Consider the following 142,400-nt stretch of genomic DNA (forward strand, 5'->3'; position numbering starts at 1 on the left):
TCTTGAAAGCAAACAGGCTTTTTAGAAAGAGAGCATCCAGACTCACTGGGTGCTTTCTTTCGAAAAAGCGGCTTGCTTTTTCGAAAGTTCCACGTGCAGTCTAGACGCTCTCTTTCGAAAGAGGCTGTTTCGAAAGTATCTTTCGAAAGAGCCTCTTTCGAAAGAGGCTTGCAGTCTAGACATAGCCTTAATGAGTCAATCCACTAACCGACGTGGTTGAAGGTGACAGAGCTTTATTGAAATTGATGGTCCAGATCCCTAGTTAGTTCCAATCAGCTCAGCACCACTGATGGACAGCTCAGTGTTGGCTGGACTTGGGAAGCAAACACATAATCTTCATAAGTACAAAAAATGAGGAAAGCATATCCGAGATCAACAAGCTGGAGTGAAACAGGCGCTTCAAATTGTGCTAAATTACTTCTCAGTTCAGTTTCATTTAAAAAATCTCACCGGACATAATAGGGCAGTAGTGTTACATTTAAAATACATAGTGGAGATGCTTATTTTTAGTGTGAAAATATTACTGTATTTTAAAGGGTTTTTCTAAAATGTGATATTTGTTCCTTGTCAAGTTCTTTGAAGATCTGTGGATTGGCCATTAATTTTTTAAGTGACTAGAGACTTTTTTATTGGTTTTTGTCCAAAATGTCCTGTAATGCTATTTTTATCACTACATTTTGTGTACTATATATATCTATTCATATATAGATCAATTTGAAGAGCCAAAATAGCTGTGGAGAGAGTGCAAAGAGCTACGTATTATATATCTATATCTATATCTAACTGGTTGGCCACCCCTGCATTAGTGGGGAATATATTTCAATGGCTGATGTGTTTTTGTCTTGTATTTTGGAAGCCTATGGAGAAGCTTCATTTCCTTTTGTGAACTCTTTGGCTACGTCTAGACTACTCTGCCAACGGAGCCACATAAAATAGTTTATTCAGCATAGTCATTATTTAAATCCCTGCTTCATTACCATAAAAATGGCCACCACGCTGTGCTGATGATCAGCTGATCTGGCACCATGTGGCAGTCTAGACACAGCGCAGTTGATAAGGGAAGTCTTTGTCGACCACTCCGGTATGCCTCGTGAAACAAGGTTTTCTGGAGTGGTCAACAAAGGCTTCCCTTGTCGACCGCGCCACGTCTAGACTGCTGCACTGTGCTGGATCAGCTGATCATCGGCATAGCATGGCAGCCATTTTTATTTTAATGAAGTGGGGATTATTTAAATCCCCGCTTCTTTGACTATGCTGAATAAACTATTTTACATGGCTTTGTCGACAGAGCCATGTAGTCTAGAAGTAGCCTTTGTGATGTAATGTTTCTTTTTATGTCTTTTTAAAGTATTCCTTGTAACATGCACAGGCTGTCATCATATGTAAATGTTTTCCTGTCCATCCTGGTTGCTGGTGATTGCTGGTTTTAATTTAAGAAGCAGCAGATGGATTTAAGATCAAAAACATGAGAACGGCCTCATGTTTGAGGTGCCAGTAAAATATGGGGTAAGCTGATGGCCGTGTACATAATTTTCAGTGTATCTTCAAATAGGGAATCCACCCAGTTCCCTTGAAGAGTTAAATATTCAGGACTGGAGTCTCTGAGTGATGTCATTAGCTCATGTGTGAGACCTACATGGTGAATCTGAAGAATATTGCATGACTGTATAAAATGAGGGGTGGATTCACCACTCTTTTACCTATAGATTTTACACCACTGTTTCTCTTGCGCGTCTTAAAGTTTGCATATTTACTTTCTCTCTGACTCAGCTCTTCATCTGAAAAATGGAAATGATTCTGCTCTGGCCTAACATGGAATTAGTGACAATAAATACGATAAAGATTTTGAGGTGCTCTGAGATACCACATTGATGAGGGTCATATAAAGAGCTACAAATATTTATGAACACTTTAACATGGCAGACAAGTCCGGTTACTCAAAGACACACATGTCCAAAGGGAGGCAGTAAGAATTTAAGATTCACATTTTCATATTTGCCCAGATGTACCATGAACTAGTAAATGCTTTTAAAACCCTGCTTCCGAACAGCTGAAATGAGAAATAGTACACAGTGTACAGACCAGAAGTTTTTCTGTTTTTCACACAATTCTTGTATTCTGAAAGAAAAATGTTAATTTTCATCAAAGAATGTGGAAAATAAAATTATAGTCGTAAAAACATATGGTCATCATAAAAATATTGTGTTAATGATGAATGGAATTATATGGAGGCTAATTATATGATATTAGAGGTGGGGAGAGTGGGATGTCTGTGAGCTAATGGTATTAGAGGTGATAATTGGGGAAGCTATCTTGGTAATGGGTAAGATAGTTTGAGTATTTGTTCATTCCTTCCCGGAGAATGTCGAATTTTAACATGAATGACAGTTCAGAGGAATCCCTTTCAAGTGCAGATGTAAAAGGTCTTTGTAGCAGAATGCAGGTGGTTAAGTCATTGAGAGAGTGTCCTTTCTGGTTGAAATGGCAAGAAACCAAGTGAGTTATAAGATCAAGAACACATATTCCTGCGCACCCAGAAATATAATTTATGCTATCATGTGCCGAAAGTGTCCATCTGCTATGTACATTGGACAAACATCTCAGACACTTCGCCAAAGGATTAATGCCCACAAAACAGATATCAGACAAGATCACAAAGAAAAAACAGTTTCTTGCCATTTCAACCAGAAAGGACACTCTCTCAATGACTTAACCACCTGCATTCTGCTACAAAGACCTTTTACATCTGCACTTGAAAGGGAATCCTCTGAACTGTCATTCATGTTAAAATTCGACACTCTCCGGGAAGGAATGAACAAACACTCAAACTATCTTACCCATTACCAAGATAGCTTCCCCAATTATCACCTCTAATACCATTAGCTCACAGATATCCCACTCTCCCCACTTCTAATATCATTAATTCACAGACACTTACCTTCCTTCCTTCCCCCCCCCTGCATCCCCCTCCTGTTCTGAAATGTGATTTGTCCTTTTCATATGTGTTCATTTTTTTAATTGTATCCTTTGGTATATATGGTTGTGACTATTTTCTTCCACTATTTGATCTGAGGAAGTGGGTCTGGCCCACGAAAGCTCATCATCTAATAAACCATCTTGTTAGTCTTTAAAGTGCTACATTGTCCTGCATTTTATTTAGGGGTCATAGTGGCCCACAGGCTATATACAATTCAAGAGTGCAACACTGATGCAAAAAAAACCCAAAACACAAATATCAAAACCAAAAAAACCCTGTCATCCTGGGATGTATTAGTAGGAATGCTGTAAGCAAGATACAAGAAGCTATGCTTGCACTCTACTGCATTCGAATTATGACTGAATTGGTACATTGTGTCCAATTCTGGGCACCATACTTCAGGAAAGCTGTTGAAAAAAAGTTCAACAAAGGGTAACAAAAGTAATTAAAGGTCTACAAGACATGACTTATGAGAAAAGACTGAAAGTACTGGGTTCATTTAGTCTGGAGAAGAGAAGGCTGAGAGAGGACATGAGATTAGATTTCAAATAGGTGAAAGGGTGTTACAAAGAAGAGGGAAAACTTTAAACTCCTTAACCTCTGATGGTAGAACAAAAGGTAACGGGTTAAATTGTAGCAAAGAAGCTTTAGGTTGGACATTAGGAAAAACTTCATCATTGTTATTATAGCTAAACATTGGAGAGGTTGTGGAATCTTCATCTCTGGAGATATTTTCCTGTTGGGAAAAGTCTAGTTAGTGCTTGATTCTGCCTTGATTGCAGGTACCTGGACTAGATGACCTCTTGACATCTATTCCAGTTCTACAATTCTATGAATCTAGGAGCGAGCAAGAACTCATAGCGAACCCTGCTAATGTAGCATAATTATCTTGTATTTGATATGACTGAACTTTCTCTCTGTTTCCAGACTATTATGTATTCAGTTCAGTGAAGACTGTCACACAGCAGGAACCCACACCGTGCTCTCTCTTCAGAATGTTACCCTCGCTCTTACTTGTTTTGCTCTGCCCATAACTTACAATAAAGCTCATTGTGATGGAAATGACCTTTCTCTTCCTTATGCAGAGACACAAACCAAGTGACAATATCTACAACCACCCCACAGACCACATAAAGAGATGTAGAGCCTCAGGAGATTGTGCGAAGTCCCTTTGGTTCAGGCATAGAAAGCACACACTTCACAATTGCAACTACAAAATAAAACCAACCCCAGTATCAAGAAAAGTTTGGACTGAGTTAAAAAGCTTCAAGAAATCCTTTGGAATTTATTCATGCCTTTCCTCAAGGCACCCTTCACCTCTGTGTTCCTCAGGCTGTAGATGAGGGGGTTCAACATGGGGATCACCAACGTGTAGAACAATGACGCTATTTTGTCGGTGTCCATTGAATAGCTGGAGCTGGGTCGGAAATACATAAAGAGGAGAGTGCCATGAAACATGGCCACTGCAGTCAAGTGACAAGTGCAGGTGGAGAAGGCTTTGCGCCGGCCCTTGGCAGACTGGATCCTCAGGATGGTGGAGATGATATAGACGTAGGACAGGAGAACGGTCACAACACTGCTCACTATAATGAAGCATGCAAAGGCAAACATCACCATCTCATTTATGCGGGTATCAGAGCATGAGAGCGCCAACATTGGAGGCATGTCACAGAAGAAATGATTGATGATCGCAGACTTGCAGAATGACAGCTGAAATGTATAGTATGTGTTTGTCACTGCATCTGTCAATGCCACCCCATACACTCCAGCCACCAGCAGGTTACAAAGCCACCTGGACATGGTGATCCTATAGAGCAATGGGTTACAGATGGCCACATAACGGTCATATGCCATCACAGCCAGCAAGAGACACTCAATGTCTTGAAAAAAGAAACATAAACACATTTGCACAGCACAGGCAGCATGAGAAATGCTTTTCCTCTTGGTTAAGAAATTCTGCAGCATTTTAGGAGCAATCACTGAGGAATAGCAGAGATCACAGAAAGACAGATTCCCAAGGAAAAAGTACATGGGGGTGTGGAGTCGGGGGTCAATCTTAATTAATAAGATCATCACCCCGTTCCACACCATGGTGACAACATAAATCAGTAGGAACAACACAAACAGAGGGACCTGCAGCTCCAGACGATCTGTCAGTCCTGAGAGAATGAATTCAGTGACTTCCGAGTGATTTCCCTCTTCCATCTGCTCTGAGGATAGATCAGGCAGCTACTGTGATGTGGTGGGTTCTGTAAACCTATCCCTTCTCTGTACCAAGGTAAATGAAGGAAAATAGACGCCAATATGATCTTGAAGAAGGGTTTAGTCCACAGAGCCAGCTGTTCACAGCTGATCATTCCTGTTGTTCCATACAATGAGCACACTGTATACATACAAGGACATACAGGTTAATCATACCACACACAGGAACACTTCTGTTCATTAATCTGAGACGCAAACAAGAACTTGTGACTACTGTGAAAGTGTCAGGGTGAATATCATCTCACTTGGACAAGATTATTGCTTAGCTTTATGTGTGAGATTAATGTGTGTCAATCTTCCCACCCTCTTTTGGCAAAGGGAGCTTTTTGGCTTGGTGTGTGCGTTAGGGGTTACATTTTTGTGCTGTGCTAATTAAGCTTTTCGGCATCTGAAAATGGCGTTGAATGAAAACCCAGAGAAAGCACTAACTTCTGTGACTTTGTAATTGCCTATTTTTTCCAAACAAAGAGACTTTTCCTTCACTTTGAGTGGTTGGATCTGGGCTGAGGTATGTTGTGTTAGAGACCTTCAATTTAAATCCTGCTGATCACTCTGGTGTCTCTATGGGTGTGTGGCTGTAAGACAGGACAATAGCACGTACCTGCTGAAAAGAGAGAGACATGGTGGTGTTTCCCCATTGACAGAAACTGTCAGTTTGGCACATTCAGGAAGTTTTATACTGAGATCTGGGAACGACGAAGCCTTATTCCTGAAGCAACTGGGAATACCCGAGCTGAGAGAGACACTACACCTCATTAATGAGCTCAGGGAACCAAAGCCACCATTGGGGTTACTCATACCTAGGGAATTAATTTGGGCCACTCTTTCTTCCTAGTGTTACTAAATGATGCAATTTGTGTCAGAGTTATTGAGTTTGAGGCTAGGGATATATGGCTTCCTACTGCTTTCCGTTCACGAAGGGTACAAAGTAAATCTGAACAAAATAGAAAGTGTGTTTTGTTGTTTGTGGAAACCATACTTAATTGTTCAGCTCAGAAATACCAGAAGAGTCCCTGTGAGAACACATCCCCCCATTCTCTGGCTTGGACCAGGCTCCCATACTGCACTCCATGCCCTAATCTATATGTCCTCTCTTCTTGCGGTACTACCACGGAATATCACCAGTGTCCCACAGCCATGGTTTGGGGAGGAGGTGAGTTTGATAAGTTGATGGAAAGCTGATAATGTCCATGGGAAAGATAACTCCATGGAATATGGGAAAATTCAATTCCTGTGCCCTTTAGTGCTGGTATCTGTCCTGTATAGGATCCTTCCTGGATTTCATCTTTTGAGATGGACTGCTTATAACACGGGCAGCTTCTGGGCATTGCAAACAACAATTAAATTCCTTCACTTCCCAGGGTTTGGCAGGTGCTGAAATACAGCTGAGCCCTGTCTGCCTGACTTCTCACAGGGAGATTTTCCCAGTGGCAGCCATGGGGCCATGGCCAGCAGCCTTGCTGAGCTCTGGAAAAGAGAATGTGGATTCTCCCCTGTCTTCTAGTGACATCACACAGGCTTAGACTTTCTGCATTACTCAGCTTGTGCCCACTGAGGATGCTCACAGCTTCTCTGCACTGTCCTAAGTCTGGTGGACATGGATAGACAAGCTCAGTTGTGTAACCATCACATAGACACTGCCCATTAGACCCAGTCCACTACATGTGTACATGGATGTCTCTCCATTGAAGTCCTTGGCCAGATTCCCAGCTGGGAATCTGCACAACTCCATTGAAACCAAAGGAGCTGATGATCTTCAGTGGCTTTGAACCTGAGCATGTTTTCAACCACGAGCAGGGGGAATAGGCCAAGAGACATGGTGGCTTTAATACCACTTCAAATCAAGAGTGGATGGTTTGTAACTGAGATGTTGATTGGAATCGATGGGTGGTGTTTAATGTTCTGTGCTCTCAGAAGGTTGAATTAGAAATCAGGGATCTGCAGAAAATGTGTGTAACTTGACATAGCCTTATAGGAGTCAGTTGGTCCAGATCCCCAGCTGGTGTAGATCAGTGTATTGCCATTGAACTCCTGGCTGGGGAAAAGAAACTTCAGCACCATGGACAGCTCAGCACTGGCAGCACTGGGGGAGTAAGCAGGCACTCCTGCCCTGCGGTAAAAATGAAGTATTCGTGAAGGCTGAGGACACTGGGCAGTAGCCTCGGGCACTAAAATTAGTTTTGTGAAAGGGACATGGTGCTGAGTGTCTGCTGTTCTTATGGTCCTTGGGCTGGAGTAGCAGTTGGGCCACTGAGCAAGAGGCCTACAAACAGCGGTAAAAGGAATCTGAAGTACTTAGTGGCCCAACTGGAGAGCTCAGGTAAGAAAGACACTGGCAAAGAAAACACATTGGATTTCCTGGGGTATGGCCTGATAGCAGGCCAGGGACTTTTTAAAGACTGTGGACACCCACCAAAAGGAGTGTTTGGGAATGGTGGGTGCCCTGCTGTCACTGCCCAATAAATAAGTAAATGGGTCCATTGGAGATTGTGCTAGCAGCAACCACTTGTCCTGCTGCAGCAATCTGGTCATGTTAGGGAAGAGAAAATTCTCTTCATTCCCCTGTGTTCTCGGGATGTCTCACAAAGGGGTGGGGGCTTCACTGAAACTTTCTTCATTCCTCAACAATTCCCATTGAGGGTTCAGAGAGGACTTGTTTAAACCTCTCCCCTTGCTGTGTTCTTCCCTTAGGCTATGTCTAGACTGCAGGCTTCTTTCGAAAGAGGCTCTTTCGAAAGCATCTTTCGAAAGAGCCTCTTTCGAAAGATCGCGTCTAGACTTCAGGCGGATCTTTCGAAAGAGAAATCCGCTTTTTCGAAAGAGAGCACCCAGCGAGTCTGGATGCTCTCTTTCGAAGATGGCCTCTTTACATTGAAGAACGCCTTCCTTCGAAAGAGGAACTTTCGAAGGAAGGCGTTCTTCCTCGTGAAACGAGGTTTACCGCCATCGAAAGAAAAGCCGCGTTCTTTCGAAATAATTTCAAAAGAACGCGGCTTGAGTCTGGACGCAGGGGAAGTTTTTTCGGGAAAAGGCTACTTTTCCCGAAAAAACCCCTGAGTCTGGACACGGCCTTACTGAACAAGAGCAGAAAGATGTCAAATTTAGGAAATGTGACTGATGGAAGAGCCCTTGTTCTACTGAATTTGACCCCTGCCCTAGGCACCCTTGGAAGGGCTTTTTCATGTGCTGTCTGGGATTTGGAACTAGATCCAGAACCCACAGAGATCAGACCAGAATTGAACAAGATTCTAATCCAAGTTAACCTCTTCATGGTCCACTCCACAGCTGGATCCCCAGGGACCGTTCCAATTGAGAGGCAGATTAAAGCCACTATGAGTTGTTGCAGTGTGTTTCTTTGGAGGTGGGAGGGATGGGAGTGAAAAGTTTCATGGTGCTAGAATACTTTCATATTCCCATCAAATTGAAAGCATGTTAATGTGTGCTATCTTGGGGTTGTTCCCAGAAATGTTTTCTGATTGTGTTGCTGATTACAGAGAGTTATGGGTGTGACTACAGCGTTTTGGTGTGTTTCACAGACAGTGGTCCTCTCTCCATTTTTGTGTTATATATTTCAGTGGTAGATGTGTTTTTACCTTCTATCTTGGAGGGGTTTTATTTCCTTTTGTGAGGCCTTTGTGTTTTATTTTTTTATTGTGATGTCTTTTAAAAATATTTCTTGTAACATAAAGTGCACAGACTGCTGTTGTGTGTAAATGATTTCCTGTCAGTCCTGGTTGCTGGCTGTAATTTAAGAAGCAGTGAATGGATTTAAGAAGAAAGTGTCTGTGGTGGGAGACAGGCCTCATGTTTGAGGTGCCAGTAAAATATGGGGTAAGCTGATGGCAGTGAAAAAAAATTGCAGTGATTCTTCAACTAGGAAATCCACCAAGTTCTCCTGAACAGTTAAAATTCAGTACTGGGGTCTGTGAGGGCATGTCTATACTAGCCACCCTAGTTCGAATTAGGGTGGTTAATGTAGTCATTCGAACTTGCAAATGAAGCCCAGGATTAAAATATTCTGGGCTTTATTTGCATGTTTCCGGGCGCCGCCATTTTTAAATGCCCGGTGGTTCAGACTCCCTGCCCGTGGCTTCACGCGGCATGGGCTACGTAGTTGGAACTAAAGCCCCTAATTCAGACTACCATTACTCCTCATTGCTGGAGGAGTAACAGTAATCTGAATTAGGGGCTTTAGTTCGAAAAAAACTATTGTTTTTTCAATAGTTTTTAAAAGCATTGTGTTTTATTCACAATGTTACAACAGGGCAGATAAAGGGCATATCTCCATTACTTGCTAAATCAACACTGCTGTACGAAATGAAGCAGTGTCTATTTAGCAGGCATCATGAAGACATGCTAAGTCAATGGGAGAGCGTTTTCCCATTTGATGTCTGTCCTTAGACTGTAAGGCTGCATCTAGATTGGCATGATTTTCTGGAAATGCTTTTAACAGAAAAGTTTTCCGTTAAAAGCATTTTCGGAACAAAGCATCTAGATTGGCACGGACGCTTTTCCTCAAAAGCACTTTTTGCGGAAAAGCGTCCGTGCCAATCTAGACACGCTTTTCCGCAAAAAAAGCCCTGATCGCCATTTTCGCAAGCAGGGCTTTTTTGTGGAAAACAATCCGGGCTGTCTACACTGGCCCTTTTGCACAAAAGTTTTGCGCAAAAGGGACTTTTGCCCAAACGGGAACAGCATAATATTTCCGCATAAAGCACTGATTTCTTACAGTAGGAAGTCAGTGCTTTTGCGGAAATTCAAGCGGCCAGTGTAGACAGCTGACAAGTTTTTCCGGAAAAGCGGCTGATTTTCCAGAAAAACTGGCCAGTCTAGACACAGCCTAAGGGAGGCAATGTTCCATGAAGGATTCTTCTCAGGGCTGGTTTACCCTGACTCTGTCAAGTGATCGAAGTTACATCACTTCTGTTAGGATACTCTCCCGGTGGATACTGCTGCAAGTCAAGCTAAATTGCATCTACTTGAAGTAGCATAGCTTAGATAGATCTGCAGCACTGTCACTGACCATCCATGAGAAAGATCCAGGACAGAAAAAGCCCAGTCACCAGGGTACTGTCCAGCAATGTCTCACAGTGAGGGATCAGTTCTGCGTCTGTTTCTGTTTAATATCTTCATTAGTGATTTAGATAATGGAACAGAGATTGCAGATTACAAAGGTTGCAGATTATACCAAACTGGGAGGAGTTGCAAGCTAAATATGAGTCAACAACATAACACTGCTACAAAAAAGGGAACCCTCATTCTTGGATTTATTAGCAGGTTGCTGTAAGCAAGACATGAGAAGTTATGTATCCACTCAACTCTGTGCTGAACTGGTGTATGGTGTACAACACCACCTTTCAGAAAAAATATGGAAATATTGAACAAGTCCAGCAAAGGGTAACAAACATGATTAAAAGTCTCCAAATCACGACCTGTGAGGGCAAATTGAAAGAACTGGGTTAATTTAGTCTGGAAAAGCGGCAGCTCAGAGGTGACATGAGGACAGATTTCAAATACGTGAAAGGTTGTTACAAAGGAAGAGGGAGAAACGATATTCTCCAGAATCTCTGATGATAGAACAAGAAGCAATGGACTTCAGCTGCAGCAAGGAAGATTTGCCCCTGGAGATTATGGAATCTCCATCTTTGAAGATTTTTAAGAGCAATTTCCACAAACATTTGTCAGAGCGGGTCTCGTTAGTACTTGGTCCTGCCAGGGGTACAGGTACCTGGACTAGATGAGTTCTTGACATATGTCCCAGTTTTATGATTCTATGGGTATGTCTAAACTACATGCCTCTGTCGGCAGAGGCATGTAGATTTGTTTGTTCAGCAAAGGTAAATGAAGCCGTGATTTAAATGATCGCGGCTTCATTTACATTTACATGGCTGCTGCGCTGAGCCGACAAACAGCTGATTAGCTGTTTGTCGGCTCGCCGCTAGTTTGGACGTTCCCCCTGTCAACATCAAAGCCCTTTGTCGGCAGCCCCGGTAAACCTCATTCCACGAGGAATAACGGGGCTGCCGACAAAGGGCTTTGATGTCGACAGGGGGAACGTCCAGACTAGGGGCGAGCCGACAAACAGCTGATCAGCTGTTTGTCGGCTCAGCGCGGCAGCCATGTAAATGTAAATGAAGCCGCGATCATTTAAATCGCGGCTTCATTTGCCTTTGCTGATCTGTCTGATCTACATGCCTCTGCCGACAGAGGCATGTAGTCTAGACAGAGCCTATGAGTATAGGAAAGAGCAAGAACTTGGAGCAAACATGCTGATGTGGTATAATTATCTGGTGTCTGGTGTTGTGGAAAAAACCTCACTCATTCCATGAATTTTCTGTATTCAGTTCAGGGTAGGCTGTCTCAGAGTAGGCACCCATACTGTGCTCTCTCTTTGGAATGTCACCCTTGCTCTGACTTGTTTTGCTGTACCATTAACTTAAAATAAAGTTAAGTTAATGGAAATCACCTTTCTCCTCCTGGCGCATGGACACTAACCAAGTGACAATCTCTACAACCACCCCACATAGCATATAAAGGGCTGTAAGTTATGAGAAAGGTGTGTAAACCCCCCTTTGGTTCAGCCATAGAAATCAAACATTTCACACTACATCATAAAACCAACCCCAGTGCCAAGAAAACATTGTTAAAAAGCTTCAAGAGTTCCTTAGGAGTTCATTCATGGCTTTCCTCAGGGCATCCTTCACCTCCCTGTTCCTCAGGCTGTAGATGAGGGGGTTCAACATGGGGATCACCAGTGTGTAGAACACTGAGGCTATTTTGTCAGTGCCCATGGAATAGCTGGAGGTGGGTCGTAAATACATGAAAAGGAGAGTGCCATGAAAAATGACCACTGCAGTCAGATGACAAGTGCAGGTGGAGAAGGCTTTGCGCCGGCCCTCGGCAGAACTGATCTTTAGGATAGTGGAGATGATACAGACGTAGGAGAGGAGGACAATCACAACGCTGCTCACTACAATGTAACACATGGATGCAAACAACACAATCTCATTGATGCGGGTGTCAGAGCAGGAGAGCGCCAGCAGCGGGGGCATGTCACAGTAGAAATGATTGATGATGTTGGAGTGGCAGAATGACAGGCGGAATATAAAATATGTGTTAATTGTTGCATCCACCAATCCTAAAACACACACCCCAGCCACCAGCTGGTTACAACGTTGCCTGGACATGGTGACCGTATAGAGTAGTGGGTTACAGATGGCCACATAACGGTCATACCCCATCACAGCCAACAGGAGACACTCAATATCTTGAAAAGTGTTATCGAAATACATTTGCACAGCACAGGAAGTGCGAGAAATTATTTTCTTCTCGGCTAAGAAATTCAGCAGCATCTTTGGGGCAATAACAAAGGAATAGCAGAAATCACAGAAAGACAAATTACCAAGGAAAAAGTACATGGGGGTGTGAAGTCGGGGGTCACTCATGATTAATAAGACCATCCCCCCGTTCCCTACCAGGGTGATAATATAAATAAGCAGAAACAACACAAACAGAGGGACCTGCAGCTCTGGACGATCTGTCAGTCCTGAGAGAAAGAACTCAGTTGCCTCCGAGTGATTTCCCTCTTCCATCTCCTGTGAGTAGAGATCAGGCAGCTATGGGGATGTGGGCTGGAGGATGGCTCGGGAAACCCATCTTTCCCCTGTAAGGAAGAAAGTGAAGAAAACAGAGATCAGTTTCTTAATGGGCACCACTAATAGCATGAAGAAATGTTTAGGCCACAGAGCCAGATGCTCACATCTGGTCATACCAGGTGTTCCATACAACGCCCCCACTGTACACATACAAAGACACACAGGTTAATCATCCATACAAGGAACACTCCCATCCACTAATCTGAGCAAAAATGGTGACTTGATTTTCACTGTGATTCACATTGGAATCACAGTAAAAATCATCTCAGTCTGACAAGATGCTTGCCTAGCTCAAGAAGGGGTGAGAGTCAACAAGTGTCAATCTCTCTCCCCTCTTTGGGCAAGGGGAGCTCTGTGGGTCAGCATGTTGGTTTGGGGGCAAGGATTGCTCACTTTGTTAATTAAGTATTCTGGCAAATTCCAGTCACTGTAATCTGTGAGAAATCCCAGAGAATGCAATGGCTTCAGTGACGATGAAATTGCCTATGTTTTCCAACCAGAGCCATTTTTCCTTTAGTTCAATGGGTCGGAGCTGAGGCTGAGGCTTTTAGGACTGGAGATCTTGAATTTCCATATCTGCTGATCACCCCGGTGTCTGTATGTGTATGACAGTGAGGCAGGACAACAGCATCTACCTGCTGAGAAAAGAGAGAGAGGCTGGCGTTTCTCCATCAACAGAAACTGCCGGTGTGGAGCATTCCAGAAGTTTTATACTGAGATCTATACTCGCTCCGTCATGCTTCCTGAAACACCTGGGAATAACTGAGCCCAGAAACAAACTTCACTTAATGAATGTGCGCTCTGAACAAAAGACACCTTAGGGGTAACTCATACACTGGAGATTAATTTGGCCCACTCTTTCCGCCTGTGGTATTAAATGAGACACTTTCTATGAGAATTACAGAGTGTGAGGTTAGGGGTGTATTTCATCCTGTTGTTTTCTTTACTGAGTACACTTGATCAAGAGACGGAGGGTTTTTGTGGTTTGTGGAGACCACAAGAAAGCTTCACGTTTTCTCCCACAAATACTACAGAGGTGCCTCAGGTACCACATCGCAACGTTTCCTACCATGGGCCGGGCTCCCAGGCTGGGCTCCATCCCCTATGATGCATGATGGGCTCTCCTCTTGCTAACCAGCCCTGGAACCCCACCAGAGTCCCACAGTCAAGACTTTCTGAGCAGGCAAGGCTGATGGAAAGCTGATAATTTGCATAGAAAAGACCATTCCATGGAAGAGGGAACAATTTGCTTTCTCTGCCTGTCTGTGCTGGGATCTCTCCAGTATAGACTCCTTCATGGGCATAGGTTTCAACTTGTGAAATAACCCAGTTTTAACACAGGCAGCTCCTGGGCATTGCAAATGGCAATTCTCATCCTACTTGTGCTTAATCTGGCAATTGCTGATATACGGATGAGCACTGCCAGCCTAGTCTCTCACGGGGAGATTTTCCCAGTAACAGCCCCTTGTGCTTTGCCAAATGTATTATTGAGGTAGAGAAAAGAGGATGTGGATTCTCCCCTGGCTTGTAGTGAGGTCACACAGCTAGACCAGGCCTCCTTTGAACTGCTACAGTCCTCAACTTGTGCCCACTGAGGAAGCTCAGGGCTTGCCCGCACTGTGCTAGGTCTGGTGGACATTCATGAACATGCTTCAGGAGATAATCATAGCATGGGCACTGCCCATTAGACCAGATCCCCTGCTGTGTAAATGGAGGTCTCTCCATTGGAGTCATTGGCCAGATCCCCAGCTTATGTGAATCCTCACAGCTCCGTTGTAGCCAAAGGGCCAGATCTTCAACTTCTGTGAAGTTGAGCACATTTTCAGACAGGTGCAGGAAATCAGGTCAAGAGACATGGTAGATTTAATACCACTTACCCCTTCACATCAAGACTGGATGGGTTTCTAATTGAGGTGGTCCAGTTGTAATTGGTGAGTGAAGTTCCATGTTGTAGGTGTGTCTCAGAAGGTTATACTAGAAATTGCGAATCTATGGACAATTTGCCCCACTTAAATGAAGTCAATCAACTAACCCAGGTCATGTAAAGTGACATGGCTTTATTGAAGCCAATGGTCCAGATCTCTAGCTGACGTAAATAAGTATAGTACCTTTAAACTCCTGGCAAGTTAAAGAAAACCCTGTGTGTACCATGGCACAGTCTCAGAGTACTAAGCACATGAGGGTGATATAAAGACTTACAAACATTTATGAACCATGTTAGAAGGCAGGAAAGTCTGGTTACTCCCCACAGAGATGGGCAAAGCAACTCAGAAAGACTTGAAGAGCTGTATTTTCAAATTTGCCCAGATGTGTCCTGAATTAGTAAAAGCTTTCAAAATGCTCTTTCAAAAGAGTTGAAAAGAGAAGACGCAATTATATATTGTACACACAGGAAGGTTTTGTATTTTTTAATTTGAAACAATTACTACTTTCTAAAAGTCGTATTGAAATTTGTGGTCATTGAATGTGGAAAATAAAAATATGGATACTAACATATATGGCCATTTTCTTCTACTTTGATATTGATAGTGAATGGATTATATGTAAGCTGTAACATGAATTATCTATTGACCTTTACTGTGAGCATCATCAAACAGTGGAGCATCATTTCAATTCATGAATGTTGACTAAAGAAGCTAATATCTGGTAGTTCTGAGAGTTCACTCCCTTAGCCCTTTAGCTCCAAGATGTAGAAAGGGATTTGAACTCAAAGGCGCCATAACCCAGTCTTCAGAATGTCAACATTAGGCGAAGCAACCAAGACACAAAGGTATCAAGAAATGGATTAATATCCTCTGCACTATTTATGCATAGTTAAAAGCAATGTGGTTTTGGTTGACGTAAAACTATTCACGAATGTGTTACAAATTCTAGCTTTGTTCCCAGATTCCGTGGTTGTGTCTGGATTTAGGTGCCAGTCACAAAAAAAGCCAAATGTAGGAAGCGGCTTTTGTAAATTTTACCAATATTAGGCTGTCGTGGGGTTCGATTCATTTTTTATCCGAAGGAAACCAGGACATTCCAGAGAGACTTAACTTCCATATTTATTGTAAGCCTTCAAGCAGTTAATATAGTCCTTGACATTGTACAAGCCTTGAGAACAATTACTACACAATCTAAGCCTTAAAAATTATACATTTGAAAGCAATTAGTACAATATTAAACAATTCAAAAGCAATGAATAGAAGATTTATTATAATACAATAATTAAACCTAGTTCACTTACACTTCATATGTATGCCACCTATAGAACCAGGCAGGAGGTTTGTGGTCCCTTTGACTCCCACACTTTGGGATGCCGTGCACTGCTGCGGCCGTTGTGAAGGGTCTTTTAATTATCGTTCTGAAATTTCCTACCAATTGATTACATATCATGTAAGATACCTATTTTGCCCTTATGTGAGATACATCCTGCTACTCAGGATGTTGCAAAACTATGTGCTTGGCTAACAGTTCTATGGCTGTATCTGCTTTTTGCTTATCAGAAATAAAGTGTACCAGGTTACTCCTGGTTCTGTTGGCATGATCACACTATACTACACTGGAGATGCATGATTGTGCAAAAACATCCCTGCCTCACAGCCCTAACCTTGCCTCTGTGCTATGTGCATCAGACTTGAGACAAACCTGGGTTTTGCTTTGTTAGGCCTGTCTTGACTGAAACAACAACATCTGCTTTACCCAAAGTACTGACTTCTGTCAGGCTCCCCTACATAGGCTATTCGCCTCTGAGGTGGGAGATCAAGATTTACTTCCTGCTTCTGTCTAGTGTGTGGTAGAGATGTGCCCTTCGGTTTCTTGTATTTCCAGAAGGAATTCCAATCACTGAGAAACCTGCTAGCCAGCTCTGGATTACTCTCAACCTCTCCTTCCAAAGCTGTTTTATGGTAGATAACTAATTAAATAACCTTTGGAATAGAGACACAAGGTTGACCATCTCACTCTCTAGGTGGGCCCGTTAGAGTCTGGCAACGTCTACACCTCTGGCTAAATTGACTCTGCTGCGATAAATGAAGCAGGGTTTATTTCACAAGCTGGTGGAAGACATGCCAGGTCAATGTGAAAAAACTTGCCCACTCGACAGCCGTACTCCTCCCTCCTCAGTGACTCTTAACTTAAAATAAAGGCTATTGAGATGTAAATCTCCTTTCTAGTCCACCTGCATGGACCCAAACTAGGCAACAACTCCACAGAGCACAGAAAGGCATCCAACTCCCTTTGGCTCAGCCACAGAGCACACGCTTCATATTTGAAGCTACATCATGAAACCAAGCCCGCTGCAAAGAAAAGGAAATTGACTTAATGCCCCTCTTGTCTTTCCCTGTGAAATCAGCTCCATGCTTTTAAGGTGCATATATATATACACTCACTCACACATGTGACAAAGGTATCTTCTTTAATTTGGCTTTGGCAATATCCTAACAAAGCTCAGATTTCAACTGTAGCCTGCAGGTTGGATGTAATATATTAATAATCATATTCATCACCATCTTCATCATCATATTAATAATAATAATAAATACCAGCATATGCTCTCTGGAAATATATTACAATGGGTTTGAAATTAAATCCTTGTGTTTCCATTCACTTTTTCTAAATCATCAATGAGTTAAATAGATTCAGGAATTGCTGAGGAGTTTATTCATGACTTTCCTCAGGGCATCCTTCACCTCCCTGTTCCTCAGGCTGTAGATGAGGGGGTTCAACATGGGGATCACCACCGTGTAGAACACGGAGGTTATTTTATCGGTGCCCAAAGAATAGCTGGAGGTGGGTCGAAAATACATAAAAAGGAGGGTGCCATGGAACATGGCCACCGCAGTCAGGTGACAAGTGCAGGTGGAGAAGGCTTTGAGCCGGCCTTCGGCAGAGCGGATCCTCAGGATGGTGGGGATGATGCAAACGTAGGAAAGGATGATTGTCACAACACTGCTCACTAAAACAATGCAAGAGAAGGCAAATATCACGGTCTCATTGATGCTGGTATCAGAGCAGGAGAGCGCCAGTAATGGGGGAATGTCACAGTAGAAATGATTGAGTATATTGGAGTGGCAGAATGACAGCCGGAATGTATAGTATGTGTTTGTGGTTGCATCCACCAATCCTACAACAAAGGCTCCAGCCACGAGGTGGTTACAAAGACCCCTGGACATGGTGACCATGTAGAGCAGTGGGTTGCAGATGGCCACATAACGGTCATAGGCCATCACAGCCAGCAAGAGACACTCAGCGTCTTGAAAAGTGATATCAAAAAACATTTGCAAAGCGCAGGCAGTGCGAAAAATGCTTTTCCTCTTAGCTAAGAAATCCTGCAGCATCTTAGGGGCAATTACAAAGGAATAGCAGAAATCACAGAAAGACAAATTACCAAGGAAAAAGTACATGGGGGTGTGGAGTCGGGGATCACTTATGATTAATAAGGTCATCCCCCCATTCCCTACCATGCTGACAATATAAATCAGTAGGAACAACACAAACAGGGGGACCTGCAGCTCTGGACGATCTGTCAGTCCTGTGAGAATGAATTCAGTCACCACCGAGTGATTTCCCTCTTCCATTTCCTCTCAGCTGAGATCAGGCAGCTACAGTGACGTGAGGAGGCGGTTGACGTGGGGAAATGGCTACAACAAAGGAGCCAGTTTCTTAATGGATACCAGTACAAGCACAGAGAAAGGCTTAGTTCTCACAGCCAGATGGTCACAGCTGGTCATATGAGGTGTTCCATACAGTGCACACACTGAACACATGCATTGACTCACAGGTCAATCACGTCCCATTTCCAAAAACTGTCATTCACTAATCTAAGCAGCAAACAGAGACTTTTGACTCTGCTCTGGGAGAATCAGAATGAAAACTGTTTCAGTTTGATGAAATTATTGCTTAGCTCAAGAAGGGGTGCGAGTAAGTGAATATCAGTCTTCCTACCCATGTTGGGAATTTTGTAGCTCGGCGTGTCAATTTGGGATGAAGGTTGCTCACCATTCTAATTATGCTTCTCAGCCTCTAAAAATGACATTTTCTCCAGTGTGCAGGAAAACCTGGAAAAAAACACTGGCTACAGTGGCAATGTAATTGCCCTTTTTCCAAACAAAGAGGTTTTATCCTTAGCCCATGTGCTAGGAGCTGGGGCTGCATTGTTTAGTTCAGAAACTCTTGAGTTCCATCCCTGTTCATTACTTTGGAGTCTGTATAGCTGTGACTGAGAAACAAGAGATGTGGCGGAGTTTCCCCATGGACAGAAACTGCCTCTACAGAGTGGGTGTGAAGTTTTATACCGAGGTCTGTGATGTATGGGACAAGTTGCTGAAGCAAGTGGGAATACTGACTCCCAGAAGATAATGACACCTAATTAAGGTGCTCAGGTAACCAAAGAGTAACTCATGCCCTAGGGATTAATTTGGCCCACTCTTTCCTCCTGTGGCATTAAATGACGCACTTTTTATGAGAATTACAGAGTGTGAGGTTAGAGGTGTATTTCATCCCGTTGTTTTCTTTACTGAGTACAATTGATCAAGAGACAGGGGGTTTTTGTGGTTTGTGGAGACCACAAGAAAGCTTTCTGTTTTCTCCCACAAATACTACTGAGGTGCCTCGGGTACCACATCACAACGTTTCCTACCATGGGCCAGGCTCCCAGGCTGGGCTCCATCCCCCATGATGCATGATGGGCTCTCCTCTTGCTAAACAGCCCTGGAACCTCACCAGAGTCCCACAGTGAAGACTTGGTGAGCAGGCAAGACTGATAGGCTGATGGAAAGCTGATAATTTGCATAGGAAAGATCATTCCATAGAAGAGGGAACAATTTGCTTTCTCTGCCCGTCTGTGCTGGGATCTCTCCAGTATAGACTCCTTCATGGGCATAGGTTTCAACTTCTGAAATAACCCAGTTTGAACACTGGCAGCTCCTGGGCATTGCAAATGGCAATTCTCTTCCTACTAGTGCAGAATCTCGCAATAGCTGATATATAGATGAGCACTGCCAGCCTAGTCTCTCACGGGGAGATTTTCCCAGTAACAGCCCCTTGTGCTTTGCCAAATGTATTATTGAGGTAGAGAAAAGAGAATGTGGATTCTCCCCTGGCTTGTAGTGATGTCACACAGGTAGACCAAGCCTCCTAAAACCTGGTACAGTCCTCAACTTGTTCCCCCTGAGGAAGCTCAGAGCTTGCCCGCACTGTGCTAGGTCTGGTGGACATTCATAGACATGCTTAAGGAGATAACCATAGCATGGGCACTGCCCATTAGACCAGATCCCCTGCTGTGTAAATGGAGGTCTCTCCATTGGAGTCATTGGCCAGGTCCCCAGCTTATGTGAATCCTCACAGCTCCATTGTAGCCAAAGGGCCAGATCTTCAACTTCTGTGAAGTTGAGCACATTTTCAGACAGGTGCAGGAAATCAGGTCAGGAGACATGGTAGATTTAATACCATTTACCCCTTCACATCAAGACTGGATGGGTTTCTAATTGAGGTGGTCCAGTTGTAATTGGAGGGTGAAGTTCCATGTTGTGTGTGTGTCTCAGAAGGTCATACTAGAAATTGCGAATCTATGGACAATTTGCTACACTTGAATGAAGTCAGTCAACTAACCCAGGCCATATAAAGTGACATGGCTTTATTGAAGCCAATGGTCCAGATCTCTAGCTGACGTAAATAAGTGTAGTACCTTTGAACTCCTGGCAAGTTAAAGAAAACCCTGTGTGTACTATGGCACAGTCTCAGAGTACTAAACACATGAGGGTGATATAAAGACTTACAAACATTTATGAACCATGTAATAAGGCAGGAAAGTCTGGTTACTCCCCACAGAGATGGGCAAAGCAACTCAGAAAGAATTGAAGAGCTGCATTTCCATATTTGTCCAGATCTGTCCTGAATTAGTAAAACCTTTGAAAATGGTCTTTCAAAATGGTTGGAAAGAGAAGAGTCAATTATATATTGTACACACAGAAAGGGTTTTTTGTTTTTGTTTTTGATACAATTACTGCATTTTAAAAGTTGTATTGAAATTTGTGGTCACTGTACGTGGAAAGTAAAAATATGGTTAATGTCATATATAGATTTTCTTCTACTTTGGTATAAATAGTGAATGGATTATATGTAAGCTGTGGCATGAATTATCTATCGATCTTTACTGTGAGCATCATCAAACAGTGGAGCATCATTTCAATTCATGAATGTTGACTACGGAAGCTAAGATCACGCCATCTGGGAGTTCTGAGGGTGCATTCAAGATATGGAAAGGGACTTGAACTCAATGGTGCCATAACCAAGTCTTCAGAATGTCAACTTTAGGTGCAGCAACCAAGACAAAAAGGTGTCTAGAAATGGATGAATATCCTCTACACTATTTATGCACTGTTAAAAGCAATGCGGTTTTGGTTGACGTAAAACTATTCACAAATGTGTTTCAAATTCTAGCTTTGTTCCCAAATTCTGTGGTTGTGTGTGGATTTTGGTGCCAGTCACAAACAAAGCCAAACGTAGGAAGTGGCTTTTGTAAATTTTGCCAGTATTAGGCTGTTGTGTGGTTCGATTTATTTTTTATCCTAGGGAAACCAGTATATTCCAGAGAGACTTAACGACTTCCTTATTTATTATAACCCTTCAAGCAGTTAATATAGTCCTTGACATTTTGCAAGCTTTAAGAACATTTACTACACAGTCTAAACCTTAAATATTATATATTTGAAAGCAATTAGTTCAATACTAAACAATTCAAAAGCAATTAATAGAAGATTTATTATAATACAATAATTAAACCTAGTTCACTTATACTTCATCCCTATGCCACCTACAATACCAGGGAGGAGGTTTGTGGTCTCTTTGACTCCCACACTTTTGGATCCCATGCACTACTGTGGCCGGTGTAAGGGTCTTTTAATTATTGTTCTAAAACTACATACCAATTGATCACGTAGCGTGTAATATACCTATTTTGCCCTTATTTGAGGTACATCCTGCTACTCAGGATGTTGCAAAACTATGTGCTTGGTTAACAGTTCTATGGCTGTATCTGCTTTTTGTTTATCAGAAATAAAATGTACCAGGTTACTCCTGGTGCTCTTGGCATGATCATAATGTACTACGCTGGAGATGCATGTTTGTACAAAAACATTCCTGCCTCACAGCCCCAGCCTTACCTCCATGCTATGTGCATCAGACTTGAGACAGGCCTGGGTTTTGCTTTTTTAGAAGTCAGTACTTTGGGTAAAGCAGATGTTGTTTCGGTCAAGACAGGCCTGTCTAGGCTCCCCTACATAGGCTATTCGCCTCTAAGGTGGGAGATCAAGATTTGCTTCCTGCTTCTGTCCAGTGTGTGGTAGAGATGTGCCCTTCGGTTTCTTGTATTTCCAGAAGGAATTCCAACCACTGAGTAATCTGCTAGTCAGCCCTTGGTTGCTCTCAACCTTTCCTTCCAAAGCTGTTTTATGGCAGATAAGTAATTAAATAACCTTTGGAATAAAGACACAAGTTGACCATCTCACTCTCTAGGTAGGCCCGTGAGAGTCTGGCAACGTCTACACCTCTGGCTAAATTGACTCTGCTGCGATAAATGAAGCAGGGTTTATTTCACAAGCTGGTGGAAGGCATGCCAGGTCGATGAGAGAACACTTGCCCACTCGACAGCCGTACTGCTCCCCCCTCAGTGACTCTGTTCCAGCATGGAATTGTCTCAGGGCTGGTCTACGCTACCACTGTAAATCAACCTAAGTTGCATCTACTTGAAATAACATCACATAGATAGACTTACAGCATTGGCATCCGTGAGAAACAGCCGGGACAGAACCCTGTAACCCGGGCACAATCCAGCAATGTCTCACAGTCATGGTGGAAATGGATAATAAGTAGGGGTCTCACAAGAATCAGTTCTGGGTCTGGTTCTGTTCGGAATTGTCATCAGTAATTTAGGAAACGGCATAGAGAGTGCCCGGCTGGGATGGGTTGCAAGTTCCTAGAAGGGTAAACTGAGACTTCAAAATGATCTTGACAGGCTGTAGAAATGATCTGAGGGAAATAGGATGGGAAATGACTGATGCAGAAAGCTGTCTAAAGGTCCCAGTAGCCCATAGGCAGGAAGGAGTGCTGTAAACAACACACGAGAAGAAATTCTTCCACTCTACACCGATTACAACTGAACTGGAGTGTGGTGTCCACTGGGCACTGCATTTCAGGAATGATGTGGAGAAACTGGGCAAGTCCAGCAAAGGGCAACAACAATGATTAAATTGCTAGAAAACGTGTCCTGTGAGGGAAGACTGAAAGAAGTGGGTTCATTTACATATTTAGGAGATATTTAAGAGAAGGCTGCACAGACACCTGTCAGGGATGATCTTAGATGGTGCTTAGTCCTGCCATGAGGGCAGGGGTCTGGACTAGATGATCTCTCGAGGTCCCTTCAAGTCCAATGATACCATGATTCAAGGAAAGAGCAAGAATTTGTAGCTAACCTGCTGATGAGATATAAATATTTAGTGTCTGATACAACTTCATCTTTCTGTTTAATTTCAGTGGTAGAGAAAATTCACACTTTCCAATCAGTCACAGAGAATGTACCCACACCCTACTCTCTCCTGGAAACCATATGTCTTCTCTTTTTTGTTCTTGCTGCTCCCTTAACTTAAAATACAGGCTAATGTGATGGAGATCTCCTTTCCACTCCTCCTGAAAGGACCCAAACTAGGCAACAACCCCACAGATTACAGAAAGGGCACCCAACTCCCTTTTTGTCAACAACAGAGATCATACACTTCACTCTTGCATCTGTGTCATGAATCCAAGCCCGCAGCAAAGAAAGGGAGATTGACTTAATGCCCCTCTTGCTTTCCCCTGTGAAAACAGCTCCATGATTTTAAGGTGCATATATATAAACACCCACTCACACATCTGACATCGGGGCCTCCTTTAGTTTGGCTTTCTCAATATCCTAAGAAAGCCCAGATTTCAATTGCGACCTGCAGGCTTAGTTATAATATAATAATAATAATAATACCATGTGCTCTGTGCAAATATATTTCAATGGGCTTGGTATTAACTCATTGATGATTTAGAAAAAGTGAACAGAAACACAAGAATTTAAATAGATTCAGGAATTGCTATGGAGTTTATTCATGACTTTCCTCAGGGCGTCCTTCACCTCCCTGTTCCTCAGGCTGTAGATGAGGGGATTCAACATGGGGATCACCAGCGTGTAGAACACGGAGGCTATTTTATCGGTGCCCAAAGAATAGCTGGAGCTGGGTCGTAAGTACATAAAAAGGAGGGTGCCATGGAACATGGCCACCGCAGTCAGGTGACAAGTGCAGGTGGAGAAGGCTTTGTGCCGGCCCTCAGCAGAGCGGATCCGCAGGATGGTGGGGATGATGCAAACGTAGGAGAGGATAATTGTCACAACACTGCTCACTATAACAAAGCAAGCAAAGGCAAACAGCACAGTCTCATTGATGCTGGTATCAGAGCAGGAGAGCGCCAGCAATGGGGGAATGTCACAGTAGAAATGATTGAGGATGTTGGAGTGGCAGAATGACAGCCGGAATGTATAGTATGTGTTTGTGGTTGCATCCACCAATCCTACAACAAAGGCTCCAGCCACGAGGTGGTTACAAAGACCCCTGGACATGGTGACCATGTAGAGCAGTGGGTTGCAGATGGCCACATAACGGTCGTACGCCATCACAGCCAGCAAGAGACACTCAACATCTTGGAAAGTGATATCAAAAAACATTTGCAAAGCGCAGGCAGTGCGAAAAATGCTTTTCCTCTTGGCTAAGAAATTCTGCATCATCTTAGGGGCAATTACAAAGGAATAGCAGAAATCGCAGAAAGACAAATTACCAAGGAAAAAGTACATGGGGGTGTGGAGTCGGGGATCACTTATGATTAATAAGACCATCCCCCCATTCCCTACTATGCTGACAACATAAATCAGTAGGAACACCACAAACAAAGGGGCCTGCAGCTCTGGACGATCAGTCAGTCCTGTGAGAATGAATTCAGTCACCACCGAGTGATTTCCCTCTTCCATTTCCTCTCAGCTGAGATCAGGCAGCTACAGTGATGTGAGGAGGTGGTTGACGTGGGGAAGTGGCTACCAAAACCTATCTCTTCTTTTTAAGGAAACAAGTGAAGAAAAAGGAGGCCAGTTTCTTAATGGATACCGGTACGAGCACAGAGAAAGGCTTAGTTCTCACAGCCAGATGGTCACAGTTGGTTATATGAGGTGTTCCATACAGTGCACACACCGTACACATGCAAGGACTCACAGGTCAATAACGTCCCATGTACAAACACTGTCATTCACTAATCTGAGCAGCAAACAGAGACTTGTGACTCTGCTGTGGGAGTATCAGGATGAAACCTGTCTCAATGTGATGAAATTATTGCTTAGCTCAAGAAGGGGTGGGAGTAAGCGAATATCAGTCTTCCGATCCTTGTTGGGAATTTTGTGGCTCGGTCTGTCAGTTTGAGATAAAGGTTGCTCACCGTTATAATGATGCTTCTCAGCCTCTGAAAATGACATTTCTCCAGTGTGCAGGAAAACCTGGAAAAAAGCACTGGCTACAGTGACGATTCAATTGCCCTTTTTTCCAACCAAAGAGATTTTGTCCTTAGCCCATGTGCTAGGAGCTGGGGCTGCATTGTTTAGTTCAGAAACTCTTGAGTTCCAACCCTGCTCATCACTTTGGTGCCTGTATAGCTGTGACTGAGAAACGAGAGATGTGGCGGAGTTTCCCCATGGTCAGAAACTGCCTCTACAGAGTGGGTGGGAAGTTTTATACTGAGATCTGTGATCTGTGGGAGAAGCTTGCTGAAGCAAGTGGGAATACCGACTCTCAGAAGATCATGGCACCTAATTAAGGTGCTCAGGGAACCAAAGACACCTTCAGAGTAACTCAGGCCCTAGGGATTAATTTGATCTTCTCTTGCCTCCCATGTTATTCAGAGTGGACAGTTGATCAACGAAGAGAGGGTGTGTTTTGTTCTTTATGGAGACCAAATGCTTTTGGCCAAAATTATAATATTTTGACTCACAAATACCACAGAGATCTTGCAATACCACTCTGCCATGGGCCTGGATCCTAGGCTGCACTTCATCCCTATGAGGCATGATGGTCTTTCTTGCTTACGTGCCTTGTAAGATGAGACGAGTTTGCTATTTCGTTGGACACCTGATAATTTGCACTGAAAAGATAATTCTATGAAAGTTGGGATAATTCACTTTCTCTGCCCTTGTATACAAGGATCTCTCCAGTATAAGATCCTTCATGGGCAGGGATTTCATCTTGGGAAATAACCCAGTTCTAACACAATAGACATTGCAAATGGCATTTCTCTTTCTACTGGTGCAGAATCTGGCAGTTGCTGAAATACCAATGATCCCTGCCTGCCCAACCTCTCACATGGAGATTTTCCCAGGGGCAGCCTCTTGTGTTTGCCCATCAGGCTTTCTGAGCTAGGGAAAAGTGAATGTGGATTCTCCCCTGGCTTGTAGTGATGTCAAACAGGATGACAGGGCCTCCTGACACCTTGTGCCCCCCAAGGATGCTCATGGCCTGTCTGCACTGTGCTGGGTCTGGTGGATGTGGATAAACATGCTCAGTGGTGTAACCACTACATGGGCATTGCCCATTTGACCAGATCCCCTGCTTTTGTAAATGGGTATTTCTCCATTGGAGTCATTCGCCAGAACTCCAGCTGGTGTAAATCCGCACAGCTCTATTGAAACAAAGGGGCAAGACCTTCAATGGCAGTGAACCTGAGCAGGTTTTCAACCTAAGCAAGGAAACAGGCCAGGAGTTGTGGTGGATTTAATACCACTTACCCCTTCACATCAAGACTACATCGGTTTCTAAAGGAGATGATCCAGCTATAATTAGTGGGTGAGGGTCCATGTTTCATGTTCTCCAAACTTGAAATCACAAATTGACAGAAAATCTTAAATGACTCCAGGTGTTGATCTATGGTTGACTACTTCATTTGTGAAGCTTCAGGGGGTAGCCGAGTTAGTCTGTTACAGAAAAAAACAACAAATGGTCTGGTAGCACTTTATAGACTAACAAAACATGTAGATGGTATCGTGGGCACAGCCTGAAGAAGTGGGCTGTGTCCACAAAAGCTCATGATACTATCTACATGTTTTGTTAGTCTATAAAGTGCTACCAGACCATCTGTTGTTTTTTACTTCTGTTATGAAACTCTAGTGATCTATGACAGACTACTTCAATTATGAAATTCGGAAGTAATTTACCATAGTCACCGGTAGTCTACCATAGATCATCAAAGTTACATAACTGAAGTAGTTTACCATAGATCACCAGGGTCTACCATTGATCACCAGAGTTTCGGAACTGAACTAGTCTACCATAGATCACCAATTCCTCGCATAGATCACCAGTGTCTACCATTGATCACCAGAGTTTTGTAACTGAAATAGTTTACCATAGTCACCAGTCATCAGTTACAAAACTCTGGTGATCAATGGTAGACACTGGTGATCTATGGTAGGTTACTTCAGTTATGAAATTCTGGTGATCTATGGTAGACACTGGTGATCTATGGTAGGCTACTTCAGTTATGAAACTCTCCCATGCACTTTTGAACTCTGATCATTTAGATCTATGCACAGCACTAGTATAGACTAGCCCTGAGGAAGACACAGGACATACTATTGCCCAGTTACCAGGGTACTGTCCAGCAACAGGGAAGAACCACTTAAAATAGCTTCTCCTCATCAGACCGATTTGGGGGGTTTGACCTATGTCTCCCACATGCCACAAAATGCTCTAAACACTGGGTTAAAGTCTACCTAGGAAGCAGCACCATCACCCCCTCTTCCATTCCTATACGTCTTGTCAGCCAAGCCCTTCATTGTCTTTGCTTGTGCACTAAAAATTGCCCAGGAAGGAAAGGGAATGTTCCATTTACAGTTGTATTGAATGCTTCCTTTGACTCCACAGGGAATGTTGGCCAATGTTTTACATTAGCCACATATTTAAGGAATTTTCAGATTTGGATGGTGTGAACCTGAGTTTTTCTCAACAACCCGGGAACTCAAAACCAAGCTCTTGGTCAGCTCTGTGCATTTCTTACTCACAGCCCCCTGAGCCGTATAATTCCCACAGTCCCTATGTGTCAGAGTCTGTAATTCTTTCCAACGGAACTAAGATCAAGGATGCATAGTGAACCTGTTGATGTTGTACAATTATCTAGTGTCTGAAATGACTTTATCTTTCTGTCTACTTTATGTTGTAGAGAAAACGTACACCGTCCGTGATATATTGTACTCACTTTCGCGTGTACTGTCACAGAGGCACACACACTGTGCTCTTTCTTGGGAACGTTCACCTTCCTTGTTTTGTTGTTCCCTTACCTTAAAATAAAGACCATTGAGGTGGAAATTTCCTTTCTTCTTCTCATGCATGGACAGGAACCAGGGGTACGTCTAAACTACATGCCTCCGTCGACGGAGGCATGTAGATTAGCCAGATCGGCAGAGGGAAATGAAGCCGCGATTAAAATAATCGCGGCTTCATTTAAATTTAAATGGCTGCCCCGCTCTGCCGATCAGCTGTTTGTCGGCAGATCGGGGCAGTCTGGACGCGCCGCGCCGACAAAGAAGCCTTTCTTGATCGGCACAGGTAAACCTGGTTTCACGAGGCATACCTGTGCCGATCAAGAAAGGCTTCTTTGTCAGCACGGCATGTCCAGACTGCCCCGATCTGCCGACAAACAGCTGATCGGCAGAGCGGGGCAGCCATTTAAATTTAAATGAAGCCGCGATTATTTTAATCGCGGCTTCATTTCCCTCTGCCGATCTGGCTAATCTACATGCCTCCGTCGACGGAGGCATGTAGTTTAGACACACCCCAGGGGACAATCTCAACAACAACCTCATGGAGCACATAAAGGGCTAAAGAGCAGATGCGCAAAACTCCCTTTGACTCAGCCACACACTTCACACTTGCAAATTCATAATGAAGTCAGCCCGCTATGTAGAGGGAGCTAATCTCCATGCCTCTCCCTTCTTCTCCAAAACGAACTGCTCTATGCTTTAAAAGCAGTTCTCAGATATTTATATATGCACATAGCTGCCTCCTTTAATTTTGCTAGGATAATGAACCCCTGAAGTCCTGATTTCAGTTGGGGAGTGCAAACTTTGTTGGAATACAAACAAATTAAAAATCATAAAAACACCACAGGCACTGTGAAATTATACTGCAATGGGCTAGGATTTGAATTCACCCGGTTCCACTGCCCATCACTCAACCAGCAATGAGTTAAACAGATTCAAGAATGTGTCAGGAGTTTGTTCGTGGCTTTCCTCAGGGCATCCTTTACCTCCGTGTTTCTCAGGCTGTAGATGAGGGGGTTCAACATGGGGATCACCAGAGTGTAAAACACCGAGGCTATTTTGTCTGTGTCCATGGAATAGCTGGAGGTGGGTCGGAAATACATGAAAAGGACAGTGCCATAAAATATGACAACCGCAGTCAAGTGGAACGTACAGGTGGAAAAGGCTTTGCGTCGGCCCTCGGCGGAATTTATGCGCAGGATGGTAGTGACGATATAGACATAGGAGAGGAGAACGGTCACGATGCTGCTCACTTCAATGTAGCACATGGAGACAAACATCACCATCTCACTGATGCGGGTGTCAGAGCAGGAAAGTGCCAGCACTGGGGGGATGTCACAGAAGAAGTGGTTGATGATGTTGGAGCTGCAAAAGGACAGCTGGAATGTACAACATGTGAGTATCATTGAATCCACCAAACCAAGAGCATAGACGCCAGCCACCAACTGATTACAGCGCTGCCGAGACATAGTGACGCTATAGAGCAGTGGGTTACAGATGGCTGCATAACGGTCATATGCCATCACAGCCAGCAAGAGAAATTCAAAATCTGAAAAAGAGATGAAGAAATACATTTGCACAGCACAAGCAGCATGAGAAATGCTCTTCCTCTCTGCTAAGAAATTCAGCAGCATCTTCGGGGAAATTATCGAGGAATAACAGAAATCACAGAAAGACAAATTACTGAGGAAAAAGTACATGGGCGTGTGGAGTCGGGGATCAGTCCTGATTAAGAAGATCATCCCCCCATTTCCCACCAGAGTGGTAACATAAATCAGTAGGAACACCCCAAACAGGGGGACTTGCAACTCTGGATGGTCTGTCAGTCCTGAGAAAATGAACTCAGTCACCACCGAGTGATTTCCCTCTTCCATCTTCTGGGAGCAAGGGTCAAGAAGCTACAGAGATGTGGGCAGGTGGATGATCCGGGTAAACTATCCCTTTTCTGTAATGAAATAATTGAAGAAAATTGGATATCTTAACAGGCACCAGTACAATATCAGGGAAGGGCTTAGTCTACAGAGCCAGATGTTCACAGCTGGAGGTTCTAGAATTTCCATACAATGTGCACACTGTACATATACAAGGACACGCAGGTTAATCATGCCCCCCACATTAATACTCCTGTTCACTAAGGAGAGAAGCAAACAATGACTTATGACTGCTGAGAGAGAATCCGGGTGAAACCATCTCAGTGTGACGAGCATATGACCTACGAAGAGAGGCTGAGGGAATTGGGTCTGTTTAGTCTGCAGAAGAGAAGAGTGAGGGAGGATTTGATAGCAGCCTTCAACTTCCTGAAGGGAGGTTCCAAAGAGTCTGGAGAAAGGCTCAGAAGTGACAGATGGCAGAACAAGGAGCAATGGTCTCAAGTTGTGGTGGGAGAGGTCCAGGTTGGATATTAGGAAAAACTTTCACTAGGAGAGTGGTGAAGCACTGGGATAGGTTACCTAGGGAAGTAGTGGAGTCTCCATCCCTAGAGGTGCTTAAGTCCCGGCTTGACAAAGCCCTGGCTGGGTTGATTTACTTGGGATTGGTCCTGCCTTGGGCAGGGGGCTAGACTTGATGGTTTTCTAAAGTCTCTTCTAGCTCTATGATTCTATTATTCCTTTGTTCAAAAAGAGGTGAGACTAAACACATGTTAATCTTTCTCCCTCTTTGGTAAAGGGGAGCTCTGTGGATCGGCCTGTCAGTTTGGGGTAAAGCTTCTGTGCTGGGCTAATTGAAAACCCAAACCCGAGTTTACACAGACTATAGTGAGTGCAATTTTCAGATGCCAGAGACATAATGGCGCATACTGGCTTCAGTGACTACGTAACTGCCTATTGTTTCCAACTGAAGAGGTTCTTCCCTGAGCTCATGGGATCAAATCAGGGCTGAGGCTTTCGGTGCTGGAGATCTTGAATTTCATACCTGATCCTTACCTTGATGTCAGTATCTGTGTGTGACTGTGATGCAGGACAATAGCACGCACCTGCTGAGAAGACAGGGACATGTGGTGGCATTTCCCCACTGGAAGTTTACGGTAGTTTTATACCGAGATCTATGATCTATGAGACACAATCCCTGAAGCACCTGGGAACACCTGGCCTCAGAGAGATACGAAGACTAATTAATGTGCTCAGTGAAGCCAAATAACCCTTTGTGTGACTCCTACCTTGGGGATTAATTTGGATCATGTTTTCTTCCTGTGCTATTAAATGATGCAATTTCTATCAGAGTTACTGAATACGAAGTTAGGAGTACATTTCTCCTTTGGCTTTTTTACTAAGTAAAGCTGGTCAACAAACGGTGAATTTGTTCTGTTGCTTGAAGAGAAAAAAAAGGTTTTGGTAGAAAACAAAATATATCAGCTCAGAAAAAACGCACGAGTCCCTCAGATACCACATGTCACCATTTTCTGCCATGGTCCCAGCTTCTAGGCTGGACTCCAGCCTCTTTCATGCATGATGGTCTTGCCACTTGTGGAACAGCCCGGAAACATCATGACAGTCCCACTACCACAGTTCAGAAAAGAGGGGAATTTGGTATTTTGCTGGAAAGCTGGTAGTTTCCATGGGAAAGAGAATGCCATGAAAAAATAGTTGCATTGATTATCCAATTTCCCATAAAAAAAACCTTTTCAAGAAAAATGTTCAGCCAGTATTTGGATTCATAGGAACAGAAAGTTACATATTGCGGGAACGGGCCGATTGTTTGCAGCTGTAGCTGGAATCCTCTCAGTTATTCCTAATTTCAGCATCACCTCAATGTCTTTACCCCAGTAGTGGAATATAAAAACTGGAGGACATGTAGAAGTACTCCATCTTATCTATCTGTCTGTCTACCTACCTACCTGGAGCATTTACCAAACAGGCACTGTTTGTCCACAGTGGATGTGATGGACCCCATGGTGACACTCCAGGACTCCTTCCTGGACAAAGCACATCCTCTGGCCCTTGTGGGCTAACATTTCTTCCTCACTGAGTTCCATAGCCTCCACTCCCAGAGGCCCTGGAATGTAGGGGGGAGTCAAGGGCATCCCCACACTCAGTCCCCGGGGACGCTTTGCAAAACCTCACAGTTGGCACAATCTCCCACCCTGGACTCCTTTCCTGTCACTGTTCTCTCTTCCCTTACTGAAACACATGATTTGTGAACAACTGTCTCTTTATTGCTCATATGGAAGAAGTGGGCAAGTGCACTGCATGCAGGGGCACCTCATTGAGAGCAACATGCATGACTCTCAAAACTGGCTACTCATAAACCGTTCTTTCAAAGCATCTCTGATTAGCACTGCCCGTCGCTGTGCTTTCCTTACTGCCCTTGTGTCTGGTTGCTCAAATTCCCTTCCTAGGTGCTATACTTTGGCATTCCACTTAGACAGGGTACATTTCTCCCTTGCTCTCACAGATGTTATGGAGCACACAGCCAGTTATCATCACAATGGGAATGTTGCTTTTGCCGAGGTCTAACCTAGTTAGATTTGATTAAAAACTTAGTTAGCATAGTGCAGGATCTTCTCTTTAAACACCCAAAAGCACATTCCTCCACCATTCTGTACTTCCTCAGCCTGTGGTTGAACTGCTCCTTGCTTCGGGAGCCATGGGAGCAAGAGGCAGGCTGGGTCTCTAAGGATTCATTATTGGCATTTCCACATCTCTGAATGTAATTTTCTTGTTGCGGGAAAAAGTTGCAGCTTTTAGCTTGCTGAACAGGCAGGAGTTTCTAAAGATGAGTGAGTCATGCAGCTTTCCTGGACATTCCACTTTGATGTTGGTCAAATGGCCCTTGTGAGCCACCATACCCTGCAGCATCAGTGAGAAGAACTCTTTGCAGTTTCTGTATTCCTTGTCAAGGTGGTCGGGTGTCAAGATGGGGATGTGCATTCTATCTCTTGTCCTACCGCAGTTAGATAACCCTAGCTCAGCAAAGCCCTCCCCTATGTCCTCCATGTTTCCCAGAATCACAATCCTCCATAGAAGAAGGGTATTGATTGTCTTGGCTACTTGGATCACAACAGCCCCCACTGTAGATTCCTCTACTCCAAACTGATTCCTGACTGACCAGTAGCTGTCTGGCATTGCAAGCTTACCACGCGCTTCTCCATGATTTCATATTTTTCCATCTGTGCCCTGAAGTAGTAAATGTTTTTGGAAATGCTGCTTCCAAATAATTGGAATGAGAAGAGGCAATTACATATTGTACAGCCCAGATGACATTTTTTAAAATTCTAAATCATTGCTGCATTCTAAAAAGAATCTTTTAACGCTTCATCATTGAACATGGAAAGCGAAAATATAGTTGTGAAGACATAGAGTTATTTTTACTTTGTATTTATAGAATTCTATGGAAACTGGGAAGTGTCTGTCTATCTTTACTGTGACCATCAGCAAATACTGATGCATTTGATCAATTTGTTAATATTGCCCTACAAAAGCTAAGAGCAACCAGTCTCAGAGATTCAAGGTTCCATTCTATGAGTCTATTGATACCCAGATATAGATTGGGCCTTGAATTCAAATGCTCCCATGACGAAGATGCAAAATGTCTAAAAATTGGTACATTTCTTCTGGACTTTCAAGTTACTGGGCCTGTGTTTTCTCCAAAATGCAACAGTTCTAACAAGAAGGCCTGAGGTCATCTCTGAACTACTGGTTAAATTGACATTGCCATGATAAATGAGGGAGTCTACCTATCAGGCCTGGTGAAGACATGCCAAACCAATGGGAGAGCAACTGTCCATCGACATGTACTCCTTCTCCCTCATAGACTATGTTCCATCATGGAGCTGTCTCAGAGCTGGTCTAACATTGTGTGGTGATCTAAGGCAGTGTTCCTCAATCAGTGGCATGAGTACCTTCAGGGGGAATGCAAGAGAAGTCTGGGGGGGCATGTCAACACAGCTGAAATTTGGAGAAAACTGAATTTTTGTTTTAAGTTTTACAGCGCTTTATTATTTTTGTAGTTTTTGCACCCAAAAATTTCATCGCCCACCCGACTATGATTAAGTTGTTCGTACAAATGTGTTGCAATGGTAGAAAAAAATGTGTGTCTGAAAACTGTAGGTACTGGGGGTACATATATATATATACAGGGCTTGACAAATCATTGAATCTACTCGCCTGTGGTGAGTAGATTTTAGCCGGTCTCCCTGTTCACCGGCAGCGCACGCATGCGCAATGTGGGTCTTGCGCATGCACAGTGCAGGGCTGGTGAGCGGATTTCGCTGCCGTTTGTCAAGCCCTGGATAGATAGATAGATAGATAGATAGATAGATAGATAGATAGATAGATATTTAAAAGGGGTACTTTATAAAAAAAGGTTGAGAAACACTGATCTAAGATGCATTACTTCAGTTACATAGCTCTCCCACAGACATAGCACGGTATGGACGTCACAGAATAATAAGTTTGGAAGAGACCTCAGGAGGTCATCGAGTCCAACCCCCTGCCCAAAAGCAGGACCAATCCCAACTCAATTATTCAAGCCAGGGTTTATCAAACCGGGACTTCAAAACCTCTAGGTTTTTAATCAAATGCTGTTGATTTGAAGTAGCATAGCTTAGATCAACTTGTAGCATTAGCTTAGACTAGCCCTGAGGATGAGACAGGACAGACCATAGCCCAGTCACCAGGGAATTGTCTAGCATTGTGGAAGATCCACTTCATATAACTTTTCCTCATCAGATGGGGAAAGGGAGAAGAAAGGTATCCTGTGTGTCCCACATCCCAGGAGAATGCTCTAAACACTGGGCTAAAGTTTACAAGGGAAGCAGCATCCCCTCCATCTTGTCAGTCTTCATTGTGTTGGTTTTTACACCAAACAAGGGAGGAAACATTCCTTTTATGGTAGTGTGAAAAGTTTCTTTGGACTCTAAAATAAATTGTGGTCAATGTCCTCAAGGTACCAAAGCTTTGCGGGATATTTATATTTGAATAGGGCTGCACACAGGTTTTCCTGAGCATCCATGAATTCGAAAATCAGTGATTGGCCCAGCTCTGTGCATTCCATGCTCTCAGATCCCTGATTGGCACAATTCCCAGAATGCCTTTACTTCAGAGAATATATGACTTTCCAATGCAAGAAAGAGGAAGATTTCACACAGAACATGCTGATGTCACATAAATACCCAGTGTCTCATATGACTTTATTTTTCAGAAAAATTAGGTCATAAAGAAAACACGCATATTCAAAACTCTTTTGTACAGTACTCACTTCAGCATGTACTTTCACAGCAGCCCATATGCTATCTCTTGCAAATGTTACCTTTGTCACCTGGTTTCTGTCCATGCACAAGGAGAAGAAAGGAAAATTCTGTCACAATGGCCCTTATTTCCAGTTAAGGGGAAAAACAAGTGAGGCAATTTCTACATCAACGCCACAGGGCACATGAAGGACTACAGGGTATGAGGATGGAGATCTAAGATCCTTTAGAATCATCCACTGAAATCACACACTTCATGCTTGCAAACACATGATGAAACCAACTCCAGTATAATGCAGAAAATAAATTCCATGGCCTCCATTTCTTTCCCAACACAAACAACTCCATGCTTTCCCAGCACATCACATATATTCTTATGCTCCCACATGTGAAACAGGTGCCCGCTTGAATTTTGCCGGGGCAAGAACCTAAAAAGTCAATGAAGTCCTGGTCTGAGTTGGGGCTAACAGGGCTTGTGAAATACAAACACATTCATAACAATTGCAAATATTATAATGAACAATTCTACCTTGAACTCTGAAAAATTACATTGCAATGGGCTGGGAATTGAATTCACCTGTTCCCATTCCTCCTCACTCTACCAGCACTGAAGTAAATAGATTCAATGATTATTTATGAGTCTATTCATGGCTTTCCTCAGGGCGTCCTTCACCTCCGTGTTCCTCAGGCTGTAGATGAGGGGGTTCAACAAGGGGATCACCAGCGTGTAAAACACTGAGGTTATTTTGTCATTGTCCATGGAATAACTGGTGGTGGGTCGGAAATACATGAAAAGGACAGTGCCATAAAATACACCCACTGCAGCCAAATGGAAAGTGCAGGTGGAGAAGGCTTTGTGCCGTCCCTCAGCAGAAGGGATCTTCACAATGGTGGAGATGATATAGACATAAGAAAGTAGGATAGTCACAATGCTGGTCACTTCAATGTAGCACATGGACGCAAACATCGCATTCTCACTGATGCGTGTGTCAGAGCAGGAGAGCACCAGTAGTGGGGGCATGTCACAGTAGAAATGGTTGATGATGTTGGAGCGGCAGAATGACAGCTGGAATGTACAACATGTGAGTGCCAACGCATCCAGCAGCCCCACAGCACACACCCCGGCCACTAGCTGGTTACAACGCCGTCTGGACATGCTGACCGTATAGAGCAGCGGGTTACAGATGGCCACATAACGGTCATACGCCATCACACCCAGCAAGAGACACTCAGTGTCTTGAAAAAAAGTGCTGAAATACATTTGCACAGCACATGCCATGTAAGAAATGCTTTTCCTCTCGGCTAAGAAATCCAGCAACATCTTAGGCGCAGTTACCGAGGAATAGCAGAGATCACAGAAAGACAAACTCCTGAGGAAAAAATACATGGGGGTGCAGAGTCGGGGGTCAGTCGAGATTGACAAGATCATTCCCCCGTTCCCCACCAGGGTGACAACATAAATTAGCAGGAACAACACAAACAGGGGGACCTGCAGCTCCTGACGATCTGTCAGTCCTGAGAAAATGAACTCAGTCACCACTGAGTGATTTCCCCCTTCCATCTCCTCTAAGCCGAGATCAGGCAGCTACAGGGATGCTGGCAGAGGTGTGGGTCAGGCAACCTATCCCTGCTCTGTAATGAAGTACATGAAGAAAATGGAGGAGGTCAGTGTCATAATGTACACCTTTACCAGATCAGCGAATGGCTTAGTCCACTGTGCCAGATGTTCACAGTTGGTCATTCCAGGTGTGCCGTACAAGGACACAGGGGTTAATAATTCTCCCCTCCACACACTCCTGTTCAGTAATCCAAGCAGCAGACACTGACTTGGGTCTCTGCCATGAAAGAAACAGTGTGAAAACCTCAGTCTGAAGAGGTTATTCCTTAGCTCAAGAAGAACTTTGTTGAAGAAGGGATGAGAAGAAATGAGTGTCAATCTTTCCACCCACTTCGGGAGAGGAGAGCTCTGTGGCTCAGCATGTCAATTAGCAGTGAAACTTATGGGCTGTGCTAAGCATTGTTAGCATCTGAAAATGACATTTTCTCTAGTCTGTAGAGAACCCCAGAGACATAATGGAACACTCTGGCATCACTAACTACATGGCTGCCTATTTTCCCCAAACAAATAGATGGTTCCCTTAGCACAAGGGAGAGGAGCGAAGAAGGAGGCGTTTAGTGCTGGAGATCTTGAAATCAATCTCTGCTGATCACATTGGTGTCTACCTGCATGTGATGGAGAGGCAGGAGAGCAGCACGTACCTGCTGAGAACAGAGACATGTTGACAGAAATGTCAGTTTTGAGCATTGGGGGCATTTTATATGGAGATCTGTGATCTGTGGGACCGGATGCCTGAAGCAACTGGGAATTCCTGAGCCCAGAGGGACACGACACCTAATTAATGTGCTCAGTGAATGTGTACCACTATGGGGATTAATTTGGTCCACTCTTCACTCCTGTGTAATTACAAGATTCAACCTCAGTCAATGTTACGTAGCGTGAGGTTGAGCGGTGTTTCATTCTATTGTTTTCATTTCAAGCTGAGTATTTTGTAAATCTGGTCAAGAAATGGAGGCTCTGTTCTGTGATTGGTGGGGACCAAATGCTATTGGGTGATCTCTTAGTATAGTTACTCAGAAACTCCCCACAGGTGGAGTTGGAACTTCGGGAGAGGGGGCTCAGAGTCAAGCCCCCTGGCTCCCTCATGCACCTTCACACCACCCAAGACTGACTCCCGCACCTAGTAGCTTGGACCCAAGATCTTTCTCAGCGCTTTGTTCTCCTTCCTGGATAAAAGGCGCCACCAGGCCGCACCCCCTCCTGAAGTCAAGTTACAAATGGCATCGGCCATTTTGTACATGCTGTGGGGATGGGTGCTTCCCTTCGTGAGGGTCACACCCGAAATCCCCGTCAACATCTAAGTTTTAGCACAGCACCCTGAAAAATGAGGCCTACCCATGGAGCTACTTTAGGACAGTAGAATTCACATGCAACAGAACAAAGCAAATACAATCCCCTCTTCATCACATCTCTTCCCCCCTTTGAGACCAAACTGAGTGGGGTCACATAACCAGGGATCTATGGAAGTTTAGGGCCCCTCTCCATGATAAAGCATGGGCTGTAACATTAGTCACCATGGGCATGTCTAGACTACAAAGTTAATTCGAACTAACAGACGTTAGTTCGAATTAACTTTGATAGGCGCTACACAGGCAAACCGCTAGTTCGAACTTAATTCGAACTAGCGGAATGCTTAATTTGAACTAGGTAAACCTCATTCCATGAGGACTAACGCCTAGTTCGAATTAAGTAGTTCAAATTAAGGGCTGTGTAGCCACTTAATTCGAACTAGTGGGAGGCTAGCCCTTCCCAGCTTGCCCTGGTGGCCACTCTGGGCACCACCAGGGAAACTCGTCTTCCCCCCTCCCGGCCCTGGAGCCCTTAAAGGGGCACAGTCTGGCTACGGTGCCCGTGCCAGGTTCAAGCCTGCCAGCACCCAGCCAGCAGACCCTGCACCTGGCACAGCACGAACCAGGCACCCGCTGCCACCCAACCCTCTGCCTCTTCCCGGGACCAGGCTGGCGGCTTCCGGGAGACTGCCCAGGTCCACAAGAGGCGGGCTCCCACCTCGTCTAGTGCGGACATCATGGACCTCATCCACAACCTCCACACTAGTCACAGGAAAGTGGCCGTCTAGGGCAGGATAGCTGCCAGCCTGGCCACCCAGGAGCAGGTCTGCATGAAAATCAAGGTGGTCCAGTGAGACCCCCGACCCTGAGCCCTGAGCTTACAATGGACGTACTGGGTCAGACCAAAGATCCATCTAGCCCAGAAGCCTGTCTGCCGACAGCGGCCAACACTAGGGACCCTGGAGGGGATGGACCGAAGACAATAACCAAGCCATTTGCCAATAACCAATAACTAACCCATCTCCAGCCTTCCACAAACAGAGGCCAGGGATCATGACACCTAATTAAGGTGCTCAGGGAACCAAAGACACCTTCAGAGTAACTCAGGCCTTAAGGATTAATTTGATCTTCTCTTGCCTCCCATGTTATTCAGAGTGGACAGTTGATCAATGAAGAGAGGGTGTGTTTTGTGGTTTATGGAGACCAAATGCTTTTGGCCGAAAATAAAATATTTTGGCTCACAGATACCACAGAGATCTCACAATACCTCATTGCAACATTCTCTGCCATGGGCCTGGGCCCTATGATGGACTTCATCCTTATGAGGCATGATGGTCTTTTTGCTGAACTGCCTTGTAAGATGAGATGAGTTTGATATTTTGATGGACAGCTGATAATTTGCATTGAAAAGATAATTCTATGAAAGATGGGATAATTCACTTTCTCTGCCCTTGTATGCTGGGATCTCTCCAGAATAAGATTCTTCATGGCCAGGGATTTTATCTTGGGAAATAACCCAGTTCTAACACAAGTAGCTCCTGGGCATTGCAAATGACACTTCTCTTCCTACTGGTGCAGAATCTGGCAGTTGCTGAAATATCGATGATCCCTTCCTGCCCAACCTCTCACATGGAGATTTTCCCAGGGGCAGCCTCTTGTGTTTGCCCATCAGGCTTTCTGAGCTAGGGAAAAGTGAATATGGATTCTCCCCTGGCTTGTAGTGATGTCAAACAGGGTGACATAGCCTCCTGACACCTTGTGCCCCCCGAGAATGCTCATGGCCTGTCTGCACTGTGCTGGGTCTGGTGGATGTGGATAAACATGCTCAGTGGTGTAACCACTACATGGGCATTGCCCATTTGACCAGATCCCCTGCTTTTGTAAATGGGTATTTCTCCATTGGAGTCATTCGCCATCTGTGCCCCGAAGTAGTAAATGCTTTTGGAAATGCTGCTTCCAAATAATTGGAATGAGAAGAGGCAATTATACATTGTACAGACCAGATGACATTTTTTAAAATTCCAAATCATTGCTACATTCTAAAAAGAATCTTTTAATGCTTCATCATTGAACATGGAAAGCGAAAATATAGTTGTGAAGACATAGAGTCATTTTTACTTTGTATTTATAGAATTCTATGGAAACTGGGAAGTGTCTATCTTTACTGTGACCATCAGCAAATACTGATGCATTTGATCAATTTGTTAATATTGCCCTACAAAAGCTAAGAGCAACCAGTCTCAGAGATTCAAGGTTCCATTCTATGAGTCTATTAATACCCAGATATAGATTGGGCCTTGAATTCAAAGGCTCCCATGACGAAGATGCAAAATGTCTAAAAATTGGTACATTTCTTCTGGACTTTCAAGTTACTGTAAAAAACAATGCAGTTTTGGTTGACCAGAAAGTATTCAGAAAGATGTCACAAATTATTCTAATAGCCTTTCCCCAAAACCATGTGTGTGTGGAGAAGGGGGCTACATGCAAAGAGTTTAGTTAGTGGTCAGAAAGCAGCAATAGGCAGGAGCCAGTGTGACAGATTTCTGTTACTAATCTGCCTGAGGAGTCAGGTGATCAGACCGAGGCCACAAGATCGTTACGGGAGGAGATGACGGAACACACCAACTGTCTAAATTTTAAAGCTTTATTGAAAGAATAATAAAATAATAGTGGAGAGTGATGGGTGCTTTCCACATCACTCAGAGGAAGGAAGAAAATGTTAGTATCCCAAGCCCTAACCCACTTTCATACTCACACACTCAGTACCTGAGGCTGCCCAGGCCTGGGGGTAACAAAAGGAGAAGAGGGGGAAGGGTGGACAGGAGTTCAGTCCTGTGCGCACAGGTCATCCAGGGTCCGCTGTGATCTCTCTGAATTGCTCCAGCTCTACGGAGGGTTTGAAGTCCTGGGCTCCTTTGGGGGTGTTCATTCCATGACCTCTGGCCCTGGCACTCTTCATGACAGTCCAAACTGGCTTTCTGTGATCGCCTTGACTTTCCCAAAACACACCGGATAGTCTCTGTTGTTCCCTTTGCTTCCCTCTGTACTGGCCTTCGCTTGTGTTGCTTGTTGTGGGTTGGCTCTGCAGATTTGTTCAGTTGAATGTCTCTTATGGCTGGCTGGTGGATTCCAGGCCCCCCTCTATCTTGGTCAGCAGCCGAGAGTCAGATGTGTGCTGTGGCCTTGAGCTCGCTGTAGCCAACGTCTTATCTTCGAGCCTAGAAGAAGGGTGGAGTTAACCCGTTTGCTGCTCTCTTCGTTCCCTCCCTTTTGACCTCTCGTGACCTGCAAAGGAATCCTTCATTCACTCTGCACTCACACATTTGACCATTCCCCAGAATGCACTGCGATGCTTGCAATAGCGTTAGCAATATTTAGTGGTGACCTTTCTCCCCAGGGGGACCCCTTGAGGTAGGGGGCCATTGGGGTGTGACACCGGTGGTGTGTTCTACATTTGTAATATTTTCCCTGTGTGGTGGAAGATCCAGGTCCAATTCCCCCTTTGTCTAGTGTTCAACAAAGATTTGCACTTGGGTTTCCTGCATATGCAGAAAGAATCCCAAGCCCCTGAGCTATCGGCTAGTCCAGTCCAGGTTGCTCTCAGATTCTCCTTTCAAAGTTGTTCTACTGTGAATAACTAGCTAACTAACCTTTGGAACAGAGACGGTAAGTTGAACATCTAACCCTCTAGGGTGGGTGCCCCTGGCAACCAGTCCATGGAATCACTCTCTCTATCTGGGCCTGAGTTTTCTCCAAAATGCAACAGTTCTAACAAGAAGGCCTGAGGTCATCTCTGAACTACTGGTTAAATTGACATTGCCATGATAAATGAAGGAGTCTACCTATCAGGCCTGGTGAAGACATGCCAAACCAATGGGAGAGCAACTGTCCATCGACATGTACTCCTTCTCCCTCATAGACTATGTTCCATCATGGAGCTGTCTCAGAGCTGGTCTAACATTGTGTGGTGATCTAAGGCAGTGTTCCTCAATCAGTGGCATGAGTACCTTCAGGGGGAATGCAAGAGAAGTCTGGGGGGCATGTCAACACACCTGATATTTGGAGAAAACTGAATTTTTGTTTTAAGTTTTAGAGCACTTTATTATTTTTGTACTTTTTGCACCCAAAAATTTCATCGCCCACCCGACTATGATTAAGTTGTTCGTACAAATGTGTTGCAATGGTAGAAAAAAATGTGCGTCTGAAAACTGTAGGTACTGGGGGTACTTATATATATATATAGGGCTTGACAAATCATTGAATCTACTCGCCTGTGGTGAGTAGATTTTAGCCGGTCACCCTGTCCCCCGGCAGCGCACGCATGCGCAATGTGGGTCTTGCGCATGCACAGTGCAGGGCTGGTGAGTGGATTTCGCTGCCGTTTGTCAAGCCCTGGATAGATAGATAGATAGATAGATAGATAGATATTTAAAAGGGGTACTTTATAAAAAAAGGTTGAGAAACACTGATCTAAGGTGCATTATTTCAGTTACATAGCTCTCCCACAGACATAGCACGGTATGGACATCACAGAATAATAAGTTTGGAAGAGACCTCAGGAGGTCATCGAGTCCAACCCCCTGCCCAAAAGCAGGACCTATCCCAACTCAATTATTCCAGCCAGGGCTTTATCAAACCGGGACTTCAAAACCTCTAGGTTTTTAATCAAATGCTGTTGATTTGAAGTAGCATAGCTTAGATCAACTTGTAGCATTAGCTTAGACTAGCCCTGAGGATGAGACAGGACAGACCATAGCCCAGTCACCAGGGAATTGTCTAGCATTGTGGAAGATCCACTTCATATAACTTTTCCTCATCTGATGGGGGAAGAGAGAAGAAGTACCCTGTGTGTCCCACATCCCAGGAGAATGCTCTAAACACTGGGCTAAAGTTTACAAGGGAAGCAGCATCCCCTCCATCTTGTCAGTCTTCATTGTGTTGGTTTTTACACCAAACATGGGAGGAAACATTCCTTTTATGGTAGTGTGAAAAGTTTCTTTGGACTCTAAAATAAATTGTGGTCAATGTCCTCAAGGTACCAAAGCTTTGCGGGATATTTATATTTGAATCGGGCTGCACACAGGTTTTCCTGAGCATCCATGAATTCGAAAATCAGTGATTGGCCCAGCTCTGTGCTTTCAGATCCCTGATTGGCACAATTCCCAGAATGCCTTTCCTTCAGAGAATATATATGCCTTTCCAATGCAAGAAAGAGGAAGATTTCACACAGAACATGCTGATGTCACATAAATACCCAGTGTCTCATATGACTTTATTTTTCAGTAAAATTAGGTCATAAAGAAAACACGCATATTCAAAACTCTTTTGTACAGTACTCACTTCAGCATGTACTTTCACAGCAGCCCATATGCTATCTCTTGGAAATGTTACCTTTGCCTCACTTGTTTTTCCCCTTAACTGAAAATAAGGGCCATTGAGACAGAATTTTCCTTTCTTCTCCTTGGGCATGGACAGAAACCAGGTGACAATTTCTACATCAATGCCACAGGGCACATGAAGGACTACAGGGTATGAGGAGGGAGATCTAAGATCCTTTAGAATCATCCACTGAAATCACACACTTCATGCTTGCAAACACATGATGAAACCAACTCCAGTATAATGCAGAAAATAAATTCCATGGCCTTCATTTCTTTCCCAACGCAAACAACTCCATGCTTTCCCAACACATCACATATATTCTTATGCTCCCACATGTGAAACAGGTGCCCGCTTGAATTTTGCCGGGGCAAGAACCTAAAAAGTCAATGAAGTCCTGGTCTGAGTTGGGGCTAACAGGGCTTGTGAAATACAAACACATTCATAACAATTGCAAATATTATAATGAACAACTCTACCTTGAACTCTGAAAAATTACATTACTTCAGTGCTGGTAGAGTGAGGAGGAATGGGAACAGGTGAATTCAATTCCCAGCCCATTGCAAATAGATTCAATGATTATTTATGAGTCTATTCACGGCTTTCCTCAGGGCATCCTTCACCTCCGTGTTCCTCAGGCTGTAGATGAGGGGGTTCAACAAGGGGATCACCAGCGTGTAAAACACTGAGGTTATTTTGTCATTGTCCATGGAATAACTGATGGTGGGTCGGAAATACATGAAAAGTATAGTGCCATAAAATACACCCACTGCAGCCAAATGGAAAGTGCAGGTGGAGAAGGCTTTGTGCCGTCCCTCAGCAGAAGGGATCTTCACAATGGTGGAGATGATATAGACATAAGAAAGTAGGATAGTCACAATGCTGGTCACTTCAATGTAGCACATGGACGCAAACATCGCATTCTCACTGATGCGGGTATCCGAGCAGGAAAGCACCAGTAGTGGGGGCATGTCGCAGTAGAAATGATTGATGATGTTGGAGCGGCAGAATGACAGCTGGAATGTACAACATGTGAGTGCCAACGCATCCAGCAGCCCCACAGCACACACCCCGGCCACTAGCTGGTTACAACGCCGTCTGGACATGCTGACCGTATAGAGCAGCGGGTTACAGATGGCCACATAACGGTCATACGCCATCACACCCAGCAAGAGACACTCAGTGTCTTGAAAAAAAGTGCTGAAATACATTTGCACAGCACATGCCATGTAAGAAATGCTTTTCCTCTCGGCTAAGAAATCCAGCAACATCTTAGGCGCAGTTACCGAGGAATAGCAGAGATCACAGAAAGACAAACTCCTGAGGAAAAAGTACATGGGGGTGTGGAGTCGGGGGTCAGTCATGATTAACAAGATCATCCCCCCGTTTCCCACCAGGGTGACAACATAAATTAGCAGGAACAACACAAACAGGGGGACCTGCAGCTCCTGACGATCTGTCAGTCCTGAGAAAATGAACTCAGTCACCACTGAGTGATTTCCCCCTTCCATCTCCTCTAAGCCGAGATCAGGCAGCTACAGGGATGCTGGCAGAGGTGTGGGTCAGGCAACCTATCCCTGCTCTGTAATGAAGTACATGAAGAAAATGGAGGAGGTCAGTGTCATAATGTACACCTTTAGCAGATCAGCGAATGGCTTAGTCCACTGTGCCAGATGTTCACAGTTGGTCATTCCAGGTGTGCCGTACACTGTCCAAATACAAGGACACAGGGGTTAATAATCTCCCCCTCCACACACTCCTGTTCAGTAATCCAAGCAGCAGACACTGACTTGGGTCTCTGCCATGAAAGAAACAGTGTGAAAACCTCAGTCTGAAGAGGTTATTCCTTAGCTCAAGAAGAACTTTGTTGAAGAAGGTATGAGAATAAACGAGTGTCAATCTTTCCACCCACTTCGGGAGAGGAGAGCTCTGTGGCTCAGCATGTCAATTAGCAGTGAATCTTACGGGCTGTGCTAAGCATTGTTAACATCTGAAAATGACATTTTCTTTAGTCTGTAGAGAACCCCAGAGACATAATGGAACACTCTGGCATCACTGACTACATGGCTGCCTATTTTCCCCAAACAAATAGATGGTTCTCTTAGCACAAGGGAGAGGAGCGAAGAAGGAGGCGTTTAGTGCTGGAGATCTTGAAATCAATCTCTGCTGATCACCTTGGTGTCTGCCTGCATGTGATGGAGAGGCAGGAGAGCAGCACGTACCTGCTGAGAACAGAGACATGTTGACAGAAATGTCAGTTTTGAGTATTGGGGGATTTTATATGGAGATCTGTGATCTGTGGGACCGGATGCCTGAAGCAACTGGGAATTCCTGAGCCCAGAGGGACACGACACCTAATTAATGTGCTCAGTGAATGTGTACCACTATGGGGATTAATTTGGTCCACTCTTAACTCCTGTGTAATTACAAGATGCAACCTCAGTCAATGTTACGTAGCGTGAGGCTAAGCGGTGTTTCATTCGATTGTTTTCAATTCAAGCTGAGTATTTTATAAATCTGATCAAGAAATGGAGGCTCTGTTCTGTGATTGGTGGGGACCAAATGCTTTTGGGTGATCTCTTAATATAACTACTCAGAAACGCCCCACAGGTGGAGTTGGAACTTGGGGAGAGGGGGCTCAGAGCCAAGCCCTCTGGCTCCCTCATGCACCTTCACACCACCCAAGACTGACTTCCACACCTAGTAGCTTGGACCTGAGATCTTCCTCAGCGCTTTGTTCTCCTTCCTGGATAAAAGGTGCCACTAGGCCGCACCCCTTCCTGAAGTCAAGTTACAAATGGCATCGGCCATTTTGTACATGCTGTGAGGAGGGGTGCTTCCCTTCGTGAGGGTCACACCCGAAATCCCCATCAACATCTAAGTTTTAGCACAGCACCCTGAAAAATGAGGCCTTCCCATTGAGCTACTTTAGGACAGTAGAATTCACATGCAACAGAACAAAGCAAATACAATCCCCTCTTCATCACATCTCTTCCCCCCTTTGAGACCAAACTGAGTGGGGGCACATATCCAGGGATCTATGGAAGTTTAGGGCCCCTCTCCACGATAAAGCATTGGCTATAACATTAGTCACCATCTTCCCATGGACCACCTGCATGTTGTAATCCTGCAGGAGCAGACTCCACCTCTAGAATCAGCGGCGTGGAATTGGCCCCATTCATCGGGTGCTGCCAGGTCATGGGAGAGTGGTCGGTGTACCCCATGAAATGCTGCCCAACTTGCTAGAGCTGCCGCTTTCGAAGGGCCCACACTGTGACCAGGCGTTCGCTCTCTCTATGGGTGTGTAGTTCTGTTCCTGGGGCAGCAACTTCTTGCTCAGGAACACAATGGGGTGTTGCTCCCCATTTCCGTCCACTTGCATTAGCACCGCACCAGCCCCGTGTCTGAGGCGTCGGTGGGCACCAGAAAGGGCTTGTCAAAAGTCCGGGTTTACCAGAACCGGGGCCCTGCTCAAAGCCTCCTTTAGTGCACAATGAGCCCTCTGGCCCTGCTTGGTCCAGACTACCTTGTCTGGATTCCCCTTCTCACACAGCTCAGTGATGGGGGTGGCAATGGATCTAAAATGGGGCACAAACCTCTGGTAGCACCCCACCATGCCAATGAAGGCCTGGACCTGCTCCTTGGTCTGGGGAGTTGGCCAATCTCTGATGGCCTCTGACTTGGCCAGCTCTGGCTTTAAACAGCCACTCCCCACCATATGGCCCAGGTAAGATTCCTCCCCACCTTGCACTTCCCAGCCTTTGCAGTCAGCCCAGCCCCCTGAAGCTAGTCCAGCACTTGGCTGACCTGGGATATGGGGTCCTCCCAAGTCTAGCTAAAAACACAAATATCATCAATGTAAACCATGGCAAAACCCTCCAGCCCCTTCAACAACTGGTCCACCAGGTTCTGGGAGGTGGCAGGCATCCCCTTGAGGCTGAAAGGCGGAACTAGGAACTTATAGAGCCCCAAAGGGGTGATAAATGCTGAGTTCAGCCTGACATCTGGATCCAACAGTGCCTGCCAATAGTCCTAGGTGAGGCCCAGGGTAGTGAGGAAGTGGACTCCCCCTCTCTTAGGGTATGTCTACACTACCCCCCTAATTCGAACTAGGGGGGTAATGTAGTCATTCGGAGTTGCAAATGAAGCCCGGGATTTGAATTTCCCGGGCTTCATTTGCATGATGCCAGCCGGCGCCATTTTTAAATGCCCGCTAGTTCGGACCCCATGCCACGTGGCTACACGCGGCACCGAGTAGCTAGTTCGGATTAGGCTTCCTATTCCTTCAAGGGGCCATCCCAGGCTGCTTGAAACTTGCAATACGGTCATACCAGACTTTCTGCCTTCTTTGGGCCCCACACACGTTTTCTTTGGCTAGGCCAATGAGCTCAGCGACCTTTTCTTTGAAAGCCAGTACATCTTCCACCACTGACTCCCTTTGAGGAGCGGCCTTCCCCTCCCACTCATTTCTCAGCAATCCCAAGGGTCCCCTCCCTCTTCTCCCGATCAGTAGCTTCAATGGGGAGAACTCTGTGGAATCCTGAGGCAATTCTTTGTAGGCGAACAGCAGGTGGGGTAAGTACTTGTCCCAGTCCTGTGGGTGCTGGTGCATAAATGTGGTTAACATCTGCTTTCGCATCCCATTGAGCGTCTCCCTCCAGCCTGCTGGACTGAGAGTGATACCCAGGTATGCCAGACTCCAGACTTCTCCCACAAGCATCGGAACAGGGTGGACATGAGGTTCCTCTGGCTTGTAGTGATGTCACACAGGCAGACCGGCCTCCTTAGACTTGCTACTTATGCACATTGAGCATGATTGTGGCTTGGTTGCATGTTGCCTAGATCTGGCTGATATGCACAGACATACCTGGAGAAGTAGCCATCACCTGGAAACACACAATTAGACCAGATCCCCAGCCTGTGTACATGGTTGTGTCTCCATTGGAGTCATTGGGCCACATTGCTAGTGTAAATCAGCACAGCTCCACAGAAACCAAAGACCCAAATCTCCACCTGATAGGAATCTAAGCGACTTTTCAACCACCAGTAAGGAAACCGATCATGAGACATGGTGGATTTAATACTTCAAATCAAGACTGGATAGGCTTCTAACACCACATCTTCATCAGGTGGAAGATCAATACTGCCGTGATCAATTTTCCAAAGTTTGATTTAGCGAGTCTAGTAATACCTTCCAACAGAACTAAGAGGAAGAACTTATCACATACTTGCTGATGTTGTACATGTCTGAAGTGACTTTATCCTTCAGTTTATGTTGTAGGGCAAGGCTACTCAAGTTTGGAAGCCCCGGGGGCCACAATGATACTCACAGCACATGCCAAGGGCTGCAACTTTTGTGTAATTGTATATACATGCAAATATATGAGTGACAGACCCCCCCCCCATGCTTTATGAAATGGACTCGCGGACATGAATATACATAACTCAAAGGTGGTTTGAGCCAATTATTTCATGTAACCCATCGATCTTCATGCAATGACCTGCTGGTTTGGTTTACCTTACTCTGTTGTATGTACCATTTGTGTGTGGAAAATTAGACACATGGAATGGGGAATACTTTGTAGGTTTCAAACATGTGAATGAAAGACATGGAGGGTGTTACCCTCAACTGTTAAACTATCTCTTTTGTCCTTCAGTCTGAGCAGTGGTTGGTAGGGAGGGGCCTCAATTCTTTAACAAAAAGAATAGGAGAGGAGAGGCCTTGGTCTTTTGGCTGGGCTGCACCTGAAGGAAGGAGCCTGAGACCCTAGGGTGGGGGAAGACAGACCTAGTTTAGAGTGGCAACTGGAAAAGAGGTTTTAGGGTGAGTTTAAGTTTGCACTGAGGCTTCAGTGGAGAATCAGCCAAGCGGTTTTGTTTCTTTTGATTTGTAACCTACTTTGCTCTGCCGACTTTCTCTTATTACGACTTAAATCCTATGGCTTCCTCTTAATAAAACCGTTTTTATTTTCTATCAGACCCAGTGTAAGTGATTGTTACCTGGGGGGAGGGAAGGGTAACCAATGTGCACATTCCCCCTTTCATTGCTAAAGGAGACTTCCTTAATTTTGGGGGTTTGACCCCATCTGGGGGGTGCTCTCTCAGGAGGCTGGGCCCTAAACTGCACTCTCCTTGGACCTGAAGTGGTTCAGTGTCTGTGCTGCTTCTCGGTGGGGGCAGGGACCTCAGCTTGGGGCCTTGGCTGAGGGTGACCAGCGGAGAGGCCCAGCAGGACCGGGCGGTGAGGAGCCCCAGAGAGCAGGAAGATGAGTGGCCATGTCAGCACCCCAAGAGGCAACCCGAGGGGTCATCTGTGACCGCACCCCGTCACAATATGCAAATAGCTTCTTTCACACTGACAGGCATGAACACAAAGATTAAGGAAAGGCTACGCAACACATAGGTCTCACTTAAGTCAGTTCTGCTGATATTAATCAAATGCAATAGTTACCCCATTTCCACCCATAGAACAGCACTTTTAATGAGCAATGACAGGCCAGGAATGTAACTACTAAAATGCATCCCAACAGAAGACCATTATATCGAGTCACTATTATGGAGCATGTTCCTAATGGAGGCCGTGTTCAAAAGATCCCACCTGCGGCCGCATGTTGAGCCCTGCGAAAACCCAAACTGCACCATGAGCTGCAAACAAACTCATGGGCTGCACATTGAGGAGCCCTGTTGTAGGGAAAACGCAAACTGTCAATGCTATTTTGTACTCACTTTGGTGTGGGCATCACAGAGGCACACATACAGTGCTCTCTCTTGAAAATGTTGCCCTTCCTCTTTCTACTTGTATTTCTCCTTAACTTAAAATAAAGACCATTGCAATGGAGCTGTCCTTTCTTCACCTTAAACATGGACAGATACAAGGGGACAATGTCTCCAAACACCATATGGAGTATCACAACGTTGTGCCAAACTCCCTTCCCTTAAACACACAAATCATGCACTTCATGCTTCCAAATGCACAATTAAACCAACCTCATTATGAAGAGGGAGGTACGCTCCCTGCCCCTCTCTTCTATTCCAACAGAAACTACTCCATTCTATAAAAGTATGTCACGTATATTTACATACGCACATGTGAAAGCAGTGACGCCTTTAATTTTTCTGGCGTAATAGCCTAATAAAGCCCCCAAACTCTGATCTGAGTTGGGGGCCAGCAGCGCTTGTTGGAATACAAACAAATTAATAAAACCATACACATATAACAATGAACAATATCACCACGGGCTCTGAGAAATGATCTTGCAATAATTCCCTCTTTCCATTCCCCATCTTTCAACTCACAGTGAGGAGAACAGATTCAAGAATGAGTCAGGAGTTTATTCATGGCTTTTTTCACAGCGTTCTTCACTTCCTTATTCCTTAGGCTGTAGATGAGGGGGTTCAACAAGGGGATCACCAGCATGTAGAACACTGAGGTTATTTTGTCGTTGTCCATGGAATAACTGGAGGAGGGTCGGAAATACATGAAAAGGACAGTGCCATAAAATATGACCACCGCAATCAAGTGGAATGTGCAGGTGGAGAAGGCTTTGCGCCGGCCCTCGGCAGAGTGGATCCTCAAGATGGTGGAGAAGATATAGACATAAGAGAGGAGGACAGTCACAACACTGGTTACTTCAATGTAGCACATGGATGCAAACATCACAATCTCACTTATGTGGGTGTCAGAGCAGGAAAGCGCCAGCAGTGGGGGTATGTCACAGCAGAAATGGTTGATGATGTTGGAGCTGCAGAATGATAGCTGGAATGTATAATACGTGAGTATCATTGAATCCACCATCCCCACAGCACACACCCCAGACACCAGCAGGTTACAAACCCTGTGGGACATTGTGACCGTATAGAGCAGCGGGTTACAGATGGCCACATAACGGTCATAGGCCATCACAGCCAGCAAGAGACACTCAATATCTGAAAAAGCGACAAAGAGATAGATTTGCATAACACAGGCAGTGTAAGAAATGCTGTTCTTCTCGTCTAAGAAATTCTGCAGCATTTTGGGGGAAATTATGGAGGAATAGCAGAGGTCACAGAAAGACAAATTGCCAAGGAAAAAGTACATAGGGGTGTGGAGTCTGGGGTCAGTGATAATTAACAAGATTATCCCCCCGTTTCCTACCAGGGTGACAACATAAATCAGAAGGAACACCCCAAACAGGGGGAGCTGCAGCTCCACACAATCTGTCAGCCCTGAGAGAATGAACTCAGTCACCATGGAGTGATTTCCCTCTTCCATTTCCTCTGAGCAGACATCAGCCAGCAGCAGAGATGTGGGCAGGTGGAAGATCTGGGAAACCTGCGTTTCTGTAATGAAATAGTTGAAGAAAAATGGAAATCAGTTACATAATGGACACCAGGACCTGGACACAGAGCCAGATGTTCACAGCTGGTCATTCTAGTTGTTACATACAATGCAGACACTCTACAAATACCAGGACAGGCAGGTGAATCATACCCTACACAATAACACCCCTGTTCACTAAGCAAAGAAAAAAAACAGTGACTCATGTAATTGCTGTGAGAGAATCAGGTGAAAGCATCTTAGCCTGAAGAAATTATTCCTCAGCTGAAAAAGCGGTGACAGTAAACATATGTCCTCTTTGGGCAAGAGGAGGTCTGTGTCTCGGCATGCAGTTTTGCAGTAAGGGCGGCTTTTGTGCTAATTAAGCTTTTTGACATCTGACAGTCGCAGGCACTGTAGTTTATAGGACAACCCTGAGTCTTTCCAGAAAGCACTGGACTCGGTGATTACGTAATTGTCTGTTTTTTTCTAACCAAAGGGATTGCTCCTTTAGCTCTTGGAACAGGAGCTGGTGCTGAGGCTTTTAGTGCTACAGATGCGGAATTCAGTCCCTGCTCAGGAACATGGTATCTGTGTAGGCGTGTGACCCTGATGCAGCACAACCGCACCTACCTGCTGAGAAGAGAGGGATGTGGTAGCATTTCACCATATGCAGAAAATGCCGGTGTGGAGCATTCAGTTAGTTTTATACTGTGTTCTGTGATCAATGGGATGTGCTTCCTAAATCAACTAGGGACACCTGAGCTCAGAGAGACACAACATCTCAATAATGTGCTCAGTGAACCAAACTCAAAGTGTAGCTCATACCCTGGGGATTAATTTGGACTTTTTCCCCCATGTGGTATTAAATGATGCAATTTCTATCAGTTACCAAACACGAGATTAGGGGTATAATTCACCTTCTTGATTTTTTATGGGGTAAAGCTGAAGAACAAACAGTGGATTTGTTCTTGTGCTTGTGGAGACCAAACATTTTTGGAGGAAAACTCAATTTATCATCTCAGAAAAGCCACAGGGGTCTCTCAGGTACCACACCCCACCCTTCTCTTTCATGATCAAGGCTCCCTGGCTCGACTCTATCCCCCGTGCTGCATGTTGGTCTCCCCTCTTGCTGAACTGCCCTGGAACATCACCAGAATCCCACAGACGTGGACTGGTGAGAAGGCCAGTGTAACACTTCCGTGGAAAACTGATAATTTTAATGGAAATGATAATTCCTTAAAGAGGGGACAATTCAATTTCTGTGTCCTTCAGTGCACATTGTGGCAACCTCAATAGAGGAATGTAAAAGATGTAGGACATGCTAGTTTCTCTCTCTCTCTCTCTCTCTCTCTCTCTCTCTCTCTCTCTCTCTCTCTCTCTCTCTATCTATCTAGGGGTATGTCTTGACTACATCCCTCTGTTGCCAGAGGGTTGTAGATTAGACATACCAAAATTACTAATTAAGCAGGGATTTAAATCTCCCATGCTTAATTAGCATAAAAATGGCTGCCGTAGTGCATTCGTAGCCTAAAAGTGAAACCTTTCCCTGTTTGCTAACCATACCAACATTATCCTGAATAAATCTGCAGCTGCTTCCTGGGAAAATGGAAGATAAACTGGGGTTTGAGAGAGATGAGATATACTTTCAAGGGCATCTTTGCTCCCAGGACAATAGGTGTGCAATTACGGTTGTTGTCATGTCTTTTCTTATGTAAACAGCACACAGAGGGCCAGGACATCAGCAGGTCTGGAACACTACATCTCTCATGAGGTCTCTTTAGTATGGTCCCAGAATGAGGTGAGCGTATTCCAGTGTTTGTGTTGACCACCTTTCCAAATGTCTCCTTAAGTAATTTTCCAGCCTTCATGTAGACGTCATGGGCCATAGTATTCACTCAGTTCCCCGGTATAGCTCCAGAAGAACCAGAAAAATTTCAGTAGAGTCAAACTGTAGTCACACTGCTGTAGCCTAGCTCAGAAACAGACCAAACCACAACATGTTCCAGTGTAACGTGCATCAGGCCCTTGTACATAAGATTTAGATTCTACTCTTCGTTCATTCACAACTAGGTAATTTTGAGCAAATCCCATAAATGCCATGTATCCCAGAGACTCTATACATTATGATATGAAATTAACACTCCTTTCTAAACTGCTTTGGAAGGCTCTGGGCTCTACCTCCAGCAGCTTCATGGACAAGAGAATCACATGCTGCTTTTCAGTACAAAAGCACAGAGCACTATCCTATAGGTCAAAGACTCTAGTGATGCTGGATGGAACGTGTGCTGGTACTGTCTATCAGAGTTGTTGACTCGAGTCCCATGACTTGAACTCATGTCCGACTTAAGTTGCCAAGGTGACTCGACTTGAGACCTGGCTCAGGTTCATTGTTTGTGACTTGAGACTCAACTTGAGACTTGATAATTTTGTTAAATTGATTTGGTGAAATGCCGATATTGATGGCTTGTATAAAAGTGATTTGACATTTTTTAAATTAAGACTTGAGACTCGAATTGGGACTTCACTCAAAAGTGACTTTAGGGACTCAAGACTCGACTTGAGACTTGAACTGTAGTGACTTGAGACTGGACTTGGACATGACATTGACGACTTGAAGACAACACTGATATCTACCGACTACTGCATCAATTCAAGCTGATAAAAACTCCTGTCATTTTATTAACAGAGAATGATGTGAAAATCTGGTTCTCAAGTAGAGATTCCTAAATATTCCACTACAAAACTGCAGTGGCTTAAGAAAAGGACACATTTATTGAATAAGTGGTTACAAATAATGAGGCATAAAGGTCAGAATAAGTTACAAAGAAATAAAAGGTCAAATGCAACTAATTCTGTTTTAGGAGTCTAAGTGAATTCAAAGCAAAGAATTCTCTCACCACCTGATTTTGAAGTCCAACCAGCTGGATGTCTTTCTGCTAGAACCCTCTCCAAACCCAGTGCAACTATCCATTTCCTTCAGATGGTGTTGGTGCCTTCTGAATGCCTTCTGGGTATTTGCCTTCTCTCTCCATCATTGGAGTTCCCTTCCAGTAAAACCATCCCCAGCTGAGGCTTAGGAGACAAATTTTCAGGGGGCAGAGAATCCCAGCTGTATGCTTGTTAGAAAGTAGATTTTTAGTTTACCACCTTCTTGCTGCCCAGAAATGGCTTCTCATCCAGGTGTTAGTCTGGTTCCTTGAGTTGACACCTAGCTAGTGGATATAAAGACAGATTAGTCAGACGTTCACTTATTGTCAACAAACAAAGCCATTTTGCATTACCTGAAACTATCCATCCATAGGCATTACCTGAAAGTATCCATAAAAAACTTGCCTTTGTGTGAGTTGGTAGGAAGAGTTTTTGAATTTACCAGAAAGCAGCCAAAGGTAGGAGGTATCGGTACACCCTCCCTTTGCTACATTTTCCCCTGTGAGGTGCAAGACCCAATTTCAATTTATCCCTTTGTCCATGTGAGTGAAAGTTGTGTGCTTGTGTTTCCCGCTTTTCCAGGGAGAATCTCAGCTTCTTAACAATGTGTGTACAGCCACAAAGACACACATACTAAGCTCTCTCTTGGACATGGTACCCTGGCTCTTCCTTGTTTTGTTACTCCCCTACTTGAAAATAAAGGCCACTGTGATGGATATTTGCTTTCTTCTCCTCATGCCTGGACAGAAACCAGGTGACAATGTCTACAACAAGTCGACAGAGAACATAAAAAGGGATTCAGAATATCAGGATGGTGTGCAAAATGTCCTTTGGTTCATCCAAAGAAATCACAGAGATCACATTTGCAAATGCCTAATGAAACCATCCACCCTACAAACAGGCAGATTTTAATTCCCCTTCTTTCCCATAACAAACTTTCCCAAGCCCGTCACATATATTTACATACTCACACACGTGAAAGAAGGGCCTCCTTGAATTTTGCTGCAGCAACACCCTAATGAAGCCCTGATCTCAGCTGGGGCCTGTAGGCCTTTTTGAAATACAAACACGTTAATCATGAAAACAATAGTGGACAGCATTATTGTAGGGTCTGCAAAATGACATTAGAGTGGGCTGGGAATTGAATTCACCTGGTTCCAATCCCCGTTATTCCACAAATACTGAGGTAAACTTATTCAAGAAGTGCTTAGGAGTTTGTTCATGGTTTCCTCATGATGTCCTTCACCTCCCTGTTCCTCAGCCTGTAAATGAAGGGATTCAACATGGGGATCACCAGCATTTAGAACACAGAGGCCATTTAGATTGTGTGCATGAAATACCTGGAGATGGGTCGTAAATACATAAAAAAGTGGGTGCCAAAAAACATGATCACTAGAGGTAAGTGCAAGTGCAGGCAGGGAAGACTTTATGCCGGCCCTCAACAGAGTGGATCTGCAGGGTGGTGGAGATGATACAGACATAGGAGAGGAGGATGATCACAAAGCTGCTCAACTCAACGAAGCATGGGAAAATCAATACCAGAATCTCATTAATGCGGGTGTCAGCGCACGAGAGGACCAGCAGTGGGGCCCTGTCACAGCAGAAATGATTGATGACATTGGAGTGGAAGAATGGCAGCAGGAATATTAGATACGTGTGTGTCACGGAATCCACCAACCCCACAGCACACACCGCAGCCACCAGCTGGTTATAGAACCGTTGGGATATGTAGGCCCTATAGAGCAGTGGGTTACAGATGGCCACATAATGGTCAGAGGCCATCACAACCAGCAAGAGACACTGACTATCTGAAAGGAAGCCACTGAGACGTATTTCCACATAGCAGGCAGTGCGGGAAATGCTTTCCCTTTTGGCTAAGAAATTCTGCAGCATCTTAGGGGCAATTAGGGTATGTCCAGACTATATGGCTCTGTCAACAGAGCCATGTAGTCCAGACATACCGTAAGTGTGAAATAGCAAAGATCACAGAAACACAAACTCCTGAGGAAACACAACATGGGGGTGTGCAGACGGGCAACAATTGTGATTAACTAGATCATCGCCCCGTTCCCTACCAAGATGATAACACACATCAATAGCAACATCCTAATCAGAGGGCCCTAAATATTAGATTGAAGATCGATTCTGCTGTGATCAGTTTTCCAGAGTCTGATTTAGCGAGTCTAGTAATAGTTTCCAATGGAACTAAGAGGAAGAACTTATTGAAAACCTGCTGACGTCGTACATGTCTGAAGTTACTTTATCATTCAATTGATGTTGTAGGGAAAGGCTACTCAACTTTGGAAGCCCCGGGGGCCACAATGATACTCACAGCACCTGTCGAGGGCTGCAACTTTAGTGTGATTGCATGTACATGCAAATATATGCAAATAGTTTCTTTCACACTGACAGGCATGAACACAAAGATTAAGGAAAGGCTACACAACACATAGGCCTCACTTAAGTCAGTTCTGCTGATACTAATCAAATGCAATATTTACCCCATTTCCACCCATAGAACAGCACTTTTAATGAGCAGTGACAGTCCGGGAATGTAACTATTAAAATGTATCTCAACAGAAGACCATTAGATTGACTCACCATTATGGAGTATATTCCCAGTAGAGGCCATGTTCAAATATCCCACCCGCGGGCTGCGTGTCGAGCTCTAAGTAAACCCAAACTGCACCATGAGCTGCAAACAAACCCACAGGCCGTATGCTGAGTATCCCTTTGGTAGGGAAAACGCACACTGTCAATGCTATTTTGTACTCACTTTGGTATGGGCTGTCACAGGGGCACATACATGGTGCTTTCTCTTGGAAATGTTGCCTTTGCTCTTCCTACTTTTATTGCCCCTCAACTTAAAATAAAGGCCATCGTGATGGAAATTTCCTTTTTCCTCAAACATGGAGAGAAACGAGAGGACGATCTCTCCAACAACTCTGTGGAGCTGCAGAAGGTTGTGCCAAACTCGCTTCCCTTAAACAGGCAAATCATGCACTTCATGCTTGCAAATGTGCAGTTAAACCAACCTCATTATGAAGAGGAAGGTATGCTCCATGCCCTTCTCATCTTTCCTAAAAGAAACTGTTCCATTCTTTAAAAGCACGTCACATATATTTATACACTCACACATGTGAAAGCAGAGAGTCTTTTAATTTTGCTGGGGTAATATCCTAATAAAGCCCCAAAACGCTGATCTGAGTTGCAGCCAGTAGTGCTTGTTGGATACAAACAAATTAATAAAACCATAAAAATATAATAATGAACAATATCACCATGGGCTCTGAGAAATGATATTGCAATGGGTGTGGAAATAAATTCCCTCTTTCCATTCCCCATCTTTCAACTAGCAGTGAGAAGAACAGATTCAAGAATGGCTCAGGAGTTTATTCATGGTTTTTTTCACGGCGTTCTTCACTTCCTTATTCCTCAGGCTGTAGATGAGGGGGTTCAACATGGGGATCACCAGCATGTAAAACACTGAGGCTACCTTGTCCGTGTCCATGGAATAACTGGAGGAGGGTCGGAAATACATGAAAAGGACAGTGCCATAAAATATGACCACCGCGCTCAAGTGGGAAGCGCAGGTGGAGAGCGCTTTGCGCCAGCCCTCGGCAGAGCGGATCTTAAAAATAGTGGAGAAGATATAGACATAAGAGAGGAGGACAGTCACAATGCTGGTCACTTCAATGTAGCACATGGATGCAAACATCACAATCTCAAGGGTGCGGGTATCTGAGCAGGAGAGCGCCAGCAGTGGGGGGAGGTCACAGCAGAAATGGTTGATGATGTTGGAGCGGCAGAATGACAGCTGGAATGTATAATATGTGAGTATAATTGTATCCACCAACCCCACAGCACACACCCCAGCCACCAGAAGGTTACAGCGCTGTTTGGACATGGTGACTGTATAGAGCAGCGGGTTACAGATGGCCACATAACGGTCATACGCCATCACAGCCAGCAAGAGACACTCCATATCTACACAATAAAGAAAGAAATACAATTGCACAGCGCAGGCAGTGTAAGAAATGCTGTTCTTCTCGTCTAAGAAATTCTGCAGCATTTTGGGGGAAATTATGGAGGAATAGCAGAGGTCCCAGAAAGACAAATTCCCGAGGAAAAAGTACATGGGAGTGTGGAGTCGGGGATCAGTGATGATTAAAAAGATCATCCCCCCATTTCCTACCAGGGTGATAACATAAATCAGTACGAACACCCCAAACAGGGGGACCTGCAGTTCTGGACGATCTGTCAGACCTGTGAGAATGAACTCAGTCACCACGGAGTGATTTCTGTCTTCCATCTCCTCTGAGTGGACATCCGGCAGCTGCAGGGATGTGGGCAGGTGGAAGATCTGGGCAACCTCGTGCTTTTCTGTAATGAAATAGTTGAAGAAAAATGGAAATCAGTTACATAATGGACACCAATACTTGGACACAGAGCCAGATGTTCACAGTTGGTTCTTCCAGTTGTTCCATACAATACCCACACCGTACAAATACAAGTACAGGCAGGTGAATCACACCCTACACAATAACACCTCTGCTCACTAAGCCAAGAAAAAAAACAGTGACTCATGTAATTGCTGTGAGAGGATCAGGGTGAAACCATCTTAGCCTGAAGAGATTATTCCTTATCTCAAGGAGCAGTGACAGTAAACATGTGTCTTCTTTGGGCAAGGGGAGCTCTGTGGCTCAGCCTCTCATTTTGGGGTAAGGACGGCTTAGTGTTCTAATTAAGCTTTTTAACATCTGACAGCCGCATATTCTGTCATTTGTAGGACAACCCCGAATCTTCCCAGAAAGCACTGCACTCAGTGACTATGTAATTGTCTGTTTTTTCCAACCAAGGGATTGCTCCTTTGGCTCATGGAATAGGAGCTGGGGCTGAGGCTTTTAGTGCTACAGGTGTGGAATTCAATCCCTACTCAGGAACATGGTGTCCATATGGGCATGTGACTGTGATGCAGGACAACGGCACCTACCTGCTGAGAAGAGAGGGCTGTGGTGGCAGAAAATACCAGTGTGGAGCATTCAGGTAGTTTTATACTGTGTTCTATGATGCATGGGATGTGCTTCCTAAATCAACTGGGGACACCTGAGCTCAGAGGGACACAACATCTCATTATTGTGCTCAGAGAACCACAAAGTGTAGCTCATGCCCTGGGGATTAATTTGGACTATATTTTCCCCCGGTGCTATTAAATGATGCAATGTCTGTCCGAGTTACCAAGTATGGGACTAGGGGTATAATTCACCGTTTTTTTTATGGAGTAAAACTGAAGAACTAACAGTGCATTTGTTTTGGTGTTTGTGGAAACCAAAAGCTTTTGGAGGAAAACTCGACGTATCTCCAAAAAGCCACAGGAGTTCCTCAGGTACCACATCCCACTATTCCTTGTCATGGGCCAGGATCCTCACCTGGCTTCCCTCCATGATAAGCATGTTGGTCTCTCCTCTTGCTGAACTTTCTTGGAACATCACCAGAATCCCACAGCTATGGACTGTTGAGGAGGCGAGTTTAAGAATTTGATAGAAAGCCAATAATTTTTATGGAAATGATAATTCCTTAAAGAGGGGACAATTCAATTTCTGTGACCTTCAGTGCTCATTCTGGCAACCTCAACAGTGGTATGTAAAAGATGTAGGACATATAGGAGTATGACAGTTTCTTTCTTTCTTTCTTTCTTTCTTTCTTTCTTTCTTTCTTTCTTTCTTTCTTTCTTTCTTTCTTTCTTTCTTTCTTTCTTTCTATTACTAATCACCATAGTTTCTATGTCCTTCCCTTCCAAGGATCCTCCCCACAAAAGGAAAGAGACGTTCACTCATTGCACTTGATGGACCTCACATGATGATGAGAGGAATTGGGAGAGTATAGCCATTTGCTCTCTATTATAAATTTGGTGCTTCTCTGTAACACTGGAAATGACTCCTCTGAATGGAATCATTATAAGAACATAAGAATAGCCAGACTGGGTCAGAGCAAAGGTTCAGCCAGGCCAGTATCCTGTCATCTGACAGTGGCCAATACCAAGTGCCCTAGAGGGAGTGAATAGAACAGGGAATCATCAAGTGATCCCTCCCCTGTCATCCATTCCCAGCCTCTGACAAAGAGAGTCTAGGGACACCATTTCTACCCATCTTCACTAATAAGTATTGATGGAACCATCCGCCATGAATTTATCAATTTCTTTTTTGAACCCTGTTTGAGTCCTGATCTTCACACTATCCTCTGACAATGAGTTCCACAGGTTGACTCTGTTGCATGAAAAAAATACTTCCATTTGTTTATTTTAAACCTGCTACCAATTAATTTAATTTGGTGACCCCTGGTTCTTCAGTTTTGGGAAAAAATAAATAACGTTTCCTTATTCACTTTCTCCATACGTGGCATGATATTTTAGACCTCAATCCTATCCTTCCTTAGTCTTCTCTTTTCTAACTAAGCAGTAAAGTCCAAATCTTTTTAATCTCTGCTCAGATGGCACTGGTTTCAAACTCCCAAAGATTTATGTGACATCTGTGGTCAGATTTTCCAGTCAAGGATTGAGTTAATCTCTCACCAACGGCATCGTTAATCAGTTGATCGACACTCAGTCCACCTACACGCATACCTCACCACTCACAGTTAGCTCCCATTGCGTGCCCAAGATGTACATACATAATGCCAACCCCACACCAAGCTTGCAGACACAGAAAGTTCCCATTGCACACATACACCGTGCCTCTTCCACATAGAGGATATGGCTACACCACAGAGTTTTTGCCCCCAGAAAACTCATTCTTCCGCTCTACTCTGTGCTGATTAGGCCTCAGTTGGAGTACTGTGTCCAGTTCTGGGCACCACGTTTTAAGAAAGATGTGGAGAAATTGGAGAAGGTCCAGAGAAGAGCAACAGGAATGATGAAAGGCCTAGAGAACACGACCTATGAAGGAAGGCTCAAAAGTTGGGCTTGTTTAGTTTGGAAAAGAGACGACTGAGAAGGGACATGATAGCGGTTTTCAGTATCTAAAAGAGTGTCACTAGGAGGAGGGAGAAAAGATGTTCTTCCTGGCCTCTGAGGATAGAACAAGAAGCAAGGGGCTTAAACTGCAGCAAGGGAGGTTTAGGTTGGACATTAGGGAAAAGTTCCTGCCTGTCAGGGTAGTTAAACACTGGAATGAATTGCCCAGGGAGGTTGTGGAATCTCCATCTCTGGAGATATTTAAGAGCAGGTTAGATAAATGTCTATCAGGGATGGGCTAGACAGTGTTGGGTCTTGCCGTGAGGACAGGGGACTGGTTTCGATGACCTCTCAAGGTCCCTTCCAGTCCTAGTATTGTATGATTCTATGAAAAACTTGTGGAGCATACACATCTCAAGAATAGAGGGTTTTTTGTGGCGTAGGTATTCCTCTTTCTACGAGGAATAGCTCCTATTTGCACAGGAGTTATGGCACAAAGAGATATGTGTGTGGACAGGCAGCAGAGGGGGTTTTTTTGCGCAAAAACAGCCTGTTGAAATGAGCACAGGTGTCCTGGTGGACATTCTGTTCATGGTAATCAGAGCTTTCTTGTGAGAGCACGTCCATGCAGTCTGGATGCTCTCTTGCACAAAAGTGCATTGCTTTTGTGATGCTCTTCTGCAGTGTGGAGGCGCTCTTGTGCAAGAAGTTTTTGTGGAAGATCTCTTACACAAAAAGCTTCTTGTGCCAGAAACCTGCAGGGTAGATGTAGCCTGAGTGTCCACGTAAACATGCACTTTCTTGCTTATGTAAAACACCTATTTGCCCCTCATCCTCTCCTTCTCTCCTGCCCACCACTGTGGTATCCCGGCTGTCAAAAGAATTAGAAAATCAAATTTCCTCCATAGCACGATACTCTCCTCCCACCTGTTCTATTGAGAGGCACTGGGTTGGAACCAACTCATTTCCACCAAGATCAGACCACGTAGGCCCTCAGCTCTATGGAAGCCCTTGGAGCCACCTTCCTCCTTGTTCCCCAATGCCGGAGCTCAGCCGCCGGTGCAGTGTCCCTGTGGCGGGTCCTTGGCAGCACTTCTTGCCCGTGAGTCTAGGAGGAAGGTGCAATGGTTTGGGAAGGGTTGTTGGTTTGACTCTTAGCTCAGGAAGCTTCACAAGGGCAAAGCATGGGAAACTCTGGTTTTTAACACTTCACCCCCAGAAAAGGCATTGATGTGGGGAAGTGGCTGAGAGAAGAGCCACAAAATCAGCAGAGGCCGATGTCTGGGGCAAAGCTAAGAGAACAAAATCCATCCAGTATTTCTCTGCAAGGATTCACTGATGGGCTGCAATAGCCACACACCAAGCTCTATCACACTCATCTCTACTGGGAAGCCAGGACAACGGGAATATTTATGACACGCCTGGGGGAAATGACGGCGATTCTGCTGAACTGGCAGGGAGACAGGACTAAATGATCCAACCGGTCTTCTCCACCGGTAGCTTTTCTGCAGCCTGGTGCATGCTTTACAATGAGAATAACTGAACTTTCCCCCAGTGGGCTGGGAAATGTTTCACGGGCTGCGTGAGGCAGCCAGGTTACACCAGCCTGTAGTATAATTCTTCCATTCACCTCTTTACTGAGATGTGGATTAGTGACATGGATGGAAAAACCACTTGAATCAGTGCAGAAATCGTCTAAACTGTGGAGCTACACCTACACTGGCATGATTTTCTGGAAATGCTTCTAACGGAAAAGTTTTCGGTTAAAAGCATTTTCGGAAAAGCGCGTCTAGATTGGCAGGACGCTTTTCCGCAAAAGCACTTTTTGCGGAAAAGCGTCCATGGCCAATCTAGACGCACTTTTCCGCAAAAAAGCCCCGATTGCCATTTTCGCGGTCGGGGCTTTTTTGCGGAAAACAAATCTCTGCTGTCTACACTGGTCCTTTTGCACAAAAGTTTTTTCGGAAAAAGACTTTTGCCTGAATGGGAGCAGCATAGTATTTCCGCAAAAGCACTGACAATCTTACATGAGATCGTCAGTGCTTTTGCGGAAATTCAAACGGCCAGTGTAGACAGCTGGCAAGTTTTTCCGTAAAACTAGATGATTTTGCGGAAAAACTTGCCAGTCTAGACACAGCCCAGCAGTGCCACATCACCGGATCTGAGTCTCTCTAGTAATTCTAGACCTTTCATGAACCCATGAGAGAATTAGGGTATATCTACACTGCAAAGTTCTTTCAAAATAAGCTTTTCCGGAAGATATTGTTTCAAAATAGAGCATCTACACTACAGGGAAGCCTCCAAATTAGTCTGAGGCAGGCTTCCCTAGTGTGGATGTGCTACCTCGATTTAAAGTTTAGAGGCCCAAGAAGCCCTGGGGAAGAGCGATTTCGACATACCAGCAGTGGAGCGCCCACACACACCTCTTCTGAAAAAGCTTTTTTGGAAGAGGCCTTATTCCTCTTCCGAAAAAATGAGGTTTACCAATGTCAGAAAAAGCCCTCCATTATTTCGATTTTCTTTCAAAATAACACAATTGTTGTGTGGATGCTAGTATTGTTTTTCCAGAATAATAGCCATTATTCTTCAAAAGTGGTGCAGTGTAGATGCAACCCCTGCTTTGTAAGGCTGTTTTCCTCTCCCGTTCTTGTCAATCTTCTCCCTCCACTGGCAAAACTCCTTCCTTATTTTGATGGGTAAATATGTTCAGAAAAGTTAAAAATCCTTCTCTCAGGATAATTCCTTCCTTCCCTTCCCATGAATGGCTCACTGTCATTCCCGAATTAAATGCTAGAATGCTCTGATCTGCTTACCCATGGCTTGGTGGTATCACATTGTGTTGTCACCTTTCACTTATAATGAGTTGAGAAGGATGGCAGCAGTACTTGGCCTGAACCTTCAGCTGTAGACTAAGGGTGTGTCTAGAGTGCATCTTTATTTTGTTATAACAAGCGTTATCTCGAAATAACAATGCGAGGGTCTACACGGCCATTCCAATCTTTCGAAATAATTTCAGAATAACACATAGCTTATTCCGAAATCTGAGGAACATCGCCTATTCCCAAATAGCTATCTTGAAATAAGGTGTGTGTAAATGCTCCACTGCTGCTATTTCAAAATAGCCCCTCACTGGGGAGGAATAATTCTCACCAGAGCCATTCTAAGTCATTTCTCCCCAATACCTCCTGGACTCTAGATCAAGTTAGCACATCTACATTAGACTAATTTTGAGGCTTCCCCGTGGTGTAGATGTGCTACTTGAAAATAAATTATTTCAGAGTAACTATTCTGAAATAGCTTTGGTATGATTAGCAAAAGGGGAAAACTTTCACTCTTAGGGTACGTCTACACTGCCCACTAATTTAGAAATAAGCTATGTCTATACTGGTGGAGTTATTCTGCAAGAATATTTTGTGCAAGACCTTCTGCACAAGAACTCTTGCCAAGAACAAGTCCAGATGGCCATGTGTTTTTGCACAAGACCATCCATGGCAGTGTGTACGCTCTCTTGTGCAAGAAAGCTCTGATGGCCATGTTAGCCATACGGCTTTCTTACACAAGAGACCTCTGCCACGTGTCCACACTGCTCTCTTGTGCAGCTCTTGTGCAGAAGAGCTTAAACTTGTTAGAAAAAGTGTAGCTCTTGTGCAAGAAGCCCTCTCTTCCCCCGCATTACTGTAAAACTACTTGTGCAAGAGTAGGCGGGCCGTGTGGACGCTCTGCGTGTTCTTCTGCAAGAACAGTTGTTCCTGCACAAGAATCCACCAGTGTAGACATAGCCTAAGAGTAAAACCTTTCCATGTTTGCTAACTACACCTACAGTATCCTCAATAAATCTACAGCTGCTTCCTGGGATAATGGAAGATAAACATGGGTTTGAGAGGGTTGGGATTTCTTCTCTGGGGCATCTTTGCTCCCAGGACAATAGGTGTGCAATTAATGTTGTTGCCCTGTTTTTTCTTATGTAAACAGCACACAGAGGCCAGAGCATCAGCAGGTCTGGAACACTGGATCTCTCATGAGCTCTCTTTAGTATGGTCCCAGAATGAGGTGAGCGTATTCCAGTGTATGTGTTGACCACCTTTCCAAATATCTCCTTAAGTAATTTCCCAGCCTTCGTGTAGACGCTATGGGTCATAGTATTCACTCAGTTCCCCTATTATAGCTCCAGAAGAACCACAAAAATTTCAGTAGAGTCAACTTGTAGTCCCAGTGCTGTAGCCTAGCTCAGAATCAGACCAAACCACAACATGTTCCAGTGTCGTGTGCATCAGGTCCTTGAACATAAGATTTGGATTCTGCTCTTCGTTGATTCACAACTGTGTAATTTTAAGCAAATCCCATAAACGCCATGTATCCCAGGGACTATGATATGAAATTAACACTCCTTTCTAAACTGCCTTGAGATGCTCTGGGCTCTACCTCCAGCAGCTTCCTGGACAAGAGAATCACATGCTGCTTTTCAGTACAAAAGCACAGAGCACTATCCTATAGGTCAAAGGCCCTGGTGATGCTGGATGGAACGTGTGCTGGTACAGTCTTTCAGAGTTGTTGACTCGAGTCCCAAGACTTGAACTCGTGTCTGACTTAAGTTGCCTAGGTGACTCGACTTGAGAATTGACTTGGATTCATTGTTTCTTACTTGAGACTCAACTTGCGACTTGATAATTTTGTTAAATTGACTTGGTGAAAAAATCATCCAAAAATGTCGAAATTCATGGCTTGTATAAAAGTGATTTGACATTTTTTAAATTAAGACTTGAGACTGGAATTGGGACTTCACTCAAAAGTGACTTTAGGGACTCGAGACTTGACTTGAGATTTGAACTGTAGTGACTTGAAACTTGACTTGGACATGACAATGACGACTTGAAGACAACACTGATATCTACCAACCACTGCATCAATTCAAGCTGATAAAAACCCCTGTCATTTTATTAACAGAGAATGATGTGAAAATCTGGTTCTCAAGTAGAGATTCCTAAATATTTCACTACAAAACTGCAGTGGCTTAAGAAAAGGACACATTTATTGAATAAGTGGTTACAAATAATGAGGCATAAAGGTCAGAATAGGTTACAAAGAAGTAAAAGGTCAAATGCAACTAATTGGCTACGTCTACACTGGCCCCTTTTCCGGAAGGGGCATGTTAATTTCAGAAGCCGTAATAGGGAAATCCGCGGGGGATTTAAATATCCCCCGCGGCATTTAAATAAAAATGTCCGCCGCTTTTTTCCGGCTTTTAAAAAAGCCGGAAAAGAGCGTCGACACTGGCCCCGATCCTCCGGAAAAAAAGCCCTTTTCCGGAGGATCTTATTCCTACTTTGTAGGAACAAAGTAGGAATAAGATCCTCCGGAAAAGGGCTTTTTTTTCCGGAGGATCGGGGCCAGTGTAGACGCTCTTTTCCGGCTTTTTTAAAAGCCGGAAAAAAGCGGCGGACATTTTTATTTAAATGCCGCGGGGGATATTTAAATCCCCCGCGGATTTCCCTATTACGGCTTCTGAAATTAACATGCCCCTTCCGGAAAAGGGGCCAGTGTAGACGTAGCCATTATGTTTTAAGAGTCTAAGTGAATTCAAAGCAAAGAATTCTCTCACCACCTGATTTTGCAGTCCAACCAGCTGGATTCCTTTAATCCAGAACCCTCTCCAAACCCAGTGCAACTATCTATTTCCTTCAGATGGTGTTGATGCCTTGAGAAGAGAAAAAGGGAGCAAGAGAGCCTTCTGGGTATTTGCCTTCTCTCTCCATCATTGGAGTTCCCTTCCAGTAAAACCATCCCCAGCTGAGGTTTAGGAGAGAAATTTTCAGGGGGCAGAGAATCCCAGCTGTATGCTTGTTGGTAAACTAAAAATCCACTTTCTACCTCCTGGATTTTTAGTTTACCACCTTCTTGCTGCCCAGAAATGGCCTCTCATGCAGGTGTTAGTCTGGTTCCTTTTGTTGACACCTAGCTAGTGGATATACAGACAGATTAGTCAGACGTTCACTTATTGTCAAGAAACAAAGCCATTTTGCATTACCTGAAACTATCCATCCATAGGCATGACCTGAAATTATCCATAAAAAACTCACCCTTGTGTGAGTAGGTGGGAAGAGTTTTTGAATTCATCAGAAAGCAGCCAAAGGTAGGAGGTACCCCTTTGCTACATTTTCCCCTGTGAAGTGCAAGACCAAGTTTCTATTTATCCCTTTTGTCCATGTGAGGGAATGTTGTGTGCTTGTGTTTCCTGCTTCTCCAGAGAAAATCTCAGCTTCTTAGCATAGTGTGTGTGTCTCTGTGGCTGTACACACATTGTTATCTCTTGGACATGGTACCCTGGCTCTTCCTTCTATTGTTACTCCCCTAAATGAAAATAAAGGCCACCTTGATAAGTATTTGCTTTCTTCTCCTCGTCCATGGACAGAAACCAGGTGACAATGTCTACAACAAGCCCACTGAGCACATAAAAAGGGCTGTAGAATATCAGGAGGGAGTGCAAAACGGCCTTTGGTTCATCCAAAGAAATCACACAGATCACATTTGCAAATGCCTAATGAAACCATCCGCCCTACAAACAGGCAGATTTTAATTCCCATTCTTCTTTCCCATCACAAACTTTCCCAAGCCCATCACATATATTTGCATACTCAGACACGTGAAAGAAGGGCCTCCTTGAATTTTCCTGTATCAGAAGCCTAATGAAGCCCTGATCTCAGCTGGGGCCTGCAGGCCTTTTTGAAATACAAACACGTTAATCATGAAAACAATAGTGGACAGCATTATCGTAGGGTCTGCAAAATGACATTTGAGCAGGCTGGGAATTAAATTCACCTGGTTCCAATCCCCGTCATTCCACAAATACTGAGGTAAACTGATTCAAAAAGTGCTTAGGAGTTTGTCCATGGCTTTCCACACGGCGTCCTTCACCTCCCTGTTCCTCAGGCTATAGATGAGGGGAATCAACATGGGGATCCCCAGCATGTAGAACACAGAGGCCATTTAGTCTGCATACATGGAATAGCTGGAGATAGGTTGTAAATAAATAAAAAAGAGGATGCCATAAAACATGACCACCAGAGCCAAGCAGCAAGTGCAAGCAGGGAAGGTTTAATGCCGGCCCTCGACAGAGTGGATCTGCAGGGTGGTGGAGATGATATAAACATAGGAAAGAAGGATGATCACAGAGCTGCTTGACCCACTGAAGCATGGGAAAATCAATACCAGAATCTCAATAAAGTGGGTGTCGGAGCAGGCGAGCACCAGCAGTGAGGCCATGTCACAGCAGAAATGATTGATGACATTGGAGTTGCAGAATGACAGCTGGAATGTCAGACACATGTGTGTCACGGAATCCACGAACCCCACAGCACATACCCCAGCCACCAGCTGGTTACAAACCCTCCGGGACATCGTGACCGTATAAAGCAGTGGGTTACAGATGGCCACATAACGGTCATAGGCGATCACAGCCAGCAAGAGACTCTGAATATCTAAAATGAAGCCATTCAGGTATATTTGCACAGCATAGGCAGTGCGAGAAATGCTTCCCCTCTGCAGCATCTTAGGGGCAATTACCAAGGAATAGCAGAGATCACAGAAAGACAAACTCCTGAGGAAAAAATACATTGGGGTGTGGAGTCGGGGGTCAAATGTAATTAACCAGATCATCCCCCCATTTGCTACAAAGGTGATAACATAAATCAATAGGAACACCCAAAAGAGAGGGACCTAAAGATCAGGTTGAAGATCGATACTGCTGAGATCAATTTTCCAGAGTCTGAGTTAGCAAGTCTAGTAATATCTTCCAACGGAACTAATAGGAAAAACTTATCGCAAACCTGCTGATGTCGTACTTGTCTGAAGTGACTTTATCCTTCAGTGGATGTTGTAGGGCAAGGCTACTCAACTTTAGAAGCCCCGGAGGCCACAATGATACTCACAGCACATGCCAAGGGCCGCAACTTTAGTGTGATTTTATACACATGCAAATATATGCAAATAGCTTCTTTCATGCTGATAGGCATGAATACAAAGATTAAGGCAAGACTACACAACACACAGGCCCCATTTAAGTCAATTCTGCTGATATTAATAAAATGCAATAGTTACCCCATTTCCATCCATATGACAGCACTTTTTAAGAGCAATGACAGGCCAGGAATGTAACTACTAAAATGCATCCCAACAGAAGACCATTATATTGACTTGCCATTATGGAGCGTGTTCCCAGTGGAGGTCATGTTCAAAAGAACCTAACCATGGGCCACATGTTGAGCCCTGCATAAAACCACACTGCACCATGGGCTGCAAACATACCCACAGGCTACACACTGTGGTCGAGAAAATGCACACTGTGAATGCTATTTTGTACTCATTTTGGTGTGGGCATCACAGGGGCACAAACACGGTGCTCTCTCTGGAAAACGTTGCCCTTTCTCTTTCTACTTTTATTACCCCTTAACCTGAAATAAAAACCATTGTAATGGAAATCTCCTTTCTCCTCCTCAAGGATGGACAGAAACCAGAGGACAATCTCTCAAACAATCCTAAGGAATATCAGAAGGTTGTGTCAAACTGCCTTCCCTTAAACACACAAATCACACACTTCATGCTTGCAAAAGTGCAATTAAACCAACCTCATTATGAAGAGGGAGGGATGCTCCGTGCCCCTCTCTTCTTTCCCGAAAGAAACTGCTCCATTCTTTAAAAGCATGTCACATATATTTACACACTCACACACACATGTGAAAGCATAGACTCCTTTCATTTTGCTGGCGTAATAGCCTAATAAAGCCCCCAAACCCTGATCTGAGTTGGGGCCAACAGTGCTTGTTGGAACGAAAACAAATTAATAAAACCATAAAAATATGACAATGAACAATATAACCACGGGCCCTGTGAAATGATATTGCAATGGGCTTGGAAATACATTCCCTCTTTCCATTCCCCACAGTTTAACTAGCACTGAGAAGAACAGATTCAAGAATGGGTCAGGAGTTTATTCATGGCTTTTTTCACAGCGTTCTTCACTTCCTTATTCCTCAGGCTGTAGATGAGGGGGTTCAACATGGGGATCACCAGCATGTAAAACACTGAAGCTACCTTGTCCGTGTCCATGGAATAACTGGAGGAGGGTCGGAAATACATGAAAAGGACAGTGCCATAAAATATGATCACTGCGCACAAGTGGGAAGCGCAAGTGGAGAGGGCTTTGCGCCAGCCCTTGGCAGAGCGGATCCTCAAGATAGTGGAGAAGATATAGACATAAGAGAGGAGGACAGTCACAATGCTCGTCACTTCAATGTAGCACATAGAGGCAACCATCACAATCTCAAGGGTGCGGGTGTCTGAGCAGGAGAGCGCCAGCAGTGGGGGCGTGTCACAGCAGAAATGATTGATGACGTTGGAGTGGCAGAATGACAGCCGGAATGTATAGTATGTGCCTATAGTTGCATCCGCCAAAGCCACCCCATACACCCCAGCCACCAGCAGGTTACAACGCTGTCTGGACATGGTGACTGTATACAACAGTGGATAACAGATGGCTACATAACGGTCATACGCCATCACAGCCAACAAGAGACACTCCATATCTACACAATAAAGAAAGAAATACAACTGCACAGCGCAGGCAGTGTAAGAAATACTGTTCTTCTCATCTAAGAAATTCAGCAGCATTTTGGGGGAAATTATGGAGGAATAGCAGAGGTCACAGAAAGACAAATTGCCAAGAAAAAAGTACATGGGAGTGTGGAGTCTGGGGTCAGTGATAATTAACAAGATCATCCCCCCATTTCCTACCAGGGTGATAACATAAATCAGTAGGAACACCCCAAACAGGGGGGCCTGCAGCTCTGGACGATCTGTCAGACCTGTGAGAATGAACTCAGTCACCACCGAGTGATTTCCCTCTTCCATCTCCTCTGAGCTGACATCAGGCAGCTGCAGGGATGTGGGCAGGTGGAAGATCTGGGCAACCTACTGCGTTTCTGTAATGAAATAGTTAAAAAAATGCAAATCAGTTACATAATGAACACCAGTATATGGACACAGAGCCAGATGTTCACAGTTGGTCATTCCAATTGTTCCATACAATAGCCACACCGTACCAATACAAGGACAGGCAGGTGAATCACACCCTACACCATAACACCCCTGCTCACTAAGCCAAGGAAAAAACAGTAACTCATGTAATTGCTGTGAGAATAGGGGTGAAACCATCTTAACCTGAAGAGATTATTCCTTATCTCAAGAAGCGGTGACAGTAAACATGTGTCTTCTTTGGGCAAGGGGAGCTCTGTGGCTCAGCCTGTCATTTTGGGGGAAGGACGGCTTAGTGTGCTAATTAAGCTTTTTGACATATGACAGCCGCACGTACTGTACTTTAGTGGTTCTCAACCGTGAGTCATATGGCTCCCCTTGGGGCATGCCCTACCTCTAGGGGGCCACATGGAGAAAGCGGAACATTAGGTATCTACATTTTTCCAACTCACAGTGGCTATGAGGGGGCCCACAGGGGTTAACGAGGCTCGGAAGGGGGCCATGAGCAAAAAAAGGTTGAGAAACACTGGATAGGACGACCCCGAGTCTTCCCAGAAAGCACTGGACTTGGTGACTATGTAATTGTCTGGTTTTTTTCCAACCAAAGGGATTGCTCATTTAGCTCATGGAATAGGAGCTGCGGCTGAAGCTTTTAGTGCTGGAGATGTGGAATTCATTACCTATTCAGGAACATGGTGTCTGTATTGGCATGTGACCACGATACAGGACAACAGCACCTACCTGCTGAGAAGAGAGGGACGTGGTGGTGTTTCCCCGGATGCAGAAAATGCCAGTGTGGAGTATTCATGTATTTTTATACTGTGCTCTATGATGTATGGGATGTGCTCCCTAAATCCACCAGGGACACCTGAGCTCAGAGAGACACAACATCTCATTAATGTGCTCGGAGAACCAAAGTCAAAGTGTAGCTCATGCCGTGGGGATCAATTTGGACCATGTTTTCCCTTTTGCTATTAAATGATGTAATTTCTACCAGAATTAACACGTACGAGACTAGGTGTATAGTTCATCTTCTTGAATTTTTATGGAGTAAAGCTGAAGGACAAACAGTGGATTTCTTTTGGTGCTTGTGGACACCAAAAGTTTTTGGAAGAAAACTCAATTTATCATCTCAGAAAAGCCATGGTGGTCCCTCAGGTACCACACCCCACCCTTCTCTTCCATGGGCCGGGCTCCCTGGCTCGACTCTATCCCCCATGCAGCATGTTGGTCTCCCCTCTTGCTGAACTGCCTTGGATCATCACCAGAATCCCACAGACGTGGTCTGGTGAGGAAGCAAGTTTAACACGTTGATGGAAAGCCGATAATTTTCATGGAAATGATAATTCCTTAAAGAGGGGACAATTCAATTTCTGTGTCCTTCACTGCTCATTGTGGCAACCTCAATAATGGAATGTAAAAGATGTAGGACATGCCAGTTTATATCTATCTATCTATCTATCTATCTATCTATCTATCTATCTATCTATCTATCTATCTATCTATCTATCTATCTATCTATCTATCTATCTATCACAACACAGTCTTTCTTCCTAGGATTCTCCGCACAAAAGAAAAGAGAGGTTCCCTCATTACATAAGAATATAAGAATGGCCGTACTGGGTCAGACCAAAGGTCCTTCTAGCCCAGTATCCTGTCTACCAATAGTGGCCAGCACCAGGTGCCCCAGAGAGAGTGGACCAAAGACAATGATCAAGCGATTTGTCTCCTGCCATCCCTCTCCAGCCTCTGACAAACAGAGGCCAAGGACACCATTTCTATCCCCTGGCTAATAGCCTTTTATGGACCTAACCTCCATGAAATTATCTAGCTTCTCTTTAAACTCTGTTATAGTCCTAGCCTTCACAGCCTCCTCTGGCAAGGAGTTCCACAGGTTGACTACACGCTGTGTGAAGAAGAACTTTCTTTTATTAGTTTTAAACCTGCTCCCCATTAATTTCATTTGGTGTCCTCTAGTTCTTCTAATTAGGGAACTAATAAATAACTTCTCTTTATCGGCCCTCTCCACACCACTCATGATTTTATAGACCTTTGTGCTATATGGAGCTCACATGATGACTAGAGGAGTTAGGAGAGCACAGCCATTTGCTCTCCATTATAGATTTGGTGCTTCTCTGTAACACTGGAAATGACTATTTTGAATAGAATCATTATTATAAGAACATAAGAGTGGACAGAGTTGGTCAGACCAAAGGCCCATCTAGCTCAGTGTCCTATTACTTTTCAGGAAGAATGGCATTGCGCAAGAGGGGGTTTTTTGTGCAAGAAGCGCAGTGTAGACTCTCCTTTTCGCACAAGAGCCTCTTCTGAAAAAAAAAGTGGCTAATTAGGTATGCAAATGAGGCTCGGTGTTATTCCATGCTTAGCCTCATTTGCATATTACTCGCGCAAGAAGCCGGGAGTGTAGACATAGCCCATATGTTCCAGTGTCATGTGCATCAAGCTCTTCTATATAAGATTTGGATTCTGCTCTGGGTAAGTCTGAGTAAATCCCATACATGCCAGGTATCCCAGGGTCTCTATACATTATGATATGGAATGAACAGTCCTTTGTAAACTGCCTTGGGAGGCAGAGATTATTAATACTCTATGCCACTGTGACCATTTCACACGCTCAGTTCTGCACCACTCGTAAAATGTTTTTTCCACAGGCTACGTCTAGACTGGCATAATTTTCCACAAATGATTTTAACAGAAAAGTTTTCCGTTAAAAGCATTTGTGGAAAAGAGCATCTAGATTGGCACGGACGCTTTTCCACAAAAGCACTTTTAGTGGAAAAGCGTCCGTGCGAATCTAGATGCGCTTTTCCGCAAAAAAGCCCTGATCGCCATTTTCGCGATCGGGGCTTTTTTGCGGAAAACAAATCTGTGCTGTCTACACTGGCCCTCTTGTGCAAAAGCTTTGTGCAAAAGAGACTTTTGCCCAAATGGGAGCAGCATAGCATTTCTGCAAGAAACACTGATTTCAGACAGTAGGAAGTCAGTGTTCTTGTGGAAATTCAAGAGGCCAGTGTAGACAGCTGGCAAGTTTTTCCACAAAAGCAGCTGCTTTTGTGGAAAAGCTTGCCAGTCTTGACACAGCCCACAGTGTCTTTTTCTCTTCACCTGGTTTAATCCCAGTTTTGGTCTTTGGTCTGAGCATAACGGCTATGCACAGAAATCACATCTGAAGCTCTGGGCTCTCCCTCCAGCAGCTTCATGAACAAGAGAATCACATGCTACTTTTCAATACAACAGCACGGAGAGCTATCCTCTAGTTCACAGGGCATAGTGATGCATAATGGAATGTGAGTCTGGTAATGTTGACCAACCACTGGAGCAATTCAAGCTGATCAAAAACCCCTGTATTTTACTAACAGAAAATAATGTGAAAATCCAGTTTTCTAGTAGAGGTCCCCAAATATATCAATACAAAACTGAAGTGGTTTAAAAATGACACATTTATTGAATAAGTGGTTATAAATAATAAGGCATAAAGGTCAGAATTGCTTACAAAGAAATAAAAGTTCAAGTGCAACTAGTTCTTGTTTAACAGGCTAAGTGAATCCAAAGATTTCTCTCACCACCTGCTTTTGCAGTCCATCTGGTTGGATGCCTTTCAGCCAGAACCCACCCCAAATCCAGTGCATCCTTCAGATGGTGTTGATGCCTTGAGAAGAGAAAAACGGAGCAAGAGAGCCTTCCGGGTATTTGCCTTCTCTCTCCATAGTCACAGTTCCCTTCTAATAAAACCATCCCCAGTTGACGCTCAGAAGACAAAGACTGAGAGGGCAGAAAATCCCAGCTGTTTGCTTGTTAGAATGTGGATTTTAGCTCACCACCTTCTTGATGTCCACAAATTGCCTCTTATCCAGATGATAGTCTGGTTCCTTTTGTTGACACCTAGCTCATGGATATACAGACAGGTTGGTCAGGCATTCACTTATTGTCAACAAACAAAGCCACTTTGAATTACCTGAAATTATCCACAATTGGCTTGTGCCAGAGCCTTGTGTGGATGGGTGGGAAGAGTTTTAGAATTCACCTAAAAGCAGCCAAAGATAGGAGGTATCGGTACACCCTCCCTTTGCTACATTTTCCCCTGTGAGATGCAAGACCAAGTTTCAATTTATTCCATTGTCCACATGAGGGAAAGTTGTGAGCTTGGATTTCCTGCTTCTCCAGAGAGAATCTCAGATTCTTAAAAATGCGTGTACAGCCACAGAGACACACACACTGTGCTCTTTCTTAAACACGGTACCCTTGCTCTTCCTTGTTTGATACTCCCCTAAAGGAAAATAAAGGCCACTGAGATGAATATTTGCTTTCTTCTCCTCATGCATGGAAAGAAACCAGAAAACATTAGAGTGGCAGAATGACAGCTGGAATGTCAGACACGTGTGTGTCACGGAATTCACCAACCCCACAGCACACACACCAGCCACCAGCTGATTACAGAACCACTGGGACACGTTGGTCCTGTAGAGCAGGGGGTTACAGATGGCCAAATAATGGTTATAGGTCGGACATACATGAAAAGGACAGAAAGGAAGCCATTCAGGTATATTTTCACAGCACAGGCACTGCGAGAAATGCTTTCCTGCTTGGCTAAGAAATTATGCGGCATCTGAGGGGCAATTAGTGTGGAATAGCAAAGATCACAGACAGACAAACTCCTGAGGAAAAAAGTACATGGGGGTGTGGAGTTGGGGGTTAATTGTAATTACCCAGATCATCCCCCCGTTCCCTACAAAGATGATAACATAAATCAATAGGAACACCCAAAAGAAAGGGACCTGAAGGTTAGGTGGAAGATCAATACTGCCGTGATCAACTTTCCAGAGTCTGATTTAGATAGTCTAGTAATACTTTTCAATGGAACTAAGAGGAAGAACTTACCACAAACCTGCTGATCTCATACATCTCTGAAGTGACTTTAGACTCCAGTTTATGTTGTAGGGCAAGCCTCCTCAACTTTCGAAGACCTGGAGACCACAATGATACTCACAGCTCATACCAAGGGCTGCAACTTTAGTGTTATTTCATATACATGCAAATATATGCAAATAGCTTCTTTCACACTGACAGGCATGAATACAAAAATTAAGGCAAGGCTACACAACACACAGGCCCCATTTCAGTCAGTTTTGCTGATAGTAATAAAAAGCAATAGTTACCCCATTTCCACGCATATGACAGCACTTTTAATGTGCAATGACAGGCCAGGAATGTAATTACTAAAATGCATCTCAGCAGAAGACCATTCTATTGACTTTCCATTATGGAGCGTGTTCCCAGCAGAGGTCATGTTCAAAAGTTCCCACGTGCAAGCCATATGTTGAGCCCTGTCTAAAGCCAAACTGCACTATAGGCTGCAAATAAACCCGTAGGCTGCACATTGAGTAGCTCTGTGTTAGGAAAAACGCACACTGTCAATGCTATTTTGTTCTTACTTTGGTATCGGCATCACAGGGGACCATACGCGGTACTCTCTTCTGAAAGGAGCCCTTGCTCTTTTACTTTTATTGCTCCTTAACTTTAAATAAAGATGGAGAGATTGTCCTCTGGTTTCTGTCCATCCTTGAGGAGGAGAATGGAAATTGACATAACCTTCTGATACCCCATAAAGTTATTGGAAAATGCCCTTCCCTTAAACACACATATCATGCACTTCATGCTTGCAAATGAATAATTAAACCAACCTCATTATGAAGAGGAACGTATGCTCCATGCTCCTCTTTTCTTTCCTGAAAGGAACTGATCCATTCTTTAAAAGCACCTCACATATATTTATGCACTCTCACACACAGGTGAAAGCAGTGACTCCTTTAATTTTGCTGGGGTAATAGCCTAATAAAGCCCTGAAACCCTAATCTGAGTTGGGGCTGGCAGTGCTTGTTGGATACAAACAAATTAATTAAACCATAAAAATATAATAATGAACAATATCACCACGGGCTCTGAGAAATTATATTGCAACAGGTTTGGAAATAAATTCCTTCTTTTCCTTTCCCATCTCTCAACTACCACTGAGAAGATTTAAGAATCAGTCAGGAGTTTATTCATGGCTTTTCTTATGGCGTCCTTCACTTCCTTATTCCTCAGGCTGTAGATGAGGGGGTTCAACATGGGGATCACCAGCATGTAAAACACTGAGGCTACCTTGTCTGTGTCCATGGAATAACTGGAGGAGGGTCGGAAATACATGAAAAGGACAGTGCCATAAAATATGACCACCGCGCACAAGTGGGAAGCACAGGTGGAGAGGGCTTTGCGCCAGCCCTTGGCAGAGCGGATCCTCAAGATAGTGGAAAAGATATAGACATAAGAGAGGAGGACAGTCACAATGCTGGTCACTTCAATGTAGCACATGGAGGCAACCATCACAATCTCAAGGGTGCGGGTGTCTGAGCAAGAGAGCGCCAGAAGTGGGGGGGTGTCACAGCAGAAATGGTTGATGATATTGGAGCGGCAGAATGACAGACTGAATGTATAATACGTGAGTATCATTGAATCCACCAACCCCACAGCACACACCCCAGCCACCAGAAGGTTACAGCGCTGTCTGGACATGGTGACCGTATACAGCAGCGGATAACAGATGGCTACATAACGGTCATACGCCATCACAGCCAACAAGAGACACTCCATATCTACACAATAAAGAAAGAAATACAATTGCACAGCGCAGGCAGTGTAAGAAATGCTATTCTTCTCGTCTAAGAAATTCTGCAGCAACTTTGGGGAAATTATGGAGGAATAGCAGAGGTCCCAGAAAGACAAATTGCCAAGGAAAAAGTACATGGGAGTGTGGAGTCGGGGATCAGTGATGATTAAAAAGATCATCGCCCCGTTTCCTAGTAGGGTGATAACATAAATCAGAAGGAACACCCCAAACAGGGGGAGCTGCAACTCCGGACGATCTGTCAGACCTGTGAGAATGAACTCAGTCAACACCGAGTGATTTCCCTCTTCCATCTCCTCTGAGCAGACATCCGGCAGCTGCAGGGATGTGGGCAGGTGGAAGGTCTGGGCAACCTCGTGCTTTTCTGTAATGAAATAGTTGAAGAAAATGGAAATCAGTTACATAATGAACACCAATAGTTGGACACAGAGCCAGATGTTCACAATTGGTCCTTCTAGTTTTTCCATACAATGCACACACTGTACAAACACAAGGACAGGCAGGTGAATCATACCTTACACAATAACACCCTTGTTCACTAAGCCAAGAGAAAAACAGCTACTCCTGTAATTTCTGTGAGGGAATCGGGTGAAATCTTAGCCTAAAGAGATTATTCCTCAGCTGAAGAAGCGGTGACAGTAAACACGTGTCCTCTTTGGGTAAGGGGAGCTCTGTGGCTCAGCATGTCATTTTGGGGTAAAGACGGCTTAGTATGCTAATTAAGCTTTTTGACATCTGACAGCCGCATGTTCTGTCATTTATAGGACAACCCCGAGTCTTCCCAGAAAGCACTCCACTCAGTGACTATGTAATTGTCTGTGCTTTCCAACCAAAGGGATTGATCCTTTAGCTCATGGTATAGGAGTTTGGGCTGAGGCTTTTCATTCTAGAGATGTGGACTTCAGTCGCTGCTCAGGAACATGGTGTCTGTATGGGCTTGTGACCGTGATGCAGGACAACAGCACCTACCTGCTGAGAAGAGAGGGATGTGGTGATGTTTCCCCGGATGCAGAAAATGCCAGTGTGAAGCAGTCAGGTAGCTTTATATCGTGTTCTGTGATCAATGGGATGTGCTTCCTAAATCAATTGGGGACACCTGAGCTCAGAGACACACAACATCTCATTAATATGTTCTGAGAACCAAAGTGTAGCTCATGCCCTGGGGATTAATTTGGACCATGTTTCCCCCCTGGTGCTATTAAATGATGCAATTTCCATCGGAGTTACCAAGTACGGGACTAGGGGTATAATTCACCTTCTTTTTTTCTGTGGAGTAAAGCTGAAGCACAAATAGTGGATTGGTTTTGGTGATTGTGGAGACCAAACATTTTTGGAAGAATACTCAATGTATTATCTCAGAAAAGCCACAGGGGTCCCTCAGGTACCACACCCCACCCTTCTCTACTATGGGCCAGGCTCCCCGGCTCGATTCCATACCCTATGCTGCATGTTAGTCTCCCCTCTTGCTGAACTTCCCTGGAACATGATCAGAATCCCACAACCGTGGACCTTTCAGGACACGAGCTTAACACGTTGATGGAAAACTGATAATTTTCATGGAAATGATAATTCCTTTAGGAGGGGACCATTCAGTTTTATTGTCCTTTAGTGCACATTGTGGCAATCTCAATAGTGGAATGTAAAAGATGTAGGACATGCCAGTTTCTATCTATCTATCTATCTATCTATCTATCTATCTATCTATCTATCTATCTATCTATCTATCTATCTATCTATCACGATTACTAATCACCATAGTTTCTATGTCCTTCCGTTCCTAGGATCCTCCCCACAAAAGGAAAGAGAGGTTCGCTCATTGTGCTTGATGGAGCTCACATGATGACCATTTTCCTGTGTGCCAACGTAACCAATGCCAGGTGCCCCAGAAGGAGGGAATATAACCTGGAATCATCAAGTGATCCCTCCCCTGTCATCCATCCCCAGCCTCTGACAAAGAGAACACCATTCCTGCGCATCCTGGCTAATAAGTATTGATGGAACCAGCAGTGGAGCGCCCATACACACCCTCTTCTGAAAAAACTTTTTTGGAAGAGGCCTTATTCCTCATGGAATGAGGTTTACCAACATCAGAAGAAGCCCTCCGTTATTTTGATTTTCTTTCAAAATAACGCAATTGCTGTGTGGATGCTCGTATTGTTTTTCCTGGATAATAGCCATTATTCTGGAAAAATGATGCCGTGTAGATGCACGCCCTGTTTTGTAAGACTGTTTTCCAATGTAGACACAAAGGACAGTGTAGATGCAATAATGCCTGCTGTCAACAGAACTCTGTTGACAAAAGGCATTTTTCCTTGTAGAATGAGGTTTACAGCCATCGACAAAACTGCTGCTTCTGTTGACAGAACTCGGTGGTAGTGTAGATGCAGGTATACTTTTGTCGACAAAAGTCCACTTTTGTCTACAAAACCCTGTAGCCTAGACACACCCTAGGTGTGCAATTAATGTTCTTGCCATATCTTTTCTTACGTAAACAGCACACAGAGGGTCAGAGCATCAGCGGGTCTGGAACACTGCATCTCTCATGAGGTCTCTTTAGTATGGTCCTAGAATGAGGTGAGCGTATTCCAATGTATGTGTTGCCCACCTCCCCAAATGTCTCCTTAAGTAATTTCCCAGCCTTCGTGTAAACGCCATGGGCCACAGTATTCACTCAGTTCTCCTATTATAGCTCCAGAAGAACCACAAAAATTTCAGTAGAGTCAACCTGTAGTCCCAGTGCTCTAGCCTAGCTCAGAATCAGACCAAACCACAACATGTTCCAGTGTCGTGTGCATCAGGCCCTTATTTACAAGATTTGGGTGCTGCTCTTCATTCGTTCACAACTCGGTAATTCTGAACAGATCCCATAAATGCCATGTATCCCACGGAATCTATACATTATATGAAATTAACACTCCTTTGTACACTGCCTCAGTTCTGCACCACCTCTAAAAAGTATTCTCCACAGTGTCTTTTCCTCGTTACCTAGGTTAATCCCAGTTTTGTTCCTTGGTCTAAGTATAACGGCTATGCAAAGAAATCACATCTGAAGCTCTGGGCTGTACCTTCAGGAGCTTCATGGACAAGAGAATCACATGATGCTTTTTCTAGGTCACAAGGCATAGTGATGCTTAATGGAATGTGTGTCTGGTACTGTCCACAGACCACTGCATCAAGATGATAAAAACTCCTGTCATTTTATTAACAGAGAATGATGTGAAAATCTGGTTCTCAAGTAGAGGTTGCCAAATATTTCAATACAAAACTGCAGTGGCTTAAAAAATGACACATTTATTGAATAAGTGGTTACAAACAATGAGGCATAAAGGTCAGAATCAGTTAGAAAGAAGTAAAAGGTCAAATGCAACTAATTCTGATTTAAGACTTTAAGTAAATTCAAAGAAACGATTTCTCTCACCACCTGCTTTTGCAGTCCAACTGGCTGGATGTCTTTCAGCTAGAACCCTCCCCAACTATCCATTTCCTTCAGATGATGTTGATGCCTTGAAAAGAGAAAAACGGAGCAAGAGAGCCTTCGGGGCATTTGCCTTCTCTCTCCATAGTCACAGTTCCCTTCCAGTAAAACCATCTCCAGCTGACACTTAGGAGACAAAGACAGAGGGGGCAGAAAATCCCTGCTGTGTGCTGGCGAGAATGTGGATTTGTAGCTCACCACGTTCTTCCTGCCGACAAACGGCCTCTTATCCAAGTGTTAGTCCGGTTCCTTGTGTAGAAACCTTCCTAGTGGAAACACAGACAGGTCAGTCAGGCATTCACTTATTGTCAACACACAAAGCCATTTCGGTTGTTTTGAAACTATCCACTGTTATGTCCCATGTTACCATGTTCCAGAGCCTTGTGTGGCTGGGTGGGAAGAGTTTTGGTATTCACCAGAAAGCAGTCAAAGACAGTAGGAAGTGGTGCACCCTCCCTTTGCTACATTTTACCCAATAGTTAGTGTGTTCTATAATAGAGTTGGACTATAATAGAGTTTAAAGGGAAGCTAGATAATTTCATGGAGGTTAGGTCCACAAAAGGCTATTAGCCGGGGATAAAATGGTGTCCTTGGCCTTTGTTTGTCAGAGGCTGGAGAAGGATGGCAGGAGACAAATCGCTTGATCATTGTCTTCAGTCCACCCTCGCTGGGGCACCTGGTGCTGGCCACTGTCGGCAGACAGGATACTGGGCTAGAAGGACCTTTGGTCTGACCCAGTACAGCCGTTCTTATGTTCTTATGTTCACTAGTGGAGTAAAAGACCCAGCTTCAATTTTCCCTTTGTCCATGTGAGGCAAACTTGCGCACTTGGGTTTCCTGCTTCTCCAGAGAAAAGCTCAGCTTCTTCACAATGTGTGGATGGCCACAAAGACACACACTCTGTGCTTTCTCCTGGATGTGGTACCCTTGCTCTTCCTTGTTCTCTTGCTCCCCTAAAAAAAATAAAGGCCACTGTGGTGGATATTTCCTTTTTTTCTCCTCATGCATGGACAGCAACCAGGTACCAATCTCGACAACAAGCCCATGGAGCGCATAAAGGGCTGCAGAATCTAAGGAGGGTGTGCAAAACGTCCTTTGGTTTAGCCACAGACAAAAAACAGATTACATTTGCAAAGGCCCAATGAAAACACCCTCCCCTACAAAGAGGCAGATTTCGATGCCCATCTTCTTTCTCAAAACTAACTGCTCCATGCTTTCTAAGCCCATCACACATATTTACATACTCACACAAGTGAAGCAGGTGGATCTTTGAATGGTCCCACGGCAGAAACCTAATGAAGCCCTGACCTCAGTAGGGGCCTGCAGGCCTTGTTGAAACACAAACACATTTATAATGAAAACAATAGTGAACATCACTATCCTGGGGTCTGCAAAATGACATTTGAGTGGGCTGGATATTGAATTCACCTGGCTCCACTCCCAGTCATTCCACAAGTCCTGAAGTAAACAGATTCAAGAAGTGCTTAAGAGTTTGTTCGTGGCTTTCCTCAAGGCGTCCTTCACTTCCCTGTTCCTCAGGCTGTAGATGAGGGGGTTCAACATGGCAATCACCAGCGTGTAGAACACCGAGGCCATTTTGTCTGTGTCCATGGAATAGCTGGAGATGGGTCGTAAATACACAAAAAGGGCTGTGCCATAAAACATGACCACCAGAATCAAGTGAGAAATGCAGGTGGAGAAGGCTTTGCTGCAGCCCTCAATAGAGCGGATTCTTAGGATGGTGGAGAAGATATAGACATAGGAGAGGAGGATGGTCACAAAGCTGCTCACTACAATCAAGCATGTGAAGGCCAATAGAACAGTCTCATTGAGGCGGGTGTCAGAGCAGGCGAGCGCTAGCAATGGGGCCATATCACAGAAGAAATGATTGATGACATTAGAGCGACAGAATGACAGCCGGAACGTCAGACACGTTTGTATCATTGACTCTACCAAGCCCACAGCACACATCCCAACCACCAGCTGGTTACAGAACCGCCGGGACATGGTGACTGTATAGAGCAGCGGGTTACAGATGGCCACATAGCGGTCATACGCCATCACAGCCAGCAAGAGACACTCCATATCTGAAAACAAACCACTGATATAAATTTGCACGGCACAGGCAGTGAGAGAAATGCTCTTCCTCTCGGCTAAGAAATTCTGCAGCATCTTAGGGGCAATTAGTGTGGAATAGCCGAGATCACAGAAAGACAAATTCCTGAGGAAAAAATACATAGGGGTGTGGAGTCGAGGGTCTATCGTGATCAACAAAAACATCCCCCCATTCCCTACTATGATGAGAACATAAATCAGTAGGAACAACACAAACAGGGGGACCTGCAACTCCGGACGATCCGTCAGTCCTGAGAGAATGAATTCAGTCACCACCGAGTGATTTCCCTCTTCCATCTCCTCTGAGCAGAGATCAGGCAGCTACAGGGATACGGGCAGGGGGATGTCTCAGGGAAACTAATCCTTTGCTGTAATGAAGTAAGGGAACAAAAATAGGGATCGGTTTCTTGTTGGAAGTAATTATGATCTCAGGGAAGGGCTTCGTCCGCAGAGCCAGATGTTCACAGTTGGTCTTTCCAGGTGTTCCATGCCATGTGAACGCTGTTCAAATGCAAGGACATGCAGGTTATTCACAGCACACATACATAAACACTCCTATTTACAAATCTGAGCAGCAAACAGTGATTTGTCATTCTTCTTCGAAAGAATCAGGGTGAAAAACATCTCAGACAGAAGACGCTGAAGAAGGGGTGAGAGGAAACAAATGAACGCTTCTAGCCCTTTGGGGAAAGGGAGATCTGTGGCTCGGCATGTCGGATTGGGTTAAAATTGCTCCCAGGAATGGAAAATGCGGATGGCTGGGATTTTCTAATTGCCTAATATTTGAACCCAAAGAGGTTAGTTGTTTAGCTGAACGGGTAAGACCTGGGAAGAAGCGCTTAGTTTTAAAAGCCTTCAGTACCTGCCGCTCACCATGGCATCTCTGTGGGTGTGTGCCTGTGATGCAGAGCAATATCTTAATCCTGCTGAGGAGAGAGATGTGGTGGTGTTTCCTCATCGGCAGACACTGCCAGTTTGAAACATTCAGGAAGTTTTATACTGGGAGGACCTGGCTTCTGAGAGACAAAACACCTAATGAATGTGCTCAGTGGGTTAAACCCACCCTCAGTGTCACTCATGTCCTGGGGATTAATTAGGCCCACATTCTCCTTCTGTGTCATTAAATGATGCAACTTATCTCAGAGTTACAGAGCAAGAGGTGAATTGCATGAAAACACAATTTCCTAGCACAAAATTTAAGAAAAAAAAACTTTTTCAGAAAAATTTTCAACCAGACTTAGCAACAATTTTAGAATGAAAAGAACAGAATGTTCGATAGAACTGGAAAGCGCTAATTGTTGGTGCTGGAGTTGAGGTCTTCTCAGTTGTTCCTGTTTTCAGAATCACCTCATGCTCCTGACACCAATAAGTGGAATGTAAAACCTGTAGGATATCTAGATGTACTACAGACTGTCTCCTTGGCTTTCTGTGACCTTCCCTTCCTAGCTTCCTCCACAAAGAAGGAAAAAAATGATCTTTCATTGTACTTGATGGAGACCACATGATGTCCAGAGGAGTTCACGAGAAGATCACAGACATAGAATCATAGAACTGTAAGGAACCTCTAGTAATTGTCATGCCCAGTTCCCTGCTCTCATTAACAGGTTCCAATATCTCTCTTCAAACAATGTCTTAAATTTAATGGAAATCACTTGTCTGGAAATGGGCCATAGATCTTGTTGGAGAGGATCTCTGAAATAAAGAGGTTGAGAAATTCTGACCTACACCATCCAAGACACAAGATGGCCCATGGCCACATGTACATTAATAAGCAGTTGGCACCAGACTCTTCTTATGTCTGTCCAAAGAGTCTGATGTTTAAAGGGCCTGGTTCCTCTACCTCAGTCACCAGTTGTGTCAATGGTATATTTGTCTCTTCATTCTTTACAGCTTGGCCTGTATTCCGTCCCATTGTGAGCTGTTTGCTTTTAGGTGTTGGCAAAGCCTGATGAAAAGGACTTTTATGGGCTTCCTTCTTGAATCAGCAGGCCTTTTTGAACGGCCCATCCTGTTTGATGCAACAATTGGGGAACCAGTGTTGGTCAATTAAGGTTTTAGCAGTCCCTTGCTTTTAATTTACCTTGATGAAGGGACTTCTGCTTGGGTTGTAGTACAATGGGGGGCTAGGAAAAGGAAAGGAGGTAGGATGAAAACTTCAGCTCCCTTGATTGTGTATTTCTGGTTTTATACTTGTTGATAAGTTAAGTATCAAAAACAAACCCCTCGGGGCTATTCTTCCATTTTCCTAGCTATGCCTTCCATCAGTAAGAACATAAGAACAGTCATACGGGGTCAGACCAAAGGTACATCCAGCTCCGTATCCTGTCTGCCCACAGTGGCCAATGCCAGGTGCCCCAGAGGAAGAGAATTGAAGAGGTAATGATCAAGCGATCTCTCTCCTGCCATCCACTTCCACCCTCTGACAAACAGCGGCTGGGGACACCATTCCTTACCCATCCTGGCTAATAGCCATTGTAGAAATGTAGAAAGCATCCACACTATGACACTTCAGCTGTACCACACCTGGGTCATTGCAGTGACTTCAGTGTAGACATTATCTGAATCGATGGGGGAGTTTCCCCCGGCCTCTAAAGATTTCTGTTCTCTCCCTTTGGTGTTATTCTGCTCCCTCCCTGGCTAAAGCCCTTTCCCTTTTTGGGTTCAGAATTCACTCAAAAGAGTGAAAATTTCTCCTCTTGGGATACTTCCTTTCATGTGTCATTTCAATTAAAGGCCGACCATTTCCCTATGAATTCAAGGTACTTGATCATTTGGCCTCCCTGCACTCATAATGGGTTCATCAACAAGGAAGCACTAACTGGTCAGAACACCAACATCAGGCTATGTCTACCCTACAGAGCACAAATGTGGCATGTTGTAATACCATGTGTGGCATCATGTCCCGCATGGCGGCACACCCGCCTGATGCTGTTGCTCCTGGGTTCCACCCTCCTGCACCCCTGCCTATGGCCATTGCCCATCCACCAGCCCACCCTGCTATATCTCTAATCCCTCTCCATGCCATGCCTCCGCTGCCTCCCCTAGCAATGCCCATGCCCCCTCCCCAAGTGATGCCTATGGCCCCCCTGCCAACCCAGACCCCGCTCTAGCCCCCTTCCTGCCCAGACCTACCCAACCCCAACGAGGTCCCTGCACCCAAGGTGGGACTTTGAGCTACCCCACTCCTCCTCCCAGTCCTGATCCCACCTCCCAGTTCAGAGTCCCCCCCTCCCCCTGCCCACCTTTGAATAAAAAAAGACTCCTTTTGTTCTGAAACCAAATAGGTGTGTTTATTGGGAGGTAAGGGAAGGGGGTAAGTGGGGAGGGGGGGTTGAGAGGGGAAAGGTAGAGAGCTGAAAAGAAGAGGCCCCTTTTGGGGAGGCCCTGGGGAGAGTTACTGGGGTGCTTGAGAGAACCTCGCCCTCGGGCGCACCTCCAACTGATTGGCCTAGCAGGTGGCAGCTGTCCAGGGCTGCTCAAACAAGTGGCCCTCGTGGCCAGTGTCTGCCAGCCATTCCGGGAGGAAGGCCTCCCCCTTGTGTTGCACAATATTGTGGAGCACACAGCATGCTGCTGCCACCTCAGGGATGTTGTGCTCTCTGACATCCAGGTGAGTGAGGAGACACTGGAAGTGTCCCTTGAGGCACCCAAAGGCACACTCGACCTGCATCTGGGCTCGGTTGAGGTGGGCATTGTACTGCTCCCTGCTGCGGGTTGAGGTGTCTGCTATTCAGCTTTATCAGCCAGGGCATTACTATGTAGGCTTTGTCTCCCACTATGACAGTGACATGTTCATGTCACCCACTGCAAAGTCCCAGTGCAGGAAAAAGGTTCCCACCTCCAGCGACATAGGCTAGAGTTTCTAAAGACTCGGGCACCACGTGCCCTGCCTGACCACCCCACAAAAATGTCTCTGACGTGGCCCTTGTGGTCCACCAGGGCCTGCAGCACAACAGACAAGTAGACCTTCCTATTTATAAACTGGGCCACTTGATAGTCCGGTGCTCTGATCGGGATGTGTGTCCTGTCAATGGCTCCCCAGCAACTGGGGAACCCCAGGGCACCAAGTCCAGCCACGGTCATGTCCAGATCCTCCAGACAGATGACTCTCCTCAGCAGCAGGGAGTTGATGGCCCTCACCATCTGCAGTAGCAGACACACAAATACACAAAATAGAGAATGAGAGAGGGAGTGACTGAGCCCATGGGAGGTGCTTGTCCCCTTCCCCTCCTGTTCCCCCCCCCCAACAAAACCTCCCGGGAGCCACCTCCTATAAGCCTACTCCGTCCCCCACTCCTCCAGCAGAAGGGCTGTGGAGAGCAGGGCAGCACAAGGTTCCCAGGGACAGGGCTGTCCCCCCACCCCCACTCCACCCCCTATATTCCCCAGCACCACTCCCCTGAGGGTCCTCCTTATGTTACACTCTCCCCTCCCTGCCATGTAGAGACTTCAACCTGAGAGCTCCTTACCTTCAACAGGAGGGCCTTGAGGGTGGACTTCCCCACCCCAAACTGGTAGCCCACTAACCAGTAGCTGTCTGGGGTGACGAGCTTCCACAGGGTGATTGTGACCCGCTTCTGCGGGGGGGCGGGGGGGGTGGCAGGCCACAGATGGGTGTCTCATCTCCAGAGGGTGGGTGCCAGCCAGGCACAGAGCTCGTGGAAGGTGGCCTTGTGCATTCTAATGTTATGCACCCACTGCTGGTTGTCCTACCACTCCAGAACCAGCCTGTCCCACCAGTCCGAGCTGGTTTCCAGCCTCCAGAACCTTCTCTGAACAGTGGGATGCGGTTGCTAGAGTGAAGCAGCTGCAGCCACTGAGAGGGTCTGCAGAAGGAGCTCAGGGTCCAGATCCAGGCCCTCGATGAAGAGGATGCAGCTGGCAGCAAATGCTGCAAAAACTGCAACGGTAGCTCTGGGTCCATGGCACACGCCGGACAAAGCTGTGGCGTTCCCCCAAAGTACCAGGCAACCACAGCAGATACTGCTGTAGCTTTGCTGTCCTTTAAAGAGGTCCACAGGCAGCAGCAGCAGAGAAACAGCTGTCCTGGGAGGTCCTTGTAAGAGCGTGTCTCTGCAAGGCTCCGGCACCAGCACTCGGAAGCAACTGGGGACTTAAAGTCCTGCCTGAAGTGGTTCCAGGTGGCCTTTTTTGGGAGAGAATGTTCTAGGAGTCTGAATACTCTCTTGCGCAAAAGTGCATCACTTTTTCAATGTCCTTTTGCAGTGTAGATGTGCTCTTGCGCAAGAAGTTTTTGCGGAAGATCTCTTCCACAAAAAGCTTCTTGTACAAGAAGCCTATAGCATAGATGTAGCTTCAGAGACAAAACTTTTTCTGTTGGATCATCACACTAACATTGCACTGAATGCCTCTGGACAGGCTCCTTGGGGCAGCAGAGGTTTCACTTAGCTTGGATGGCTTTAAGATTTGCTCCCGGGAGCATCTTTGCTCCCAGGAGAACAGCTGTGCAGAGCACATGTAATTAATGTTGTTGCCATGACTTTCCTTGTGGGAATGGAACTCAGACGGCCAGAAAATCAGCTGGTGTGGAGTGCTGCGTCTCCTGGAATATCTTTGAATACAATAATAAAATGATGCAAATGTTTTCCACTTTATTTGCTGGTTACCTCTCCAGAATAATCTTGATGTAATTTCCCAGCAAACTGGGATGCAATAACAGGAGTGCTGAGAGCAGATTATGAGAAGTTATTCTTCTTCTCTACTCTTTGCTGATTAGGCCTCAATTGGAGTATCGTGTCCAGTTCTGGGCACAATATTTCAAGAAAGATGAGAAGAAATTTGAGAAGGTCCAGAGCATAGCCACAAAAAATGATTAAAGATCTATGAGCTATGAGGCAAGGCTGAAGGAATTGGGCTTGTTTAATTTGGAAAAGAGAATACCGACTGGGGACATGATAGCAGTTTTCAGGTATCTAAAAGGGTGTCAGAGGAAGGAAGGGGGAAATTTGTTCTCCTTGACTTCTGAGGATAGGACAAGAGGCAATGGGCTTAAACTGAAGTCAGGGAGGTTTAGGCTGGACATTGGGAAAAACTTCCTGTCAGGGAGGTGAAATACTGGAATAAATTGACTAGGGAGGTTGTGGAATCTCCATTTCTGGAGATATTTAGGAGCAGATTGGATAAAGATCTATCAGGGATGGTCTAGATGGTACTACATCCTGCTGTGAGGGCAGAGGACTGGATCCAATGACCTATCAAGCTCCCTTCCCATTCTAATGTTCCATGATTCTATGGATACCATGCACCTGGAAGCCATGGGCCATGCTTCTCTCTGTTACGTGGGTATAACTCAACAGGAACACCAATAACTTCAGTAGAATTAATCCAGATTCCTTCTACTGTTGCCTCGTTCAGAATCAGACCCTCCCACAACATATCCAGTGGAATGTGTGCCAGACGTTTCTATAGTCGACTTCGGCTCTGTTCTCAGCACTGGTCCTCCATAACTGATCAATTTTGGGCAAATCCCTTAAACACCTTTTATATCAGGAACACAATTTTGAAAGAGGATTATATGAAATGAACACTCCTCTACTAAGTGCTTTGAGACCTGGAGGTTATAAATATGAAATGCCACTGTGACTCTATCACACTTTCAGTCCTCATGAATTATATGAATTTCTCTCTCTTTTCCTCATCATTGAGTGAAGTAAAATACGTATCACAGGCCTAGTATAAGGCCTGAGGCCTAGGAAAAATGGTCAACACTTCACTCAAATAAAGCAAAAGACAAGCTGTGGGTAGGAAGCAGGGTTTTGCTAAGAGAATTTAGGAAAAACAGAGTTAAGGTCACAGAATACAAAACATGGTTAAGAGCATAACCCTAGCCCTAAGGGTACCAACAGAACCAATAAAGTTTCCAAAGGGCCGTGAAAGAACATCTTGTGAATAAACATCTGGGATGAACTTCCTCCCTGCAAATACCAGGAACACACAAACCCAGGTTCAGGACAGGGTCACAACTGACAGCATGGTAGATAGCGATTGAATCCCCTTCTCTGAATTAATGGGTGGTAACTAAGCACCGGGAGGTGGGAACCTGACAGCTCAGGATTGATGTGTAACTTGTTTGTACCTGCAGATAAAGTGTACCCTAAAAAATTGTTTTGGTCCAAATGAGGGAGCAATTTCTTTTTCCTAGCATTGACTGAGTCAGTCTATTGTCAGGGGGTACATTTGTGTAACGTTTGGGAAGACTCTACGGACAACTATTCTTGTATTCCGTTTGACAATAGACATGGCCGGATGCCTTTGATCCTTATGTAATCTTGTGAGCTTCGGGGGCTTTCTTGGAGTTTGCTGTGGTGACTATTTGAATACAGAGGAGCACACGCACACAGCCGAACGGTTATCATTATAAATGGAGACTGTCAGGAAGCCACAGCAGTGAAACCTGATGACTACACCTGGAATAATCCCAGTTTTGGAACTTAGTTGTGATTTTTTTGCATAGCCCTTATGCCCGAGACAAAGGCTCTGGACTCTACCTCCGGCAGCTTCACAACACAACAGAATCCGCTGCTGCTTTTCCACACAGGAGCACAGAGCAGCAACATCTAGGATTGAAGGCTTTGTGATGCTGAATGGAATGGGCATATTGTAATGTCCAGCAGCTCCTGGACATTGAAGCTAATCAAAATCTGCCATGTAATTCATAGAAAATGAAACGTGCACATCCTCTTCTCAAGTCCAGGTTGCCAAATATTTCAATAAAAAACCACAATGCCTTTAATAAAACAAGTTAACACATTTATTGAATGAGAGATTACAGAAAAATGAGGCATAAAGGTCAGATCTGGCTACAAAAAGAACTAAAAGGTCAAATGCAATGAATTCTGATTCAAGAGGCGAAGTGAAATCAAAGCAAAGATTTCTCTCACTGCCTGCTTTTGCAGGCCAACCGGCTAGATGCCTTTCAGCCAGAACTCTCCCCAAACCCAGTGCAACTTTCAATTTCCTTCAGATGGTGTTGATACCTTGAGAAGAGAAAATAGGAGCAAAGAGCCTTCTGGGCATTTTCCTTCTCTTTTTATAGTCAGAGTTCTCTTCCACTAAAACCGTCCCCAGCTGAGGCTTAGGAAAGATTAAGGAGACAGAAAATCCCAGCTGTTTGCTTATTAGAATGTGGATTTTTAGCTCACCACCTTCTTGCTGCCCACAAATGGCCTCTTATCCAGGTGTTAGTCCAGCTCCTTGTGTTGTCACCTAGCTAGTGGAAATATAGACAGGTTAGTCGAGTATTCACTTACTGATCTTAAACTGTCCACAGATATGTCACATTATCATAATAGACTTTTCCCAAAGCTTTGTGTCAGTGGGTGGGAAGAGCTTTGGTATTGATCAGAAAGTTGCCAAAAGCAGGAGTTATTGGGACACCAACTTTTCATTACATTTTAATCAATATTTGAGGTGTTCACATGTTACATAGAAGCCCCGGGTTCAATTTATCCCTTTGTCCATACTAGCCAAAGTTGTGTGTTTGGGTTTCCTGATTGTCCAGGGAGAATCTCAGCTTCTTAACACTGTATGTACAGCTATAGAGACACACACACTGTGCTCTCTTTTGGATATGATACCCTTGCTCTTCCTTGATTTATAGTTCCCCTAAATGAATATAAAGGCCACTGTGATGGGTATTTGCTTTCTTCTCCCCATGCATGGACAGAAACCAGGTGACAATCTCTACAAGTCAGCAGAGCTCAGGAGGGTGTACAAAATGCCCTTTGGGTCAGCCTGAGAAATCACACAGATTTCAAAATGCTCAATGAAACAACACTTCCCCGCCCCCAACAAAGAGATTTTAATGCCCCCTCTTCTTTCCCAAAACAAACTGCTCCATGCTTTAAAAGCCCATCACATCTATTTACATACTCACATATATGAAACAGGTGGCTCCTTGAATTTTCCTGCGGCAGCAGCCTAATGAAGCCCTGATCTCAGTAGGGGCCTGCAGGCCTTGTTGAAATACAAACACATTAATAAGGAAAATAATAGTGAACAACACCATCCTGGGGTCTACAAAGTCACAGTCCAATGGGCTGGGAATTGCATTCACCTGGTTCCACGCCCAGTCATTCCACAAGTACTGAGGTAAACAGATTCAAGAAGTGCTTAGGAATTTGTTCATGGCTTTCCTGAGGGCGTCCTTCACCTCCCTGTTCCTCAGGCTGTAGATGAGGGGGTGCAACATGGGGGTCACCAGCATGTAGAACACCGAGGCCATTTTGTCTGTGTCCATGGAATAGCTGGAGATGGGTCGTAAATACATGAAAAGGGCAGTGCCATAAAACATGACCACCAGAGTCAAGTGGCAAATGCAGGTGGAGAAGGCTTTACACCGGCCCTTGGCAGAGCAGATCTGCAGGATGCTGGAGATGATATAGACATAGGAGAGGAGGATGATCACAACACTGCTGCACCCAGTGAAGTATGTGATGGTCAATACCAGCATCTCATTGATGTAGGTGTCAGAGCAGGAGAGCGCCAAAAGTGGGGGGATGTCACAGCAGAAATGATTGATGACATTGGAGTGGCAGAAAGACAGCTGGAATGTCAAACACGTGTTTATCATGGAATCCACCCAGCCAAAAGCACTCGCCCCAGCCACCAGCTGGTTACAGAACCTTCTGGACATGTTGGCCCTATAGAACAGCGGGTTACAGATGGCCACATAACGGTCATAGGCCATCACAACCAGCAAGAGAGACCGAATATCTGAAAGGAAGCCACTGAGATACATTTGCACAGCACAGGCAGGGCGAGAAATACTTTTCCTCTCGCCTAAGAAATTCTGCAGCATCTTAGGGACAATTATCGTTGAATAGCAGAGATCACAGAAAGACAAACTCTTGAGAAAAAAGTACATGGGGGTATGGAGTCGGGGGTCAGTTGTGATTAAGAAGATCATCCCCCCATTCCCTACCAAGGTGATAACATAAATCAGTAAGAACAACACAAACATGGGGAGCTGCAGTTCCGGACGATCTGTCAGTCCTGAGAGAATGAACTCGGTCACCACCGAGTGATTTCCCTCTGCCATCTCCTCTGAGCTGAGATCAGGCAGCTACAGTGATGTGGGCAGTGAGATGACTCAGGAAAACTAAGCCTTTGCTGTATTGGAGCAAGTGAATAAATTTTTTTAATGGTCACAGTTACGATCTCAGGGATCTCAGGGAAGTGATGCAGAGTCAGATGTTCACAACTGGTCATTCCAGGTGTTCCATGCAATGGGCACACTGTACAAATACAAGGAAATGCAGGTTATTCACACCACACACGCACAAACACTCTTGTTCACTAATCTGAGCAGCAAACAAGGATTTGTGACTTTGCTGCAAGAGAATCGGGGTGAAAAATATCTCAGACTGAAGACGCTGAAGAAGGGGTGAGAGGAAACAAACGAATGCTTCTAGCCCTTTGGGGAAGAAGAGCTCTGTGGCTCGGCATGCCGGTTTGGGTTAAAATTGCTCCCTGTGATAATTAAGGGTTTTGGCATCTGAAAATGGCTTTTATCTTAGACTGTAGGAAAACTAACATTATGTAAAATTCCGGCTGTTGGGATTTTGTAACTGCCTCTTTTTGCACTCAAAGAGGTCAAGTCTTTACCTCGAAGGGTAAGAGCTGGGTGGAAGCTTTTAATGTAAAAGGTCTTCAGTACCTGCCGATCCCCATGGCGTCTGTTTGGGCGTGTGACTGTGATGCAGGGCAATGCCATGGACATGCTGCAGAGAGAGATGTGGTGGTGTTTCTCCACTGGCAAACATTGCCAGTTTGGAACATTCAGGAAGTTTTATACTGGGAGGAAGTGGCTTGAGAGAGAAACATCAAATTAACGTGCTCAGTGGGCCAAAGCCGCCCTCAGTGTCACTCTTGCCCCGGGGATTAATTAGGCCCGCATTCTCCTTCTGTGTCATTAAATGATGCAACTTCTCTCAGAATTACGGAGCACGAGGTGAATGGCATGAAAACACAATTTCCCATCACAAAATTAAAAAAAAAAACGTTTCCAGGAAAATATTCAACCAGACTTAGCAACAAGTTTAGAGTGAAAAGAACAGAAAGTTCGATAGAACTGGAAAGTGCGAATTGTTTGTAGCTGGAGTTGAGATCTTTTCAGTCTTTCCTGTTTTCAGAATCACCTCACGCTCTGGAAACCAACAGGTGGAATGTAAAACCTGTAGCATATTTAGGTGTACTTGTGACGTAGTGGGGGGGCTGTCTGCTCTGTAACCCGGTATCCCCCTGCATTGTGATGTGTGAGTCCCACTGACACACCCACATGTGTATTGGCCCAGACACCTAGGCGCAGCCTGGGTAGTTCGAAAAGCTCTTCCCAGGAGGAGAGACAAGGGAAGGGAAGCGGAGACAAACACCAGGTGTCAGGAGCAAGGTCAGTTGCTGCCCGAAAAACATGAAGGGAACATCCTAAGCAGAGGACTGAGGGCTTAAGGGGGGGCAATGGACCCCCAACCGCAGGGGTCTGAGGCATCCTGACCTTGACCCCTGTAACCACATCACGTCTATGCTGTGCTGTATCCTGGAGAAGCAATAAACACTCTCTATTCCACTGGCTGGCAGAGTCGGTTCTTGCTGCTACAGGGGTGCAGGTTCGAGGGGAACCCCGACTGTGCCATCACAGTACTACAGACTGTCACTCTGGTTTTCTGTGTCCTTCCCTTCCTAGCTTCCTCCCCAAAGGAGGAAAGAAATGTTCTTTCATTGTACTTGATGGAGACCACATGATGTCCAGAGGAGCTCAGAAGAAGACCACAGACATAGAATCATAGAACTGAAAGGAACCTCTAGTAATTGTCACATTCAGTTCCCTGCTCTCATTAACCGGTTCCAATATCTCTCTCCAAAAAATTTCTAAAGTTTAATGGAAATCGCTTATCTGGACATGGGCCGTGGATCATGTTGGGGGATCCCCCAAAATAAAGAAGTTGAGAAACTCTGACCTACACCATCCTAGGCACCAGATGTCCTATGGCCACACACACATTAATAAGCAGTCAGCACCAGATTGTCTTCTTATGTCTGTCCAAAGAGCCTGATGTTTAAGGGGCCTGGTTCCTCTGTCTCAAACACCAGTTGTATCAATGGTATGTTTGTCTCTTCAGTCTCTACAGCTTGGCCTGTATTACATCTTGTCATGAGCTGATTGCTTTTAGGTGTTGGCAAGGCCTGATGAAAGGGACTTTTAAGAGCTTCCTTCTTCAATCAACAGTCCTTTTTGAATGGCCTATCTTGTTTGATGCAACAATTAAGGAACCACAGTCTTGGTCAATGAATACTGTAGCACTCCCTTCGTGTCAATTCAGAGTGACGGATTGACTTCTGCTTGGGTTGTAGTTGTACCCAATGGCGGAGGGCGGGGGGAAGAGAAGGAGAGGTATGAAAAGGAAAGGAGGTAGGATGGAAACCTCAGCCTCCTTGATTGAGTATCTCTGTTTTTATACTTGTTGATAAATTAAGTATCAAAACAAACCCGTCTTCCATTTTCCTAGCTACTGCCTTTCAGAGTGGTGGATTAACCACATCTATGGAAAATTCCCTTCCATCAATGTAGAAAGCATCCACACTATGGAACGACAGTAGCACCACACCTAGGTCATTGCAGTGACTTTAGTATAGACATTATCTGAATCGATGGGGGAGTTTTCCCCTGCCTCTAAAGATTACTGTTCTCTCCCTTTAGTGTCACTCTGCTCCCTCTCTTGCTAAAGTTCTTTCCTTCTTTGGACTCAGAATTCATTCAGAAAAGTGGAAATTTCTCCTCTAGGGATACTTTCATTCATGTGTCTTTTCAATTAAAGGCAGACCATTTCCCCATGAATTCATGGTACTTGTTCATTTGGCCTCCCTGTACATGACAATGAGTTGATAAACAAGGAAGCAGTCACTTGTCAGAACTCCAAAATCAGAGTCAAACTTACTCTATCGGCTCACCAAACCAAAATTACACTAAATGCCTCTGGAGCTTCTTTTTGGGGCAGCAGGGATTAAATTTGGCTCTGAGTTTTGGAGATTTGCTGCCTGGAGCATCTTTGCTCCCAGGAGAACACCTATGCAGACCACATGCAATTAATGTCATTTCCATGGCTTTCCTTGGGGGAATGGAACCCAGAGGGCCAGAGCATCAGCTGGTGTGGAGTGCTGCATCTCCTGGGATGTCTTTTTAATATGACAATACAATGATATATGTTTTCCACTTTATTTGTTGGTCCTCTCTCCAAAAGAAGCTTGATGTAATTTCCCAGCAAACTGGAATGCATTAATAGGAAAGTTATGAGCAAGACATGAGGAGTCATTCTTCCACTCCGCTCTGCACCGATTTAGGCCTCAATTGGAGTATTGCGTCCAGGTCTGGGCACTCCATTTCAAGAAAGATGTGGAGAAATTGGAGAAGGTCTGGAGAAAAGCAAAAAAAAAAAAATGATGAAAGGTCTAAAAAACATGAGCTATGAGGGAAGACTGAAAGAACTGGGCTTGTTTAGTTTTGAAAAGAGAAGACTGAGAGGGGACATGATAGCGGTTCTCAGGTATCTAAAAGGGTGTCACAGGGTGGAAGGGGGGAAATTGTTTTCCTTGGCCTCTGAGGATAGGACAAGAAGCAATGGACTTAAAGTGCAGCAAGAGAGCTTTAGGCTGGATATTAGGAAAAAAATCTTAACTGTAAGGGTAATTAAACACTGGAATAAATTGCCTGGGGAGGATGTGGAATCTCTATCACTGGAGATATGTAAGAGCACATTAGATAGACACCTCTCAGGGATGGTCTAGATGGTGCTTGGTCCTGCCGTGAGGGCAGTGGAGTGGACTTGATCTCTCAAGGTCCCTTCCAGTTCTAGTGCTCTATGAATCTATGGCTACCATGTACCTGGATGCTATGGGCCATGCTTCTCTCTGTTACGTGGGTATAACTCAAGAGGAGCACCAATAACTTCAGTAGAATTAATCCAGATTCCTACTACTGCTGCCTCATTCAGAATCAAACCCTCCCACAACATATTCAGTGTAACGTGTGCCAGACCCTTGTACATATGATTTTGGCTCTGCTCTTATCACTGCTCCTCCACAACTGGGCAATTTTGGGCAAATCCCTTAAACACCTTTTATCTCAGGAAGGCTATTTTGAAAATGGATTATATGAAATGAACACTCCTCTGCTAAGTGACTAGAGAGCTGGAGGTTATAAATACGGTATGTTACTGTGATTCTATCATACTTTCAATCCTCATGAATTGTACAAACTTTTCTCTCTTTTCCTCTTCACCGAGTGAAGTAAGATGAGAGGGGCCAGAAATATGGATCACAGGCCTAGTATAAGGCCTGAGGCCTAGGAACAGCAGTCAGCACTTTGCACAAATAAAGAGAAAGACAAGCTATGGGCAGGAAGCAGGCTGTGCTCATAGAATTTAGTGAAAACAGGGGTAAGGGCATAAAACACATAAAACATGGTTAAGAGCATAACCCTAAGCCTAAGGGTGCCAGGCAGAAGCAATAAATTATCCAAAGGGCCATAAAGGAAAACTTTGTGAATAAACATCTGAGACAAACTTCTTCCCTGCAAATAACAGGATCACACCAAGCCAGGTTCAGGACAGCGATTGAACCCCATAATGGATGATAACTAATCACAGGAGGTAGGAAGCTGAGACCTGAGGAGTGATGTACAACTTGTTTGTACTTGTGTATGAAAGTATATCCTAAAGAGTTGTCTTGGTTTGAATGAGGGGCAATTTCTTTTTCCTAGCACTCACTGAGTTGGTCCATTGTCAGGGGGTACCTATGTGTAGGGGTTCAGTAGAGTCTACTGGCAACTATTCTTGTACACCATTTGACAATAAACATAGCCGGGTGCCTTCGATCCTTATGTGATTTTGTGGGGTTTGGGGACTTTCTCAAGGTCTACTGTGGTAGCTATTTGAGCAAGCCAGCATGACATACAGAGGAGCATATGCATGCAGCTGAACAGTTATCATCATAGATGGAGGAGACCTGTCAGGATGCTACACCAGTGAATCCTGATCACTACATCTGCAGTAATTCCAGTTTGGGAGCTTTGGCCTGGGCAGGAGGGCTATGCAAAGAAATCACGTCTAAGGCTCTGGCCTCTACCTTTGGCAGCTTCATGGAACAAGAGAATCCCCTGCTGCTTTTTGACACAGGAGAACAGAGCACGAACCTCTAGATCACAGGGCCTAGTGATGGTGAATGGGATGTGCCTCTTGTACTGTCCAGCACCTTCCTGGACAACGGAAGATAATAAAAATCTGCCATTTTATTAATAGAAAATGAAATGTGCACATCCTCTTCTCAAGTGCAGGTTCCCAAATATTTCAATACAAAACCACAATGGTTTCAATAAAACAATATAACACATTTATTGAATGAGTGATTAAAAAACCAATGAGGCATAAAGGTCAGACCTAACTACACAGAAATAAAAGTTCAAGTGCAACTCATTCTGATTTAACAGGCTAAATGAATTCAAAGCAAAGATTTCTCTCGCTGCCTGCTTTTGCAGTTCAACCAGCTGGATGCCTTTTAGCCAGAACCCTCCCCAAATCTAGTGCAACTTTGCATTTCCTTCAGATGGCGTTGATGCCATAAGAAGAGAAAAAGGGGGGAAGAGAGCCTTCCAGGCATTTGTCTTCTCTTTCTATAGTCAGAATTCTCTTCCACTAAAACCATCCCCAGCTGAGGCTTAGGAGACCAAGACCGAGAGGGCAGAGAATCCCAGCAGTTTGCTTGTTAGAATGTGGATTTTTAGCTCACCACCTTCTTGCTGCCCACAAATAGCCTCTTATCCAGGTGAGAGTCCGGTTCCTTGTGTTGCCACCTAGCTAGTGGAAATACAGACAGGTTAGTCGAGCATTCACTTACTGACCTTAAACTGTCCATAGATATGTCACATGTCATCATAATAGGGTTGTCCAAAACACTTGCCGGGGTGGCTGGGAAGAGTTTTGGTAGTCACCAAAAAGCAGCCCATGTCAGGAGGTCGTGGTGCACCCTCCCTTTGCTACATTTTACCCAATATTTGGGGCGCTCAGCTCTGAGGGGGAAGACCCACCTTCAATTTCCCCCTTGTCCGTGCAAGGCAAAGCTGTGCGCATGGGTTTCCTGCTTCTCCAGAGAGAATCTCAGCTTATTAAAAATGTGTGGATGGCCACAGAAACGCACACACCGTGCTCTCTCTTGGACATGGTACCCTTCCTCTTCCTTGTGTATTTGTTCCCCTAATTGAAAAAAAAAGGAGATTGTGAAGTATATTTCCTTTCTCCTCCTCGTGCATGGATAGAAACCAGGTGACAATCTCTACAACAACCCCACAGAACACATGAAGCGCTCCAAGTATCAGGAGGGTGTGAAGGGCATTTGCTTTCTTCTCCTCATGCATGGACAGAAACCAGGTGACAATCTCTACAACAAGCCCACGCAGTGCATAAAGGCCTGCAGAGTATCAGGATGGTGTACAAAACGTCCTTTGGTTCAGCCTTAGAAATCACACCGATTTCAAAATGCCCAGTGAAACAACATCCCCCACCCACAAAGAGGCAGATTTTGATACCACCTCTTCTTTCCCAAAACAACCTGCTCCATGCTTTAAATGCCCATCACATATATTTACATACTCACACATGTGAAACAGGTGCCTCCTTGAATTTTCCTGGGGCAGTAGTCTAATGAAGCCCTGACCTCAGTTGGGGCCTGCAGGCCTTGTTGAAACACAAACACATAAATAATGATAACAATAGGGAACAACACTATCCTGGGGTCTGCAAAACGACATTCCAAAGGACTGGGAGTTCACTTCACCTGGTTCCACTCCCTGTCATTCCACAAGTACTGAGGTAAACAGATTCAAGAAGTGCTTAGGAGTTTCTTCATGGCTTTCTTCAGGGCGTCCTTCACTTCCCTGTTCCTCAAGCTATAGATGAAAGGGTTCAACATAGTGATCACCAGTGTGTACAAGATGGAGGCCATTTTGTCTGTGTCCATGGAATAGGTGGAGATGGGTCGTAAATACATAAAGAGGAAGGTGCCATAAAACATGACCACCAGAGTCAAGTGAGAAGCACAGGTAGAGAAGGCTTTGCGCCGGCCTTCGACAGAGTGGATCTGCAGGATGGCGGAGATGCTACAGGCATAGGAGAGGAGGATGGTCACAACACTGCACAACACAATGAAGCATGTGGAGATCATTACCAAATTCTCATTGATGTGAGTGTCAGAGCAGGCGAGCACCAGTAGTGGGGCCATGTCACAGAAGAAATGATTGATGACATTGGAGCGGCAGAATGACAGCCGGAATGTCAGACAGGTGACTATCATGGACTCCACCAAGCCCACAGCACACACCCCAGCCACCAGCTGGCTACAGAACCGCCTGGACATGGTAGCCCTATAGAGCAGCGGGTTACAGATGGCCATGTACCGGTCATACGCCATCACAGCTAGCAAAAGACACTCAGTATCTGAAAGGGCGCCGTTGAGATACATTTGCACAGCGCAGGCAGGCCAGGAAATAACTTTCCTCTCAGCTAAGAAATTCTGTAGCATCTTAGGGGCAATTAGCGTGGAATAGCAGAGATCACAGAAAGACAAACTCTTGAGGAAAAAGTACATGGGGGTGTGGAGTCGGGAGTCAATTGTGATTAACAAGATCATCCCCCCGTTCCCTATCAAGGTGATAACATAAATCAGTAGGAACACCCAAAACAGGGGGACCTGTAGATCTGGAATATTAGTCAGTCCTGAGAGAATGAACTCATTCACCACCGTTTGATTTCCCTTTTCCATCTCTTCTGAGCAGAGATCAGGCAGCTACAGGGATGTGGGTAAAGGGATGACTGATGAAAACGAATCCTTTGCTGTAATGAAGTAAGAGAAGAAGAATGAAGATCAGTTTCTTAATCAGTATCACAGTAGGGATGGACTTAGTCCAGAGATCCAGATGTTCACAGCTGGTCATTCCAGGCGTTCCATGCAATGCACCCACTGTAGAAATACAAGGACATGCTGGTTAATCATGCCCTCCTCACAAACACTCTTCATCACTAATCCAAGTAGCAAACAGTGAGTTGTGACTCTGTTGTGAGAGAATTATGGTGAAAACCATCTCGGTCTGAAGAAGCTAAAGAAGGGGTGAGAGTAAACAAGTTCTGCACTTTGGGGAAGGGGAGCTGTGTGGCTCGGCATGTTGGTTTGGGATAAAATTCTTCACTGTGCTAATTTAGCTTTTTGGCATCCCAAAATGGCATGTCCTTTAATCCATAGGAAAACCCACAGATCGAATGGAAGGTGTTGGTTTTAGTGACTTTATGTTTGCCTATTTTTGCACCCAAAAATGTCGTTTCTGTACCTCAAATTCAGTACCTGTCGATCACCATGACATGCGTCTCTATGGGTGTGTGACTGATGCAGGGCAACAGCATGGACGTATTGAGGAGAGAGACAGGGTGGTGTTTTCCCATCGGCAGATGCTGCCAGTTTGGAACATTCCGGACGTTTTATACTAGTAGGGCCTGACTTCTGAGAGACAAAATACCTAATTAACATGCTCAGTGGGTCAAAGCCACCTTCAGTGTCACTCATGCCCTGGGGATTAATTAGCCCACACTTTCCTACTGTATGATTAAACGATGTAACGTCTCTCAGAATTACAGAGCACGAGGTTAGGGGTGTATTGCATTCTTCCATTTTCAGTGCAAGTCGGGTACTGAATGGAGCTGATCAACAAAGAATTTGTTCTTCATTAGAGGTTGAAAACTGAATATTTTGGCTCAGAAATACCAGAGGCCTGCCTCAAGCACTACATACCATCCATCTCCTCCATGAACCAGGCTCCCAGACAGGTCTCTTCTCTTGCTGAACTGCCCCTGAACATCACCAGAGGTCCACTCCAACAGTATAGGGATGAGGCAAGTTTGGTATTTTGATGGGAAGCTGATCATTTCCATGGAACAGAGAAGTGCATGAAAACACAATTTCCCATCACAAAATACAAACTTTTCCAGAAATAGTCTCAAGCAGACTTAGCAAGAAGTTTAGAATCAGAGGATCAGAAAGTTCAATAGAACTGGCAAGTGCTAATTGTTTGCGGCTAGAGTTGAGATCTTCCCAGTCATTCCTGTTTTCAGAATCACCTCACACTCCTGACACCAACGGGTGGAATGTAAAACCCATAGGATATCTAGGTGTATTACAGACAGTCACCCTGGCATTCTGTGTCCTTCCCTTCCTAGCTTCCTCCCCAGAGAGGTTCTTTCTTTTTGCTTGATGGAGATCATATGATGACCAGAAGAGCTCACATGGAGACCACAGAGACATAGAATCATAGAACAGGAAGGAACCTCTAGTGATTGTCACATACAGTTCCCTGCTCTCATTAATGGATTCCAATATCTCTCTCCAAACAATTACTTAAATTTAATGGAAATTACTTGTCTGGACATGGGCCATAGATCTTGTTGTGTGGGGGGATCTCCGAAATAAAGAGGTTGAGAAACTCTGACCTACACCATCCAAGATACAAGATGGCCCATGGCCACATGTACATTAATAAGCAGTTGGCACCAGATTGTCTTATGTCTGTCCAAAGAGCCTGATGTTTAAGGGGCCTGGTTCCTCTGTCTCAAACACCAGTTGTGTCAATAGTATATTTGTCTCTTCAGTCTCTACAGCTTGGCTTGTATTACACCCCATCATGAGCTGGGTTGCTTTTAGGTGTTGGCACGGCCTGATGAAAGAGACTTTTATGGCCTTCCTTCTTCAGACAGGCCTTTTTGAATGGCCCATCTTCTTTGATGCGACAATTGGGGAACCACTCTCCTGGTCAATAGCTCAGGGGAAAATAAAGACATCAGCTGTCCCTGGGCCTCAATTCACAGCGATGAAGGGACTTCTGCTTGGGTTGTAGTCCAAAGTGAGGGCTATGAAAAGGAAAGAAGGTAGGATAAGAACCTCAGCCCCTTTGATTGTGTATTTCCAGTTTTATACTTGTTGATAAGTATCAAAAACAGACTTCTGAGTACTATTCTTTCATTTTCCTAGCTACTGCCTTTTGGAGCTGTGGATTAACTACATCTATGGAAAAAACCCTTCTGTCAATGTAGAAAGCACCCACGTTGTGGTACAATAGCAGCATTACACCTGAGTCAGTGTAGTGACTTTAGTATGGACATTCCCTGGATTGATGGGGGAATTTTCCTCCTTCCTCTTAATGCAGGAGTTAAGTACTACTATAGAGAATTTCTGGGTGTCTGGCTGGTGAGTCTTGGCCACATGCTCAGGGTTTAGCTGATCACCATGTTTGGGGTCAGGAAAGAATTTTCCTTCAGGGTAGATTGGCAGAGACCCTGGAGGTTTTTTGCCTTCCTCTGTAGCATTGGGCGCAGATCAATGCTGGAGGATTCTCTGCATCTTGGGACCTTCAAAGTATTTGAAGGCTTCAATATCGGAGATATAGGTGAGAGGATTATTCTAAGAGGGGTGGGTGAGATTCTGTGGCCTGGACTGTGCAGGGGGTCAGACTAGATGATCATAATGGTCTCTTCTGACCATAAAGTCTATGAGTACGCTGTTCTGCAGACAACAGGCCCATAATGGCTGCATCTAGACTGGCAAGTTTTTCCGCAAAAATGGCCGCTTTTGCACAAAAACTTTCCAGCTGTGTACACTGGCCACTTGATTTCGCACAAGAGCACTGACGTTCTACTGTCTGAAATCAGTGCTTCTTGCACAAATGTTTTGACGTTCCTGCTCGGGCAAAAGCCCTTTTCCAGAAATGTTTTTGCATAAGAGGGCCAGTGTAGACAGCTAAAAACTTTTGTGCAAAAAAGCCCCGATGGCAAAAATGGCTATCGGGTCTTTCTTGCACAAAACCGCATCTAGATTGGCACAGACGCTTTTCTGCAAAAAGTGCTTTTGCAGAAAAGCGTCCGTGCCAATCTAGACGCTCTTTTCCGCAAATGCTTTTAATGAAAAAACTTTTCCGTTAAAAGCATTTGTGGAAAATCATGCCAGTCTAGACATAGCCAATGAGTTGGGGAGAAAGGGCAGTTGTATGGGCTGGGAAGATTCTGGCCCAACACAAAGCATCCATGCTCCAGTCAGTTTTTTTTTCCTTTTCTTCAAGTTTCCTCTCAAATCGGACCTTCTTCCACTTTAGCTATTCCTTCTTCCTTTCCCTTAGTCCCTCTGCATGAGGACTTTAGTCATCATATCTCCATTGCTTTCAGTAATGTCTCCTGTCTCTCATTTCCTGGTTTGTATTATTTAGTCTTGCAAAGTGTCCAGGCTGCACACTAGTGAAGGAGCAAGATATGAAGCACTAAATAAGAACACATTGATAATCGAGTGTCCTTGGAATGGGATGCTGATGTGAAAAATGTAAATGTTCTCTGCAGATGCTCCTGCAAAATATCTCCTAGCATGCCAGCCCCCTCCGAATTCTTTGGTTAATTTTATTTATTTCCTATGTCTGATAATCTGTACAAAAGAGGTTAGGGATAAAATTGCAAAACAGTGTGAAGGGGGAAGAACAGAAGAAGCAATGGGCTTAAATTGTAGCAAGGGAGGTTGAGGTTGGACATGAGGAAAAACTTCCTGTCAGGGTGGTTAAACACTGGAATAAATTGCCTAGGGAGGTTGTGGAATCTCCATCACTGGAGATATTTAAGAGCAGGTTGGACAGACACCTGTCAGGGATGGTCTAGACGGTGCTTAGTCCTGACGTGAGGACAGGAGACTGGATTTTATGACCTCTCAAGGTTCCCTCCAGACCTAGGATTCTGTGATCTCAGAAGGAGCCCTGCACCGGGGGAATGCATGCCTGAGTGCTAGAAAGGGTAAGGGATACACACCTGCCTAAGCCCAACTTTCAGTTTCACCTGTATCCCCCCCAACACACACACACATTGCCCACTACACAGCAAACACACACACAGAGCACCAATTGCACACTGGCAGCCTGAGGCTGAGCTCAATCAAAATGCAAAATAATCTCTATAGGGATGTTGCGGCAGCTGGACTATTTCCAACTTGTCTGAACCCAAAGAACTGAAGGGGATTCTGTTGCCCTTCAGAGAGAGAAGATGAGACTTCCCACATGGTCTTGTCCACCACTACAAGATCTCAGGTCTGGTTTAGGCTTAACATTAGGTTGACTGAGCTCTGTTGCACAAGGCTGAAAAACATTCACACTCTGAATGGGGCAGTTAGATTGAACGAATCCTTAGTGTGGTTCTTCCTTCCCCACCCCCAGCTTCTGCCACATCTGGACACGTGGGTTAGCTACACCAAGGGGAATAAAAACTCCTACACTCGATGTGGAAAGCATCTACTCTACAGGTCCCCCAGTTGCACCAGAGCTGAGTCACTGTAGTGACTTTACTAGTGCCACTCCCTGTATCACTGGGGGAATTCTTAAGGCTACTTTTCGCTCCCTTTCCCGTCATCCTCCTGCCTCCCTGGTGTCGGGGATTTTAACCCGGATGGCCTCCGTTCGTTGTCTGACCGCAAAGAGACAGGCAACACCAGCAAGATCCAATCACGAGCTCTTTATTGAATAGTGCGCACTACAATAGAGAGCGGCCCGTCTCCCAAGTGAACCAGCCACGATTTCAGTAACAAGTAAGATGATATAGACAGTTCCGTCGCGTCATAAAACATTTGCCCAAGCATCTCAGCCCCCCCTTAATTAGTTAGAAGCTTCTCGTGTTAATGCGTATACTTCATGGTCTTAAGCAATTCATAATACGTCAACAGCTTTCTTATCAGCCCAGAAGGCAAGTACCAAACAACAAGGAGACAGGGAGTTAAAACAGCAGAGGGCAGAGACAGTTCGTTAAGATCAGGGTGAGAACAGAAACAGGGAGTTACCTTATCAGTTCTCAAACTAGCTGTTCCCATCACAACCGGTATAGGAATGCAGCCTTTCACTTATTTTACTTCTGCAACTCAAGCAAGTATGTAGGGAGCGCCCCTTGCTTGAACCATGTCTCTAGTTCTGCTCAGGGACTACCCGGGAACCTTTGTTAACCTCTTTCCTTGATCTGTCTTAACATAACTGCACTGGGCCCAATTCTCTAGGGCCTAACACTGGCTAAAGCGCTTCGGTGGGTCGATATGTTCAGAAAAGGGGAAATTTCCCCTCTCGGGAAGCTTCCTTTCTTCCCTTCCCACCTCCCGGCGGCTGCGGGCGGAGAGGCTCACCCGGGGACTATTTGCTGCTGAGTCTCAGCGGGGTGGCCCCTGGGGGCGGGTAACTCGAAAGCGAGCGGCCCTGCGGCAGCCTAGCGACTCACGCCGACGGGCCTCGGCAACCGGGGGCTCGCGAGCCAGACGTGGCTCTCTAGGGAGCCAGAGCCGGCGCCTCCGGAGCCCCGCGCCGCCTTAGGGCCCCGCAAGCCTCGAACGCCCGCGCCGCTTGGGGGGGGGGGGGGTAGAACGCGGGGCACAAGCGGACTAAAGGGGGAAGCAGGCACCAAAGAGGACTCCCGGCGCGCGGACATTTCCTTCGCCCGGGACCGGCCCGTCCTTCCCGGAGGCTTCCGCGGGAGGCGAGTTGGTGCCGGCCGGTGCATGCGAAAACAGGTAAGTGCCCCCGAGCGCCTCCTGCCCAGACCCCCCCCCCACTCCCCTCCGCCAGACAGGCTCCCCCAGCCCCATGGCTAAAATCCCCACTGCCCCCCGGTCAGACACCCCTTGCTCTCCCCCCCCCCCTCAGAGAGCTCCTGCCCCCCGGTCAGACACCCCTTGCTCTCCCCCCCCCCTCAGAGAGCTCCTGCCCCCCGGTCAGACACCCCCTGCTCCCCCCCCCCGTCAGAGAGCTCCTGCCCCCCGGTCAGACACCCCCTGCTCTTCCCCCCCCTCCCGTCAGAGAGCTCCTGCCCCCCGGTCAGACACCCCCTGCTCCCCCCCCCTCAGAGAGCTCCTGCCCCCCGGTCAGACACCCCCTGCTCCCCCCCCCAGAGAGCTCCTGCCCCCCGGTCAGACACCCCCTGCTCTCCCCCCCCCGTCAGAGAGCTCCTGCCCCCCGGTCAGACACCCCCTGCTCTCCCCCCCCCCCCCCGTCAGAGAGCTCCTGCCCCCCGGTCAGACACCCCCTGCTCCCCCCCCCGTCAGAGAGCTCCAGCCAGCCTGGCCAGACACCACCTGGCCAGAGACCCCTCAGGCCAGACACCCCCTGCTCTCTGCCCCCCCGGTTAGAGACCTCCTGCCCCCTGGCCAGAGACCCTTCTGCCCCCTGACCAGACAACCCTTACTTCCCCAGCCAGACACTCCCTGCCCTCTGCCCTCCCTGCCAGAGACCTTCTGCCCCTCCAGCCACAGACCCCCTGCCCTCTGCCCCCCCCCCCCCAGCCAGCCCCTGGCCAGAGAGCTTCTGCCCCCTGGCCAGACCCCCCCCCGCCAGACCCCACTCCCTGCCTCCTGGCCAGACACCTCATGTTCCCGGCCCTCTGGCCAACATCCCTCTACCCTCTGGCCAGTCAGCCTGCCCCCTGTCCAAATTCCCCCATCCCTCTATCCAGACAGCCCTTGCCCCCAGTTCCCAGCCAACATCCCCTGCCCAGACATCCCCTGCCCTCAGGCCAGACCTCTCGCCCTCACCCCCTCCTGCACTTCACTTCCTGCTCAGATCCTGCACTCCTATCCCTATCCCATTCACTGGCAGCTCTGTCCTGCACACTTAATGCCTCATTTTTGGCCCCAACCCAGAGGCTAGGGGGACCCACAAAATCTACTAACCCTGGAACCCCAGAAGAGTAAATCTGGCCTGAAGCCTTGAACCTCAGTCCTCGCTGCCCCTCTCCCATGACGGGGCTGGAGTACCAGGGGAGTGAGGTGTTTCAGTTGTGGATCATATCCATGAGGGTTGGAGGTTTTGGGGGAGTTTTTTTTGCTTCTCACTTGTGTGGTCCCCAACTGATTTTTCTCTGGTTCAGTGGCTCCCGACCCAAAAAAGTTTCCCCACCCCTGCCATAAATAAAGACAACGTTGAAACCTTTTGTGTTGGACATAATATTTTACTTTATTTAAAAATAAAGTCTGGTCAACAAGCCCCCATCTGGTGCAGTGTCATATCACTCCTACACGTCCGCACACGTCAACTGTGAGTCCATCATACACCTGAACCCCCTGCCCTGAGCCCCTCATAGCCCCACATCCCTAGTCCCCTGCCATAACACTCCTGCACCCTCACACTCCTACCTTGTGCCCTAAGTCCATCATATACCCTACCCCAGACTCCTGCAGGCCCACATCACCAGCCCCCTCTTGCAAGATTGACAGAAGACAGCCTGAATTGCATGCGTGATGCTGGATTTGACCAGTTATGATGTAAACGTCAAAGAAATGTGTGAAAAGATGCAGCAGCAGAAGTGCCATTAAATAAAGTCTGTGAGTACAATGCTTCATTTGTTCTATTATTATCATTATGTCAATTATCAATAATATTGCGTTGTATATTTTCAGCCATGCAAATGGGCACTCTTATGTGGCTCTTTGTTGATCCCTTGTTCTGACTTTTGATGTAGTTTGGCTTTTTGGTTTGGAAAGGTTGCCGACTCCTGTCCTAGGAGAGCAGCTGTGCAGAGCCCATGCAGATAATGTTGTTGCCTGTCTTTCCTTGTGGTGATGTAACACAGAGGGCCAAAGCTTTTGCTCATGTGGAACGCTGCATCTCCTGGAGTGTCTTTTTAGTATGATAACATAATGATGTAAATGTTTTCCACTTTATTTGTTGGTCTTGAACGTAATTTCCCAGTGTTGGTCTGGAAACCATGGGCCTAGGTACCTTGGGCCAGATGCTTCTATCAGTTATACTGGTGTAACTCTGGAGGAATACAAATAATTTCAGTAGAGTAAATCTGGATTCCTGGCCTAGCTCAGAATCAGACTGACATACTGAGTGTAACATGTACCAGACCCTTGTACATAAGATCTGGAATCTGCTCTCAATTCTGCTTCTCCACAACTGGGCAATTTTGGGCAAATCCCTTAAACACCTTGAATCTCAGGAACCCTATTTTGAAAATGAATTATATGAAATGAACACTGCTTTGTAAACTGCTTTGAGAGCTGTTGATTATAAATGCTTAATGCTACTGTGATAATTTCCCACTTTCAGTTCTGAATCAGTTGCATCACTTTTCTCCACAGTTTCTTTTCCACTTCACCTAGATTAATCGCAGTTTCGGTCTTTGGTCTAAGCACCTGGCAGCTTCGTGAACAAGAGAATCCCGTGCTGCTTTTCAATCCAACAGCACAGAGCATGAATATCTAGGTCACGGGGCCCAGCAATGCTGAATGGAAAGTGTGTCTGGTACTGTCCAGCACCCTCCTGGACAACACCAGTTCACATAAAGTCTGCCATTTTATTAATAGGAAATGATATACACAAACCATATTCTCAAATAGTTTCCTAAATATTTCAATTTCAAGACACTCGGGCTTCGATAAAGCAATAAAACACATTTATTTGCTACAGAAACTACACATTATCTAAGTGATTGCAAATAGTGAACTATAAAGCCCAGAATTGGCTACAAAGAAATAAAAAGTTAAAATGCCACTAATACCTAACTTAACAAGGTAAATGAATTCAAAGCAAAGATTTCTCTCACTCCCTGCTCTGCCATCCTACTGACTGTATACTATTCAGCCAGAACCCTTCTCCAGCCCAATGCTCCTTTCTTTTCCCTTCAAATGGCATGGGTGTCATGAGCAGAGAAAAAGGGAGGACAAGTAATTTTGGGGTATTTGCCTTCTCCACTTACTGTCATGTCTCTTTTGCAAGAATGAGCTCCAGGTGACAGTCAGGAGACAAAAAGTGAAGGGACAGAAAAACACTATTGTTTGTATGTTTAAATGTAGATTTCTCACTTTTTTCATCTTCCTGCCCAAGAAAGGCCTCTTAACCAAATGTGCTATTATTTGATTTTGTTTACACCTGGCTGAAATATCTCTCTTACTTCTTTCTGAGGAACTATTTTGCATCTGCTTTTCTTGGAACATATGACTAATGTTGTAGAGTAGAATCCTATGACTTTACATACAATGTTGGCTTACACATTTTACCAGGACAATGATGGTCAGCAGATTATGAGCTTTAAAATGACACCTCACAAGGCATGCTATGCACACAATATATCATTATCTTGCAAATGAGGTGAGCATAAGGATACTGTCTGTCTCCATGATCAAATAATTTATTTTCAATCTTATTTGCTTGTGGTTGCTTTCTTTAACTTTTAATTTTCTTGAATCAGTGAATGCTTTTGTAAATGCGGCTTCCAGATAGTTCAACTGAGAAGAGGCAACTGTATATTGTACAAATAGGCAGATTTTTATTATTTCAAACCATTTTTACATTCTTAAAGGAATATATTTAACATTTTATCATGGAACATGGAAAGTAAAAATAAATATAAATGGTAATTTTTTTTAAAAAAATTGTATTTACAAAGAATTATATGGGAGTCCAGGAGTGAAGTATCTATCTACCTTTTTTGTAAGTATTAGCGAATACTGGAACATCCTATCAATTCTTTAATGTGGGCTGTAGAAGCTAAGATTACCAAGTCTGGGAGTTCTGAGGTTCCACTTCCTTGTCCCTTTGGTACCAAGATATAAAAAGTGCCCTGCAATTCAAAGGCTCCATGTTATGTTACATTGATTTGACATGGCATAACTTAAGATTGACTTACAGGAGTAGCATACGCCAGCACTGAGCTAGATCCAGAGCAAGAGAAGCAGCACCATCATCACCTCCTCTACTCCCATCCATCGTGTCAGGGAAGCCCTTCATTGTCTTTGTTTTTACATTGAAAAGTGCCAGGAAGGAAAGGAAAATGCCTGGGCATTAAAATGTTTCCATTGACCCCAAAGGAAATTTTGCTCAATGTTTTCCATGTGTCAGACATTTAGGGAATTTTCAGACTGGGATCAGGTTGAACTGAATTTTCTCTAAGCACCTGGGAACTCTAAAATCAGTTATTGCACCAGTAACTCTGTCCATTTCTCACTCACAATCCCCTGAGCTGTACCTTTCCCAGAATCCCTACTCTTCAGAGTGTATAATACTTTCCAACAGAACTAAGAGGAAAAACTCACAGCAAACCTGCTGATATAGGATACACACCGAGTGTCTGGTTTGACTTTATCCCTCTGTTTAATTTAGAGGTTAGAAAAAACAAACCCTTTCCATGCTATTTTTATTCAGTTCCATGCAGACTGGGTCAGAGGACGCACACACACCACGTTCTCTCTTGGAAACATTACCCATACTGGTTTTGTTGTTACCTTAACCGAATATAAAGGCTGTAGTGATGGAAAGCACCTTTCTGCTCCTTGTGCATGGACACAAACCCAGTGACAATCTCTGCAACAACCCCACAGAGCACAGGAAGAGTCCAGAGTAGCTGGAGGGTGTGTTGGTTCAACCCCAGAAATCACACACTTTCTATTTGCAAATGCATAATGGAACCAATCCCACGATGTAGAACAAGGAGATTTGGTGCCCCCCTCCTCTTTCCCGGTACATACAGCTCCGTGCTTTCAAAGCACTTCACACGTATTCTTACACTCACACGTGAAATAGGTGCCTCCTTGCGTTTTGCTACAGCAGCAGCCCAAGGAAGCCCTGAACTCATGTCCCAGCTGCAGGTCTTGTGGGAAGGCAAAGAATTAATGTAATTAACCAAAATATAACAGTAAACAATTTCACCACCGTCTTTGTGAAAGGGCATTGCAATGGGCCAGGAATTGAATACATTGGTGCCCACTCCCCATCGCTAAACTAGCACCGAGTTAATCAGACTCAAGACTTGGTTAGGAGTTTATTGATGACTTTCCTCAAGGCGCCCTGCACTTCTGTGTTCCTCAGGCTGTAGATGAGGGGATTCAACAAGGGGATCAGCACCGTGTAAAACACTGAGGCTATTTTGTCCGTGTCCAAGGAATAGCTGGAGGGGGGCCGTAAATACATGAAGAGTTCAGACCCATGAAACATGCCCACTGCGATCAAGTGGAAAGCGCAGGTGGAGAAGGCTTTGCGCCGGCCCTCGGCAGAGCGGATCTTCAAGGTTGTGGCAATGATATAGATGTAGGAGAGAAGGACAGTCACAATGCTTCCCACTAAAATGCAGCCACTCAAAGCAAATAACAAAATCTCACTGATGCTAGTGTCAGAGCAGGAGAGCGCCAGCAGCGGGGGCATGTCACAGAAGAAATGGTTGATGATGTTGGAATGGCAGAATGAGAGCCGGAATGTAAAACATGTTTGTATCATTGAATCCACAATCCCCACAGCATAGCACAAAGCCACCAGCAGGTGACAACGCTGCGTGGACATGGTGACCCTATACTGCAGGGGGTTACAGATGGCCACATAACGGTCATACGCCATCACAGCCAGCAAGACACACTCAATATCTTCAAAAGAGAAAAAGAAATACATTTGCGCAGCGCAGGCAGTGTAAGAAATGCTTTTCTGCTCAGCCAAGAAATTCTGCAGCATCTTGGGGGCTATTACTGTGGAACAGCAGAGATCACAGAAAGACAAATTTCTGAGGAAAAAGTACATGGGGGTGTGGAGTTGTGGGTCAATGGTGATTAATAAGATCATCCCCCCGTTCCAGACCAGGGTGGTAACATAAATCAGTAGGAACAATACAAACAGAGGGACCTGCAGCTGTGGACGATCTGTCAGACCTGAGAGAATGAACTCAGTCACCACCGAGTGATTTCCCTCTTCCATCTCCTAAGAGCCGACATCAGGCAGCTACAGGGAGGTGGGAGGATGGCTGGCTGGGAGAACTAATCTCTTTTCTGTAACGAAGTAAATGAAGAAAATGAAGATCAGTTTTTTTAATGGGCACCAGTACAAAATTGGAGAAGAGCTTATTCCACAGAGCCAGATGTTCACAGCTGAACATTCCAGATGTTCCATACAATACACACTCTGTTCAAAAACAAGGACATACTCATCAGTCATTCCCCACTGATATACTACTGCTCACTAATCAAAAGTGACTTGTGTCTTTGCCTTTGGAGAATCCCGGTGAAACCCAGCTCAGTGTGACAAGATGATTTCTTAGCTCAGGACGGGGTAAGAGTAAATGAGTGTCAATCTTTCTACCCTCTTTGGGCAAGGGGAGCTTGGTGGCTCAGCGTGTTGGTTTGAGGTAAAGGTCGCTGTGCTAATGAAGCTTTTTGGCATCTGAAAATGGCATGTACATTCATCTCTACGAAAACTCAGAGACATAATGAAAATCATTGGCTTCGGAGACTATGTAATTGCCTGTTTTTTCAAACCAAAGAGCTCATTCCTTTAGCTGCAGGTGTAGGCGCTGTGCTGAGGCATTTAGTGCTGGAGCGCTTGAATTCAGACCCTGCTGATCACCCTTGTGTCTATTTGTGTGTGTGATTGAGATGCAGGACAACAGCACGTACCTGCTAAGAAGAGACAGACGTGGTGGTGTTTCCCCATCAACAGAAACTGACAATCTGGAGCATTCTGAAAGTTTTATACTGAGATCTGTGATCTATGGGGCATGTTTCCTGAAGCAAGTGGGAATACCTGAGCCCAGGGAGACACAACACCTAATTAATGTGCTCAGTGAACCAAAGCCACCTTTGGGGTAACTCATGCCCTGGGGGTTAATTTGACCTATTCCTTCCTACAGTGGTGTTAAAAGATGCAATTTCTGTCTCAGTTACGGAGTATGAGTTTAGTGCTGTATTCCATCATGACATTTTCAGTGGAAACTTGATACTAAGCAAAGTCAATTTACAAAGGATTTATTTGATTTGCTGTTTGTGGAGACCAAAATTTTTTTTGCTGAAAACTTAATAGATTGACTCGCAAATACTGCAGGGGTCCCTCAGATACCGCATCCCACCATGCTCTGCCATGGGCCAGCCTCCCATGGTAGACTTCAGCTCCTCTGATGCTCGATGGTCTCTCCTCTCTCTCAATTGCTTGGGAAGATTATCAGTGTCCCACAGCCCCAGTGTGGGGAGGACAGTTGGTTGGCATTTTGATGAAAAACTGAAAGTTAACATAGGAAATGTAACTGCATGAAAAAATAGATGAAATGAAAATCCAGTCTCCTGTAAAACAAAAAACCAAAACAAAACTTTTCAAGAAACATTTTTGTTCAGCCTTGGTAACAAGTTTGGAATGCAAGGAACAAAATGTTAGATATGATGACGTGTACTAACTGTTCACAGCTGTTGCTTATAACTTTTCAGTCATTTCAGGTTTCAGAATAACCTCATTGTCCTGATCCCAGTAGATTACCTACCTACCTACGAGATAGATAGGGAATGTTCATCTATATTTCCATATACTTACACCATTCCTTCTAGAACAACCTGAAATGTTATCTATCATCTTCCTCATCACTTTTACCTTCCACATCATCACCAGTGACCATCATCTTGACATCTCCCAAGGGCTCCAACTCCTTCTCCTACCGCACCTAGGTTAAGATGCCACTTTTATAATATGTTACCCTGACGTTGTTGTATTTGATGCATATTCTGTAGGATGTTTCCTTTGCTCTTTATTTGTATTTTCTCACCTTACTAACGGTAAAGTGTCTTTTTCATGTAGGTCAGAACATCATCTCAGCTTATTTTCATAGACATCAGTTCATTACCATGTCCTCTTTTATGGTTATGTATCACATTTGTTATTTCTGTCCTATACAGTTATTAGGTCTGGTCTTAACTAGTGATTTGGGGGTTTTCCAAGTAGTGGTGTACCTGTTAAGTTTCAGGGTTTTCATGGAAGCCACTATGACATTGAAGGTTGCTTTATGTAGGTGAAAGGTCCTGAATATAGGATTGTGACGGGACGAACAGGCCCCGCACTGCAGGGCCGGGAGTAGCCCAGGCCCAGCTGGCGGAGAGGGCCCCGCCCTTCCGGCCCTGCTGGGCATGCTCCCAGCAGAGGCCAGGTATAAAGGCAGAGGGAGCCCAGCAGGCAGGAGGACAGCTGGGGGAGGGAGGAGGCCAGGCCAGGCCAGTGTTTTTGCAGCCGCTGGGACCAGTGCCAGTGCTGGACCCTGACACCAAGGAAGCGGACCCCGACTCTGGGCGACTGGAACGTACCCACAACCCCAGCAGGTCCTGCCTCAGAGGCCAATGGGCCCCCGGGGAACCGGGGCGCGGTAGGAAGCAGCCCAGGGCAAGGGAGACAAAGTTTGGCTTGGCGTGTTTCGGCCGGATTCCCCGCCAAGCCGGCAGGAGCCACAGACCCTGCCTGAAGGGCCCTGGGCTGGGACCCGGTGGAGAGGGAGGGCCCGGGTCCCCCTACCACGCAGGCCCCCCCCGGATAACCAGGCTTGGGGCCAGGAGAGGCGCCTCAGAGGGACTAGGCCTTTGATACCGTATATCCCCGGATAGAGGGGCCTGGACTTTGTGTTGGGACATTGGATACTATATATCCCCGGATAGAGGGGCCTGGACTTTGTGTTGGGACATTGGATACCGTATATCCCCGGATAGCGGGGCCTGAACTTTTGGGGACTTTGGGGTTCGGTATAGGCCCGGACTGAGACGCGGTTCAGTATAAGGGGGTCAGCAGCCCCCATCAGGGGTGTATCCCCTGACAAGGATCTATAGGTCATTAGGGACCAAACGCTAAATATGAGTCAATGATGAGGACTAATTTAACTTTAACCACTTGAGAGAGATCTTGGAGTCATTGTGGAGGGTTCTCTGAAAAATCCAATCAATATGCAGCAGCAGCCAAAAGAGCAAACAGAATGTTAGGAATTATGAAAAAAGAGACAGAGAATAAGACCGAGAATATCATATTGCCTCTATATAAAACCATGGTACACCCACATCTTGAATACTGCGTATGGATGTGGTTGTCTCATCTCAAAAAAGAAAAATTGGCATTTTAAAAGGTTCAGGAAGGGGCAACAAAAATTATTACGGATATGGAATGGATCCCATATTGAAGAGAGATTAAAAAGACTGGGACTTTTCATCTTAAAAAAAGAGGAAAACACGGGGGAATATAATCGAGGTCTATAAAATCATAGCCAGTGTGGAGAAAATGAATAAGGAAAAGTTATTTACTTGTTCCCATAATATAAGAACCAGGGTCACCAAATGATGTTAATGGATAGCAGGTTCAAAACAAACCAAAGGAAGTATTTATTTCCACAACACACAGTCAACCTGTGGAACTCCTAGCCAGAGGATATTGTGAAGACCAGGACTTTAACAGGGTTAAAAAATAACTCAGATAAATTAATGGAGGGTAGGCCCATCAATGCTTATTAACCAGGATGGATAGGAATGGTGCCCTTAGACTCTTTTTCAGAGTCTGGGAATGCGTGATAGGAGGGACGATTTGATGATTCCCTGTTCTGTTCACTCCCTCTTGGGCATCTGGCACTGGCCCCTGTTGGAAGACAGGATACTGGGCTAGATGGACCTTTGGTCTGACCCAGTATGGCCATTTCTATTTTCTTAAATAGAGGTTCCCAAATATTTCAATACAAAACCACACTAGTTTTGATAAAATAACATATTTATTGAGTACAAAAAAGAAAGTTTTTAAGTAATTAATTAAAGGTCAAAATTGGATACAAAGACAGACAAGTTAAAATGCATCAAATAGTTCACCTCAAACTAAACGAATTGAAAGCAAAGATATATATCACCACCTGCTTTTGCAGTCTTAACAGGTGGATGCCTTTCAGCCCAAAGCTTCCCCCAGTCCAGTGGGCCTTTTTATCCCCTTCAAATGGTGTTGATGCCATGAGCAAAGAGAAAAAGAGGTTTCTCCTCTTATAGGCTGTGTCTAGACTACACCTCTCTGTCAACAGAGAGCTGTAGATTAGGCACGTCAAAATGGCTAATGAAGCAGGGATTTAAATATCCCATGCTTCATTAGCATAAACATGGCTGCCGCTCTTTTTTGAAATGGCGCTTTTTCGAAAAAAAAACCCCAAAACAAAACAGCAGTCTAGATGGGGATCTGTCGAAAAATAAACCCTTTTTTGAAAGATCCTGTATTTCTCAAAAAAATGAGGTTTATAAGATCTTTCAAAAAAAGGTTTATTTTTCAACAGATCTCCATTTAGACAGCTTTTTCGAAAAAAACTAGCACTGTTTTGAAAAAAAAGCAGTGGCCATTTTTATGCTAATGAAGCACCGGATATTTAAATCCCTTCTTCATTAGCAATTTTGACATGCCTAATCTACATCTCTCTGTTGACAGGGAGGTATAGACTAGATGTACTCATAGTCATAGTTCTCTTTCACAAAAATCATCTCCAGCTGACACTTTTTCCTTCCCCAGAATGACCTCTTAACCAGGTGATAGCCCATTTGATTGTGTTGACAGATAGCAAGTGGAAATATAGCCATATAAAAAAGCCAGGTTAGTGAGAAGAAAGCACACAAGAGTGTAAAGCTGAAAATTGATGACAATTAATGTGACAATACTAAAGTTACCCAAAATGCTGACATCACATATAAAAAACACATGAAAAGGGTAATCTAAAACTCTGAACAATTGGTTAATCTAGAGGGGAAAAAATATTCCAGTCATTTTTTTGGTGAATGGATATTTGGGTTTTGCCTCTGAGGAACTTGTATATTCCTGCTTTTCTAAACTCAAAATAGCTCAATAATGTCAGAGACTGGAATCTTATAATCTTACATGAAATGTTGTACACGCATTTTGCCAGGACAATGATGATCAGCGAATTATGAGCTTTCAAATGATACTTCACAAGGCATGATTTGTACAAATCATGTATCCTAGACTTGATAAGGGGGTTCACACAAGGGTACTGATTTTCACATTGTATAAATAATAATTTTTCCATCCTATTTGCTTGTGGTTTCTGTCTTTAAGAAGTAGCAACTAGGCTGAAGGTAAAGGAATCTGTCACAACACCCTGACATCTGAGAATGTAGCAGGAAGATGACCTTTGCATGTAATGTGCAGAATATCTTCAAAAAAAGGAATTTGCCCTGTTCCTTTGAATAGTTCAAAGGTCAGTATTGGAGATTATGGGAGATCTCCCCAGTTCATTGTGAGACATACGTGGTGAATCTGAGGAATGTGGCATTACTGAATAGAATGTGGCAGGGGCTGCCACTCTCTTAAATATATATTTTACATCCCTGTTGCTCTGTTGACATGAAAAGAACGATTTTCTAGCAGATACAGTATTAGCCTAGCGCACTGTAATTCAGGGCTTTGCCTTAGCTCTTCATGTGTAAAATGGAAATAATACTGTACTTCCTAACACAGAAGTGGTGTCAATAAATACAATACAGATTTAGAAGTGCTCAGAGATATTATGCTGATGAGGACCCTATAAGGACCAATATACATTTATGAACCCTATTATAAGGCTGGAAACTATGTTGACTCCCAGACAGAGATGGACACAGGGAGACAGAAAGATTTTAAGATCCACATTTTCATATTTGTGTATACATACTCTGAGCTAGTGAATGCTTTAAAGAATTGGGTTTGTTTAGTTTAGAAAAGAGAAGATTGAGGAGGGACATAATAGCAGTTTTCAGGTATCTAAAAGGGTGTCATAAGGAGGAGGGAGAAAACTTGTTCATCTTGGCCTGTGAGGATAGAACAAGAAGCAATGGGCTTAAACTACAGCAAGGGAGGTTTAGGTTGGACATTAGGAAAAAGTTCCTAACTATCAGGGTGGTCAAACACTGGAATAAATTGCCCAGGGAGGTTGTGGAATCTCCATCTCTGGAGATATTTAAGAGTAGGTTAGATAAATGTCTATCAGGGATGGCCTAGACAGTACTTGGTCCTGTCATGAGGGCGGGGGGCTGGACTCGATGACCTCTTGAGGTCCCTTCCAGTCCTTGTATTCTATGATTAAAATGCTGCTTCTAAATAGCTGGAATGAGAAGAGGCAATTATATATTGTACAAGCCGAATTATTTTTTTAAAATTTCAAACCATTCCTGCACAGCCCGTTATTCTCATTGTCAACATTCGGTGCAGTGACCAAGACACAACGGTGTCTAGTGAATGGGTGAATTTCTTCTGGACTCTTCCATTATTGTCAAAAACAAAGAGATTGTGTTTCATCATGGATCTGTCTCAAGACTGGCCTACACTAATACAGTCTGGTGATCTCTGATACAAATACTTCAGTTGTGTAGCTCTCCCATACACTTAACATGGTCAGGCCAGGTCTGCACTGGCAGAGAATTTCATTGTAAGATACGCAATTCCAGTTACAACAACTGTGTAGTGGGAGTCGACATATCTTACATCAATTTTCTGGGGTGGCACCACTGCAGAATGTCAATGGGAAAAATGCTCCTGTGAACTTTCCTTAGTCCTTGTGACTGCAAGGAGTACCGCAGTCGACAGGGGCCCCATCAGCCTTTTGGCTTAATGGATCTTTACTAGACCCATTAAATAGAATTCTGGAAGATCAACTTCTGCATTGTCAATCTCTGAGGCAGTGAAAATAAGGTATAAGAACTAGCATAACTTAGATCAACTTACAGCATAAGCGTAGACTAGCCCCGAGAAATATACAGGAAAGATCAAAGCCTATTGTCCTGTTCAGCAACATGGAAAACCCACTTCACAAAGCTTCTCATGGAGTGGGGTGTTAACTGTGTCCTCCATGTCCCACAAGAGTGCTCTAAACACTTCATTAAAGTGTACAATGGAAGCTGCACCATCACCGCCTCTTGCACTTCCATCCATCTCGTGAGTCTGGTCTTTCATTGCCTTTGTTTTGACACTGAAAAGTGCCAAGAAAGGGAGGAAATGTTCCATTTTTGGTCTTGTTAAATGCTTCCTTGAAGCCCAAAGAAAATTTTGGTCAGTATTTTCTATTGGGTGTACATTTAGGGAATTTTCAGATTTGAATCGTGTTGAGCTGAGTGTTTTAAGCACCCTCCTGAATGCCATAATCAATGATCAGTCCAGCTCGGTCAATTTCTCTATCTCAGTCCCCAGAGCTGTACAGTTCCCAGAATCCCTACTCTTCGGAGTCCATAATACCAAGAGCAAGAACTCCGTGAACACGCTGATGTATAATTAGCTAGTGCCTGACATAGCTTTATCTTTTGCTTCAATGTATGTTGTAGAGAAACACACTTTTCTTGCTGTTTTGTACCCGCTTTAGTGTGGACAGTCACAGAAGAAGTGCACACGCCGTGCTCTCTCTTGGAAACTATGCCCTTGCTCTTTCTAATGTTGTTGTTCCCTCAACTTAAAATAAAGATCATTGTGATGGAAATTTCCTTCCTCCACCTCCTCCATAAACACAAACCCAGGAGACAATCTCTACATCTTCCCAGCACACTTAAAGGGCTGCAGAGTATCAGGAGCGTGTTCAAAATTCCCTTCGCTTTAGACATAGAAATCACACACTTCATAATTGCAAATGCGTAAGGAAACCCACCCTGCCATAAAGAGGGAGGCACATTAAATCTGCCCCATCTCTGCCAGTATAAACAACTCCGTGCTTTCAAAGCACATCACGTATATTTTTATGCTCAGACATGCGAAACAGGTGCCTCCTTAAATTTTGCTGTTGCAGAATGCTAAGGAAACCCTGATCACAGATTGAGCCTGCAAGTTCTTTTGGAATACAAATAAATCATTAATAATAACTATATACTAATGCAGAATTGTTCCATGAGCTCAGAGAAAATACATTGCAGAGGGTGGGGAATTGAATTCCATTCCTCATTACTAAATCAGCACTGAGTTGAACAGATTCAGCTAATGGTTAGGAGTTTTTTCATTGCTTTCCTCAGAGCATCCTTCACCTCTGTGTTCCTTAGGCTGTAGATGAGGGGGTTCAAAAAAGGGATCACCAGTGTGTAGAACACGGAGGCTATTTTGTCTACGTCCATGGAATAGCTGGAGGTGGGTCGTAAATACGTAAATAGGAGACTGCCATAAAATATGACCACCGCAATCAAGTGGAAAGTGCAGGTGGAGAAGGCTTTGCGTCGGCCCTCGGCAGAGCGGATCTGCAGGATCGTGGAGAAGATATAGACATAGGACAGGAGAATGGTCACACCGCTGTTCAGAGTAATGAAGCACGTGAAGGCAAACATCACGATCTCATTGATGCGGGTGTCAGAGCAGGAGAGCGCCAGCAGCGGGGGCATGTCACAGAAGAAATGATTGATGATGCTGGAGCCGCAGAATGATAGCCTGAATGTCAGACATGTGTGTGTCATAGAATCTACCAAGCCCACCACATACACCCCAGCCAGCAGCAGGTTACAACGCTGTCTGGACATGGTGACCATATAGAGCAGCGGGTTACAGATGGCCACATAACGGTCATACGCCATCACAGCCAGCAAGAAACACTCAATATCTTGAAAAGCGATAAAGAAATACATTTGCACAGCACAGGCAGTGTGAGAAATGCTTTTCTGCTCAGCTAAGAAAATTTGCAGCATCTTAGGGGCAATTACTGAGGGATAGCAGAGATCACAGAAAGACAAATTCCCAAGGAAAAAGTACATGGGGGTGTGGAGTCGGGGGTCACTCATAATTAACAAGATCATTCCCCCATTTCCCACCAGAGTGAGAACATAAATCAGGAGGAACACCCAAAACAGAGGGAGCTGCAGCTCCGGACGATCTGTGAGTCCTGAGAGAATGAACTCAGTCACCACCGAGTGATTTCCCTCTTCCATCTCCTCTGAGTTGAGATCAGGCAGTTACAGGGATGTGGACAGGTCGATTTCAACAGGCAACCTGCTCCTTGTCTGTAATGAAGAATGTGAAGGAAAATGGAAGTCACTTTCTTAATGCACACCCGTGCCAGACCAAGGATTAACATAGTCTACAATGCCAGGTGTTCACAGCTGGTCATTCTCATTGTTCCATACAGTGTGCACACTGTACACAGACATGGATACACCGGTTAGTCCTGCTCCCCGTATGAACACTGCTGTTCACTAAGCAAAGCAGCGAACAGAGACTTGTGACACTGAGGTGATACAATCAGGGTGAAAACCATCAGACTCCAAAGAGATTATTCCTAAATTCAAGAAAAGCTTGAGAGTAAATGAGTTTCAAGCTCTCTGGCCCCTTTGGGCAAGGGAAGCTCTGTGCCTCAGCACATCTGTTTGGGCTTAATCTTGTTCACTGTGCTAATTAAGCTTTTTTGGCATCTGAAAATGGCATTTTCATTAGTCTGTAGGGAAACCCAGAGACATACCCAGAAACCGTGCTGGCTTCAGTCACTGTGTAATATTTTGTAACCAAAGAGGTCATGCCATTAGTACAAGGGGTAAGAGCTAGGTCTGAGGCTTTGAGTGCTGGAGGTCTTGAATGCAATACCTGTAGCTCCCCATGGTTTTTGTATGTGTGTGAGTATGAGCTGGGACAACAGGACCTACCTGCTGAGAAGAGAGAAATGTTGTGTTGTTTCCCTATTGATAGAAATGGCCAGTGTGGAACATTCAGAAAGTTTTATACTGAGACCTCGGATCTATGGGACACTTTCCCTGAAGCAACCGGGAATAGCTGAACTCGGAGAGACGTGACACCTAATTAGTGAGCTCAATGAACCAAAGGCACCCTGAGTGTAACTCGTACCTTGGGGATTAATTTGGGCAACCCTTTCCTCCTGTGTTATTAAATGACTCAATTTCAGTCCGAGTTACAGAGGACAAGGGTGGTCTGTTTTTCATTCTGCTGTTTTCGGTCCACACTGATTACTGAGTCGAGCTGATCAACACAGGGCTGGTTTGTGGAGGTCAAAAGCTTTTGCTTGAAAGCTTTGGGCTTGGAAATACCAGAGAGGTGTTTCATGCACTACAGTCCACCAGCCCCTTCCATGGGCCAGTCTGCCCGGATGGACTTCATCCCTCATAGTGCAAGTTGGTCTCTCCTCCTGCTGAACTGCCCTGGAACAACATCAAAGTCCCACAGCCACAGTTTCAGAAAGAGGGGAGTTTGTTTTACTTGATGGAAAACTGATAACTTCCACAGAAAAGAGAATTTCTTTAAGAATAGTGGAAATGATTATCCAATTTCCCATTACAAAATGTTCAAGACAATTTTTCAACCAGGCTGCCTTGAGTGCTTCTTGCAAATTATTAATTGGATCCAGGTGTGCTAATTAACCTGACGCAGTTAATTGTTTCTAGCAAGTTCCTGATTACACTGGAGTTTCCCAAGTTAGCTTATTACCTGTTGGTCCCTCAGGAAGACAGAGATATGAGAGAGGGGCACGATGTCCAGAAGAGGTCAGTGCATTCTGGGAAATAATGTGGGTCATAGTGCAATGGGTCCAGAGCTGAAGTGACAGTGACAAGGCACCTTCTGAGAAGGGTGCTCTCTTGGAGAGTGAAATCCCAGAATGGCACGAGGAAGTACCATGGAGCTCAGCCTCAGATCTATTACAGGCCATCCTCAATGTAGCATCTCTGAGCACTGTGCAAACTTTATTCCATTTATTGTTATAACTTCCATCGCAAAGAAATAAATGTGTTGATTCAAGGCTGTACAAGAGGTCTATAGTTGAGCTAGGAACAAAGCCCCACATTTCAGAGCATTAGACCACTGCTCTGCTTTATAGAGCATTTTTCCTTCTCATGACAATAGAGGAACAGCGGTGTACAAGCTATGGGGGTAAGAGAGTAGCGACCGAGTCCCTTATTCTGTGCTGCAATGCAGCCTTTTTCAGATTCACCATGTGTCTCTCATAGTCTGACATTTTAAATAATCAAGGGAACTTGATGGATTATATCATTGATCACAATTTAGTATCTTATGTCAATTTGTTACCATGGCCTTTTTTGATTCTATATCGTATTTGTTATTTCTATCCCTCCCGGTTATTTGGTCCGGTCTTAACTGGTTATTTTGGGTTTTTTTCTAAGTAAAGACGGCTCTGCCAAGTTTGAGGATATCTTTGGAAACCTCTGTGCCACTGAAGGTTGTTTTGTCTAGGTGAAAAGGCCCAAATATATGTGCATTGTCTTTGCTACAGTGCACACCCATCGTGACACGCAGATTAATCCTGCTCCCTGTATGAACACTGCAGTTCACTATGCAAGCTGCAAACAGTGTTTTGTGACTCTGCTGTGATACAAATAGAGTGAAAACCATCTGAGTGCAAAGAGATTATTCCTTAGCTCAGGAAGGGGTGAGAGCAAACGAGTTTCAATCTCTTTGGCCTCTTTGAGCAAGGGGAACTGGTTGCCTCAGCATGCCTTTTTGGGCTTAAACTTGTCCACTGTGCTAAATAAACTGTGTTCACTGTGCAAGTTATCTTACACAGGGAAAAGGGACCTGTTTAATCTGGAAGGTAATTTGCCTTCCACCAATCTCCTGTAGCCATCTGAGACAACTTGGTAGTTTCTGAAAAACCGGTGAGCTCTTCCTGCACAATCTCCTGCATGGAGAATTTCTGAATGGCTGCCTCTTGTCCCTTCCCAGCGGCCTTGTTGAACTCTAGAAAAGAGACTGTGCATTTCCTCCTGGCTTCTAGTGATGTCACACAGGCCGATCTGGCCTCATTAGAACTGCTATATTTCTTACGTTGTGCTCACTGATGATGCTCAAGGCTTGTCTGCATAGTGCCTACATCTGGTGCACGTGGCTAGACAAGCTTTAAGACGTAACCATGCCATCGGCATTGCCCATTAGACCAGCTCTCCTGCCTGTGTGGATGTCTCTTTATTGGAGTCATTGGCCAGATCCCCATGACATGTAAATTAGCACAACTCAGGTTGAAGTCAAAGGGCCAGATCGTTCATTGGTGTGAATTTGTACACGTTTTAACTATAACCGGAATGAGATACCAAGACACATGGCAGATTCAATATCACTTGGCATCTTAAAATCAAGACTGGAGAGCTATCTACAAAAGAGGTTTCAGTGTAATTTATGGCTGAGGTGCCATGCCGGGTGTTATCAGAAGGTCATACTAGAAACCATGACTCTATGGAAAATCAGGATAATTTAAATGAAATCAATGAGCCAATTCCCAGGTGGCATAAATTGACATGGTACCGATTCTTAGCTGGTATAAATCAGGGTATGTCTATACTAGCCCCCTAGTTCGAAATTTTAACTCGAACTAGGTCCTTAGTTCAAGTTAACTGTTACACCTCATGGAATGAGGTGTAACAGTTAATTCGAACTAAGGACTTTGTTCGAATTAACATTTGACTGCCACATGTAGCCGCAGACAGTTAGTTCGGACTAGGGGGATTTAAAAATGGCAACCGGACGGGAAGATGCAAATAAAGCCCGGGATATTTAAATCCCAGGCTTCATTTGCAACTTCGAATATCTACATTAGCCTCCCTAGTTCGAACTAGGGGGCTAATATAGGCATACCCTCAGTGTGGGTGAATCTACACTGCACCCATAGTACAAAATAAGATATGCAATTTGAGCTATGCAAATTGCATAGGTTATTTTGAGTCAATTTTGAAATAGCTTATTTCGTAATTTGATGCTGTCTACGCAGCACCATATTTTGAAATAACCCGCTATTCTGAAATATCCCTTACTACTTGTGGAGCAAGGTTTACAGGGACGTTGGAATTGTGAGCCCATTGTATTTAGAAATAATGGGAGCACTGTTAAGATGCAGTATAGCTATTTCGGGATCACAAAATAGCATCACCATGTAGATGTGGCCTGTAGCTCCATTGAGCTCCTTCTGGGCTAAGGGAAACTGCAGCACCATGGAGAGCTCAGTACTAACAGGAACCGGGGGAATGTGCATCTTTTGTCATATTCTGCACTGAACTGAGTACAAAATAACACAGAAAGGGGATGTTTTCTTTATAATATAAATTAAACAGATAAAGGTCACGTTACAAAAGAGATATTTATACCACATCCCCAGGTGCACTATGGGTATGTCTACACAGCAAAGTTATTTTGAAATAACAGTAGATTCCTAGCATCTACACACGCCAACTGCTATTTCAAAATTATTTTGAAATAGCAGAGGGCTTATTTCGAAATTGATTAACCTCATTCCAGGAGGAATAGCACCAATTTCAAAACAGCTATTTCAAAAGAAGCGCTGTGTAGAAGCTTATTTCGAAATAGAGGGCCTCCAGCTCTTCCCTGTGTGCCCGGCTGGCCGCCCTGGCCACAAGGTAACTTCTGACCTGATGCCCTGCCAGAACCAGTTTCGGCTGGCCTTAAATGTGATTCAGCATCCAATCAGTGTGGATACACTATTTCAAAATAGCAAAAAGCTATTTCGAAATGCATTTTGTGTGTAGACACGTTATTTTGAAATAAGATATTTCGAAATAACTAATTCGAAATCAGATATTTCGAAATAACACTGTAGTGTAGACTTACCCAATGAGTTCTTGCTTTTAATTCTGTGGGAAAGTACTATAGATTCTCAAGAGCAGGGATTCTGGGAAGTATATGTCCTAGGGACTGTGAGGACACGTGTACACAGCAGGACTAAAGCCGAATTAAGCTTCGCAACTTCAGCTACATCAATTTAAAAATGGCGCTGGCCGGCTTCTTGCAAATGAAGCCCAGGAAATTCAAATCCCGGGCTTCATTTGCAACTGTGGATGACTACATTACCCCCGCTAGTTCGAACTAGCGGGGTCGTGTAGACATACCCTCACTGTTCCCCTCTTGCCATGAGAAGGAATGTTTACTATGTAAAACCTTAGTCTAGCACGCTGTAGTTTGGGTCTTAGTTCCTGTCTCAACTGTGCCTCAGCTTTCTCTGTGTCTCAGCTCATCCTCTGTGAAATGGAGATCAATATTTCACTGCTTAACATGGGCGATCTGACAATAAACACAATCAAGAGTGCAAAGTCCTCAGAAGTACTACATTGATGAGGGCCATATAAGTACCTAAACACATTTATGAACCCTGTTATAAAACAGGCGAGTCTGGTTACTCTCATTCAAAGATGGGCAAAGGGAGGCATCAAGGAATTTAAGATCCGTAATTCCATACGTGTCCATAGGCACCCTAATTTAATGAACGTTTTGGAATACGCTACCTCTGCATAGTTCAACTGTGAAGTAGCAATAATGTATTGAAGAGTCTTGTAGATTTTCTTATATTAAGCAATTCCTATATCTTTCATTTTTCATCATGAAATGTGGGCAGTAAAAATAAAGTTGTAACACAAATAAACAACTGTATTTTTTTAGTGAATGGAATTATATGGGAGCCCAGGAGTGAAGTGTGTATTTACCTTTACTGTGAGCATCAGCAAATACTGGAGCATCTGATTAGTTCTTTAATGTTGTCTGTAGAAGCTAAGATCACCCAGTCTGGGAATGGTGAGGGTCCACTCCCTTAGCCCTTTAATACCAAGCTACAGAAAGGGTCTTGAAATTCAAAGGTTCCACACTTCACTTACTTAACTTTCCCCTCAACCTATCGTCATGTGGACACAGCAGTAAGGCAGGCTAAGTTATGTCAACTTGCACTAGTGTGCCTCAGATCAACTTACAGCATTAGTGTAGACCAGTCCCAAGAGAGATCCAGGAGAGATGATTGCCCAGGCACCAGGGCAGTGTCCCACAATGTGGGAGACCCACTGTCAAATTGCTTCTCCCCATCAGACAGAGGGGGACCCAACTGTCTCCCCCACATCCCAAGGGAGAGCGCTAATCATTGGGCAAAAGGAAACAAGGGAAGAAATGCCATCACTGTCTCTTCATCTCCCATCCATTTTGTCAACGTGGCCTTTCATTGTCTTTGCTTTTCAATGAGAGTGTACCCAGGAAGGCAAGGAAAAGTTCCATTGCTGCTCATATTAAATGTTTCCTTCGACCCCAAAGGAAATTTGCATCACATTAAACTGAATTTGTTTCAATTTTTGTAACCACCCATTAACTCAAAAATGAGTAAGTGGGCTGGCTCTATCCATTTCTCATTCACTCAGTCCCCTGAGTCATCCCATTCCTGTTTTTCCACCCTTGTGGACACAAATCAGGTAACCTTCCCTATAACAACCCTGCAGAGCACAGAAAGGGCTACACAGTACCAGGAGGGTGTGCAAAACCCCCTTTGGTTCAGCCACCGGAATCACACACTTCAGACTTTCAACTGCATTGTGAAACCAGCCCAGCTACACAGAAGAGGCGTACAAACACCTCCGTGCTTTCAAAGCACATCACATAGATTTTTAGACTCACCAATATGAAACATATACCTCCTTGAATTTTGCCTAATCAAGATATTCTTTCAACTGGGATTTGGAGTCCTTGTTGGAATACAAACAAATTATTAATAATCATATGATAATGAACAACACTACCACGGACTCTGAAAAATTACATTGCAACGGGCTGCAAGTTGAATTCCCTTGTTTGTGCTCCCAACCACTCATAGAGTACTGATTTAAAGAGGTTCAAGAATTGGTTAGGAATTTATTGATTACTCTCCTCAGGGCGTTCTTCACCTCTGTGTTCCGCAGGCTGTAGATGAGGGGGTTCAACATGGGGATCACCACCGTGTAAAACACTGAGGCTATTTTGTCCGTAGTCAGGGAGTAGCTGGAGCTTGGACGTAGGTACATGAAGAGCTGACTGCCATGGAACATGACCACTGTGATCAAGTGGAAAGTGCAGGTGGAGAAGGCTTTACGCCGGCCCTCAGTGGAGCGGATCTGCAGGATGGTGGAGATGATACAGATGTAGGAGAGGAGGATGGTAACAAAGCTGCTCACTAAAACACATCCAATGAAGGCAAACATCACAATCTCATTTATGTGAGTGTTGGAACAAGAGAGAGCCAGCAACTGAGGGATATCACAGAAGAAATGGTTGATGATGTTGGAGCGACAGAATGACAGCTGGAATGTGCAACATGTGTGTATCAATGCATCTACCAACCCCACAGCACACACCCCAGTCACCAGCTGGTTACAAAGCTGCCTGGACATGGTGACTTTATAGAGCAGCGGATTACAGATGGCCACGTAACGGTCATATGCCATCACAGCCAGCAACAGACACTCAATATCTGCAAAAGAGACAAACAAATACATTTGCACAGCACAAGCAGTGTAAGAAATGCTTTTCCTGTCAGGTAAGAAATTCAGCAGCATTTTAGGGACAATTACCGAGGAATAGCAGAGATCACAGAGAGACAAATTCCGGAGGAAAAAGTACATGGGAGTGTGGAGTTGGGGGTCAGTTGTGATTAAAAAGATCATCCCCCCGTTCCCCACCAGGGTGACAACATAAATCATTAGGAACAATCCAAACAGAGGGACCTGCAGCTCCGGACCATCTGTCAGTCCTAAGAGAATGAACTCAGTCACCACCGAGTGATTTCCCTCTTCCATCTCCTCTGAGCCAAGATCCAGCTGCTACAGGGATGTGGCAGGTAGATGGTTCCCTTCTCTGTAACAAAGTAAATGAAGAAAATTGGAGACCAGTTTCTTTCAGGACACCAGGATCATTTCAAGGAAGGACTTAATCTACAGAGCCAGATGTTCAGAGCAGGTCATTCAAATTGTTCCATACTATGCGCACACTGTACAAATATAATATCACACAAATTAGTCATGCCCAACACACCATCACTCCTGTTCACTAATCCGAGCAGCAAACAGGGACTTGTGACTCTGCTGAGAGAGAGTCAGGGTGAAACCATCTCAGTGTGATGAGATTATTGCTTAGAAGAAGGGCGAGAGTAATTGTGTGTGAATCTTTCTACCCTCTTTGGGCAAGGTGAGATCTGCCGTTCAGTATCTCCGATTGGGATAAAGTTGCTTGCTGCACTAATTAGGCTCTTTGGCAGATGCATAAGTCATTTATATTTATTTATATGAAATCCCAGGGACATAATGCATGGGCTTCAGTGACTATGAAATTCCCCATTTTTTTTCTGGCCAAAGAGGAGTGGGAACTGGACTGGAGGTCTTCAGTTCAGTGCCTGCCGATCACCATGGTGTCTGCATGTGTGTGTGACTGTGCTGCAGGACAATAGCACATACCTGCTTTGGAGAGAGATGTGGTGTTTCCTCATTGACAGCAGCTTCCAGATTGGAGTATTCAGGACATTTTATACTAAGGTCTGTCATCTAAGGGACGTGATGCCTGAAACTAAGGGGAATCCCTGAGCTCAGAGAGACACAACAACTAATTAATGTGCTCAGTGAACCAAAGCCACCCTCAGTGTAATTCCTACCCTGGGGATTAATTTGGGCCACTCTTTCCTCTTGTGTTATTAAATTGTGCAATTTTTATCACAGACACAGTGTATGAAGTAAGGGGTATCGTTCAGCCTGCTATTGTATCTGCAAGCTGGATACTGAGCAGAGCTGATCAAAACGAAGGGTTTGTTTGTGGAGATCAAAAGCTTTTGGCTGACAATTTAATATATCGACTCAGAAATTCCCCTAGAATGCCTCCGGAACCACGTCCCACAATTTAATTCCAGGCCTTGAAGGAAGACATTTCCTTACCTCAGCTCAACAGCTAGAATATGGAGTTCATACTGTTACCGTGGAAGTTGTGACCATCACTACAAGAAATGTTGTGAGGTACTCAGAGGTACAATGTTGATGAGGGCCATAGAAGGGCCTACCAACCCAGTTTATGAACTCTGTTATAAGGCATGCAAATATAGTTACTCCCACTTACCTGCCCTCTGTGGCACCCTACCACCCTGACCTACTGGGCCAGAAGCTCTGGTGTCCCTCAGCCAAGGCACAGATTTGTGGTTACTGCTCCCTAGCAGAGCATCCCAGACAGTGTACCAGATCAGGTCTTGGAGACCTTTGCTATAAGGGCTCAGAAGCCAGGAATCCAACCTCCAAAAGGGACCAAACACCCAGATAAATCCATCTTACCCTGAGTAAAAGTTTTTCAAAGGGAAAGCTCATAAAGATGTTCACCCCCTTTTTCACTTCAAGAGAGATATGCACAGTGGTTGCTCACTCTACCCTGCAGGTAACAGTTATTGACTCTGGGTTTGATAATATATATATATATATATGTGTGTGTGTGTGTGTGTTTAACTGAATAGAGAAAGTAGCTTTTAAGTGTTTCTAAGTGAAAACAGACAGATCAAAGTAAATTACTGAATCAAAATAAAACAAAACTTGCCAGCCAAGACTAATGAATTAAAAGAAGTTGGTGCTAATCATATTTCTCCCCCTAGTTCTCATCTCAGATGCACAAATCTTCACAAGCCAGACCTGGTCTTTTTCTCTGACCTGGGCCCAGCCATGCTCCTCTACCCTTTTTATTACAGCACAACTTTTTCTTTTCCAGGTGTTCTTGTGTAGCCTCTTTGGGTGGGGAGACCATTTAAAGGCCAGCTGAAGGCCATTGTTGATTGCTTCCCATCCCTTACCCAGAATTTCCCAAGGGCAGGAATCCTTTGTTTCATCCTCTCCATTCCAATGGAAAATAATAAATTCAATATGGCTTCCAGCGCCAGATGGCATGGTCACATGCCTTTGTAGAGCCAATCACATTTTGGGCTTACAGCAAAACCAAAAACATGTAAGGATCATTGACTTGAGCAGTGGGCTACTGAGTTCCTTAAGTATTACGAATAGCTTTCACCAGAAGACTGAGAATTAATTAAACTGGTTCACACTTCATATTTCTAACTTCACATACAAAAATAATACCTGCACACATGCAAAATAACTCATTCTGGGGATTACCGGCTCTTGAATGATAGTTTATTTGCCCTGCTTTGAATAAACCATGTTTGGGTTAGGCACATTTATATTTAAAAGCATATTTCCATAAAAATATGGGGAAGTCCCTGTGACAAAGTGCAGATTGTATTCACTAGGTGGGGATTGTATTTGCTCTGTTTCCTTGTTATGTTGCATGTGATTTCTACTGGCCTGTAGTAACCACATGTGTGTGCCTCAGTTTGCCAGAGCATTGCACTATGATCTAGATGGGGAGGGAAATTCTGGGTATGACTCACTGAGGGAGGATACTTAGCTCAGCATATTCACAATGGCCTCCAGAGGCAGGCTTCTCAGTCTACAGGGTAGGGGCAGGGCTGCCTCTGTGAAGCGAGTGCCTGGTTCTTTTGGAGGTACATGGAAGGAAGGTCACGGGGTACTGGGGCATGGGCACTGGAGGTGATACTGGCCCGGCCTCAGGTGGTGGCCCCAGACCACTTGGTGCCCAATGCTCACTTGACACTGGCAGGCATAGATGGGACCCCATTCAAGGTACTTGTGGTCAGAGTGCATCTGAAATGGGGGGCTAAGGAAAGCCTCAAGGAGGCAGGGATACACCATCACATGCCTTCAAGGATGGTGATGGGGGGTGACTGAGAGGACTGGCCAGAAGGTCCCTGTAGGACCCTAGTTACTATCTGTAGCCCACTTGAGCTATTATACAGAAGAGGAGAGAAGAGACCCTGGGACGTGCTGAGAGATGAATGGGAGAAGCGGGGTGGAGGATGTACTGGTTTTCTGAGAGAGGCTCGCTGAGCTTATGGGCCTGGCCAGAGAGAACCTAAGCAGGGCCCAAGGGAAGCAGAACTTCTGGTATGACCACAGCGCATGGGCCTGGGATTAGGGGATGATTCTCATCCCCATGTGAAAGAACAAGTTGCAAGCAGCCTGGGACTGGCTGCAGCTTTATAAGGGCCTGCACCATTGCCAGGCGTGGGGCCAGGCTGACTGTAAAGGCCGGGAAGTGCAAGGTGGGGATGGCAGAGGTGTTTTACCCTGGCCATAAAGTGGGGAGCAGCTGCTTAATACCCGAGCTGGCCAAGGTGAAGGCCATCAGGGATTGGTCTGCTCCTAGACTAAGAAGCAGGTCCAGGCCTTCATTGGGATGGTGGGGTGCTACCGGAGGTTTGTGTCCAAAGTTAGCTCCATCACTTCCCCCATCACTGAGCTGTGTAAGAAGGGGAAGCCAGACAAGGTGGTCTGGACTGAGTGGGGCCAGAGGGCTCTCAGTGCACTGAGGAAGGCCCTGGTTCTGGTCAATCTTTTGACAAGCCCTTTCTGATATTCACTAATGCCTCAGTCACTGGACAGGTGCGATGCTAATGCAGGTGGATGAAAAGGGGGAGTGACACCCCATTATGTACCTGAGCAAAAAGCTGCTGCCCTGGGAAGTGAACTACACAGCCATAGGAAAGGATATCTAGCTATGGTGTAGGCTCTTAGAAAGCTGCAGCCGTATCTGTTCGGGTGGCATTTCATAGAATCATGGAATCCTAGGCTGAAAGAGACTTCAGGAGTCATCAAGTCCAGCCCCCTGTCCAAAGCAAGACCAACCCCAACTCAATGGGACTTGGTGAAGCTGGGACTTGAAAACCTCTAGGGATGGAGATTCCACCACCTCCCTAGGGAACCCATCCCAGCGCTTCCCCACCTGCCTAGGGAAATAGTATTTCCTCATATCCAACCTAGACCTCCCACACTGCAACTTGAGACCATTGCTCCTTGTTCTGCCATCCGTCACTACTGAGAACAGCCTCTCCATCCTCTTTAGAACCCCCCTCAGTTATTTGAAGGCTGCTCTCAAATTCCCCCTCACTCTTCTCTTCTGCAGACTATACAAGCCCAAATCCCTCAGCCTTTCCTCGTAAGTCGTGTGCTCCAGCCCCCGAATCATTTTTGTTGTGCTCCGCTGGACTTTCTCCACACCCTTTCTGTCATGGGGAATCCAGAAATGAACACACTACTCCAGATGTGGCCTCACCAGCACCGAATCAAGGGGAATAATCACTTCCCATGATCTGCAGTCAATGCTCCTACTAATGCACCCCAATCTGCCATTAGCCTTCTTGGATACAAAGGCACACTGTTGACTCCTATCCATCTTCTGTAATTCCCAGGTCTTTTTCTGCTGAAATTCTACATAGCCAGTCAGTCCCCAGCCTGTAACAATGCCTGGGATTCTTCCGTCCTAAGGGCAGGACTCTGCACTTGTCCTTGTTGAACCTCATCAGATTTATTTTGGCCGAGTCCTCCAATTTGTCTAGGTCACTCTGGACCCTATTCCTGCCCTCCAGCGTATCTACCTCTCCCCCTAGCTTAGTGCAACTACCCTCCTAGCTCCCCCTTTCACCGTGTACACAGACCACCCTCCCCTGACTTGGCTGCAACAAATGACCAATACCAAGCTGCTGAGATGGAGCCTGAGCCTGCTCCTGCAGGATTACGACATGGAGGGGTCCATGTTAAGGGAGAGCTAATATCATAGTTGATGTGTTACCCACAATTCAGTCAGGTCTGAATTTCCCCAGGCCACTGACTAAGTGACCCTGCTCAGTTCGGTCTCAAAGGGGGGAGAGAGGTGAGGAAATGAGGATTATATTCACTCTGTTCACTTGTTATGTGGTATATGATTTCTGTTGTCCTGCAGTAATCGCATGTGTGTGCCTCAGTTTGCCTGGGCACTGCACTACTATGGATGGGGATGGGAATTCCGGGTGTGAGTCAGAGAGAAGATGCTCAGCCCAGAATGTTTACAATGGCCCAGGCTCACTGTAACCTGAGCCTGGGGGTGGTGTGTGTGTGTGTGTGTGTGTGTGTGTGTGTGTGTGGACTTTTGACAACAAAACTATACCTGCATCTACACTGCCGCTGAGTTCTGTCAACATAAAGTCAACAGAACTCAGTAGTTTTGTCGACGGCGGTAAACCTCATTCTGTGAGGACTAACGCCTTTTGTCAACAGAGTTCTTTCAACAGAAGGCGTTATTGTATCTACACTGTCCTTTGCGTTTACACTGTCATGTCAACAAAGCAGCTTGCTTTGTCGACAAAACTGGATGCAGTCTAGATGCTTTGTGGACAGAAGTTTTGTTGACAGTATCTGTAGTCTAGACATACCCCAAGTGACACCTTTTGGCCGGGAAGCTGGAGGCTGTGCTGGCAGGGACAGAGATGTGCTGCTGGGTGTGTGAGTTAGTCTCACTGGCTTAGAAGGAGAGATGGGGACCCCTCTTCCCAAGATGTATGATATTGCCTGTTTCTGGTTCCTTGCTAACAAGTCTGTTCTACACTGTGTCCCTGTGAACCAATAATTGTTCTGATCTCCCTGCTGCCTGGGAGTCACATCTGTCTGCAGATGGGGGTGCTGGCCCCTGTGGCTCCCCACCCCTCGGTGACAGTCACATCACATAAACAATTCATACATGGTGAAAGGAATTTCTTTAATTCATCATTCAGTGTGGAAAGTAAAATCAAAGTAGCCAACACATCTGGCCATTCCCCCACCCTCCCATTTTTTATTTATAATTAATAGAATTAGACGGAGGCCAGAGACCAAAGTATCCATCTATCTTGACTGTGAGCATCAGCAAAAACTGGAGCATCTTTTCAATTCTTTCATTTTACATGTGGATCACATCACCGAAGGGGGGAGTTCTGAGGCTCCCCTCCCTTAGCTGTGTTGTAGCAAGTTGTAGAAAGAGCTTTGAACTTCAAAGGCTCCATAACCCATTCTGCTCACTGTCGGCATTTGTTTCGGAGACAAGACTTGACTTGAAACTATTCACAAGAGTCTTACAAATTCTGTGAATACCTTTGACCCTAAAATAAGATGTGTGTGCGATGGGGAGGATTTAGGTGCTGGTCACAACCTCTCTTGGTCTTGTTGGGAAAACTTCCTGTCAGGGTGGTTAAACACTGGAATAAATTTCCAATTCTTTCAGTCTTTCCTCATAGCTCATGTTCTCTAGACCTTAAATCATTTTAGTTGCTCTTCTCTGGACCTTTTCCAGTTTCTCCACATCTTTTTTGAAATGTGGTGCCCGGTACTGGACACAATACTCCAACTGAGGCCTAATCCGCGCAGAGTGGAGTAGAAGAATGACTTCTCGTGTCTTGCTCACAACACTCCTGTTAATGCATCTGTTGACATCTGTACTCCACCTGACTCAGAGAATATTTTTCATCATGAATCTTCCTCAGTGATGGTCTACACTACAGCTGTCAGGAGCGTTAAGTTATATTATTTCAGTCACTGTAACTCTCCCATTGACATAGCATGGTGTGGACACTGCTGTAAGCCAAACGAATTTACTTGGCATGGTGTAACTTACATCGATTAACTGCATTAGCATCACCCAGCCTTGAGAGAGATCCAGGACGGAACGTACCCCAGTCACTGTCTAGCAATGTGGCTGACCCATTTTCAAATTGCTTCAACACAACAGACAGGATTGATCCTGTGACTCCCACTTCCTATGTGAGTGCTCTGATCACTGGAACAAAGTCTACTAGGGTTGCAGCATCATCACTGCCTCTTCCACGCCCATCCATTTTTGTCAGTCTAGCCCCTCATGGTCTTTGCTTTTACAATGAAGTATAATCAGGAGGGGGAAAATGTGCCATTTCTGGACATGTTAATGTTTCTGTGGACACCAATGAACATTTTGGTCAGTGTTTTCAACAGACAAAATATTTAGGGAGTTGTCACATTTAGATCATGTTTTCTGCCCACCCATGAACTTAAAAAAGCAGCTGTTGACACAGCACTAGTCATTCACCATCCCTGGAGCCGTACAATTCTCAGAATCTCCACTTTTCAGAGTCTATAATAAATCCCAAGAGAACTAAAAGCAGGAACATATTTCACACCTTCTGATGAGGTGTAAATATCCAGGGTCTGAGATTACTGAAGCTCCAGGTTTAATGTCCTAGAAAAACCTCAACATTTCCATGTTATTTTATACTCAGTTCAGTGCAGTGGAACAAAGGATGCACACAAACCGTTCTCTCTTAAAAAAAGATGCTCATCGTTGTTTTGTCGTTCGCTTCATTGAAGTGAAAACCACTGTCATGGAAATCGTGTTTCTCCTAATAGCGCATGGACCGAAATCTGTTGGGACCGAAATCTGGTGACAGTCTTGTAAAGAACACCACAGATCAGATACAGGGCTACAGAGTATCAAGAGGGTGTGTAAACTCCCTTTCGTTCTGCCCTATATATCACATGCAATTGCATAATGAAATTTTGCCATGCTACAAAGGAGAGAGACATTTGATGCCCCCTCTTCTTTCTGAATACAAACAGCTCCAGGCTTTCAAAGAACATCACATATATTTATAAACTGGTCCCTCCTTTAATTTTGCTTGGGTAATAGCTTAGTGAAGCCCTGAAGCCCTGATCTCAGATGGGGCCTACAGACCTTGTTAGAATACAAATAAATTAATCAATTCATCATAAGAACAATAGGATAATGAACAATACTGACGCATAGTCTGCAAAATGACATTGCTATGGCTTGGGAAATGAATTCACCTGTTTCCACAGCCCATCACTCAACCAGCACTGGAATGAACAGATTCAGGCATTCCGTAGGAGTTTATTCATGGCTTTCCTCACGGCGTCCTTCACCTCCCTGTTCCTCAGGCTGTAGATGAGGGGGTTCAACGTGGGGATCACGAGCGTGTAGAAGATGGAGGCCATTTTGTCAGTGTCCATGGAATAGCTGGAGGTGGGACGTAAATACATAAAGAGGAGGGTGCCATGAAACAGGACCACTGCAGTCATGTGACAAGAGCAGGTGGAGAAGGTTTTGCATCGGCCCGAGGCAGAGCGGATCCGCAGGATGGTGGGGATGATATAGGCATACGAGAAGAAGACAATCATGACACTACTCACTATAATGAAGCATGTGAATGCAAACAGAACCATCTCATTGATGCGGGTGTCAGAGCAGGAGAGCGCCAGCAATGGGGGGATGTCACAGCAGAAGTGATTGATGATGTTGGAGTGGCAGAATGACAGCTGAAATGTCAGACACGTGTGTATCAATGCATCTACCATCCCCACAGCACACACCCCAGCCACCAGCTGGTTGCAACGCTGCCTGGACATGGTGACCATATAGAGTAGCGGGTTACAAATGGCCACATACCGGTCATACGCCATCACAGCCAGCAAAAGACACTCAATATCTGCAAAGGCGATGAAGAAATACATTTGCACAGCGCAGGCAGTGTAGGAAATGCTTTTCCTCTCAGCTAAAAAATTCTGCAGAAGCTTAGGGGATATTATAGTGGAATAGCAAAGATCACAAAAAGACAAATTACCAATGAAAAAGTACATAGGGGTGCGGAGTCGGGGGTCAGTCATGATTAACAAGATCATCCCCCCGTTCCCAACCAGGGTGATAACATAAATCAGTAGGAACAACACAAACAGGGGGACTTGGAGCTCCGGACGATCTGTCAGTCCTGAGAGAATGAACTCAGTCACCACCGAGTGATTTCCCTCTTCCATATCCTCTGAGCAGAGATCAGGCAACTACAGTGAGGTGAGGAGGAGAGTGTCTTGGGGATTTTATCCCTTCTCTGTAACAAATTAAGTGAAGAAAAATGGAGATCAGTTTCTTAATGTTCACAGCTGGTCATGTTAGGTGTCCCCATGCAATGTACACAGTGTACACATACGAGGAAATGCAGGTAATCGTGCCCCATGCACAAACACTGCCCTTCTCTAATCCAAGCAGCAGACAGTGACTTGTGACTTTATTGTGATAGAATCAGTGTCTCTGATTGAACAGACGATTGCTTATCTGAGGACTGGGTGAGAGTAAATGAAGTTCAAACTCTCTTCCTTATTTGGGCAAGGAGACCTCTGTAGCTTGCTTGCTGTGCTTATGAAGCTTTTTTTCCCATCTGAAATGGCATTTCTGTTGATATGTATGAAAACCCTGAGAGATACTGGAAATCACCTGCATCAGTGGCTACGTAATTGCCTGCGGTGTTGTGTCTGTACCTCAGAGGGGTTGAAGCTTTCAGTGCTAGAGACCATAAATGAAAAATCTTATGATCAGGACGGGGTCTGACTGAGTGAGGTACTCTATAGACACCTACCTGCTGAGAAGAAGAAGATGTGGTGATGTTTCCCCATCGACAGAAATTACTTATTTTGAGCGTTCCTGTAGCTTTATACTAAGACCTATTCCTCGGGAAATGCTCCCTGAAGTAAATGGGAATAACTGAGCTCAGAGATGCACCACACCTAATTAATGAGCTCAGTGAACCAAAGTCATGCTTGGTGTCACTCAAGCCCTGGGGATTAATTTACGGCACTCTTTCCTCCTGTTCTATTAAATTATGCAATTTTTTTTCTATTGAAGACCACTCACTGTGATATTTTATGACCTTCTCTCACTATGTATTTTCCAAAATAGCCCAGATCATTTCTCATTGGCCTTGATGGAGATGATGGGATGTGAGCACAGACATCTGTTCTGTATAGTTAACTGGGCATTTCTCTGGAAAGGTGGAAATGACCCTTCTGAAAGCGTCTGTAGTGGCCTCTTCTCATTCCATGCACCTGGAAGCAGCATTTTCCAAAGCATTCAGCATTTCATTGAGCCTATGGATTCTTATGAAAACGTGGGTTTAAATTCCTTCTGTCTCAATTTACCCATCTCTGACTGAGATTAACACTATTTATGTGCCTTTCAATTGGGTTAATAAAAAGTTGTAAGCCATGACATGGTCTTTTTGTGGTATGTCTGTGCCACACACAGGAAGATTAGTTAAGGGAGCCTTGGAGTGAACTCAGCCAATCAGAAGAGGGCTTATTGAGTGAACCTGTAGGGAGTAGCCAATCAGGGCCAGGCTTGCCATTATAAGAAGAGCTGCTGAGCAGAACTCTCCCTTCAATGCTGCTTGGATTGATTACCTGGAGAGGAGCACCACAGCCAAAGCAGGGGAGGGAAAGGGAGCTACAACCTAAGTGACTGGCAAACTGAAGCCCTGATACAGGGATAAAGAAGGGGCTGAGGCTATGGGGAAGTGCCACAAGGAAACAGGGAGATATAGAAAAGGGGCCGTTGGTGGCAGATGTCTATAGAGTACCTCATTCACAACTCTGCATAGCAGGTAAATCTGGGTCCCCGCTCATGTTCACCCCACTTGCAAATGAGGAGAGTGGCCGGTATCCAGACTGCATAATGCCCCTGAGGTCAGGGACTGAACCTTGGGCTGCAGTTGGCCACTGAGTCAAGTGATGGGTGTTAGAACTGCTGGTGCCCCAGAAGGGAGAAGATAACGGGGTAGGGCACTGTGCTCAGAAAAGTTTGCTGCTGTCTGAGGAATAATGCGGGTCATGGCGTGGCCGGTCTAAAGCAAAAGCGACGGTGGTGAGGCCCTGTTGGAGAGTTAAATCCCAGAATGGCCAGGAGGCGCTACTACAGGATCAGCCTTAGCTCCATTACAGGACATCCTTAATGTAGTATCTGTGAGCTCCTTGTAAGCTTGTTCTGTTTATTGTTACAACTTCATAGGGTTGCCAGGTGTCTGGTTTTGAATCGGACAGTCCAGTATTTGAGCTTTCTGTTCAAGAAACAGTTTCTTCTTGGAGTAATAGCTCATGTCCATTCCATGTAGGTGACTCCAAAACGGAGACCCCAGGAGGCAGGGTCGGAGTTCTAATCTTCCACTGAATGGAGACTAGCTCTACCCAGGGCAACGTCTCCTCATACCTGTTGTGTCAGCCCATAGTGATTGGCAAAAGTGTGGAGAGAGGACCACGGGGTGGCCCTGCAGTTCTTGAGGATTGGGACCTGAGCCACAAAAGCTTCAGAGGAGGCCTGAGCTCTAGTAGAGTGGGCTGTGAAGTGAGGAGCTGGAATCCCGGCCAGCCCATACCATTCCTTAATATAGACCATGATCCAGGAAGAGATCCTTTGTGCAGAGACCGGCTGGTCTTCTAGCTGCTCCGCAATGGCAACAAAGAGCTGAGGCGACCTGCGGAAGGGCTTTGTCCTCTCTAAATAAAAGGTTGAAGCCCTCCTGACATCCAAAGTGTGCAACGCCTGTTTCTTTCCCGATGAACGGGACTCTGGGGTAAAAGATTGTCAAGAAAATGGCCTGTGACTCATGAAAGTAGGACCCCACCTTCAGCAGAAGGCTGGGTGGGGCACAATCTGACTTTATCCTTAAAGAAAACCATATTTGGGGGGTCCGAAGTGACATCCCTCATTTCGGACCCATGCCTGGCTGTTGCAGTGGCCACCAGGAGGGATATTTTATAGACAGGTGCAGCAACGAGCACTTTCAAAGGAGGGTCTCGTAAGGTTAGAAAGGACCAGGCTGAGGTTCCACTGTGGAACAGGCTGCCAAACATGCGGGTGAAGCCTGGCTAGGACCTTTAAAAACCTGTTCGCTATGGAGTCCGCAAAGAAGGTCTTACCCCTGGAACCTGGGTGGAAAGCAGAGATGGCC

The 142,400-nt window shown here is 44.9% G+C and overlaps 18 protein-coding genes across 18 annotated transcripts; all 18 read right to left on the reverse strand.

The window, feature by feature from the left end:
- Positions 1–4,243: 4,243 nt before the first annotated feature.
- LOC102450201 (olfactory receptor 8U9-like) lies at positions 4,244–5,188 on the reverse strand. Its single transcript, XM_006133565.2, has one exon. It carries the CDS (start codon positions 5,180–5,182, stop codon positions 4,244–4,246), a length of 939 nt encoding a protein of 312 aa, XP_006133627.2. The 5' UTR covers positions 5,183–5,188.
- Positions 5,189–11,892: 6,704 nt separating this feature from the next.
- On the reverse strand, positions 11,893–12,831 carry LOC102449964 (olfactory receptor 8U9-like). Its single transcript, XM_006133564.3, has one exon. The coding sequence runs from the start codon at positions 12,829–12,831 to the stop codon at positions 11,893–11,895; it is 939 nt and encodes a 312-aa protein (XP_006133626.3).
- A 4,682-nt stretch (positions 12,832–17,513) lies between these two features.
- LOC142829021 (olfactory receptor 5AR1-like) lies at positions 17,514–18,452 on the reverse strand. Its single transcript, XM_075926078.1, has one exon. It carries the CDS (start codon positions 18,450–18,452, stop codon positions 17,514–17,516), a length of 939 nt encoding a protein of 312 aa, XP_075782193.1.
- A 5,528-nt stretch (positions 18,453–23,980) lies between these two features.
- Positions 23,981–24,919, reverse strand: LOC102449481 (olfactory receptor 8U9-like). Its single transcript, XM_006133562.3, has one exon. The coding sequence runs from the start codon at positions 24,917–24,919 to the stop codon at positions 23,981–23,983; it is 939 nt and encodes a 312-aa protein (XP_006133624.2).
- Positions 24,920–29,181: 4,262 nt separating this feature from the next.
- Positions 29,182–30,120, reverse strand: LOC102449241 (olfactory receptor 5AR1-like). The gene has a single exon (XM_006133561.2). It carries the CDS (start codon positions 30,118–30,120, stop codon positions 29,182–29,184), a length of 939 nt encoding a protein of 312 aa, XP_006133623.2.
- Positions 30,121–36,054: 5,934 nt separating this feature from the next.
- Positions 36,055–36,993, reverse strand: LOC102448999 (olfactory receptor 5W2-like). Its single transcript, XM_006133560.2, has one exon. The coding sequence runs from the start codon at positions 36,991–36,993 to the stop codon at positions 36,055–36,057; it is 939 nt and encodes a 312-aa protein (XP_006133622.2).
- A 7,297-nt stretch (positions 36,994–44,290) lies between these two features.
- Positions 44,291–45,229, reverse strand: LOC102448755 (olfactory receptor 5AR1-like). The gene has a single exon (XM_006133559.2). The coding sequence runs from the start codon at positions 45,227–45,229 to the stop codon at positions 44,291–44,293; it is 939 nt and encodes a 312-aa protein (XP_006133621.2).
- Positions 45,230–51,030: 5,801 nt separating this feature from the next.
- LOC102448514 (olfactory receptor 5AR1-like) lies at positions 51,031–51,969 on the reverse strand. The gene has a single exon (XM_006133558.2). The coding sequence runs from the start codon at positions 51,967–51,969 to the stop codon at positions 51,031–51,033; it is 939 nt and encodes a 312-aa protein (XP_006133620.2).
- Positions 51,970–58,318: 6,349 nt separating this feature from the next.
- Positions 58,319–59,257, reverse strand: LOC102448280 (olfactory receptor 5AR1-like). Its single transcript, XM_006133557.2, has one exon. It carries the CDS (start codon positions 59,255–59,257, stop codon positions 58,319–58,321), a length of 939 nt encoding a protein of 312 aa, XP_006133619.2.
- An 11,604-nt stretch (positions 59,258–70,861) lies between these two features.
- LOC102447784 (olfactory receptor 8U9-like) lies at positions 70,862–71,800 on the reverse strand. The gene has a single exon (XM_006133556.2). It carries the CDS (start codon positions 71,798–71,800, stop codon positions 70,862–70,864), a length of 939 nt encoding a protein of 312 aa, XP_006133618.2.
- A 6,162-nt stretch (positions 71,801–77,962) lies between these two features.
- Positions 77,963–78,901, reverse strand: LOC102447535 (olfactory receptor 5AR1-like). The gene has a single exon (XM_006133555.4). It carries the CDS (start codon positions 78,899–78,901, stop codon positions 77,963–77,965), a length of 939 nt encoding a protein of 312 aa, XP_006133617.4.
- A 4,655-nt stretch (positions 78,902–83,556) lies between these two features.
- Positions 83,557–84,495, reverse strand: LOC102447288 (olfactory receptor 5AR1-like). Its single transcript, XM_006133554.2, has one exon. The coding sequence runs from the start codon at positions 84,493–84,495 to the stop codon at positions 83,557–83,559; it is 939 nt and encodes a 312-aa protein (XP_006133616.2).
- Positions 84,496–93,319: 8,824 nt separating this feature from the next.
- Positions 93,320–93,907, reverse strand: LOC142829331 (olfactory receptor 5AR1-like). The gene has a single exon (XM_075928821.1). It carries the CDS (start codon positions 93,905–93,907, stop codon positions 93,320–93,322), a length of 588 nt encoding a protein of 195 aa, XP_075784936.1.
- Positions 93,908–101,088: 7,181 nt separating this feature from the next.
- LOC102446791 (olfactory receptor 8U3-like) lies at positions 101,089–102,027 on the reverse strand. The gene has a single exon (XM_006133552.2). It carries the CDS (start codon positions 102,025–102,027, stop codon positions 101,089–101,091), a length of 939 nt encoding a protein of 312 aa, XP_006133614.2.
- Positions 102,028–113,050: 11,023 nt separating this feature from the next.
- Positions 113,051–113,989, reverse strand: LOC102446545 (olfactory receptor 5AR1-like). Its single transcript, XM_006133551.2, has one exon. It carries the CDS (start codon positions 113,987–113,989, stop codon positions 113,051–113,053), a length of 939 nt encoding a protein of 312 aa, XP_006133613.2.
- An 8,003-nt stretch (positions 113,990–121,992) lies between these two features.
- On the reverse strand, positions 121,993–122,940 carry LOC102446309 (olfactory receptor 5AR1-like). Its single transcript, XM_006133550.4, has one exon. The coding sequence runs from the start codon at positions 122,929–122,931 to the stop codon at positions 121,993–121,995; it is 939 nt and encodes a 312-aa protein (XP_006133612.3). The 5' UTR covers positions 122,932–122,940.
- A 6,672-nt stretch (positions 122,941–129,612) lies between these two features.
- Positions 129,613–130,551, reverse strand: LOC102446073 (olfactory receptor 5AR1-like). The gene has a single exon (XM_006133549.3). The coding sequence runs from the start codon at positions 130,549–130,551 to the stop codon at positions 129,613–129,615; it is 939 nt and encodes a 312-aa protein (XP_006133611.3).
- Positions 130,552–138,501: 7,950 nt separating this feature from the next.
- LOC102445846 (olfactory receptor 8U9-like) lies at positions 138,502–139,440 on the reverse strand. The gene has a single exon (XM_006133548.3). The coding sequence runs from the start codon at positions 139,438–139,440 to the stop codon at positions 138,502–138,504; it is 939 nt and encodes a 312-aa protein (XP_006133610.1).
- Between the last annotated feature and the right edge of the window lie 2,960 nt (positions 139,441–142,400).

Source organism: Pelodiscus sinensis, chromosome 4, assembly GCF_049634645.1.
Source record: "Pelodiscus sinensis isolate JC-2024 chromosome 4, ASM4963464v1, whole genome shotgun sequence".
NCBI lineage: Eukaryota > Metazoa > Chordata > Testudines > Trionychidae > Pelodiscus > Pelodiscus sinensis.

Bases quoted from the DNA above. Each gene is read 5' to 3' on its own strand.
- LOC102450201 (XM_006133565.2), bottom strand. From the start codon at position 5,182: ATGGAAGAGGGAAATCACTCGGAAGTCACTGAATTCATTCTCTCAGGA.
- LOC102449964 (XM_006133564.3), bottom strand. From the start codon at position 12,831: ATGGAAGAGGGAAATCACTCGGAGGCAACTGAGTTCTTTCTCTCAGGA.
- LOC142829021 (XM_075926078.1), bottom strand. From the start codon at position 18,452: ATGGAAGAGGGAAATCACTCGGTGGTGACTGAATTCATTCTCACAGGA.
- LOC102449481 (XM_006133562.3), bottom strand. From the start codon at position 24,919: ATGGAAGAGGGAAATCACTCGGTGGTGACTGAATTCATTCTCACAGGA.
- LOC102449241 (XM_006133561.2), bottom strand. From the start codon at position 30,120: ATGGAAGAGGGAAATCACTCGGTGGTGACTGAGTTCATTTTCTCAGGA.
- LOC102448999 (XM_006133560.2), bottom strand. From the start codon at position 36,993: ATGGAAGGGGGAAATCACTCAGTGGTGACTGAGTTCATTTTCTCAGGA.
- LOC102448755 (XM_006133559.2), bottom strand. From the start codon at position 45,229: ATGGAAGGGGGAAATCACTCAGTGGTGACTGAGTTCATTTTCTCAGGA.
- LOC102448514 (XM_006133558.2), bottom strand. From the start codon at position 51,969: ATGGAAGAGGGAAATCACTCCATGGTGACTGAGTTCATTCTCTCAGGG.
- LOC102448280 (XM_006133557.2), bottom strand. From the start codon at position 59,257: ATGGAAGACAGAAATCACTCCGTGGTGACTGAGTTCATTCTCACAGGT.
- LOC102447784 (XM_006133556.2), bottom strand. From the start codon at position 71,800: ATGGAAGAGGGAAATCACTCGGTGGTGACTGAGTTCATTCTCACAGGT.
- LOC102447535 (XM_006133555.4), bottom strand. From the start codon at position 78,901: ATGGAAGAGGGAAATCACTCGGTGTTGACTGAGTTCATTCTCACAGGT.
- LOC102447288 (XM_006133554.2), bottom strand. From the start codon at position 84,495: ATGGAAGAGGGAAATCACTCGGTGGTGACTGAATTCATTCTCTCAGGA.
- LOC142829331 (XM_075928821.1), bottom strand. From the start codon at position 93,907: ATGGCCTATGACCGTTATGTGGCCATCTGTAACCCGCTGTTCTATAGG.
- LOC102446791 (XM_006133552.2), bottom strand. From the start codon at position 102,027: ATGGAAAAGGGAAATCAAACGGTGGTGAATGAGTTCATTCTCTCAGGA.
- LOC102446545 (XM_006133551.2), bottom strand. From the start codon at position 113,989: ATGGAAGAGGGAAATCACTCGGTGGTGACTGAGTTCATTCTCTCAGGT.
- LOC102446309 (XM_006133550.4), bottom strand. From the start codon at position 122,931: ATGGAAGAGGGAAATCACTCGGTGGTGACTGAGTTCATTCTCTCAGGA.
- LOC102446073 (XM_006133549.3), bottom strand. From the start codon at position 130,551: ATGGAAGAGGGAAATCACTCGGTGGTGACTGAGTTCATTCTCTTAGGA.
- LOC102445846 (XM_006133548.3), bottom strand. From the start codon at position 139,440: ATGGAAGAGGGAAATCACTCGGTGGTGACTGAGTTCATTCTCTCAGGA.